We start from the raw sequence: 101,849 nt of genomic DNA, 5'->3' as shown, positions 1-101,849 counted from the left end.
ACCAATCACCATCATCAGTCAACCTCCACCAATCACCATCAGCCAACGATTCCTGAGAGAGGGGAGGAGCCTCCTGAGCCTGGTTCCGCTCTTTCTGAGTTTGACTCACCAAACTTCACACCCAACTTTGTGCATCTTTACCGTGCTGTGTGGCCCTACCCCTTTCTGTGTGTCCTGCGCATCTCCCCGGACACATCTCTCCCTGTCCTGTATCGCCTCTCTCTTCCTCCCTCTCTTCGTCCCTATTGCTCTGTCTCCATTTCTTCAATTTTCTGCCCCTGCTGCCCGGCTGCTCCCTCTGTCCAGCTGCCAGTTACTTCTCTCGGCTACTTTTGCCACCTCTGTCAGGCCATCAGCAACCCTTGGCTGGGAGCCCAGGACCCACATTCCCGAGTCAGCACTTTCCTCCATTTTCACAGATGATGTCAGAACTGCAGCAGTGCTGGCTGCAGTTCTCTTTGGAGGGTTTTCTTTCCTACTTCCCTCTGCACAAACCCTGGCAAGCTGGCTGACCTCTCTCTTGAGGTTATCTCTAGCTACTGAACACTGGGAAGGATGGATATCTGTGTCCAGGCAGAGATGGGTATGAATCTGCAGAGCATCTCTTTGAACCCCAGGACCTAGCCTGGCCCACCTCAAGCACAGGTTTTTCAGGTGGAATTAAGTGGCATCCTGTGGGATTCCCATTAGGCAAGCAGGATGGGTAGGTGGAGAGAATGCCTCAGGGAATTGTGGGAAGGAGTGCAAAGGGATTTGTCCAATTTGTTCACCCATGACCCTATCTCTTCTCCCACTACTTATTCATAAACACCACCATCCATCCGTCAACCCTCTGTCCAACTTTTCCCTCACCCAGTGGTCCTCCCCCTCCCCTTTATCCTTAGTTAGGCAGCCATCCGAGTAGCATCCATCTCTCCATCCCTCCATCCATACTAGCTACTTTTCTATTGCTGTGATGAAATGCCATGACAAAAGCAACTTGTAGAAGAATTAACCTGGGCTCTCAGTTCTGGAGGGGAAGCTCTGAACAGCTGAGGAAACATGGCAGAAGGCAACCAGAGCAGGAAGCTCAGAGATTACATCTTTAACCACAAATGGAAAGCAGAAAGGGAACTGGAAGTGGATGGAGACCAACACTCAAAGCCCATGCGTGTAACCCACTTCCTACAGCCAGGCTCTACCTTCAAAAGATTCTGTAATCTCCCTGAACAGTAGTACCACCAAGGACCAAGTGTTCAAACACACGACCCTATAAGGGAAAATTCCCGTTCAAACCATCACACCATCCACCCATTTCTTCTTTATCCCCTTGGCCATTCATTCATTCACTCATTCATTCATTCATTAGATTTGGTGAGTACCCATGATGGGTCAGGCACTGTCCAAGGTAGTGAAAACATCAGAGAATGACAGAGAGCAGCTTCCGATGGCCATCCTCACTGACTGAACCCAGCCCCCTTCTACACAGGTCTCCCTCAGATTCTCCCTTTCTCTAAGTCTCCTCTTTGTCTCAGTTCCTACTGTGTTGCTATGGTGAAACACTATGTCCAAGGCAACTTTTAAAAGAAACCGTTTAATCCTGGCTTTGCTTACAGTTTCAGAAGGCCAATCCACCTCTATCATGATGGGGAGCATGGCAGCAGTCAAGCATGAAGGGTGCTGGACGAATGGCTGAGAGCGACATCTTATCTACAAGTTGTTGGCAGAGAGAGCTAGAGCCTGAGCCTGAAGTGGGCTTTTGAAAACTCAAAGCCAGGCTGGAGAGATGGCTCAGCAGTTAAGAGCACTAATTGTTCTTCCAGAGGTCCTGAGTTCAAATCCCAGCAACCACATGGTGGCTCACAGACATCTGTAATGAGATCTGGTGCCCTCTTCTGGTGTGTCTGAAGACAGTGACAATGTACTTATAAATAAAGAAATCTTTAAAATAAAATAAAAAGAAAGAAACTCACTGGGTGCCTAGGAAACCCCTTAAAAAAGAAAAAAAGAAAGCTCAAAGCCTACCCTTAGAGACACACCTCATCCAACAAGGCCACACCCACTCCAGCAAGGCCACCTCCTAATTCTTCTCAAACAATTCCACTAACTAGGGACCAACTTCAATTTATGGTCCAATGGAAACCATTCTTATTCAAACCCACACACCCTCCTCCCTTAATCTCTTTCGACCTTAGATCCTGCCATGCCCCATATAAGCTCATGAGTTCAGAAGCCTTCCCTGACATCTTCCCCAGTGCTCTCAGCACCCTACACTTGCCTGGACAGTCCCAAGATGGTCCACATCTGTCTCTGTATCAGTGCTCTCGAGGCTAACTTTTTAAACTTAAAAAAAGTTTCTCATATCTTCTGTATGAGTGGACACATGCACGCCATGGCACACATATGTAGACCAGAGGATAGCTTGGGAGTGTCTGTAGACATAAATTTTTGCAGCCTACTTTAATAAATCTTCAACCTCCCCTCTAGCCCACCAGCCACCAGAGGTAGTGGAAAAGTTATTAGAATACACGGGAAGTGGACCTGTTTATAAATAGTTCTTTGGGGCTGGAGAGATGGCTCAGCGGTTAAGAGCACTGACTGTTCTTCCAGAGGTTCTGAGTTCAATTCCCAGCAACCACATGGTGGCTCACAACCGTCTGTAATGGGATCCGATGCCCTCTTTTGGTGTGTCTGATAAATAAATCTTCAAACAAACAAACAAACAAAAAAGCAAAAAACCAGAAATAGTTCTTTGGGGGCGAGTCCAATCTTTGTCAGGATATCAGCTCTTCAGTCTAGTAGCAAACACCAAATGCTAATCAGCTGCTATAGTCCAGTCCTCTCTGCAGGAAACAGCAGCTGCAGTTCAAGCCTCACCAACTGGCCTGGGGCCTCAGAAGCAGCAAGAGCCACAGGAGTGCTTTCAGAGTTTCTGTCTAAGGTGTCACTGCCAGCAGAGCTCGGCAACAATGCAACGTAAGGCAAACTGATGCATGTGTGTTGTTAGTGAAGATTAGGGAGGTGACACAAGACAACCGATGCTCTCACTCCCACTGTCTGTGGGGTCATATTTATACTCCTCCACCATGTGTCTGCTTTAGCAAGGCATCCTTTCACCTGTGTTCACCAGCAAAGCATCATTTGTTATAACTGACTTTCCAAAGAAACCAGACATTTCCACTTCAGGTGTCCATCCTCTTCCACCATGCAAGTCCCAGGGACCAAACTCAAGAACGTCAGGCTTGGTGGCAAGCTCCTTTCCCGCTAAGCCATCTTCTCTGCCTGGAGAGAATTGATGAATTGATGGACTGTATTACTTCCTTTTTTTTTTATTAAATCAAGTAGAGTGGCCAGCATGTTCTGTTTCCTGGTTTCCATTTTTCACGCCCAGTGGTAACAGCACCCAAGGCCCTCAAATATCCTAGATGCACATAAAGTCAAGGCTCCAGGTTCAGACCGAACGCAGGGCTTCTTGGACCTGACTGTGCTTTAAGTAAGACACAGAGCTCTACACAGTTTAAAGCTGTTGGCCTTTAGTTGGGCCAGTCTCTCCGCTAGCTCATTTAAACTTATCCTAATTTTTCCACCATCTGCCTCTCCCTACAGGAGTTCTAATTACCTGCCTACAGCTCCATTCTCTCCTTTCTGATTCCTTCAGTGTCTTCAGCCCTCTGTCTCTCTTGACTCTCCAAAGTTCTCTTCCTCCTCTTCCTCCTCCTCTCTCCTCCTCTTCCTCCTCCCTCTTCCTCCTCCTCTCCTTCCTTCCTTTCTCCTCTTCTTTCTCCTCTCTCTCTCTCTCTCTCTCTCTCTCTCTCTCTCTCTCTCTCTCTCTCTCTCTCTGGAAATCCTGTCCCCTCACTTCCTGACCCAGGTTTGGCCATCAGCTCTTTATTATACAAAAACCATATTTCAGCCTAAACCAATCAGCAGCAAGAAGACGCCTGATTGGCTCTCAGGGTGGCCTTCAGGCCACAAGGGCTGCCTGAGCCTCCTCTTTGGGGAGGGTGAGGAATAACGAGCATTGCATATAGAAAACTGGTGGTGGGATAGAAATGGCAATATGGAATCCTGCCAGCACTTAGCTCTTTGTACAGAATTAACAACTGAAAATACCAGGGCACACCTTCAAACAATGTAAAGGAAGGTCACCCCAGCAAGACCCAAAGTGACTTTCAAGTTAACTCAGCCATTTCCCCTCTACGGGAGGCGGGTAGGATCCTTGCCTTCTAGGGCCCTCTTCCTTTCACTTGTCAGATGCAGGTAAGGATTCAATGAACAAGTATAAGCACGAGCACTGACAGTGCCAAACACTAGCTGACAGAAAGCATCTTAACCACCGAATTCCACCGCCAGCCCCTCACCTGAGGAATACGAGACAGGTGCTCTATTACTGAACCATGGGTGACTCTAGGCAGGCAGAACCCAGGGTAGTTTAATTCAATCTTTGAAATAATGATGCAATACCTGATTTTTTTTTTTAAATTATCAATTTCAGGTACCGGGAGAAAACTCTTGTCAGTAAAGCACTTACCGAGCAAACATGCTATGAGTCTGATCCCCAGAACAACATAAAAAGCCAGGTGTGGTGGCGGGCGCCCACTTTAATCTCAGCTCTGGGAGGTAGAAGCAGAGGGATTGATGGAACTCACAGGTCAGGCAAAAAGCAAGATAGAGGACACCCTGACACCTGTACAGTACATGTGCACGCATGCACACATACATACATGCACACATGTGTACCGATTATCATCACCTTTGGGGGGTGTAGAGGCACAGGCCAGCAGTACTAGCACTCAGAAAGCTGAGGCAGGAGGACTACAAGTTCTCATCTGGTTTGGGCTTCATAGTAAAACCTAGTGTCCAAAGTTTTTGTTTCTTTGTTAATTTAAAAGTCTTCCTCCTTTTTAAAGAGGGAAACTAAGGCAGTTAGGAACTTACCCAGCAGAAGTCATACAGCGTGCCGAGCTGGCATTTAACACACATGCATTTTCCTGAGTTGCACAGATGGCTAGTTCTTGCTGCAGCTGCCTCGCCGTGTCGGAGCTGCCTCAGACTCAGTGTTTCTTTGAGGATGTGTCATGTGAAGCTGGCAAGCCCATCTGTGTGCACATTTCTGTGTGTCACCGCCTGGTCAGGCTGAGCTGCATGGCTAGGACGGAGTTGACTAGCCACTAAGTCCTTTCGCACCTTTGGTGGGCAGACACCTATGCATGCTTCCTCAGACTCCTGTGAGACAAGGCTAGAAGCATAAGCACGGGACCCTGGATGGAGCCAGGAACCTTTCTGGAGGCTTCCGACACAATGACTGCAAAAATGCATGCATAGGTTACAATGGGGAGGGCAATTTAGTTAAAAGGATTGCTTTGAACCCAGGGTCTCAGATATGCTCGCAAACACTGGTTAACTAGGGTACTAACCCAAGCACCTTACTGGGAGATTCTACTAGACAAGGGCTCTACTTCTTAGCAATGCCCCCAGCTCCTCATTGGAGGATTCTAGACAGGGGCTGTACTGCCGCACCGCACCCCCAGCTCTCTGTTGATTTTTGGACAGCATCACATTCGTCTGCAGAGGCTGGCCTTGAACTCATCTGTAGTCCAGGCTGACCTGGAACTTGCTGTCTTCTTCCCTCACCATCTAGAGCGCCTGGGAAGAGAGACCTCTGCCATCAGGCCTTGGAGGGTGTGTTTATTTTGGATAACTGGTTGGAGGAAAAGGGAGTACAATAGCAATTGAGGGAGACAGGGACTTCCAAGCCACCCCTCTGGGCGGCTTTTATGAGGATCAGGACCTGTGGGAGGAATTAAATCCCCAGGGGCCTCAATTGTTCTGTGAAATGGGAACGACTTGATTGCATTCTTCCTTATGCCAAAGAGAAGATTCCATGAGAAGACATCTTCAAAAGCTCTTAACTCATTACACTGGTAATGGTGAGAGGCAATTTTCATTAGTTGCTATTAATATGGTAAAAAACTGGGTGCTCTGCGCCCGTAAGTGGTCATTAAGCACCTACTTGGTGCCAGCGCTTGCACATTGACTGGTTTCTCCAGCTACATCCCCTAGGAGATAATTCATTGTATTTTGCTGGACATCAAGATTTGGGATGCTAAGAGTCTCAAGGGGATTAGAGCAGGATTCAAATCCAGTGCCTGTGGCTCTATCTAAAACCTGAGACCTACTGTGGCCAGCTTTCATTCCTGCCAGCTCAGCTGAGAGCTTGCTCCCTAGAGGAAGGAGTTTGTGTGGCCTGGGACCTCTGAATCCTAACCTTCTAGATCCCTCAGGTGGCCTCTCACTGGGGTGAAACTGCAACCAGAGTCCAGGGAAGTGCACGCTAGGGCCATACCGATTTTGGCTTCTGGGTTGCACGGGCTGGCGGGGGAGGGGGGGAAAGGGGTTGGGAGGAGCCGAGTAGCTGCGACAGGGGTGGGGAGGAGCCAGGCGGGCACCGCGGCAGCCGGCGGGCGGGCGCGCGCGCGCTCGGGGCTGCAGCAGCCGGGGCTCCGGTGAGTCCGCCCCTCCCCCTCCCCCGCCCCCGCCCCAGCCTCATCCCAAGGGGGCGGCCCCAAGTGGGGGCGCGGAGGTCGGTGCAAAGAGGGGCGCATCTGGAGCTGGAGAGCTGAGTCTGCAGTGCCAGCTGGACGCCCCAGGGGAGGGGCACGTGGCCCTGGAAAAAGGGGATCTTGATTTCAATACACCTGGGTGCACTTCACCCTCACCCTCCCATCCCCAGAGTATGGGGATTAGTGACCCATCTCATGACCTCTAAGTGATTAGAGCCATGTGACCTCTGGAGGTCTTGGACTCGGTTCCCCTCTCCTGCAGCGTCTTGGGACCCTGACATTTTAACCCTTCCAGCACCCCTCCCCAAAAAAATCCCATCTTCTGCAGACCGGAGATGCATTGAGGACTTCAACTCCCAGCAGCCCTTGCAGCTTTGGTACGATAAAGCTGCAGTAGCATTAGCAGCAAGACCAGTTGGGAGTTGTAGTCCCTAAGCTTTTAACTAGCTGCTGGGGGCACGGAGGTGGGAGGGGGCGGCTGGACCTCACCGGGGTCATCTGGGGTCGCGCAGCTACTTCGAGTGGGGCAAGATGCAAAGCTTGGGCTGAATTTCCCCTCCCGGTTTGGGTCCCTAGATCAGTCACCAGCCCCCCTTCTTGCCACCTGGCAAGCGTGGGGACCGGTCCGCAGCGGCTAGGCTCGTCCACCCTGCAACCCCCATGGGCTACCGCCCCCCGCCTCCTCGGCTGCCACCCAAGACAAGGCAGGGATAAGCACAGGTGAGTCTGACCCTGGCCGAATGGCAGTCTTCATCAGCAACCCCTCTGCTCCTGACTGTCTGGCCCTCCTTCTTTCCTTCCGAGGAGGGGGGGCCCTTTCCCACCCATGTCTCATGTCTAGCCCCAAATCTTGTGTCACTCCCTCCTCTCCCACCTCCACTTCTCTCTCCTGTTCTCCTTTTTAAAAATTTTTTTCCAGACCATGAGTCTGTCTGTCTGTGTTCCCAACTCTCTTCTTTTGCCTTGTATCTGAGGTCTCCAGCCATTGTCTGGCTGTCCAACCTGGAACTCAGCATATATATATATTCTCTCTCTCTCTCTCTCTCTCTCTCTCTCTCTCTCTCTCTCTCTCTCTCTCTCTCTCTCTCTCTCTCTCTCTCTCTCTCTCTCTCTCCTGATCTACCTGTCTCTCTTTGGAAGGTATTTCTGTATTTCTGCCCACACCCCTGCCTTCCTTGTTTCACTTCTCTCTGTGTGTGCACCATGTCTTGGATAAAATGAAGTGCACGCTACTCCCAGCCTCTCCTTCCTGAACCTCTATACTCCGCATTCTGTGTTTATCTTTCCCTGGCTGCGGACTTCACTGGGTCCCATCTCCATCTGTCCCATAGCTCCCTTCTCTCAACTTGGGGTTTCTGCCTTACACTTGACTCTCCTTCCTCTGACCCTCCAGCCGCCTTCCACTCTAAGCCTCCCACCAATGGTGTTCCAGCTGCCCAAAATGCTTTTACCTGCCACAGTCTGCCTGCCCACTATTGATGGCTGCCTCCAATCTCCCACTCTGGGTCTCAGAATACCTGCTCTGACTTTCAGTCTGTGACCCCCTGGGACACATTCCTTTAGTCCGAGAATGCCCTGCCTTTTGGCTTGGCTCCATTGATTTGTTTGCTCCTTAACTGCTCTCATTAGATGGTGACCCCAAGGATTGACGATAACATCTGTCATCTTCAATCCTCTAATCCTGGCTCCTGAGCCACCACCCTCTGGCCTTTGCCCCCTTACCAGACCTCCTCCCTCCTTCTCGCTGCACCTTTCCTGTCCCCATCTGCGTCTCTGCTCACCCCACTCTTAAGTGTAGGATCACGTGGCCACTATGTCTGGGGACTACGAAGATGACCTCTGTCGGCGGGCCCTCATCCTGGTCTCAGACCTCTGCGCACGGGTCCGAGATGCTGATACCAATGACAGGTGTCAAGAGTTCAACGAACTGCGAATCAGAGGATATCCCCGGGGTCCGGATGCAGGTCAGAACCCCAGCTGTCCCAACTAGCCACTGCCTTCTACCCAACTCCCCAACAGCAAAGACTTGGGAAGGTCAGAGCGCAGCCGCTCAGCTTTCTACCCTCTGTACAGCCCTGTTGAGAGCCTTGCCTCTGTTTTGCTGCTGCTTTGTCTCTGAACCCCTGAAAAGGGAGAAATAGCTTGTGTGCTTGGTCCATCTAACCCCGACCTTGGAGTTTTGTCTCGTAGAGCTACTCCTTCCTAATTACAACCATGAAATATCCCCGTCGGAAATCATGATTTTTTTTTTTTTGAGTTGAGGAGAAAGTTGGGGATCAGATAAGGCTTTGTAGAGGCCTGGTTGGTCTCAAAATTGAAATAACCCTCCTGCCTCGGTCTCTCAGCTGTTGGGATTGCAGACATGAACCACAATGGCTAGCTCTAGAAGAACTAATCACACCAAAAAGCTACAGAGTAAATCAGTCAAAGGTGGGGTGTTGGTTGTGGGGCAGAGTCCAGGAGCAGGAGGTATGACTGTCCAGTGTTCCCTTCCAGTGAGGTCACAGGTCATCTTTAATTCTCCCATTATACTGGTATGTGACTCATTACCCACCAGAGAAGCGCCCCCAAACCTTAGTGCTTAGCGTTTTGGTTGGAGTTCGGGCATGTGGTCCATCCACTAGCTTTTGCGTTACTGTGGCCAAATTCATGATGGAAACAAAGGAGGGAAGTTTACTTAGCTCGTGGGTTCAGAGGTGTGGCTCTGTCATAGGAAGAAGGCATTCACAACATGGTCAACCAGGAAACAGATCCTGGGGATGCTGCTCCTACCTGGTTTTCCTATTTTATTGCACTTGGGCTTCCAGGTCATAGGGTAGTGCTGGCTGTATTGGGTGGGTTCTCCATGAGTCCTCTCTGAAAATGCCCTTGCACTTACAGACGTGTGCTGCATGCGTGCACGGGTGTGTTTGGCAGTCAGAAAACCCTTTAGGAGCTGTCTACTCTTTAATTTATTTTTACTTCATGTGTCTACCTATTTTGACTGCATATATATCTGTGCACCACATATCTACTGTCAGATCCCCTGGAACTGGAGTTACAGATGGTTGTGAGCCACCATGTGGGTGCTATGAATTAAATCCAGGTCCTCCACAAGAGTAGCAAGTGCCCTTAATTGCTGGCACATGCCTCTCAATTTTTTGAGGCAGGGTCTCTCATTGGCCTGAAACTCATCAAGTCAGCTTGGCTGCATGGCCAGTGAGCCCAGAGATCTGCTTGTCTCTGTGTCTGTGGGGGGCTGGGATTACACGTGTGCACCCCCATGCCTGGGGCTGGGATTACACGTGTGCACCCCCATGCCTGACTACTTTTATGTGGGTTGTGGAGATCAAACTCAGTTCCTTTTGCTTGCAGGACTTTACTGACTGAGCCGTCTCCCCACCCCGTGTTTTACATTTTGATATAGGGTCTCACTCAGTAACCAAAACTGGCCTGGGACTCATTATGTACCCCAGATTGGCTGTAAACTCACAGCAACCTTCCTATCTTAGCCCATAGGCACTCAAATGACAGACATGAGCCACCCACACCTAGCTCCTAGGTAGTTTTAAATCTAGGCGAATTGACAGTGATGAAGAAGCATCACAAGTAGATGATGTGGACTGTCTGTGTGGCAACCTTATTCCTTAGCTCTTCCAGTGATAGACTTTGGGCCCAGTGTAATTTAGCATTGTCCATGACTGCTCAGCGTGGCTCAGGACAACAGGGAAAACATCTCAAGAGCTTGGAGCTCTTAGAAGTGTGCCTGTTCTGACAGGTTCCCACCTAGGGGCTGGTCAGGCTTGGAGAGAGTGTATCTTTTGCTCAAGGCCCTGGCTTTTCACTCTTTCAGCTGTGCAGACAGGCATGGAGGAACAGGAGAGACTTGAAGTTCTCTGGGACAGGGATCTTGTACTGCCAATGTTAGAAGCATCTAGCCAGTTTGCTGCATGATTCCCATGTGCTGGTCTCTCCCAGGTACAAAAGGCTTCTAAAATCCTGAACTCTGGTTTCAGTTGCATCTAGAGCTCTCTGTAGGAAGGGTGGCTACATAGGCAGGAGCACCCCGAGGGAGGTGGCAGGACAAAACTCAGGGTCCTTGCAGCAACACCTGGCACACATTCCCCAGACTTCCCTTTTCCCACAGCCTCAGTCTTCGCAGCAGGGACATGAGGTATATATCACATTTAGGTCACACGGTAGCATGAGGATTAATGTCACACCCTGCTTTTGCATCGCCAGGTGATCTAGCACTACGAGGTGTTTCCTTCTTTCTGACTGTTCCCTGAACACAGCAATTATGGTTAGATGTGCCAACTGGCAATGGCTGAGTTACCTCCCTGCCCAACAATCTCTCCATATACAAACAGCAAGGGCTCATCCTTGTTCTAACTCCCATCCCAGGAGTCTCCTCCAAATAAATTCTCACAGCTTAGAGAGTTACATCCATGAGACCCTTCTCCTGGTATCGATAGAAAAGGAGCCATACACCATAAAACCCCACTCCCAGTACTAATTACTGAAAGAGCCATAAAACATTGGTTGTAAGAAATGGACTGTGCTGGGCTTTTGAAGCAAAACAGGGTAGCATGTTACTGACGTTCAGAAGGCACCAGTTAGCATGTTATATCATGTGACCACAGTCCTGAGACTGGTTATCTGAACAAGGAAGTCTCTCTGGGGCCACTATTCACCAAGAAGTAATGATGTGTGAAAGTAAGAACATAGGTGTTAAGTGGCAACTGTGGTGTATGGCGGGGGAAGGGAGGTTCCAAGCACGTGTGCACTGCACACAAGAGAAGCCAGAGGTCAACCATAGATGATATTGGACAGGCACTGTCCACTTTGTTTTTTGAAACAGACTCGCTGTTCACTAAGTAAGCCAGTCAGCTCCCAAGGATCCAGGTGACTCTGCCTCCCCAGTGCTGGGATTACAAGCACATGCTATGCTACCCAGCCTTTCTGTGCAGGTGCTGGGAATCCAAACTTGGATCTCATACTTGTGCAGCAAGCACTTTACTGACTGAGGTCTCGCCCCTATCCCCACTCATCATCTCGTGTCTCTGGACCTCCACTTCCTGTTGTTGAATGGGACCAATATGTTGTCAATCTCCTGGGGTAACCCTGAGGTGCCAGTTATATTGTCACATCTCAAAATGGTTGCTACTGCGTTCTGCCTGTCATTTGCCTTCATTGCTGTCAACTGCAACAAAGAACAGAGTAGATTCATCCCACGTGCCAAACGCAGAGCGTAAGCCTCGTAGAAGTTAAGGTGGATTCCCAAGGACAGATAGCAACTTTTTTCCTGGATCGTCTCTAAGCTTTGAGAGGTCTCGTCCTTCAGAAATGCCCCATGACAGAGAAACGACATGAGCTAGAGAGAACAAAGCCTGAAGACAGCCTTCAGGACCTGCTACCTACACAATGTGACCCCCACAGGCTCTGTAAAACAACCATTGTATAACAGTGTGACCATAGCAGAAGCATAGAGCGCAAACGCAGGCATTCTGAGAAACTAGTCAAGGCAGCACTGACCTGACCCCTCATGACCCACGATCTCTCTCTCTTCACCCTTTCCAGACATTTCCGTGAGCCTGCTGTCAGTCATCGTGACGTTCTGTGGCATCGTCCTCTTGGGTGTCTCTCTCTTCGTGTCCTGGAAGTTGTGCTGGGTGCCCTGGAGGGACAAAGGGGGCTCAGCAGTGGGTGGTGGCCCCCTGCGCAAAGACTTAGCCCCTGGGGTTGGGCTGGCAGGCCTGGTAGGAGGTGGTGGGCACCATCTGGGAGCCAGCCTAGGTGGCCATCCCCTGCTGGGTGGTCCACACCATCATGCACACCCAGCCCACCATCCACCATTTGCTGAACTGCTGGAACCAGGTGGCCTTGGGGGCTCTGAGCCTCCAGAACCTTCCTACCTGGACATGGACTCATATCCAGAGGCTGCTGTGGCCTCTGTGGTAGCTGCTGGGGTCAAACCAAGCCAGACATCCCCTGAGCTGCCTTCTGAGGGTGGAACAGGCTCTGGGCTGCTCCTGCTGCCTCCCAGTGGTGGGGGCTTGCCCAGTGCCCAGTCTCATCAGCAGGTCACAAGTCTAGCACCCACCACCAGGTGAGAAAGGGGATTGGGCTTGGGGCTTCTGTGACACTCTGCTTCTCTGTCTCGTTCTTATCTGTGTCTCTTCCGATACCAGGGTCAGGACAGGTAATGGTATACTGACTCCTGGAAGCTAGGGAGGATGAGACGAAGGCCTAGACTCCTATACTTAAGAGAAAGGGAGCAGGGTCTTGGATTCTTGGGTCAAGATACAGAAGTAGCCTGGAGACAAGAATCTCAGGTTAGAAGCTAGTGTGGTAGTATACCTGCTATCCCAGCCATTTTGCAGGCTAAGACAAGAAGATCTAATGTTTGAGGCTGGCCTGGGCAACTTAAAACCCTGTCTTAAAATAAAAACTAAAGGGTTGGGGATTTAGCTCAGTGGTAGAGCGCTTACCTAGCAAGCACAAGGCCCTGGGTTTGGTCCCCAGCTCCTAAAAAAAGAAAAGAAAAAAAAAAACTAAAAATAAGGCTGGGGCCGTGGCTCAGCGGGAGAGCCCCTGTCTAGAATCCCCCAGGGAGGGGTTGGGGAGATGTGACTGATGGGTAGAACCCTTCCCTCAATGAAGTGCCAGGGTGTGGTTCTGCCAAAGTTTGGCATAGCTGACAAAAAGCCTAGGTTTGATGGGGACTAGTCTCTGAGGTTTAGGTAATTATCAGTCCCATTCAGTGTCAGCTATAATTAGAAGCCTGGACCTGTTGGTCACCTGACTGTTCTCAGTCTTCCTCTGTCTGTGCATGTAAGCTTAGGGTCTGGTAGATCGGCTTCTGGTACATGCTGTGTCCAGGCCTCCACCCTCAGGGCTCTGACAGTCCAAGGGGTACACACTAGGGAGACAGGAAGCAGCTCTGGAGACTACCAAGGCTTGGAGGAAGCTGAGAATTTCCTGGAGGTGGAGGTATCGTGATGGACACTTGTATGGTGGGGAGGCTAAAAAGGGGTGCCCACATCGTTTCAGGCAGGAGCAAGAGCAGAAGAAGCCAAGTGTGTGGTGGGGAAAGCCAGGAGGCAGGTAGGCAGGGGATAAAATCCAGGAAAAGCCTGGGACGTGAAGCTTCGGACACCAGACCCGTCAAGGCTAGAAGTGGCAGGTGGGAAGGCTGTGTCCTGAGGGCACTGGAGAGCCACTGCGGGGCTGTGAGCCAAGGAGGAGAGGTGCCAACTCTTGAGCCATCTAGAGAAGGAGAAATGCAGCCAGTAGCCCAGGCAGGCAGCGGACAGGCCGAGCCCAGAGCAGCCATTAGTGATGAGCTACGGAGATGGGGGCCAGGCCTAAGATGGCTTTGAGGTATCAGGATGAAAAGGACACCTGGCCACCAACTTGAGTCCTGATGACCTTGAGGTCTGTCTGGGGCTAGTTCAGAAATGCAGATAACACCCCTGCTGCAAATGGGGAAATTAAGGCTCAGGAAGCACAGGCGTCTTATCCAAGATCAAGTAACTCATCAAGGGCACGGTTATAGGCACAGGGCTGGGAATCAGATGGGATCAGATGCCACTCCGATCTGAGCCTCACTTTGGTCTTCCCTGACACACAGGTACCCAGCCCTGCCTCGGCCCCTCACCCAGCAGACCCTGACCACCCAAGCAGACCCAAGCAGTGAGGAGCGACCACCTGCCCTGCCCTTACCCCTGCCGGGCGGAGAGGAGAAAGCCAAGCTCATCGGTCAGATCAAGCCAGAGCTATACCAGGGCACTGGACCTGGTGGCCGGCGAGGCGGCGGGGGCTCTGGGGAGGCAGGGGCACCCTGTGGCCGCATCAGTTTTGCCCTTCGGTACCTCTATGGCTCTGACCAGCTCGTGGTGCGGATCCTACAGGCCCTGGATCTCCCAGCAAAGGACTCCAATGGGTTCTCAGACCCCTATGTCAAGATCTACCTGTTGCCTGACCGCAAAAAGAAGTTCCAGACCAAGGTCAGGGCAAGGGGGCAGGTTTCACTGTGTGTGTGTGTGTGTGTGTGTGTGTGTGTGTGTGTGTGTGTGTGTGTGTGTGTGTGTTTTCTGCCAGGTTTGAGAGAGGGGGCTGGGGAGGAGCCCTGGGTCTGAGGGAAGAGGGCTTGAGGTCTGTATCCTGAGTCTGAGGGAGGAATCTGGAGAAGACCCCTGGGTCAAGAGAAGGAGGCTGGGATCTGAACTCCTGGGTTTGGGAGAGGAGTTCTGCAGTCTGCATCCCTGGGTCTGAAGGAGAAAGGCAGGGGCCTGAAACTGGGTCTGAGAAAAAAGGGATTTGGAGGAGGTTAGGCATTAGGAAGGAGGGCTGTGGTATGAACCTCTGGGCCTGAAAGAGAAGAGCTAGGGAGGACCTCCATGTCTTCAGGAGGAGGGCAGAGTATAGATCTGTGGCTCTGAGAAAATAGGGCTGAAATCTGTATCCTGAGTCTGAAAGACGAGACTTGGGAGGTCCCCTGGGTGTGAGGGAGGAGGCTGGATCTGGACTCTCAGGGCAGACATGAGGCACATGATCTACTGATTCTGGGAACGAAGCCAGTGGGCATCAGAACTGTCTCTGCCTCCACCCCACAGGTGCACAGGAAGACGCTGAACCCTATCTTCAACGAGACGTTTCAGTTTTCGGTACCCTTGGCCGAGCTGGCGCAGCGCAAGCTGCACTTCAGTGTCTATGACTTCGACCGATTCTCGAGGCACGATCTCATCGGCCAGGTGGTTTTGGACAACCTGCTGGAGCTGGCTGAGCAGCCCCCTGACCGTCCACTCTGGAGGGACATCCTGGAGGGTGGCTCGGTCAGTGGCTCCATCCATAATGGGCCCTGGCACCGGCTGGCTCTTCCCTTGTCTCTCTCCCTCCTCACCTGGGACTTTCCACATTCTCATTTCCCATCCCAGAGTGGCCTAGGCATTCTTCTGAGGGAATATTGCAGCCACAGAAGCTAGGATGATAGAGGGACTCAAAGGGATCTCTGCCCTTTCCGGCTTTATGGAACACTACTTACCATCAGGCCAGAAGCCTAGGCTCCCAAGCTTGTCTCCCACCCAGTATCAGGACTTCACACTACATCACTGTGACTTTTGCCCTCTGGCCAACTCCTTCTCCATAACTTTCCCTCCCAGCAGCCCCTTGTTCATTTTCAGACTTCCGGCACTCAGGCCCTCTCTGAAGGTCCTAATTCTTCAAATCACTCCCTTCAAACCCTTCCATATCCTTTCCTTCTGTCTTCTTGGGGTTCCTTGGGAATCCTACCACCTGGCTCTTCAGACATCTGATATATTGGGTTCCTCCTACTTCTCATAGCATCAGATCAAAGAGCCCACACCCTGGACTCTCTGGTTTTCATGGCCCCTGGCAAGGGACCTCTCATTCCCCTGTGGTCCCAGTGCCATGCTAAGGCCTGGTTGAGTGTCCTGAGCCCTTGGGTCCTCAGGCCTCATACCCAACCCAGTTCCTATCTGTGGCTCCTACTAGTTTTGGGGATCCAGGAGAGGGCAGTTCTGGGCCTCAGTCTTCTCCTGTGTCGGGGATTTGGATGAAGCAGCTGCCTGGAGCTCTTCCGTAAGAAACCTGCTTGTCCCTCAGTCCCCAGGACCTAGGAACTCCCATTCACCCAGCTGCCACCTGAGGTGCCTGTGCTAGGGCTTTGCTCTGCCTCCGTCCTGTCTCCTACTGCCCAGCCCTCTGTCACCTGAGGCCTTCACTCAGCCATCCATTCATTCATACATTCCCCCACCAGAGTGGAAAAGCAGAGACCCTGAGAGAAAGGGAGAAGAGACAGAGAGAAGCAAGTGCTGAGGTGGGAACAAGTGCTCAGTCACAGGGGGCAGGGTTGGCAGCTAGAGGCCACAGAGAAGAGACAGACAGACTGAGCCACACACAGAGCCTCCTGGCCTACATGACTTGAGGATGGCAAGATTGCTGGAGAGCACGTGAGACACACGAAGAACAGGATAAAGCGTCCAGGGAGGCCTCTTGTCAGTTCCAGGACACTCTAGAAGGAAGCAGTGGCCAGAGTCCTGTGGGACCCACACCCCAGGGCCTCCAGCCCCTGGCACAGCTCACTGCTGTCAAGGCCTTTGCACATGCCGTTCTCTCTGCTCATGAAACATTTCCCCCTCAGCCTAGCTTCATCCCTGACCCTTCAAAGCCCTAACATTGTGGTCTTATCTCACAAGCTCCTGTGTGCCCTCAAGCCCCGTGTGTGCCCCTAACTCTGGGCCCTGGCACTCTGATGACTTACACCCGGCATGATTGCTCCCCCTTCTCGATAGGTCTCTCCCTCAGTCTCTGACTATTTCTCTATTTTGGCCTTTGTCTCTCCTGCCTACCAGGTCAGTGCCCCACTCTACCTGTCTATCCCCCCACCTATCCCCATCTACCTGTTTCTCTGGGTTTCTGTCTCTTTCTGATCTCTGTCCATGTCTTTCTTTCTCTGATCTCTGTCCACTCTCTCTCGGTTTCTGTCTCTCTCTTGCCAATTCTCTCTCTCCCTCTCCCTGGTCTCTGGGCCCCACCATCTTCTCTACAGAACAAACAGTCTTTGATGGTGAACAGCTGTGGTAGAGAAGCTATGGGGCCTTAGCCAAGAGTCAGACTGTTCAGTACACGGGAGCCTAGCAGTGGGGCGAAGGGAAGGCAGAATGGCGAGGGCTGCAGGGAAAGATGGTCACGCCGCCTGCCCTCTGTTCCCACTGCAGGAAAAGGCAGATCTTGGGGAGCTCAACTTCTCACTCTGCTACCTCCCCACGGCCGGGCGCCTCACCGTGACCATCATCAAAGCCTCTAACCTCAAAGCAATGGACCTCACTGGTTTCTCAGGTGTGTCTGGGTTGATGAAGAAGATTAGGGTCTGGGAGAGGAGGGCTGAGGCCTGGATCCCTGGGCTTGAGGAAGAAGGGATCTGCTCAGTTCCCTGGCTTCTCTGTACAGACCCCTACGTGAAGGCCTCTCTGATCAGCGAGGGGCGGCGTCTGAAGAAACGGAAGACCTCCATTAAGAAGAACACGCTGAACCCCACCTACAACGAGGCCCTGGTGTTCGACGTGGCTCCCGAGAGCGTGGAGAACGTGGGTCTCAGTATCGCAGTGGTAGACTATGACTGGTGAGAGGCACCCATGAGGTGGGACAAGGCTCGGTTGGAGGTGGCTGGCTACCTCCCCCGACCTTTCCGGTAATCGCTTTCCCAATCCCCAGCATCGGCCACAATGAAGTGATCGGGGTGTGCCGCGTGGGCCCAGAGGCCGCTGACCCACATGGCAGAGAACACTGGGCAGAGATGCTGGCTAACCCTCGCAAGCCTGTGGAGCACTGGCACCAGCTAGTGGAGGTGAGTGGAGGCCACCTCGGCCCTGCACGGGCACCGAGGGCCCAAGCTGCCTGCATCTGGCTGCCCCGTGAGCTAAGAGCGAGTCGGTTTCCTTTACCGATTCTCCAGCCTGTGACTGGCAGCTCAGTCGAGGGCCACTGTGAGGGTTTAGTTTGTCGAGTGTTTAGGAGTGGCCAGCTGCTACTCTTTCCCACAGATGCTAAACACAAAATATAGGAACAAGCTGGGTGATAAACCGTTTTCCCCCTCTCCCTCAGAGCAAGGTGTGAATATTAGTAGATGGTGGTGTAAAGAAGAGAAGGATTTTTTTTTTTTGAATGAATAAGAAAATATCAGGCAGTTGGGCATAGCTCAGCAACACCACAACACTCACAACAGTAACAGACTCCAAAGATGTAACAAAATGTCGCTGGGTAGCATCCCTTGCAAAGACCACTGTGTGTCGGTTTCTTGCCTAGGGGCTGTGGTCTGAGGCTTTTGAGGTAGAGGGCCTTCCATACAGGCCCTGGGAGAACATTCTGGAAGACAGGGCATTGGAAGGGGCTTAGAGGGAGGCTCAGGTGGGCAAGGGGGGGTGGACACAGGTCGGGGAGACCCGGCAGCTGTGGCCACTTTTATAAAAGAATGTAGTTTATGTGTATGGGTGTTTTGCCTGCTTGTGTGTCTGCAAACCATTTGCGTGCAATGCCTGCCGAAGCCAGAACAGGGTGTCAGATCCCCTGGAATCAGAATTATAGATGGATCTGAGCTGCCCTGTGGGTGCTGGGAACAGAATCTAGGTTCTCTGGAAGAGCAGCCAGTGCTCTTAACCCTAACCTCTCCAGCCCGAACAAGTGGCCATTTTTGTATTAGAAGCTGTGCCTCCACTTCTCAGCCGTGCAAAAGTTGTTTAAGATTGCCTTTTGGGGCTGGAGAGACGGCTTAGTCAGTAAGTACCTTCAGTGCACGCATGGGGACTGTTTAAAGCCCTAGAATGAAAGTAAAAATCAAGTCTGGAGTCATACCCTAAAAACCCAGCAGCGAGGAAGGAGACAGAAGAAACCCTGAGGCTCATTGGCCAGACAGCATAGCCTAATTGATGAGCCCCAGATCCTGTTGAAAGACTTGGTCTCAAAACACAAAATGGGGCTGGGGAGATGGCACAGTGAGTAGGAGCCTTTGCTCTGCAAGCAAGAGGACCTGAATCTGAATCCCCAGCACCCATGACTGCCACGTCCCCGACCACAGTGTTGAGGGGAAGGGAGCTCCCCTGCAGCCAGCCTAGCTGGAGTGGTAAGGTTCCCATTCAGGCAGAGACCCTGTCTCAAGGCAGTCAGGGGAGAGTAGCAACAGAGGACCCACATCCTGCTCTGGGCTCCGTCTGTGCACAGGCATGTATACACATAGGTATGGACACCTGCACACACATACACACATCACACATACAGTCCACGCATGCACAGCCACACGAGTATATACCACGCACAAGCTACACATGTACACACCATGTATCTACAGAACACTCATGAATATACCACAAGCATGCACATGCACACACACACACACACACACACACACACACACACACACTCATCCATGGGTTCACAGAAACCGTCGAGGTGACCGCTTTCTCTCTGCAAAGACATCCACTTTGAAAATATTGACAACTTTGCTTCCACAGAAGTGGGGAAAAGTAAAGTTGCTATGAATTCTGTTCAGAGTGATGTAGATTTCAGTGCCTTGATCTTTGTCTCTTGGTAGCTTTCTGTTGCTTTGGTGTTCTAAGGAAAAGTCACCCTAAACAGTGTATATGCTGGGTTCGTGTCTCACACCTGTAAGACCTCTCAGGAGGTCAAAACAGGGAGGCTGCCTTGAGTTTCAAGCCAGCCTGGATTACAGAGTGAGTTCCAGGTCAGACTGGGCTTTGGAATGAGCGAGTCTGAGTCTGAGGCTAACCCTATCCCTGAGGCTGAGGCTAATCCCAAGTCGATTCTACTCTCCATTGAGGCTTGCACCCCACACACACATCCACAAGCCCCTTTTCCAGAAGGTTGAACAGCCAGGCCCAGAGCTCAGAATTGAGATCCTGAGAGATGGGACCCTTTTGTGAGGACAGAAGCTGTGTCCCCTTGGGCATTCATTCACTGTTTCATTGAGCTCACTCACTCTACTCTGGAAACTTCCAGTGAGCCACACTGCCACCACTAGGTGACACTGCAGGACGGAGACCTTCGCTGGAGGGCGGGGTTTCAGCCCAAGGCAGCTTGGCAGCCTCTACCTAGCCGGCCCTGCCCAAAACCTGCTGACTGCTCTGTGGCTCCCCAGGACCTCCTGAGCCTCGGACCCGCCTTATAGCCCCTTTCTGTGACCCTATCTACTTGCGTTTTTAGATATTTATCTTTTGTGCCTCAGTTTCTCCGCTGGTAGAATGGATGGTGATACCATTTCCCAAACCCCGCCCCCCCCCCCCGCCCCCTGCCCCCCGTCCCCCGCCCCCCGCCCCCCCCCCCTGCCCCCGTCCCCCGCCCGGGAACTAAGACAGCAGCATGTAGAGGAGGGGACAGAATCGTCCTGCACGGTAAGGAGGTTGTTTCCTTTCACCCCAACTCCAGGAGAAGACTCTAAGCAGCTTTACCAAGGGCGGCAAAGGATTGTCAGAGAAAGAGAATTCAGAGTGAGGGTGAGTCCTGGAGGAGGGAGGTGCACCTCTGAGCTCTGACTGAGGGAGGGGGAAATGGGCCTGAGGGAGGGGACTAGGCCCCCTCCACGGTGCTGATATAGCTGCGTGGTTACATCCTACCCTCTCAGGTCTCTCCTCTTCAACTTTTAGGTCTGGTCTAGGCCTGGGATTGGACCAGGCGCCCTCAGGACCCATCCCTTCCTGCCCGGACTGTGAACTCATCTCGAAGCCATAATGTCCGAGCTGCTGGTGCGGGGCGGCCTGGACCTGTTCCTCCTTATCCTGGAGGTGTGAGGATAGGAGGCAGCAGGCCCAGCTCCCTGTTTCAGGGTGGGAGGTTCTCGGCCTCCATTGTCTGTCTTCTTATCCCCAGAGTTCCCTCTAGAGGCAGGGGGCCATGCATGTCTGGGGACCCCTGCCCCCACCCTTCTGTCTGTCTCTCTGTCTGTCCCTTTGCTGTCGTCTAAGTCTTGCTGTTCTGGCCTGTGTCCTCACTGTGAATGTCGACAGACCAATCCTTGATGTCCCCTGAACAGACACACCCTCCAGCGTCCACCCTTTCTGTCCCTCCATCTGCGTCTGGCCGACCCCCCCTCTGCCGCTGCTATCGTCACCAGAAATAAACACACTCTGTGAGTCTCATTCCACCCGGGGCTCCTGTCTCCCTGGGACCAGGAGGTGTGCTGGAGCATGAGAGGGTGTGTGACTAGGCCACTAAGTGATTTCTCCAAACCTTAGCCTCTGAATGATATTTACAGATGGAAATCAAAACAGCATTCCCGACTGTTCATCTCTTAGACGAAGTGACAGAAATTTCTTGTGTGCTTCTAAAAAACCTTCCAAAGACAGACCATCCTAGGTAATGGGGCAGCTTGGAGGCTGGCTTGGCCTTCCTCTCCTGGGTACAGGCTGTCTTCTACCACAGCACCGGGTGGCCTGTTCTTATGCAATGTCATCCTAGCAGCCGCCTCGGACAGAGGCCTCCCTTATGCAACCATCTTGTCCTTCTAAATTCTACAAGTTCTGCAGCTGCCCAAACAAACCTAGCTGTAACTAACTCCAGGTTGCAAAGCATTCTGGGAAGGTGACCTCTTGTAATTTGGGTTCTCCTCCATGAGGGGCTTTTCAGCAGCAAGGAAGCATGAGCAAGGGGAAGAATGAGGAGAAGGGAGGGGACATTAATGGGATTCACCCAGGACCTGCTAAAACTGGCCCGAGAGAAGACAATTTCTGAGAAAATGAAGTGAGCCCACGCTTTCTCGGGTTCCTTCGTATTTGGGCAAAGGCTCTGATTGATCCTGCTTCAGCTTTGGATGGCCACCTTAAGTCAATCACTTGACAAGTCTGATGAGCTTGCTATAGGGCTCTCCCCATCCCCTCCTCCCCTCATCATTGGTCCAGACACTCTGGGGACCTCATCCCCTTTTTGTTCTTATGGCAAATGCATCTAGAATTTATAATTCTTTAGTCAGGAACACGGGGGCCTTTGATGGATTGTCCCCGCAAGAAGTGCTCAGCAGGGGAAGGGGTGGGGCTCCAGATGTCTCACCGTTGGCTCCTTGGAATTCATTCACAACTCCTTTACATAGACGGCTTTTCCGGAAAGTCTTCCACTGTGCAAAAGAGAAACCCACAGAGCCGCTGCTCCTTTGGTCTGATGGCTAGGACTTCAAAATGGCGGACCGAGCACACAGGCAATTGTCTTTCAGGACCCGAAGTCAGAAGTCAAGATGTGTTTGGTAGCTGATGGAGGTGGGCATTCCTGGCCTTGCAAAGCTAACACCCATCACTCCAGTCCAGCTGCGTCCTCACAGGACGGTCCCTCGTCTCCCACCTCAGTTTGTTTTGTTTGAGACAGGATTTCATGTAGCTCGTGCTGGCTTGAACACATCACATAGCTGAGGATGACCTTGAACTCCTGATCCTCCTGCTTCCACCTTCTAAATGCCGGCGACAATTGAGCACCACCACCCCTGGGTTTTGTGAAGTTGGAATGGAGCCCAGGGCTTCTTACGTGCTGGACAAGCCCTCCTATTGAGCTCTACCCCTAACCTCTTACCTTGTCTGCTACAAGATCACCTGCTACTGGATGTGGGGACCAGTCTAAAACCAAGATGATCTTATTTGGAGATCCCTAACTCTCCTCTCTTCTCCCTTCCCCTCTTCTCTTCCTTTCCCTTCCCCTCCCCTATACTTTCCTCTCCTCTCTCCTCCTCTTCCTCCCCTCCCCTTCCCCTCCTCTCTCTCACAGGATGACTTTGAACTCAATTCTCCTGCCTCAGCCTCCCAAGTGCTAAGATCATAGCCATGAGCTAGCATCCTTGGGCCAGCTTCATTCTGAGAGATGAGCCAGTATCCCCTTATCTGCAGACATACAACTTTGCTCACCTAGGCATCTAGTACTTTGCTGTGTACTTCTGCTGCCGGAGACTTGACTCAGGGCTCTGTGAGCTGCGTGCACGCTAGCCAACCTCTCCATATTGCACCACATCCTCAGAGACGCTCAGTCATCTGTTGACAGAGGCATCTCCTCCCACCTTTTGGCTTCTGTGAATAACGTTGCCGGGAACCCACGTGCACAAGGATCACTGTAAAACCAGAGTCGGACGTGGTGGTGCACACTGCATCCTAGCACTCAGGGAGAGGCTGAGACAAGAAGAACAGGAATTTAAGGCCAGCCTAGGCTACATAAAAAGTTGAAGCCAGCCTGGAGTACATGAGATCATGACTCAAAACAACCAGCACACACACACACACACACACACACACACACACACACACACACACACACACACCAAACCTCATTAAAATTGTCTGAAAACAAACAAACTTACGGGACTAGAGAAATGGCTCAGTGTTTAAAAGTGCTTGCCACGGGGTTGGGGATTTAGCTCAGTGGTAGAGCGCTTGCCTAGCAAGCACAAGGCCCTGGGTTCCGAAAAAAAGAAAAGAAAAAAAAAGTGCTTGCCACTCTCCCAGAGATTTGAATTTGGACATCTATGTCAGACTTCTCACAACTACCTGTAACACCAGCTCCAAGGGATCTGATGCCCTCTTCTGGCCTCTGTGAGCACTGCATCCATATGCATGTGCTTGTGCACATGCATGCACAGTGGGTGCACACACAAAAGTGTGTGGATTTTGGATGAAGAAGGACAGTGGGAACATCAGGAATTAATGGGGGCTGGAGGGATGGCTCAGCAGTTAAGAGAACTGACTGCTCTTCCAGAAGTCCTGAGTTCAGTTGCCAGCAACCACATGTTGGCTCACAACCATCTGTAATGGGATCCTGTGCCCTCTTCTGGTGTGTCTGAAGATGGCTACGGAGTACTCACATACATAAAATAAATAGGTAATAGAAAATTAGGAATCAGGAGGATTAAGAGAGGGCTCAGTAAAGACACTCGCTGCCAAGCTCAGCAACGTGAGTCTGATCCCTGGGACCCACCTAGTGGAAAAAGAGAACCAACTTTTTCACAACTTGCCCTCTGACCTCCACACATGTGCTGGCACGTGCCCATCAGGCAGTGGGCACATACATAAGTGTGATTTTAAAAAGAAAATTGAAGAGTTGCAGATTGTGAAGAAATCTTCGCAAAACACAGCAAGCAGGTAAAGGATTGCTGCCCCAAATATGCACAAAACTCTGAAACTTCAGCAGCAAGAGGGAACACAGACAACCCAGCCCATACCTGTTGCTCCAGCAGTCAGGCGGCAGAGGCCAGAGGAACAGGAGGGCAAGGCCAACCTCAGCTACATAGAATCTCCAAAGCCAGCCTGGGCTAAGTGATACCAGACTCAAAAGACAACAGAACAATAAAATCTTAGATAACTCAATGTACAAGTGAAGGAACGGTCTCGACCTCTACTAAAGATGACACGCAGGTACTTTTGCTGCCATTGACAAAATTCATGATCAAACCTACGACGCCCCATCCAGACCCACAGCTCACAGCGACAGAACCACACCCACTGTGGGCAGATCTTCACTCCTTAGTTAATCTTCTCTGTAGACATCCTCAGTCACCCAAAGGTGTGTTTTAGGAATTCCCTGGGTGTGTCTGGGTCCAATCACGTGGACAAACAAGATCACAAATCCCTGTGGCTGGGGAAACGGCTCAGCGCACTAAGCCGACCAGCTCCACCGTAAGAACCCGAGTTCAGAGGTCACCAGTTGAGTGCAACTGCAACCTCACAGCGCTGGGGAGGGAGAAAACAAGAAGATCCCACAGGCTCACTGGCCAGCCCGTGTAGCTGAAATGTCAGGCTCCAGTAAGAAACCCTGTCTAAAACAAACAAACAAACAAACAAACAAAAAACCAAGGTGTAAAGCCAGGGCGGTGGTACATACCAATAATTCCAGCACTCCAGAGGCAGAGGCAGACAGATATCTGGGAGTTTGAGGCCAACCAGGGCTATTTAGAGAGACCCTGTCTCAAAAACAAAACAAAACAGGGTGGAGGGCAATTGAGGAGGACACACAATATCTCTGCCCTCCACACATGTGCTGTCACACACACACACACACACACACACACACACACACAGTTAAACATTAAGTACATAGAAATAGATTCAATATTATATGTCATCAGCAAATTGCAAATGAAAACAATAAAACCCAGGAGAATGACATGCCCAAGGCAACTCTTATAAAAGAGAGCATTTAATTGGGGGCTTGCAAAAAACAAAACAAAACAAAAGCATTTTTGAGGGCTAGTTTACTGTTATCATGGTGGCAGATAGACAGGACGATAGATCATTTGCTGGAGCAGACAGGGGGTGTGAGGGAGGCCTCCAAGGCCAAACCCAGTGACAGACCTCCTCCATCAAGGCCACACCTCCTAATCTCCCCCACATAGTGAATCAACTGGGGACAAAGCATGCAAATATATGGACCTATGGGGCCAATGTCATTCAAACCATCGTAGTCCCAAATCTAAGACATCAATATCACCAAATGCTTGTGAGGATACCAAGTGCCACAAATGCTCCTTTGTTGTGGGTGGGAATACCAATCCACAGAGCTGTTTTTGAAGATACTTTGACCTTTTTCTCACAAGAACTAAATGCATTCCTAGCATCTGGAGCCTCAGTCCTTCTTCTTGGCATTAACCCAAGAAGAGTTAAAAAAAAAATTAGAATGTAACAGCTCTGTTCATGATGACCAGGGCACAGAGGCAACAACAACAAAAAAAATGTACTAGCTACTCCTTAAACTGCTGGGACAAAGCAGTTTAAGGAAGGAAGGGTCCATTGTCTCAGTTTGGGATACAACAAATCCTGGCAGGGAAGCCATGGTGGTGGCAGGTTGAAACAGTGAGTCACAGTTTTTGCTTCACAGCCAGGAAGCAGAGAGACAAGAATGACCACTGTTCAGCTCCATTCTTGCTTTTCCTTCAGCGGAGGACCCCAGCTCAAGAGAGAGTACTGCCCACAGTTAGAGTGGGTCTTCTCACCTCGGAGAACCTAATCTGGATAATTCCTCCAGGGCAAATCCAGGGGCTCACTTAACCTAGATGATCCCTCACAGGCATAGCTAGAGTCTTATTTCCATGGTGATTCTAGATCCTGTCAAGTTTTGGCTGAGATCACCCAACACAACACTGTGTTAATGTGGTCTCACCAGTTGAAACAAATGTCTCATATTGCTGTGAAGATATTAATAATAGCGGAAGTCAGGGGGGTGTTGAGAGGCGAATAAAACTCTCTGTACTTTCACTAGATTTTTTTCCCTAAAACCTTACAATTGGTAATTTTTAAAAAATCCATTAATAGAAAAGAAAATCATAGATAACAACTGTTAGGCAAAACAAAGACAGGTGTCTAGACCTAGCTGACGTGTCTACTCTGAGTGGGCACATTTGGTCACATGATTAGAGAGGATAATAATAATGACATCTTTTGCATGTTTAAGGACTTAAGAACAGGTTCCTGACTTCCTGGAGACGCGGTTTCTTGTTTCCGGTGATAGTCCGCAAAGCCTCTGGGGTGCTAGCCAGGAAAGAGAGTGCCAGTCGCCAGCGGATCTCTGATGATGCCATCAGTCACCCAGGTTTTAAGAGTCAGGAGTTCTGTGGTGTCCTCTGACCCGAGGGGAGGCGTGGGAACTTGCGTGTGAGAAAGCCAGCCCGGTCAGCTGACTCCGGCCGAATTCCGGTGTCATGGCCGACGCTCCTCACACTCCCTAGGAGACTCTAAGTCACTTTCGGTCTCCACACTGCCCTGCTCCCTAGAGAGAGGAAAAGTACTGAAAGGAAGCAGCCAAATTCTTTGACATCCAATCAGAAACAGGCATGAAAGCAAGAGTTGCCCAATCAGATTAGCGGAAATAGCGAAGGAGTCGCGAGAAAGCATAGTTGCCATGACGACACGAGTTTCTAGGGTTCTCTGCTGGTGCCTGGCACTTGGCAACGCAAGGCCACCTCCCTAGTGAAAGGTAGCTAATAAGAGGAGTCCTTATCCGTGACGTCAGTAGTTGCCAAGCCAGCTTGTAGAAACATGTGAGCCTCCCCCTCCCCTCAGAAAACACAGGGTTGTTGCGCATGCGCCCATGCTCTCATGTGCTTGGAGACAAAAGGCGGGAAAGTGTGTGAGACGAGGAGTGAGGTGAGAGGCCAGATAGGGACAGCTAGATCAACTGCCCGGGTGATTGGTAGCACTCTAAGAAAAAGCTCAGGAGCAGAAGTTCTTGGGAAGCCTGAACAAGTAGTCTCCTTTTGGATTGTCAGAAGAAACATAAAGAAGCCAAAAGAAAGATGAGAGCAAATTAACTATTGTCAGCTTTGGTTTTGGCACCGAATGTGCAGACCACCAAAGAAAAGGCTCAGGAAAGCAGATGGTCTTTCAAAGGTCCCATTGGGGGACAGAAGTACAGAGAGACCGCAAGACACAGGCTGAAAGAAACAGCTATTCAGGGTCACAGACCTCCCACACGCAGAGCTCACAGGAACCCAAGGCTGGAACCACAGCCAAGGAGAAGCAGGAGGTGACAGGGAGACAATGATAGCATCTGGGAAACTCCAGAGGCCAGGAGATGGTGGCCGTGCTGAGACAGGAGTTAGAGGAAAGAAACATAAAGGATCTGTTAGCGCCAGACCTGGGGCGGCTGAGACAAAGGTTCCCAGGCCAAGATAGAGAGTAAGAGCTCTAAGAATAGCGTCTGAGAGAGCGCAAGTACCATAAACAGCAGTGTCACAGAGAGAGACTGACAGGACAGACGGACCAAGGAGACAGTGATAAAGGGGGTGGAGATAAAGGGTACCAGATAGAGAGGAGAAGGTGGCAGTCACAGAGACAGGCCAGAGGTGATAACGGTGTGGAGGACAGAAATAGAGACTGTGGCCATGATAAAAATGGTGCAGCAGTGGCAGAGGCAAAGAGAGTGAGCAGGGGAAAGACAGGGGATGCTGGAGAGTGGAGACCTTAGCTGAGGAGTGGGGCAAGACCTTCCGAGAGGGCCGTGAGCTTGGAGAAGGAGAGGAAGAGGAGTAGTTGAGACAAAGAGGGGAGAGGAAGGAAGAAAGAAGAGAGAAAGGGTGTGGGCAGACATCATTGGAAAGAACATGACCCGGGCACAGCAGAAAAGATATGGACACAGAGTCGAGTCACAGAGAGGAGGACAATCAGAAACTAAATGAGGTGAGGGTGAGAGACAAAAGCAAAGAGAGCAGAGCAGTGAACAGAGACCCCAGGAGAACAAAGTGGGGGTCCCAACAAGACCCACCTCAGCCTGATGGCTGATCCCTGGATGAACCAAGGACCAGGGAAAACTGACACTTCTCTGAGTCACTTTGGTGCATTGTCACCTTAATTTGCAGTTGTGATGTGAAAACTCCCCACACAGCTTCTAGATTTGTGACAGTATTTATGATCCCTTGGTCTTCTCCTCAGTTCCACACAGCGGTGTGCAGAAACACGGGAGGGGGATGTTTTCTTATTGGTTTATTCAACAAACATGTTCTCTGTGCAATGACATGTCAGACAGTCTGGGAACTTTGGAGAGAGCAGGAAATAAAACAGGTGTGGCCATGACACTTTCAACCTTGCTGGGGACAAATGAGCAGAGAATGTCAACTAGGGTGGCTTGAGAAAAATTAAGCCAAGTTGAGAGGAGGAAGTAATTGAAGTTGCTGATAATGGCTGGCTGGTGATTCAGACCAGGGCTACGCTCAGTAATGAACAATGCCAGGCTAGGTTTTCCTGTACCTTAAGAGTGCTGAAGGCCTCACAAGATGCATCGGTGTAACTAAGAAGAAATCAGAGTAGGTTTACCCTGAAGGCACTATACGACACTTGACAATTTGGACTTTTTATTTTCAACAGCATCTTAGAGAATGGGAGATGAAGCCCAGGGCCCTGTACCTACCCAAGGCAGAGTTCACCTTCAACTGAGGAAGCAATGGCTGTACCCTCAGGACAAGTGTGAGGATCAGACTTTAGATCTCCAGAATCCACCAGGGAGGTAAGAAGGCTGGATAGCTGCCCATGATCCCAGACTCCAGAGACACAGAGAGGGAGGTCAAGTTAGCTCTCAAAAGGAGCTGATCTCTGGGTTCCGTGAAAGATCCTACTTGAAAAAACCATCCATTCTTCAAATGACTTGTAGGGAGCTACCTGCATCTAGGCTTTGTCAAGTGACTGCAAGCGTATGTTCCTAACCATTAGTCTCTAAATTATGTATGTGTGCTGGATGTATGTATGGGGAGGGAGAACCATGAAGGATATATATATATATACATATGTGTGTGTGCATATGTGTGTATGTATGTGTGTGTATATAAGTGTGTATGTGCATGTGTGTATGTATGTGTGTGTGTATATATGTGTGTGTATGTGTATGTGTGTGTGTGTGTGTGTGTGTGTGTGTGTGTCTGTAGAATGTGTTCAAGTATTAGTGAATTGTCCTTGTGTATGTTATGGGATATATATCCATATCTATTTATCTAATGCCTCATGCTATAGAGTAAATGACTACTATTGTTTGGGCCAGTTTATGAATGTTTAATGTGAACACAGCCATACCCTACACACTGTTCTGCAACTTGTGTTTTTAGCTTTACACTTTGTCTTAGAAATGCACCCAGATGAATTTAAAGATCTCAGTTCCATGTCTTGTAAAAATGGCAGTGGTATCCCAGAAAGCCCTTGTGTCTGGTTTTGTTTTTTCACTTTCTTTTGATGGACATCTGGGCACTTGGGGGTTTCCTGCCAACGATTTGAGCAATGCTGATGTTAGCATGACTGCTCAGGTTTGCCTGGGGACATGTATGTCAACTTGGGGTCAGGAAAAGAGGTAGAAACACTCGGTTGAACTGGGGGCATGACACATACCTGCCATCCCAGCACTCAGGAGGCAGATGCAGGAAGATCCTAAGTTAGAGGCCGGTCTAGATTACATATTGATACCTGTCACTAAGTAACTGACCATAAATAAATAAATAAATAAATAAATAAATAAATAAATAAATAAATCGTGCATGTGCAGTCTCCATGGACATGCATAAACTATACCCGGGGCTGAGAACCAAGAGGGCAGTGCACAGCATGGGCACACAAGTGTGAGTGCATGTGCAAGTGCATGTGCAAGTGTGTGTGTGTGTGTGTGTGCTCCTGTGTGTGCTCTATAACAGCGGCCCCTTCTCTCACACCGTGAGCAGCAGGACCCCAGTGCTCACTGTTGTAGGTCAGGCAGGGTGCATTGCATATTTTTCGGCTCAAGTAACTGAAAACTCTCCAGACTATGGTCAGCTTCAGGAATGGCTGCATCAGGCAGGCAGCTGGGTATGTCCCACACCAGGTGGCGCAGGTCTGCCATCCAGAGACTAAAGCTCAGGGAGACTTAAAGGACTGGGAGTTCAAGGTCTGGGGCAAGAGAGATGGCTCATCAGTTAAGAGAGCCTGTTCCCCTAGTGAGGAGCTTGGGTTCCCCTCGGTGGTACAGTCTCCGCCTAGAATTTCCCACTGAAAGTAGGGAGGTGGCTTAGTAGAAGAAATCCCACCTAAACTGGGAGAGGCTCTGGGTTCCGTCCCTAGTATCACTCACACACACACACACACACACACACACACACACACACACACACACACATATTGTGTTCCTCTACTCAGGCCAGAATGTCAGTTGACTTACAGACAAATTACAATAAACAGAGATGTGTGTACCCTGGGTTTACAGTGCACAAAAGCCTCGCACTCAAATGGGGTAAATCCAAGACAGCATCCTCTCATCCTACCAGTCAGCCCTGCTCCCAGGACTGAGGTTTGACAAGAGGAATATGGGCTGAATTTCCCCACAACTTGATGGAGTATGTGCAAAGGCCCTGAACACAGGAAGATGACCTTCCCTCATAGCAACCCAGGACCAAAGCAACACCACCTCCCTGGTAACCAGGAAGGGCTCAGAGAATGAGTTCTAGGTCAGAGCCCTGTACACGATCCTTCTTAGCTATAACCCAGCCAGAGAGGGGAAGAATAACAGAGGTGGGGAAACACAAGAGGAGAGGCCTTGTGCAAGGTCAGAGGCAGGTGTGTGCAGACAAGAAGGTGGGTGTAGCCATCACTGTCCCAGAGATGCCTGTCCAGAGGCTGGTGACCTGCCACTCCCTAGAAACCCAAGAGCTGATCTTGGAAGGGAAGGGAGGACCAGCTTCAGACTCCCAGATCTGATTTCATTGTTTCTGAGACAGGGCCTCACTATGTAGCCCTAGCTGGCCCAGAAATCACCATGTAGACCAAACTGGTCTCAAACTCACAATGATCTTCCTGGCTCTGCTCTGTGAAAAATTTTGTCTGTCTATCTGGCTATTTCTTTCATGCAGTTTCCCATGAATTGCGTTACCAGGTCAGCAACAGAAATTCCCCGAGGAAGCTAAAGTGGGGGCGGAAGAGATGGTTCACCTTGCAAGAGTGAGACATGAGTTCAAATCCCAGAACCCAAGAGACAAGCCAGGCATGATGGCACTATAAAGATGTGGACACACACACACACACACACACACACACACACACACACACACACATGCGCTCGATGTGATGCAGAAGATTGTCATTCCAGCACTACTGGTGTGTGTGTGTGTGTGTGTGTGTGTGTGTGTGTGTGTGTGCACGCGCCAAAAATAAAATGACTGGCACTACCAATTAGAGGGGACGAATTAATTATCTGGTCCATGCTAGCCACATGACAGAGTATATTGCATGGCGTTAAAGTGGCATTTTGAAGGAGGTGCCAGGATAGTATATGCATTGGGTGGCCCAGGACAAAGGTAGAAAGGCTTTATAACAAGTGTAAGCACAACAATGGTGCTTAAGGCTCAGTGGAGACATGGTTCAGCCGGCAGTTTGCTTGCCTCACCTCACCAGCATTCAGATCCCTGACACTGGTGCAGACACTGGCTGTGGCAGCGTGCATCTGTGTCTTAGCACTGGGAAGCACAGACAGGCCAATCCCCTGGGGTGGGCCAACCTAGCCAGTGAGCTCCAGGTTCAGTGAGAGACCCTGTCTCACAATCAAGGTGACAAGCAGCTGAGGAAAAGTGCTGGAATTAAAGACTTCCACCAACACACTCTGCACTTTTCTTTCAAAAACATATGTGAGAGCACACATGGGTGCAGTTCTCAAGAAGGCCAGAAGAGGGCGTGGGATTCCCCGGAACTGGAGTTTATGGCTTTTGTGAGCTGTCTGATGTGGATGCTGGGAACTGAACCAGGTCCTCAACAATAATAACAAAGTGCTTTTAGTGGCTTTGTCATCTCTATGGGTCACACTCTTAAAAAGGAAAGTTTTTGGGTTTTTTTTGTTGTTGTTGTTTTTTGTTTTTGTTTGTTTTTTAGACAGGTCTCTCTCAGGTAGCCCAGGCTGGTCTCACATTTCTGATCTTATCACCTCTGATAAACAGGTGTTTATCCCCACCCATAACAACAACAGAAAAAGTAAGCTATTTTTATGTAAAGGATATATTTTAAAAACAGTACTTTAACTGGAGGTTGAAGTCAGGCTGTATTATGAGAGAATTTTTTAAAGTACTTTCTTTTATATATGGCAATATAGTTTACATATGGAATAACCATAACAGAGGGATTTGATGTTGTTTTAAATGGAACAAAAAAGGAAAAAAATTATATTACAAAACCCCATTCCTCAAATCAAATAAAACAGAAACACATCGTCCTTTCTCAGTGTGTTAATGCAGCAGATGTGCTTAGGAACTGGTCACACACAGCTTACCTTGTTGCATGAATAGCATGGAGGGAGTGGTCAGCCATGGAGGGAGCGGCCAGCTGTGGAGGGAGCGCCTGCACTCTCCTCCTCTGACACCTGACGTCACTCTCTGTGGATCTTTTTTTCTAAGTGTTAGGCTTTCCCCCCACTTTCACCTGCTTACACTATGGCTAGAAACCCCAAATGAGGGACAGTGTGGGCTGGCTGACTTTCTTTCTTTCTTTCTTTCTTTCTTTCTTTCTTTCTTTCTTTCCTTCTTTCTTTCTTTCTTTCTTTATTTATTTCTCTCTCTCTTTCTTTCTTTATTTATTTCTTTCTCTCTTTCTTTCTTTCTTTCCTTCTTTCTTTTCTTCTTCCTTCCTTCTATTCACTCTTTCTTTCTGGTCACTTTACTTAATTCTTTACTTTCTAGGTCCATTCATTTTCCCACAAATTTCATGCACCTTTAAAAAATGTTGGGCTGGAGAGATGGCTCAGTGGTTAAGAGCACTGACTGCTTTTCCAGAGGTCCTGAGTTCAACTCCCAGCAACCACATGGTGGCTCACAACCATCTGTAATGGGATCTGATGCCCTCTTCTGGTGTGTCTGAAGACAGCTACAGTGTACTCATATACATATGATAAATAAATAAATCTTTTAAAAATGTTATAATTTGCACAGAGAAAAACAAACAGGGCTAGAGTAATGGCTCAGTGGTTAAAAGCACTGACTGCTCTTCCAAAGGACTAGGGTTCAAGTCCTAGCACCCATAAGACAGCTCGCTTGTTTAGCACTTTAACAATGGAGCTGTCTCCCCGGCTTTCAGTGAAGTGTGTGTGTGTGTGTGTGTGTGTGTGTGTGTGTGTGTGTGTGTGTGTCTGTGTGTGTGTCTGTGTGTGTGTCTGTGTCTGTGTCTGTGTGTCTGTATGTGCGCCAAAATGAAGAAGCAGAAACCCTCCCATGCATCCAGACCCATCCTGGCCTCAGTGCAGCCTGAGTCTCAATTGGGCCTCTTCGGGCGCTGACTCTTTTTCGCCGTGTCTGAGATCTGCTGTGCCGTGGCCGGTGGATGTCTGACATCATTCTTACGGCTTCAGCCGCCGCTCCTGAGCACAGCACACACTGTAGCTTATCGTTATCAATCAGCTACGAGTTGGAATCACCTAGGAGACACCTCTGGCCACATCTGTGAGGGAGTTTCTAGGGGTTAGTAGAAGTGGGAAGAACCACCCTATCAGGAGTCGCAGCACCCCACGGGCTGACATCCTGGACCAAACAACAATCAGAAAGGCAGCTGAGCACCAGTCTCCTCCCCTCTCTGCTTCTCCACCGTGGGTGCGTGTGAGCAGCTTCCCCATGCTCCTGCCGCAAAACTGACTCCCCCACCGACCTGTGAGCCCAAACAAACCGGTCCCTGAGTTGCTTTATCAGATATTTGGTCGCAGAAGTGAGAACTCATGGAGCCCCTAGGTTTCCTCATCCATCTCGTCTCTGCTGCGCAGTGGAACTTAAGGTTTCTTTGGACAGTGAGTTGTACCGGATGCTGTTTTGCTGGGGCAAACGCGCGAAGGAACGTTTCACTGAAGCAGCCACGGGTGAGAGGATGCTCTGCTAAAGCAAGCACATGAAGCGTCAGCTCCTGAAGGCCCTGCTGGTCTGAGTCCCTCCGGCCTCGCTGTTCCTGCTGCTATCCCAACTCTACCGAGCTGGACTGCTGGTGTGTCCTGAAGTGTTTGGGAGTGGATCAAGTCGCCGCTACTGACCTGTGAACTGAACGGCTGATTTCCTGATGAGGCAGATGGGAGTTGCTCCAAAGAACCATTTCTAAACAGGTCCACTTCCCCCATATTCTTTCTTTTCCACTACCTGTGGTGGGTGGTGGGCTAGAAGGGAGGTTAAAGCATTTAAGAACCATCATTAAAAACAGGCTTTGGGTTGGGGATTTAGCTCAGTGGTAGAGCGCTTGCCTAGCAAGCGCAAGGCCCTGGATTCAGTCCCCAACTCTGGAAAAAAAAAAAAAGAAAGAAAGAAAGAAAGAAAAAGAAAAAGAAAAAGAAAGGAAAAAAATAAAAATAGGCTTTGAAAAAAAATTAAAGTTACACTGGTATACATTTGAAATGCTTTCGCATGGTGTCTGCCATACACCAGTATACACAGATATCGGGACCAACAGTTCTTTTTGTTGATGAATAGTGTTCTATGCTATGAATAGACCTCATGGGTTGCCTGCTCTAGAGGAGTCCTGGGCTGTTCCCAGTTCTGTGGCACCATTAAAAAGTGTGTTCCTATTGTCCTTTGCCCAAGTCCTCACGTGGACTGTGTAGATGTGTATTGTCATCTGTCCTGGGAAATATCCAGGTCCAAGTGTACACGTAGACCACGTTTAGCTCTTCCAGGAACCCTTCACCCCACCCCTCCATACACTTCCACAGCCCTGCGTAAGCACTCCCACCCTCCCACATCCACAACAGCATCAGCTGTTGTCTTCTTCATTGGTCCATCTGACTTGGAGAGTAGTTTTCTCATTGTGGTTCAGTCTATGTTTTCTTGGGATGTGTGATGCTGAACACCTTTGCAATGGTGACCTCTGTCACCTTGACACAACCTAGAGTCACCTGAGACAGGAACAACAACATGGGACTGTTTAGATCAAGCTGATGTGTGTATGCCTGTGGAGATTGTCTTGGTAGATCAAGTTGATGTGTGTACCAACTGTGGAGACTGTCTTGGGTATGTTCATTGAAGTAGGAAACACACCCACTGTGGGCGGCACCATTCCCTGCACAGGAGCATCTTCAATTGTATGTACAAGAGTGGAGACGGCGAACTGAGCACTAGTTCCTACCTTGACTGCTCTGAAATTATGGACTGTAACCTGAAATTGAGAGCTGAAGAAACCTTTTCTCCCTTAAGTTGCTTTTGTCAAGTTATTAAATCATACCAACCAGAAAACAAAACAAAACGGAAACCCTAAGACAACCTTTTAAAATTTCATTTTAATGTATTGATTGTTTTTTCTTGGTGCCAGGAACAAACTAAGGGCTTAGGCACAGGAGGTGAGTGCTGTAGTCCTCAGCCCTCAGCACACACACCCTTCAGTGTGTTTATCAATTGCTCATGTGTTCTCTGTGAAAAGTTTATAGGTGTTTTGCCTGTTTTCAGACAGATCACGTGTCTTTAGTCGCTGGTCTGCAGGAGCTCTTCAGAGTATTGACTCATTCCTCTCATTCATTCATTCAGCTTGTCCTTTTGACCTCTCTGTTATGATCTATGGCTTGTGTCCTCCTGTACCCACGTGCCACAGTTTGCTGGCCATCCTCTTGTGGAAGGCTGTAGCTGTGTCAGAGTCGAACCACACATAGACCAGCACTGATGGCTCCTGGGGTGTTGCATATGCTTTCCTCCACACCCAGCCCTGCCCCACCCCTGCCCTATCTACCCTACTACCTCTCCCCTACCCTACCCCAACCCCACCTCTTCCTCACCCCAACCACACCCCACCCCAACCCCACCTCTTCTCCAATCCCACCTCACCCCATCACACCTCATTACACCCCAACCCCACCTCTGCCCCACCCTCAAACCCTGCCTTGCCCACCCACTCCACCCCCTGCCTCACCCCACCTCTCTCCCCACCCCCGACCCCCATCATAGTAGCTCTGCACTGAGCACATCCCTTCTCTCACTGCTGTGCCTGTTGCCAATTTATAGCTTCTCTGGAAAATGCCTCCTTAGAGTCCTGGACCTTGTTTGTAGTTTCTTGGTAGTCACATGCTATCCCTATGCAAGGTTTGTTTCATGATCTGCATGCTTAGTGTCTCACATTTGGGTTGAAGATGTGGTGACCTCAGGCCCGGGTCTTGGATTTTCATTTACCATGGTTTTTGTATAGGAATTGCCCCCACGCTCTATCCTTTTGCTTACACTGTGGAATCTCCATGCTTATTTTCTGAGCTTGATAGCTTGAGTTTCACACCTGACCCCTTGAGCAAACTCTCACGTAGGGCTTAGAGTTAACTGTGAGCTGTACGTGTGTCTCCTGCCCTAGGCTGCCCTCCCATGGATCATATGTGTGTTTGTGTGTGTGTATGTGTGTGTGTGTATGTGTGCATATAAGTTTGCATGTTTGTTCGTGCATGTGTATGTGAGTATGCGTGTGTGTGAGTATGCATGTGTGTGTGGTGCATGTGTGTATGTATGCACAAATGTGTGTGTGCATGCACATGTGTGTGTTTGTATGTCTGTGTGTGCACACATGTGTATGCCTATGTGTGTGTATGGTGTATGGTGTATGTGTGTGTATGGTGTGTGTGTGTGTGTGTTTGTATGTGTGTATGATGTGTGTATGTGTATGGTGTGTGTGTATGCTGTGCGTGTGTGTATGGTGTGTGCGTGTGTTTGTATGTGTGTATAATGTGTGTGTATGGTGTGTGTGTGTGTGTGTGTGTGTGTGTGTGTGTGTGTGTATTTGAGATCAGAGAACAACTATAGGCGTCAGCTATTATTGCCTTCCACTTGGGGTCCTGGAATCTAAGAGGTCATCAGGCCCGGCGGCCAACACCCACACTCACCAAGCCATCCTGCTGACCCTTTGACTCCTTTCTGGAACAAATTACTGATTTTAAATATGGACCTACACACAGGCCCTCTATTCTGCTCTGAAATATCTGTCCTCACACCAAAGCCACCCTCCCCCAGCTCTGAGAGCTTTCAGCTAAGTTTGAAATCAAATAGTTTGTCCAGTTTTGTTTTGCGGGATGTCCTTGCTCTTTAAGAACCTTTGGGCTTGCATAGACCTGCTGGGCCGAACCTGTGTCTTCTGTACAACGCAAGCTGGGCTCTGGTGGGTGCTGTGCCAAGCCCACAGGTGGTGGCACCGAACCTTCTGACCGGCAAGCATCCTGTCTCTTCTTACTCCTAGGCAACGCGGCACTCGGTGAGCACGGCACCCTCCGCTAAAGCTGTTTCTGTGCATTCTTTCTGTTTGGTACTATTTCATCAGCACTCAATTTCTTCATCTTCATCTAGTATAATTAATTCCATTGACTACAGTTTAAAATGCCCCATTGACCTTTCATCTACATGTTTGTTCTAGAATCTGGCTTTGCAGATGGCTTCGGACTTCCTGTGCATGTCCCTTGGATAAGAAGGCTTGTGGGTTTCTCTGTTCTTGAGACGCCGCCTGCGGGGCCTCCCCTTCACTGCGCTCCATGCTGACTCGCTCCCATCGCTCTTTGAATGTTAAACACACACCGCTCCTGGCCTAATCCCTCACTCACAATGTCTTAACCTTTTCATGTATTACTGTTCTGATCTCCAGTATTTTATTAAGGATTGTTTCCATCTGTGCCCACAAGGGATATCGGTCTATAATTTCCTTTCTCAATGATGTCAGGTTCTGGAGTTGGGATCTGCTGCCCTGTGAAATGGCTTTGAAATGGTTTCTTTCTTTGCTATTTTCCAAAAGCATGTGTGTGAGACCAGGGCTTTCCTCTGACTGTTGTAGCTCGTTATGAGCTGAGGCTCCCCCTTGCACCCAGTTCTGCCCCACCCTGGAGCCCCCTTAAACAGGCTCACTAGAGCCATAAAACCTTGATTTCATCTCTCCGTCCCATCCAGTCACCCTGGGTCTGTCTCCACTGATGGCCCGACCGTCAGGCATTGTGGATGCCCGTGGTATGAAACTGTCTTCCTCTCAGAGGGTTGAGGGTGTTCTAGAGGCTGCTCCTAGAAGACATTGTGGGTACTGTCAGACTTGGTGGTTACTCATCAATAGGCCAGTTCTAGGGTAATCCCCTCACTCCAAGGTATGGCTTTCCCATGAGGCCCTCTAAGTTGTCAGCGCCTGGGTCTGAGCAAGGCCCTTCTACACTGGCCACACCAGATCCTCTACACCAGGCTCCAAGCACTTCATGCCTCTCATTTGCGTTTGCCTCTCTCCCCAAGGCAGCTCCTCACTCTGGGGCTTTCCGGAGTCCCGCTCTAGACATCCATACCCTTGATTACAAGTCTGAGCCTGGATCCCTACACTGGTTGTTGATCCCTGCATCCTGTAGCTCCTCTCCACACTGCAAGTTCCACTCCCTTCAGAATCTTCCGGATGGGTGTTTGCTTTCTGGGCTCATGGTCGAAGCCCCATACACGTTGCTTGCTGTTATAAGGCAGCATGGGGTTCTCAGGAGTTCAGGGAAAGGAAAGATCACCTCCTGTCTCTCCCCCTTGAGGACCAGTCCTCTTCTCCATGATGAATGCTTGCACCATGGGCTGTGTCCAGTATCGAGTGCCTACAGTCACCTCGATAGCTGTGTCCAGGGTTGAGTTCCTGCACGCAGCCATCTTGCGGCTGTGCCATCTCAGGCTTGTTCCCTGGAGAAGGGAGACAATGTGATGTCTCGGTCATCTACAGGAGCAGGGGCTCCCCCACGTGTGGTGTCTATAATGAAGAGTATACGATTGGTGTCTACAAACGGCACTGCTGAGTAGAGGAGCCTGTGCCTGGGGGGGTCCTGCAGAGTGAGCGTGGGCCCCAAAGCTGCCTCCCTGGGTGTCTTGTGTGGCCCCTCGAAATCAACCAGGTCTCCTCACACCCACCTCACAGGGTCACCAGGGCCTAAGAAAGCACGGGAGCTTTCCTCACACCCAGAACGTTCAAGGAAAGTAGCTAATATCTCGTTAAGCTGGGAGAGGACTTGTGTGTGTTTGTGTGTGCATACCTGTGTGGGAGGCAGGGGACACCCTTGGCTGTCATTCCTCAGGCACCAGCTACCTTTTTCTTAAGACAGAGCCTCTCGCTGGTCTGGATCTCACCAATGAAGTAAACTGACCGGTCAGTGAGCCCCGGGGACCACCCTTCTCTACCTCTCCAGTGCTGGGACTACTACTGGTCATTTATTTATTTATTCATTCATTCATTTATTCATTTATTGTTAGCATGGGTACTAGGAAGGACCCATCAGCCACAGAGGGCTTGTGCTCGTGCTTGTGCTTGCAAGAAGTCATCATGTCTAGTCCCTGCAGGATGGCATTGTAGACAAGAGGGTATTGTCTAGGAGGGCACATAAGGCTACATAGTGCATATATTATTATGTGCAACAAGTTTAATGGACCTGATGTTTCCCGGACTCAGGGAAGGGAACAGCCAACGAGACGGGACAGGCCTTGGTTCTTGGTTTTACTCCTCGCGGAGGGGCTCTTGGTGAGTGGCAAGGAAGTGAACGGGAAACTCTATTGTCAGTGAGAACATGGTCAGGGGTGGGAGGAGGGTGGTCAGACTGAGGCCTGAGAGTGAGAGCCAGTCCACAGAGGGCACCAGGCAAAGAGGAGCTGGTGCAGAGGTGCTGGCGTGTGTGAGCCCCCTGTGGCAGGAAAGCCCTAGGTGAAGGACGAAGGGGTTGAGCAGTATCAGGACAGTGCTAGAGTGGGGACTACGATGGTTAGATGTGTTGAGCACCAAGGGCTGCCCTCAGAGATAACCCAAGGGTAATTGCTTGTCACTAAGTTCATTCCAGCTACTCCGAGGAGGCTGGCCCAGAGGGATGTGACAGTGCCCATGATCAGGCCAGCGAGGAGACCTGAAGCTGGCTTTAGGATACTGGGGTAGCAAAAGTGATGGAAGGGGGTGGAGAGATGGCTCAGCGATTAAGAAGTGATGGAGGGAAGGGACTGTTGGAAATGAATACCTATTGTATGTAGTACTGTGGGGATGGGGGATGGGCTGGACCCAGGCAAGAGTAAAGAGATTTCCTCCATTCTCTCGTCAGCTGAGCCGATGGTGTGCTTTGGTGTAAGCATGGCTGATGTAGAGCTACTGTGTGGGCTGGCAGCACAGCTGTGCAAGCTCCGCTTGGCCCACCAGATGTGGAAGAGTTGTCAAGCATCTGTGTGTCCAAATAAGGGAGGAGCTGGAGCAGAGATGGGACTGGGGAGGTACCAAGTCCCTAAGAAGTCACTGCAGAGAGGGACCACCTGGGGGAGAGAGGGAAGAGCAGAGAGAGCTTGGACCCTGAGCTCTGTGTCCAGGGTTAGGGGCCAGAAAGGAGAGGCAGACTGAGAAACCTTCTGTGGTGATGGAGGACTTAGAGGAGGGCCCGTGGTGGTGAAGAGAAGCACTCGGCAAGGACAGGAGCCAAGAGCAGACGCTGGATCGCCCGGTGTGATGGTGGTGGTGGGCTAGAACAGGAAGGCAGAACCCTAGCGGGTGTTTGGGGAAAGAACAGGATACAAAGGCAGAGGCGATGAGACATTTAACCGTTTCGTGGACGTGAACAAGAGTAGGGTCTTTGCAGAGAGGAAGCTATAAGGGGAAGGAGCTTGGAGATGGCCATTTTTGAAGACAGGTGATACTTGGCAGTCTTAAATGCTGTGCAGAGGGAGAGTGTTATGCTGGAAGGAGTTATGCTGCCTAGAATCCCCCAGTGAGGGGCTAAGGCGATGACAGCCCTCAGTGTTCACACAGCTCATCTCCCCTCACACGCTCCCGGGCAGCATTCAGGTTCATACAACATTGGAGAAATTGTGGTAAGTGTCCATTTCCCACTGTCAGGGACCTTCCTCATTTCTGACCAAACACCTGGCAAAAAACAATACACAAACAACCAAACCTTCAAGAAGGCTGTATGATTTATGATTTATGATTTGAAGAGGCACAGCCTGTCATGACGGAAGACACAGCAGCAGGTGGTTCCATGGCGGAGGGAGCAGGAGCCTGGACTCTGTAGATCTTGACAGATTAGAAAGTAGAGATGGGGCTGGAGAGATGGCTCAGTGGTTAAGAGCACTGACTGCTCTTCCAGAGGTCCTGAGTTCAAATCCCAGCAACCACATGGTGGCTCACAGACATCTGTGATAAGATCTGATGCCCTCTTCTGGTGTGTCTGAAGACAGATTTTTTTTTTAATCTTTTTTTTTTTTTTTTTTAAAGTAGGATGGGACAGGAAGTGGGTCAAAGATGCAAAGCTTTAAGTCCCACCCCCTTGTGACCCACTTCCTTCAGCTAGACCCCACCTCCTAAAGGTTTTACAACCTCCTACAACTGCGCCACCAACTTGAGACCAAGTCTTCAAACCTGGCACTTCTCAGGAAGCCATGATGCCCATAGCTTATAGTCATCACCGTGAGCTTGTCAGCTGTGAGTGTTTCCCCGTGAAGCTCCGGGATGCATGAAGCCCACAGTCCATCTAACAGCAGTGACACCAGCTCTTTGATGCTTCTAAGGAAGCCCAAGTTCGTACCACCCCAGTTGCCCAAAGACCATCTCCTAGGCCTTTAGAGAGAAGCCTCAGAGGCTGGCGAGATGGCTCAGCAGTTAAGAGCACGGCTGCTTTGACGAGGATCCGGAGGATCCGGGTTCAATTACCAGCATCTGCATGGCAGCTCACTACAACTCCAGAGAATCTGGCACCTTCTTCTGGCTTCCATGGGCACTGCACAAGCATACAGGCAGGCAAAACACCAGACATATAAATTAAAAGTAAATCACTTTTTTTAAAAAAAGTTAAAGATTCTCTAAACTAAAATGGCAACAGGAGCAACACGCTGTACCTGGGTGCTCTCTGTAATCTCAGACTAGAACAGGTTCTCTCCCTCCTCTTCCCCTCCTCTTTTAAGGAACTGAAGATTGAACCCAGGGCTGCGAATGTGCCTGGCACGTGCATTACCACTGAGCCACGCCCCCAACCCCTCACTGGAGGATTCTAGGCAGGGGCTCTACCACTGAGCCACGGCCCCAGCCCCTCACTGGGGATTTGAGGCAGGGGTTCTACCACTGAGCCACGGCCCCAGCCCCTCACTGGGAGATTCTAGGCAGGGGCTCTACCACTGAGCCACGGCCCCAGCCCCTCACTGAGGGATTCTAGGCAGGGGCTCTACCACTGAGCCACGCCCCCAACCCCTCACTGAGGGATTCTAGGCAGGGGCTCTACCACTGAGCCAAGGCCCTAGCCCCTCACTGAGGGATTCTAGGCAGGGGCTCTACCACTGAGCCAAGGCCCTAGCCCCTCACTGAGGGATTCTAGGCAGGGGTTGTATTCCTGGGCCACATTTCAGCTCCTCCCTGGGGGATTCTAGGCAGGGATTACCCAGACTTCTTTTTACTTATTTTGAGGTAGGGTCTTCCTAAGTTGCTCAGGCTGTCCTTCAACTCATTCTGTAAATCAGACTGGCCTTGAACTTACAATCTTCCTGTCTAAGCCTCTCGAGTAGCTGGGATAACAGGCCTGTAACACCAGGCACACTCTTTTTTTTTTTTTTTTTTTCGGAGCTGGGAACCGAACCCAGTGCCTTGCGCTTCCTAGGCAAGCGCTCTACCACTGAGCTAAATCCCCAACCCCCAGGCACACTCTTATTAAACAGACTGGTTTATTGGTCATCCTCAAGAATGCCCCATCCCCTGGATTTGCTGGCTGATCCTTCACAGTGTCTAACTTTGTCCTGAGTCTGACAAGAAGCAGCTTAAGCGCGCACAGGAGGACTTGCTTGGCTCCCAGTTTGCAGGTCCAGTCCATCATGGAAGGGAAGTCAAGGAGGTGACTATGTTTCATGGCTGTGCTTGCAGAGCATGAGACAGCCCGCTCACATGACTGTAGCTCTTCACATCTTGGCAAAACAGGAAGCAGAGAGAACTAGAGGCGGATTGTGTTATAAACATCAAGGCTAAGGCATTCTCGTGCTCATGGGCTAAGGCAGGAAAATCAGGGGTTCATGGTTATCCTCAATTACCTAGGGAGTCTGAGGCTAGCCTGGGCTACTTGAAACCCTGCCTCAAAGACAAGCAGAAGATGCCAAATGTCCATGATGTATCACTGTTTCCATAAATGCACTGTCATAATGGTGCCGGCCATAATAATGTGTATATGTACATAACACATATACACATGCATTCTCACACACACACACACACACACACACACACACACACACACACACACACACACAAAACCTTTCGTTCTTTTTGACTCTCACATTGTCCCCATATTTGTGAGTGGGAGCCCATTCCAGTGGGCTCTTGTGTCCTTTTGGTGTGACTGACTATTTATAGCTGTGCTTTCTGGTACAGTAGCTTTCTCTAGGTTACTTGATATTTGCCCTACCCTAGAGAGGGAAGCAGTCATTTCCCCAAGACTTGTAGGAAATATCGTGGAACTCAGGTTCAAGGTGGTACGCCTGCTCGCTCCAGCCACACTTTGCACTCCCTAAAAATGGCTTCACATTGGCCAAGATAAAGTGAGAGAGCTCCGTGTTCTTCACTGCTGTCCTCACCGACTGCCGTGTAACAGCAGACCACACGGCAGTACTTAGTGGCTCCAAACAGCTAAACTTCCTGTAAGTCAGGAATTAGGGCAGGGCTTGGCTGGGAAGTTTTGGTCCTTGACTTCCTAAGTGAGGGCTAAAGACCTAGAGCCTCTCGGTGAGCAGTTGAGCTTCCCCCCAATATGGCAACCTTGAGAATTTTATCAGCTCAGAAGCTGGCAAAAACCCAAGGAACGACAACCGGGCAAGTGAGGCAGACGCTGCAGCCCCCTCCTGATCTCACCGTGAAAGTTGCAGGCCACTGGCTGAAAGGCCACATGATTTCTACTCAAAGCAGTCGTTTGTTTTGCTGTGCAACACAGCACACACGTTGAGGGCAGAGACAGCTTCGGGGAGTCAGCTCCCCTACTTTCACCACGGAGGTTCCGTGAATCGAGCTCAGGTGACCAGGCCTGATGACAAGCCTACTCACTGAACCATCTTCCCAGCACCCCCTTTGCCTTTCTGATGTGTTTTGACACAGGGTCTTAATAAATAGTTCAGGCGTCCTCCTGCCTCAACCTCACAAGTGCTGGGTTTATGAACTGCCTAACCTGGTTTTGGTTTTGTTTGTGTCAATGTGTGTATACATATATGCCTGTATATGCAGTTGCGTTTATGTGTAGGCATGTATGTGCAAGTATGTATATGTACAGGTATGTATATGTACAGGTGCATGTGCACATACAGTGCAGGTGTGTATGAAGGCATGTGTTTACATGAACATGTGTGCATATATGGGTGTGCATGTTGTACATGTGTAGGTGTGCGTATTTGTTCCTGTATGCACAGGTGTGTTTATGTGCATGTGTGTGTGTGTGTGTGTGTGCAGGCATGTATGTAGTTGCATATATGTGCATGTAGAGACCGGAAGTCATTGCCAGATGTCTTTCTCAGCTGTTCTTTGCTTTTTATTTTATTTTTAAAATTGTATGTGTATGAAGGCTTTGCCTTCATGTATGTATGCAGATGCGTCACATGAGTGTCTGGTGTCCTCAAAGGCCAGAAAAGAGCATTAAATCCCTTGAGACGACATTAGGGACAGTTATGAACTGCCATGTGGATACTAGAACTTCACTGCTGAGCCATCTCTCCAGCCCCTCCAGAATCTTGTGAGCCAGGGTGTCTTGCTGACCCTGTTTTGGCTGAACTGGCTGAACTGGCTGCCCCACCCTGAGGCTCTCCCTCTCTCCTCTTACTCAGTGCTGAAATGTCTGGTGCCCACCACTCTGCCTTTCCATTTTATCACCACGGCTTTCCCACAGATGCTGGGATGAATGCAGGTGCAGAGACCTCGGGAAGTCCTCTAGCTGGTGTTTTGACATCATGTATATCTTCAAGCCTTTCTGACTGAAGGATTACTGCCACTGTCTCTTACTGCACAGCTGGTCTGATGGTTTGGGAACAAAAATACAAACAACTTATGGGGGGGCACTTTTGCTCATGGTTTCTGAGGAGTTTCAGTGTATCCTACGGGGAGCTGGCATTGTGGGCTCTCAGTTTGTCCTGGGGAGGAGGCTTAATGTGAGGGTCAGTATATTCTGGGGGCTGATGTTGGAAGTTTCCGTGTGCTCTGGGGAAGAAGCCTAATGTGGGATCAGTGTGTCTGGGGGCTGATGTTGGGGGATTTCACTGAGTCCTGGAGAAGTTTGGTGTTGAGGGGTTTTAGTGCATCATGGGGGTCCTGATGCTGGGATTCTCCTTGTTTTCTGAGAAGATGCCTGGGGTTGAGACAGGAGGCTGCAGCTATTCACGTGGCAGAAGCAGAGAACTAGACCTGCAAAGGCCAACCACAGTGACCCACTTCTGCTAGCCATCAAAATGGTGCCACCCACTGTTGGTCAAAGCATAAGCCTGGGGGCGGGTTGGGACTTCTCAACCCCAAGCTATAAGGCCCACCTAATACAGATTCTGCCGTGTGAACCAGGGGTGAAGGGCTGAGGCTGTGACTTAGTCAGGAGAGCAGACACCTAGACTCCTCTCAACCCTAGGTTCCATGCTCAGCCCAAGTCACAGTGACACATGGCTGTCATCCAGCATCTGGAGAGTGGAGGCAGGAGGATCAGAAGTTCCAGGTCATCCTCCTTTACCTTGTGAGTTTGAGTCTAGCCTGGGCTACATGAGACCCCGTCTCAAGGTTGCCACTAATCAGGACGAGCCTCGGCCGAAGGTTAGGACATGAGGGCAGAGCTGAAGGAGGACTGGGTGGCATGGAGGTTGGCATTGTGCCTGTCAAACCTGGACTCCATCCTCAAAACCGGGTGGCATGGAAGTTGGCGTCGTGTTTGCTGTTCTTGGCCCTTCCTGCCTCTCGGTGTCTCCACTCCTTTCAGTCTTTCAGACAGACCCCCTACCCCCTCCACCACCACCCCCATTGCTGACATCTGATGGTCCCTTTCTGCCTGTTCCCACTCCGTCTTCAGCATCCAGGCCTGAATGTGAAGCCTCCTCTCCCCGGCCTGGGGGTCTCCTCAGCCCCACACTCCACCACCCTCTTCCTCCGTGCCGCCCTCTTATTCTCTTCATGGTTTGTGCACCTTCTGGAACAGGTCCTTGAGTTACCCTGTCCAATGAGGGTGAGCTGCCCAAGCTCAGGGTCTTGCCCACCCCTCCTCTAGCACTTACAGCCACCCTCCTCCACCCAGAGAGCAAGCCTGGGATTCCAGGAGAACCAGCAGCTTCCCCAGTGTCCTCCAGTCCTTCCCTGGGAACTCTGGTCTTGGGCCCCAGACCCCTGGTAACTAGTGGCTGGATGTTCAGGGGGTGTAGACCTTCAGCCCCCACAAGCCCACACATCAGGCAGCTGACCCTCAAGCAGAGAACCCTGCTCCCCAGCAAACAGACACAGATCTGTGGTGCTACCAGGGACCCTGGTCTTCACCAAGTCTCTCGTCCTGGCTCTGCCAGGCACCTAGTAGGTTCTCTTTTTGGTTGTCTTCTGTGACTTTCAGCTCTGCATGTTCCTCAGTACCCACCCCAGCTACTTGTAAGGCACCCACCCATGACCTCACCCCTCTGTGAGCTCTAGGTCACTCTCAAACATGTCCAGGCTCTCAGCAAATAACTGTGCAGCCCTTTCCCTTCCAGCTCCCCTGCTGGCTGCTGCTTCGGAGCTAGGGTAAACCTCCTGTTCTCTTGGACTCCAAGGGTTTTAAGAATAAGGACCCAGGCCCTTAGAGAAGTGGTCCTTACTCTTCCCCCTTTTCCCTATCCTAAGTCAGTAGCCAGGGTTTTGAGAAGGGAGCACAGATAGGGAAAGCATCTGCCTACCTTTAATACTGGAAGAACTTGGGGTGTCTGGCTGTAGTGAAACTGCTTCCTCCCAGCCCTCCTGGGTTCCTCCGTCCCAAGCCCCTTCCTCAATGCTAGGCAGGTGAGAGCATCCGCAGAGAAGTGGAGAAGAGCAGCGCCCTTGTGACCTCTCCCAGGCGTCCTGCCCCACCCCCTCTTTCCTAGGCTGGCACCAGCTTCACACCTCTCCATGTGTCCCAGCACCCTCTGCCCGCACCTGGGAAGGTGAGAGTGTAGGGGGCTGGGCCTTGCCTATACTCTGCACAGGCGCCTGGTCACTGACAGGTCTGGGGTAGGGGGTGGGGGGCTCAGAGCCAGCACTCCTGATCTTTCTCCTCCTTGCCAGGCCCAAGACTGGCCCCACTCCCCCCCCCATGAGACTCCCTCCAAAGCCCCTCCTAGAATGGTGACCGATGAATCTGGCTAACAGTGGAGCTCCAGAAAACCAGGCAACGCTCTCCCTTGTCCTGAGCTCCCAACTCTCCCCAGCTGTACTGCCTCTCTTTACCACCCACCGGCAGGTCCTCCTCGGTTCCCTCCTGGCATCCCTGCCCTGCCTCTACCTTCTGGCTCCGCAACAGCATTAACCCTCATCCTTCCTACTTCGTTCCAGCCCTCTCCCTATACTTCTTTGGCTTTCCTTCTCTTCTTGCCATCCCATTCCTTCCAGGCCTCCTGCCCCCAACCCCTGTGTCTCCTCCTGCTCTCAGCCTTCCCGCCTCCCTCTTCCCCACCTTCTCCGCAGTGCCCATCAGGTTCCCTTCATCCCCTCCATTCCATGGAGGTCTCAGAGTTCTCTAAGTTCGAGCCCCGTTCCCCTCCTCCCTCCTTCACAACGCCGCTTACACTTCCTCTTCTATAACCCCTTCTCTCCTCCACTCCCCTTTCTCTCCCTTCTCCCTCCTCCTTCCCTCTCCTTCTCCCTCCTTCCTCCTTTGCTCCCTTCCCCCTTGGCTCCGGCTCCCCTTCCCTCCATCCTCCTTTTCCCCTCTCCCTCCCCGTGCCCCCTCCCCTTCTCGCCGCCTCTCCTGCCCTCCCTCCCCAGCTTCCCCGCCACTCTCCCTCAGCGCCCTCCCTCCTCCTCTTCCCTCCTCCTCCTCCTCCTCCCGCTCCCCACCAGCATCAGTATTCCGCTCGCGTCCGCAGGACTCTCAGCTGCTCTCGGCGGCCGCCCGCACCGTCCGAGCAGGGGGCCAGGCCAGGCCGGGGCCTGGGGGGGGGGGTGGGGGGGGCAGCAGGGGCCGCAGCGGAGGCGGGCGGCAGCCAGGCTGGCAGGCGGCGAGCGCGGTGCGCGGGCGGGCGGCGGGCCGGGCAGGGGGGCGGGCCGCGACCCCGAGGACGCCCCCGGCCCAGGCCCCGCGCCCCGAGCGGACCCCGCGGGGCATGCCGCCCCTCGCCGGGAGCCCGGAGCCCGCGGTGAGTCGCAGCGCGTGGCGCGCGGGGACGGGGCAGGACGGGGCTGGGGCAGGGCTAGATGGGGACACGGATCCAGGATGGGGCCGGACGGAATGGAGACGCAGAACGGGGATGCGGGCCGGGACCTGGACCGGCGCCCCCGGCGGGGCGACCGCAGCTGGCGGACCGGCTGCGGACCAGGGCGGGAGTCCGCTCCCCCACGCCCTCCTCCCCGCCGCCGGGGGGCGTGCGGGCGATGGGGAGGGGGAGAGGCGGGCACGGGGTTTCCTTGGTGACCGCGCCTGGCAGGAGCGGTTGCCGTGGCAACCGGGGAGAACCGGGGAGTTTGGGAAGTGAACATGGGAAAGCCAAGAGGGGGTGACTGGAGAGGGAGGCAGCTTTAGATCCCACTCCCCAGCACCGATCCTCCTCCCTCTGGCCGCGGGTCCCGCCTCTCCCTCTGCCCAGGACCCCCTTTCCTTGGACCCGCATCAGGCCCCAGGGCTGCGGTCCTTGCACGTCTCCTTGGGACTCCAGCTTACTCGGTGCTTTTCTCGAGAGGACCTCCCCAGCCACTGCCGGCCTCCCTCACACCTGTTCTTCCGAGGCCTTCTAACTGCACTTCTAATCCGAGCCATCTCTGACCCTCTCCCCAGACGGCTCTCCACCCTCCTTCCTGGAGAACCAGCTTAGGCCTGCGCTCCTCTAGGCCCCATTCTTCTCCTTGCCTTAAGCTCCTAACCTTGCTAGCTGATAACCCCTTTCTCTTCAACCCAGGTCTTTTGGAGGTCCCATTCTGTGACCCTTCTTTCCCCAAACATCTGTCTTCCTTTCTTCTCACCTAGGGTACTCGGATCCCACCTACCCCCAAAACCTCAGGTTCTCTCCAGAACCCCTCTGCCCGTTCTCCTTTCTCCTAGCTGTCAATCCTAGGCCAGAAGCTCAGGCTCTGTCCAGGGTCCCTCCCAGGTCTCCACCGTCAGCTTCGTCAGACTCCACCTCTTGGGCCAGGGGACCAGCCAGTCTCTCCGCTAGATTCTGAGTCCCCCGATGTTCTTGAGCACCATTTCCTCTCTGGGCACTCCCACCTCTGGCCCTTTCTTGCCCTGCAGCCTCGGGTGACTTTCCCCTGGCTGGGGAATTCTCCCGGGGAGCACCCCAGCTGGGCAGTGGAGGAGCCTGGGGTGCCTCTCGCCCCCTCCCCAGCTGGGAGCTGCCGCCGCTCCTCCCTCCGCACCACCCATTGCTATGCGCCTCACATCCCGAGTCCAGCCGCGCAGACAGGAACTCTGGGCTCCAGTGGCAGCTGGTAGTAGCTGAGTAGGCTTCCCTCTTGGTCCAGGAAGCTCTCCTCCCCGTTCCTCTCCCAGGACCGTGACCAGTCTCTGTCCTTTGGAGTATCTTCTGCCTGCACTTTGCGGCTTCCTCTTCCCCTTCCGATCTGCCTCTTCCTTTCCATGGGCCTTCTCTGATTCCTTCTGGTCCTCCACCTCCTGATTATTCAAATACACACAGAAGAAGGGAGAAGCCAAAGAGAAGCTCTGCGGGAGGCTGTTGGGAGACACTCAAAAGAAGTCCAGAGAGAGGAATGGCTTGCCATGCACACACACACACACACACACACACACACACACACACACACACACGAGGATGTTGATGTTGATTTCCCCAAAGGGAAAAGTCAGTTGGGAGAAAGGGACACACATTCCCACTAAGCCAATACAGAGACCCAGAGGCACAGACTCAGCGAGCCTGGGACCCACGAATCACTCTGCTAGAGGTGGAGAATATTCTGCCATGCAGAAGCTGAGAGGAGTCCAGACCAACCCAGAGGAAATTGGAGTGTGCAAGGAACACACACACACACACACACACACACACACACACACACACGCCATGGAAGAAGTCCCCACACTTGGAATCCTGTGCTCACAGAGACCTGGAGGGGAGGACAAAGGCAGAAGCCCTCCCGCGCACACATGCACATGCTCCTCTCAGAGACAGAAAGTGAGGCTCTGAAGCTGACTCTGCCTGTAATTGTACAAATGAGTAACCCTACTGTCCACACTGTTGCTATGGGCTATGATTGAAGGGAGTGTGCTAGAGGGATGCCAGGGTCTGGGGAGCTCCTCCAGCAGTTGCCCCTCATGCCCCTAAGAGCACCACCAAGGTCTGTCACCCCAGAGAACAGCTGGACTGAGTCCTTAGGCTTCTAAGGCCCCTGACTGCTGGCAGGCAGAGCTCAGGCACACTGTTGGGGTCCATGTGGAAGCTGCTCTCTGCAGCATAGATAGCCTGGCTCAGGCTTGGACTTTCCTGCCAGGGCTCGCTACCCACAGCATACATTTCCCAGTGCCCACCCATCTTTTTTACCAGGGCTTCTGTGGCAAGGTGCTACCTTGTTCCACCTGTCTGCTTTTCCCAGGGGCTGACCTGTCATCTTCAGTCTGGGATTTCCCTGGATTCCTGTCAGCCTTCTCTAACAGCAGCACTGGGAAACCCAAACCCCATTACTACTCCCTTCCCTGAGTCTCCCATATCCCTGCCTGGTCCCTGAGGCCTGTGGTTCCCTGTATTTGGCCAGGAGGATGGTGTACCTACAATCCCAGCATTCATTAGTCTATGACAACCCAGGCAGGGCTACACAGTGAGAATCGGTCCCCCAAACAACAGGTGTCCACAGAGCAAGAAAGGGGTGTGGTGGGGCAGGGATTGAGGCAGCAGGAAAATGCAGTCACCTCTCACAGCACCTGTGCCAATGGCGGAAAGAGTCCCTAACACAGATACCCATGGTTGGAGTCTACCTGGAACCCTGCAAGATGCTACCGTGCCATGTGTAGCTTGTCTTCATCCACTGACCATCACTAGGGCACCAACTGCATGTCCAACAGCCTCATTCTCTGTGTCTGCTCACAGCCAATGGCATGCCAGGTTTCTCCGGGGGCTTAGAGCAACTGTACCTTTGGGTCAGATTGGAGAACAGGAGCCTTGGGAACACACACACACGCGCACACACACACACACACACACACACACACACACACACACAAATGATCACTTGGTCTCAACTCCAGGTCAGGAAGCAGATGCTTGCCCCTTGGTAGGGTGACCGTGGCCAGTCAATAGTTCACCCATGTTCTCCCTGGACCCCTGTAAGGAGCACATGTAAGCTGTGTCTACGTTGCAGGGTTTCCACACTCTTGCTGGGAAGAAGTTCCTGGTCCTGAGGCTAGAATGGCTTTGCCAGACAGAGGGTGGCAAGAGAGTAACTACAGTGGCAGGATACCCCTTGTTGCCTGGAAACCCACACTAGGCTGTTGTCGTGGTATGTGGGGGAGGAGGGGCTGGTGGTAAAGACCTAGAGCTGGCCAGCGAGGGCCCTGCTATAAGCGGGCAGGAGTCCATCCCAGAGTGTGCTGATTGTGAAGCGGTGAGGTTTGGGCAAGTTAAGCTGAGTAAGAGCGGACAGGGAAGAAGGAGGGACAGATATGAGCCTAGGGACTGAGGCAGGTCCCAGCATCCTGAGCGTAGTTCCAGAGCCCTTGTCTAGACTCTCCGAGGACGGTGGGATGAGGAAGGTGGGACAGTCCATGGAAGGGTGGAGCACTGTGGGGCGGGGCAGAAGAAAGCTGTCCCGGTCTTGCCTAGAAAACTCCAGGACACAAGCCTAGTGCAGTCGCAGCAGCGTTCGCGGCAGATCCAACCTACGAGCCAGCCTAAGCCAAGATTGCGTGGGGGAGTCCTCCCAATCCTGTAGCAAGTAACCCTGGCAGGGAGGCACTGCCACCCCATCCAGACTGACAGAAGAAACTGTGGCCCATAGGTGTGAAGCACCCGCTCCAAGGTCAAGTATCTACAGAAGGCCTCAGCCACGCTGTAGACAGCCATGCAGAGCTGTGCCTTTGCTTTACACAGAACAGCTGAGCCCCGCGTTGGGAATGTCACTAGGACGTTAAAGACGCATGGGCATTTGGACGGCTAAAGAGACATTATGGGTCTCAACCTGCCCTAGTGACACAAACCTGTCATCTCAGCTTCTTGGCCTTTAACCCCATCACTTGGGAGGCAGAGGCCAGCCTGGCTATATAAGAGAAACCCTATCTCAAAAGACAAAACAACAACAGCAGCAGTATTCAGTATTCATAGATAGATAGATAGATAGATAGATAGATAGATAGATAGATAGATAGATAGATAGATAGATAGATATAGAGATAGATATGGCACCTTCTTTGGGCTGGGGAATTGGCTCAGTGGTTAAGAGCACTTCTTGTGGTTGCAAAGGACCCAGGTTCGATTCCCAGCCCCCCACATGGAGGCTCACCATCTCTTTGGGCACCAAGCACGAATGCATTGCACAGACACACATGTGAGCAAAACACCCATACACATAAAATAGTAAAAATAGATCTATAAAAAAAAGGACCGTAGCATGGTTCAGAGGTAGATCCTCTGCCTAGAATCCCCCAGTGAGGGCCTGGGATGTGGCTCAGTGGTACAGCCCCTGTCTAGAATCCTTCAATAATGCACGAGGGGCGTGGTTCAGAGGTAGATCTGCTGCCTAGACTCTCCCAGGGAGGGGCCGGGGATGTGGCTCGGTGGTAAGCTTTTGTCTAAAATCTCCCAGTTGGGCATGACTCAACAGTAGAATTCCCATCTAGAATCTACCAGCAAGAGTAGCCGGGGCACGGCTTGGTGAGAAAAGGCTTGCCTACAGGCAAGAAGCCCTCGGTCCAATTCTTAGTGCTTTATGTGTTTTGAGACGTACGTGTGTTTGTTTTGCCTGCATCTGTGGAACTGCACCACATGTGTATCTAGCGCCCGAGGAGCCATTTGATGTTTGGAACTGACTTACAGAGGTCTGGGAGCCGTGTGTGAGTCCCGGAAACTCCATAGGGCTCCAGGGCAAGGGAGCAAGCACTCTTACCCACCCATTTCCCCTGCCCTCCTTACGACCTTATAATTTTTTTTAATTGTTACGAGTATTTAGTTATTAGGGTGTGTGTGTGCCTGGTGCGCATGTGGAGGTCAAAGGACAACTGGCATCTTCCCTCTCTTTCCACCACACGGGTTCCAGGATGGAGCTCAGCGCCTCGGGTTTGGTAACAGACGCCCTCACCTGCTAAGCCACCTCACCAGCCCCACACCACAGCACTTTAAACAAGGAAGTTTCATAATTGGGGCTCTCCGTCTCTCACGCTTGCTCGTACCCAGAACCCCTGAGAGGACGCGGGGTTCCGGGCTGGCTTGGGCTTTGACAATAAGTGTATTAGGGATCTGTTTGTGGGAAGGAGACCAGGACTATGGTCCTAGGGGATCCGCTCTCCAACATATGAACATCTCTAACCCAGTCAGAAATGGTGGACTTCCATATGGGGTAGGGGCTGAGTCATGGAATGGGAAGCTTGGCCAGAGAAAATAAACTGTCACTTTTTCAGAGAGTCTGGGACAAGAAGGTTGTCCTGAGTTTGAGGGCAGCCTGGGCCATCTTGTCAAAAAAAAAAAAAAAAAAAAAAAAAAAAAAAAAAAAAAACCAACCCTAAATATGAATGGTACATTCAAATGTAGCAGTCACTGAGGGACCTGTACTGTGCCTGTCTTCCTTTGTGTTAGCTTTGTAGACTGTGTGTGGGGTGGGGGACTTGGGGGCCATTAAAGAGCTAGAGAATAAGTCTGGGCTCAATCAGGCTCCCCTCCCCCAACCCTTCCTCCCAGGAGACAGTCTGAGAGATGGAAGAGGGTAGTTTCTTACAAAAAGATTTTATCAGAGTCCATTGAAGAAATGGGGTGTCCCCTATGAACGGGTAAGGCTTTGGCAATCCCTTTCCAAGGCCACATAGCGGGCTAGTCATGGTGGTGGGTTAAGTTCACATAGCCGGGCTAGTCATGGTGGTGGGTTAAGTTCACATAGCCGGCTAGTCATGGTGGCGGGTTAAGTTCACATAGCCGGCTAGTCATGGTGGCGGGTTAAGTTCAAACTCAGCCCGCACTGAGCCACAGCCCTGGACAGGGTGAGGCAGAGAGGTCACAGCACAGGCATGGATAGAGGGAGACAGGATCTCTGGCTGCCCCTCCGGGAAACACAGAACCCCGTTCCTCCCGGCCTGCACACAGAGGAGCCGTGCGCAGCCTGGATGCTCATGTGTGTCTGGGAAAGGGTGGTGTTTCCCACGACTTCGGGATTTTTATTGCCTTCACTGTGACCTTTGGGTTTTCCCTTTTGAGACAAGGTTTCAAACACAGGGCAAGTTCGCCTCAAACTCCCAGCTCTGCCTGTCTCCCAGATGCCGAGATGCTAGGTCTGAGACACCACACTCAGCTGCTAGAGCGCCCTTCATTTCCCCAAAACAGTCACAGGCCCCACAGCCTCCTCTAGAGCTTGTCCAGTTAACGCCATTTCAGTATCCACTACTTCCAGATTCAAATGTAAGTGCTCCCTCTCCTCCCCAAGGAACAGGTTTTGGAAGTCCTCATTCTACCAGAGAGCCCGCTGTGTGTGGTTGTCCAGTAGGACTACATTAACCTTGGGCCTCAGAATACTCTTCTGTGAAATGGGCTGCCATGGCTCTGTCACACGGGTTTCCGGTAGGCCTAGATCTTCCCCCACAAGAGCCCTGTAGGAGACAATGTCCTACCGTGCTATGGGAACTGAAGCAGAAGTGGCTCCAGCCAGGGCTAGAGTTGGCTGTGCCAAGCCACATTTCCTGGTACCACTGATGTTTAAATCCTTCTCAAGTGAGTGGCGAGCTCAGGCTGGGCGAGGTCATGTCCACCCATCACCACAGCCCACAGAAGGCTGAGGCACAGGAGTGTAAGTTGAAGTATATTTCAACTGTAGTCATGGTTGCCAGCTGGGGAGGGCTCAGTGGCCAGCAGTGGTTGGTGGCCACTGGGTTCTCTCACGTGGCTTGGACCTTTCTGTTAACTCCAGAACTCCATTGGGCAGGGCCATGTTAGAATGTCATAGTTGCCCTGCCCTGTAGCTGTAGGTCCCTGCCATGCTGCTGCGTCCCCATCCCTAACCTCCAGCTCTCTGTTACATAATAGTGCCGGTTTGTGCCCATTGCTCCATAGGGGCAGCAGGCAATGCCAGCAAGGGCAGATTGATGGCAGCGCAGGACAAGGGCCTATCACTCCCCCCCACCCCATGGCTATTCTTTTGAGACAGAATCTTATGCAACCCAGGATGGCTTCAAACTCCCTCTGTAGCCCAGAATGACCTTGAACTCCTGATCCTCCTGCCTCTGTTTCCCAAGTGCTAGGATGAGAGTTGTATGTCCCATGCCTGGTTTATTTGCTGTTATGGATGGAGCAGAGCCCCTGGTAAATGCCGGGTGAGCTCTCTACCAACTGAGTCACACTCCCAGCCTATGTGCTTGTTTCTTATTTAGAGGGGGGTTGAGACAGGATTTTGCTGTACAACCCAGATTGGCCTGGAACTTAGAGCAATCCTCCTGTCTCTATCTCCTGAGTGCCAAAGTCACAGGTTTGAACCATCACACTCAGGCTTCATCTTCCTTTTCAGAGTCTTCTGCCCTCTGCTGGGCTGTGCGTACCCACTGCCTGGCGTGAGGGCAAAGGCTGGGCAGGCGGCTATGCACTCAGAGCCTGTCTCTGACTTTACCTGCCCTGTGCGTCTCCCTTAATGGCTTTCAGACCAACAAAGGAACAGGGTCCTCCTCTTCTTCACCTCCTCTGCCTCTGGGTTTGATGGTTTTGCCTGTTGTCTTTTTATTCTTCTCCCTTCCTGTCACTTGGGCTCCAGCCTCAACCTCCACTGTCCCCAGCCTCCACTGTCCCCAGCCTCCACTGCCCCCAGCCTCCACTCTGACTTCTAGCTTCTCCACTCCAGACAGAAGAGACGGGTTTGGGCTCCCAGGACTCAATTATCCTGTCCCTGACTTCCCAGTAGCTTGCTGGCTAGAGGAGACCCCTCCTGCACATGTCTGACCCTCTGGCCTGCTGTTACTCAGTAGCGTATGCCCAGATGCCAGTATGAGAGCAGAGCTTGGGCCCTGTGCATTTGGGCATCTGACCCCTGTCACCTTCTAGTGGGAGACAGACAGCTGAGAGACCTGGAAGTGGCTACATATAGAGGTTTGGTGACAATGTCAGCAGAACAGAGACCAGATCTGGGAGGAACCACCCCTGTGAATGTCCTGAGAGGTCACCACTGTGTGCTGTAGATACTGGCTGTGCTGAGGGGTCACCTGAGTAGCCCTGGGCACTCAGGACGCTGTTCTGCCCTTTTCTCAAGGATCCTTTGCTCCCAGCTGAGAAGACATCAATGCCCGGGGGTTATGTGTTCACTCTTACTCTGAAAGCCCTGGAGATGTGCGCAAGCAGGGAGCGGGCGGGTCTGCATTCATTTCCTTCCACCAGAGCCTAGACCACCTGTCCACCTCTCCCAGCCTTGCTTATGGCTGCTGTCCCGGGAGCTGTGGAGCCTCTCCTCCACCCAGAGTTGTGGAAGTCCTCCTTTAGCTCTGACTGCCACCCCTCTCACTGCCTGCCCTGCAGCAGGCAGTTCCCTCTCTTGTCCTCACCTGATGAACTTACTCAGGCACAGGAGTGTGGCCGACAGGAATGCTTCCTGCCTCCCTTTTCTTCTCACCCCGCCTCCCCTGGGTCCCCGAGTTTCCGATCTGCCATCTGCCTGAATCCTCTCAGGCACTGTGCCCAAGATGGAGCTGGAGCTGGGCGAGCAGCTGTGTCAGGAGGGCTTAGCATCTTGCTTGAGCACCTGGACCCTGGGGGTCTCTGGTCCCAGTCCTCGGCCCCACTCCAGCCTGCTCAGCTGTCTGCTTCTCCATTCAAGGCCTGGCCAAGGCCTTGTCCCTAGGCAGTCCTGCCTGGCCGCAGCCAGTGTCTCTGAGTCAGCATCTCAACCTGAGAGCGGGGCTGTGGCTGAGCCTTCCAGGGGCCAGTGGAGTGTTCTGTGCTGGGCACCCTGGGGCTAGGAAGGAAGGACAGGGCTGTAGCTGACTAACAGTTGGCTACTTGGCCAGCTAAATCATAGCGACCTCTGTGGGACTTATCACTGTGGTCCCTGGATGACCCCTGGAGGCTGTGTGTGTGTGTGTGTGTGTGTGTGTCTCCGTCCTGTGAAGGCCAGAGGTCAACATCAGTGTTCCTCAGAGATCTGCACTGTGGATTTTGGTTTGGTTTTTGGCTTTTCTTCTTTTCAAACAGCTACTTATTGTTTTGTGTGTGCGTGTGCGTGTGTGTGTGCGTTTGCGTGTGGTCAGAGGACAACTTGCAGGAATCTCTTCTCTCCCTGAATCAAACTCGGATCCTCTGGCTTGGCTGCAGGCAGCTTTACCCACTAAGCCCACTCATCAACTTCATACACCTTGTTTTTAACAGGGTCTCTCATTGGCCCAGAGCTCACCTATTTGACTAGGCTGGCAAGCCCAGGGATCCTGTTTCCTCCTCCTCCTCCTCCTCAGTACTGGGGTGCAAGGGTGCCCCCAAGTCTAGCTTGCCTACATTGCTTCTAGTGACTGAACTCAGCAAGTGCTTTGCCCATGGACCTCTCATCCCAAAAAGATAGATAGATAGATAGATAGATAGATAGATAGATAGATAGATGATGGATGGATATAGACAGACTGACGGATGGATAGATATGTGTGTGTGTGTGTGTGGTGTGTGTGTGCGCACGTGTGTGTGTGTGCGTGTGTGTGTATGTGTGTGCGTGTGTGTGTCTCTGTGTGTGTGGTGTGTGTGTGTGCGTGCGTGCGTGTGTGTGTGTATGTGTGTGTGTTGGCAGTACTTGCAGTGGAAGTTGCAGGAGGGCTTAGCATCTTGCTTGAGCACCTGGACCCTGGGGGTTTTTTGCACACTAGACAGGAGCTCTACTACACCCCCAACCCCTCAATGGGGGATCTAGACACATGCTTTACTGCTGAGCTACACCCCCAGCCCAGTTTTTCTTTAGAGACAGAATCTCATTAAGTTGCCCAGGCTGGCCTTGAACTTGCCATCCTCCTATTCAGCCGCTGCATAGCAGGGATAACAAGTCTGTGCCTCCATGCGTAGCCTCTTTTTTAACTCTATAGTGGACCTTGACCCGGTGTCTAAACCTATCTGTTTGTGAAGTGGGGAGTGCCAGCAGTTCTTAGAGGGCTGCTGCCTAGAGAAACAACTTTTTCTTCAAGAAACACTGCAGAAGGGTGCGGTGTCCGTGCTGGTAACGTACTCACAGCTGCGTGCTCTGGGCCTGCTCGAATGCAGCCTGGGCCTAGAACTGGCGCAGGTGCACACTCAGAAAAAGCCTCTATCGCTTCTCGGCCGTTTGGCTAAGATCAAGTGTGCAGAAAAAGCCTCTAGCTGCTCTCTGCACTAGTTTGGCCAGTGTGTAGCTCCATGAGCGGGTTCTGGTTCCAAGCAAAGATGAGACTCCCCCAGTGACAGGTTATTTAGAGGGGCGCACAGAAATGCACCCGGATCTAACCAGCTGGCAGGTACTGTGGCAAGGGGGAAGGGAGGAGACCTGAGACACAGGTGTCCAGCCAAAGGCAGTGACCTCCCGCGGTCGAGACTTCAGGTGGAAGGATGTCCCAGGCTGGTGTTTGCCTGGACTGGGTGCAGCTGTGTCTGTGACAAGAGGCAGAGGTGTAACCTACCAGGAAAGGTGTGAGGCCCGCATCCACACAGTGCGTCCATCCCTTCCCTCACCTGGCATTCCCTGAGCGCACCAGGATCTGTCACAGGTTTCAAAAATCAGAGACCAAAGCAGATGAGACCCCACCCTTGGGGAACGTGCATTCCAGTAGATATGGTCTGAGAGGTTAGGTGCCAGTAACCGGAGGGAGAAAGGAAATGCACCAGGCATCACCGTTCAGTGAGAAAGCAGTGTCAGCCAGAGTGAAGACACAGGCAGAGTGAAGAGCAACTGCGAAGCCTCGCCCCCCACCCCCGTCTGGTGCTCCGCCCTCCCAGGAGGGAGGTCAGAGCAGAGGCTGACTGAAGAGTGAGGTTTCCAACCTCTATCTGTGATTCAGAAGTCGCTGGAGGGCCCTGAGCAGCGAAGTGGGGACCAGGCTGGCCACTTGAGGGACCAGGCACTATGGAACAGAGTCCAGGCGGGGGTGAAGTGACCGCCAGGAGCTAGCTGAGCCTGAGCTGAGCTGCAGTGTGAGCTTTCTAGTGTTGAGACAGGAGAGCCTGTGTCAGTGCACTACTCTCCCAGCCTCTAGCCGATAGCCTGTACTAACCTCCTCACAGTGGAGGACACAGAACTCAGAAATGGAGGCCACAGGGCAAAGAAGCAGACTCAGGGATCCAGCTCCACCCCTTCCCAGAGCTCTAACCCGCACTACTTCCATTTGCGGCCCACGGTATGCTGAGCGTTGTACCCATGCATAAGCACTTGGCATATGCTCCAGTGCTTAGCACATAGTGGGGGCTTCATAAATAGGTTTTAGCTAGAGTAAGGGGGAAAGGAAGGGATGATAGATGGGCAGAGATAAAGAGGTAGAAGAATGGATGGGTGGATGGATGGATAGATGGATGGATGGATGGATGGATGGATGGATGGATGGATGGATACATAAAGGGATGGGTAGAGACATAAATGGATGGATGAACAGATAAATCAATAAATGGATGGTTGATGGATGGATAAAAAGTGGAGAGATGGCAAAGGGATGGATAGATGGATGTGTAGATAAGTGAACTTATGAATGGATGGATGGATAGCAGAAGAAATGGAAGGATTATAAAGGGTGGGATGGACAAAGAGAGAGAAGTAGGTGAATGGAAGGATAGATATATAGGTGAGAGGATGGATAGATGAGTCGAGGGTGGATATGTAGATGAATGGATGGGCAGATGGATGGACAGATGGATGGATGAGGAACAGGTTGATGGGTGGATATATAGATGAGTGGGTTGGTGCATGATAGATAGATGAATGGATGGATGTATGGACAGATGGAAGGAGGAATGGATAGATAACAGGATACATGAAGTGAATAAGCAGAGTGTAGCTTCACAGCCTGTTCTGCAGAGGGCACCAGGAGGTGGGTATTAGTCTGTGGCTGAGGCAGGGTGGGGTGGCATCAGGGGTAGCTTTCTTTGTGGCAAGAATGAGTGCTGGCCCCCACTGGAAGGTTGATGGTGGCATGGGCCTAAGTTGGCTGGCATAGGTTGGCTGGGCTATTGGAATGGGGTGGAATCAGTGGGTGCATGAGGTAGTGGGGGGTCCTGGAGCAGATGCAGGACTGCCAGGATGGACCCCGCTGAGGCAGGCGGGATGTCTTGGTCCAGCGGCATGGAGTCCACGCAGCCCAGCCTGGTTCTGCAGCCGAGGCTGCTGTGTGTGTGTGTGTGTGTGTGTGTGTGTGTGTGTGTGTGTGTGCGCCATGAGGCTCTAGCTTGGCACAGTCCAAACCCCTCTCCCCTGGCAGCCCAGCCGACAACCTTCCTCCCCCGCTTCCCCCGACCTTCCCTGACTGCCCAGAACCAACGGGTTAATTAGATAACGGAGCCTTTGATTAGCGGGGGAGGGGGAGGCCACCCCCCCTGGCCGAGCTGGCTGGGAGGGGGAAGTTGAGTGAGGGTGGAGGGAAGGAGGGAGGGAGCGCCCTCCCCGCTGGAAGGAGAGAAAGAAGGAGGGAGGGGGCGGGGAGGGAGCGAGCTGGGCTCTGCACTGCCGTGTGACTAGAAATTGTAATCGCAGAGAAAGGGAGCGAGGCAGAGCTGGGAGAGGGACGACGAGGCAGGCCCCAGGACAGACAGACAGACGACAGTGGGAACCTGACTGAGCCAGGCTCCCAGCAATGACAGAGTGACAGGGACAGTGGTGGAGGAGGACAGACCGACGAGGGGTCTGGTGGTCCTCGGGGAGGCAAGACAGAGTCGGGGAGCTGGGGAGAGGGGCAGAGGCTGTGTCTGTGAGTGAAGAGAAAGGAAGCTGGTGTTGGGGGGACTAAAGTGGGGGGCACAGGACCAGAGGAGGCAAGGGTTTGCTCGTGTGGTGGCCAAGAGAAGAAGGCCGGGCTCCCCTAGAGGGTGGGGAGGGCGACAGACGGGGGGGGGTGCAGGGAGACCCAAGAAGCCCCTGCGCCCCCCCCCAGCACAAGTTCAAAGGGAAGCAGTAGGAAGCTAGGGTGGCAGGGCCCCGGGGCAACTGCAGGCATGTGGAGGGGGGGCCTGGGGCACAGAGAGAAGGCCATCGGAAGCCAAGCCGCCAGGGTGAGTGTCCCTCAGTGTGTATGCTTCGGGAGCGGGGAGACAAGGACAAGGAGATGGTGGTGGCAGGAGAGGCGGGAGGGGAGGGAGGGGAGCTGCTGCAGAAGCCTCGACGGGGTGTGCACTGGCAGCCTCGGTGGGGGAGGAGACCCGGGCGCTGGCCTGGGGGGATGGTGGGCTCAGTGAGCACAGCACCAGACCCTTGGCTGGTCACTGCCAGAATATCAGGAAGTGGGGATAGTGGAGCAGTGTGGACTAGCCACATGGGTGGGGACAAAGACCCCCGGCCCCTGCTGAGACAGGCCAGTGTAAGGCAGCAGCGTCTGGTGGCCAGCCCTGAGGCAGGGGGGCCTCTGTCTCTCGGTCTCTGCTTTGCTCCTTCTGCCTCCGCTTCTCTGACTCTTTCTGTCTCTGCTCCTGGGCCCATCTCTTCATCTCTATCTCTCTTTTTGTCTATTTCTCTGTTTCTGCCTCTCTGTCGTGGTCTCTGTCTCTTGGCCTCTGTCTATCTCTGTGACTGGTTTTGTCTTTGTCTTTTTTTCTTCTTCTCCCTTTTCTATCTTTGTCTCTGTTTCCATGCCTCTCGCCATCTCTGTCATTTCCTCTCGGTCTGTCTCTCTGTCTCTCTCCATCTCTGTCTCCATTCCCAGCCCTGCCTTCACACACTTGCTCGAACACACCGCGGCAGCGGCACACATATTTCTATCTGGGTTAAAATCTTGGAGGCTGCAGAAGTGTGTGTGTGTGTGTGTGTGTGTGTGTGTGTGTGTGCTCATGCGCACCTGCATGGGGGGCAGGCAGCCCTGTGTCCATGCATTAGAGAAGCCGTGTGAGGGTGTGTCTGCCTCTGCTGTTTGTGTGAGTGGGTGGGTGATGGTGTTTATGGGGACCCCCTCCCTGTCTCATGGGGAGTCTATGTGTGTGAGCACTCGGGGATGTCATGTGGAGGGGGCCGTTGGGAGCCAGGGGGTAAGTCCTGAGGCCAAACCCCCTCTGCCATCCAGTGGGCCTTGACATGGCCTGACACAAAATCCAGCAGCTTCCGCCCTCCACAGGCTGAGCGGCTGATGCATAGGAAGGGCGCCTGCTGTGCTGGCTGCAGTCACTGTCCTTCCTGCGCGCCATTTGGTTAGCCTGAGTCCCTCCCCCCTGGGGCTCAGGAAAGCAGGGGACAGGCTGGGGGGTGGTGGTGACAATGACACTGACTTCCTGTGTCCCAGACCCAGACATGGGGGTCCTTACTGCCCCATTCCCACTCCCTCGGCTCCCTCAGCCCTATCCTGCGACAGCCGCTGGCACGGGTCCCGCCACAGGCTGTGCTCCCATGGAGCACCTGCAATCTTGAGGCACAGGGGCCCTGCTATAGTCTCCAACTGTGCTGCCACAGGGTGAGGGTGGCCCCACAGCCTCCCGCCCCTGCCAGAAACCCAACTACCGCCCATCTTCTCTGATTACTTCTCCATGTCTAGGACAGGACAGACCCCTGAGCGGACCCCAGGGTGGGAAGAGGGAATACCGAGATGAGCCTTCATGGCTGGTACTGTCACACCTGGATGGAGACCTGCAGGGGAGGCGTGGAGGGACGGGAAGCTGCCTCCTAGGAGACCTGCAACCTTTCAGCCTTTGCCTCACTGTCCGTCTGTTCCTCTATCTCTACACACTCACCTGTCTATCTGAAATCAATGCAAAGATGCAATTTTTAAAGTTATTTTTTTTTTTACAGTGCTGGAGGTGGAAGCAAGGGCCTTGGGCATGCTGGGCATGGGCCCTACACTCAGCCACATGTTGCCTTTTTAGTTTTGAACAAGGTCTCACTGCACTGCCCAGGCTGGCTCTAGCACAGGCTGGCCTGGAACTTTCAATGCTCCAGCTTCGGCAGGCATTCGGAGCGGATGAAAAGGCGGCCCTGCAATCCCAGGCCTGGCAGGACCTAAGTTTGAATCTAGCTGACTTTGCCATTTACTAACCAAGTGACCTTGGGCACAAATGTCCTCTGGCCTCATTTGTCCTTTCTGCAGAATGGCCCAGGGGAGGATGTGTCCTGCACAGGAAGGCCAGGTCCCTGTACCTTTGGCTCTGGTGCAGGGGTGAGGGCTTCCGTTGGAACTGAGCCTGATGAATCCTGGGCACCCCGAGTTCCTGTTGCTTACTGACCAACACGCTCTCTCTTCCCACAGCCCCCCAGCGTACCCTCGGAGTATGAACATTGAGGATGGCGCAGGCCCACATCCAAGGCTCCCCGTGCCCCTTGCTGCCGCCTGGTAGGATGTCCTGGCCCCAAGGGGCTCTCCTGCTCCTGTGGCTCTTCTCCCCACCCCTGAGGGCCGGTGGGGGCGGTGTGGCCGTGACCTCAGCCGCCGGAGGAGGCTCCCCGCCAGCCACCTCCTGCCCAGCAGCCTGCTCCTGCAGCAACCAGGCCAGCCGGGTGATCTGCACGCGGAGGGAGCTGGCCGAGGTGCCAGCCAGTATCCCCGTCAATACCCGCTACCTGAACCTGCAAGAGAACAGCATCCAGGTGAGCACGCCTCCGTCGCTGGTTGGCCCGTGGGTCAAGGCACAAAGGGTGCAAGCTTCTGCCCCACTTCTCATCCCTCTCATCCTGGAATTCCTGGTGTCTGCGCACCGCTTCTCGCGTCCTCGCCCCGCCCACCTTTGCGATGTATTTCCATGTAGGCTGTGTACGTTTTTCGTGGGGTGCCTGTCACACCCCCACACCACAGGACAGGGTGCCTTGAGGTAGCCAGGAGAGGAACTTAACCATCGCTTGTGTTGGCCCGACATGGCATCTCCCAGAAAACTTCAATGCCTTCTTCTAGAAAGTGGGGGCTGGTTCCTTCCGGTCCTGGAGAACTGACTGGGTGAATGATGGGGGCCGAGGGGATCGGGGTTTAGGGTTGGTACTGGCATAGTGGTTGGTGGAGGCTGCAGGTGACTTTAGCTGTCTTTTGACTGCTGCACACACTTCCCCATTCGGTGGGGCTAGGGGCTGTGCTGGTGGCAGAGTGAGCTGTTGGGAGCCGCCTCCCACCTCTGCGCTGTGACATTTGGAACAGGTCTTTCTACAGCGGGGAGGCTGAGGTGGAGCTGTCCTAAGTGTTGCCGAGTGCTCAGCAGCGCCCCAGCCAGCTCCCAGCTGTCTGCAGGCAGCGTCTGTGAGCACAGACACGGTGCTCACCCCCTTGAGGATTTTGTTGTTGGTCGGTTGGTTCTTGGGTTTTGTTTTGCTTTTCTATCTATGTATCTGTCTGTCTGTCTGTCTGTCTGAGATAGGGTCAGGAACTCACTTTGTATCTCTGGCTGGTTTGGAACTCTTTCTATAGTTCAGGCTGCCCTTAAGCCTGCTCTATAGCCCAGGTTGCCCCCAACATGCGGGACCCTCATGCTTCAGTCTCCTGTGTGTAGGGACTACAGTTGTGAATCACCATATTTGGCTGAAGGCCACTGCCTTAAAGGCATCAAGTCAACTCTAAGTCTTCATGTAGACTGCCTTGTATCCATGTCATACTGGTGGGAGAGAGGAGGGCACCCTCAGAGAAGGTCCCAGACCCCAGTCCTCAGCAGAGGGCTCAGTGGCCCTTCATAGCTCTTTCGAAGAGGCAGACTCCAAAAAGATTCAAAGCCTGGGGGGCCGAGGGGAAGGACGGGCTCTTTCTAGGTGTCTGGGGAGCAAGAATGGGCAAACCAGAGAACCTTGAGACGCAGTACCACCACTGCACCTGCCCTTATCCAAGGCATCTCCAGGCCCACCTTACCATTTCTACCAGTTCACTTGAAGTCTGCCCCCCATCTCTCCAGCTGCAGCCTCAGCTGGGCTGTCCATGCCCCACGCTGGGGGCAGACCCTCTGCCACAAAATGGAGCTCATCAAAGGATGAAAAATAGCAGGAGAAATAAGAGCCCTCACTCATCACTGCTTAGGCAGTCTGCACGCCATTGCACACCACCGTGGAGGCTGCTGACCTCCCTGAAAGAAAGCTGGGGTGCAGAGCAGAAAGACCAGTGGGCCTGACCTCCATCAAGGGCCGTCTGGAGGGCAGGAGCTGCTCTAAGAGTAAGTGTAACACCGGCCTGGCATGGCAGTGTGCACCTATCCCAGGACGGGAACTGTCAGGGCCACCCTGGGCTACACAGTGAGTTCCAGGCTAGCCTAGGTCACAGAGAGATCATGTGTCAAATCCAATCAACAAACCAACACACAACAAAGGAAAAAAGAATAATGGTTTTAATTATCCATATTTAAAAAAAAAATCAACACATCCCACCACCCAGATATAAATAACTCTGTTTACATTTGTTTTCATACCTTTCTGGGCTTATGTAAATGCATCTTTTAATTATTTATTACAGAATGAATACAGATTAATTTAGGAAAGCTAGAAGATACACCTAGATAAACATATAGAGACAAAAGCTACTCACAGTCCCACAAGCTCAGATAGCTCTCTTTCCCGTCTGGAGTCCTCAAGCTGATGTCCCCAGCGTGTCCTCGGGGTCCTCCCTGGCCTTTGCTTGTGTGCATGCACGTGTGTGTGTGCATGCATGCGTGCGTGCGTGCGTATGTGTGTGTGTGTGTGGTGTTTATGTGCATGTGGAAGCCAGAAGTAGATGCCAGGTGCCTTCCATAGCTACTCTCTACCGTCTTTTGAAGTGGGCTCTCTGTCTGGGCACAGATCGCTAGGCTTACTGGCCAGCGAGCCTCATAGATTCATGTATCCCCCTGGCTTCCTTGCCAGCACTGGATGACAGATGTGCACCACCATGCCTGGCCTTTCCACTGGCACTGGAGCTCAAATGAACGCTGGTCTTTTGTGCATCAAGCAGTTTCCCACCAAGCCATGGCCTCAGCCTGCTTTCTTCTCAGAAATGAGAACCACAATGTTCAGTGCTGTCCTATGGTTGGGTTTTGGCACCTGGCGGTACAGCCAGGAACATCTTTCTCAGGGCTGTGTCATTGTTGGGCTTTTGTTTTTGCAGTATTTGGGGAAGGAATCTAGAGCCTCCAATGTGTGCTCTACCACTAACCACTGGGGGATTCTAGGCAGAGCCACACCCCAGCCCCTCACTGGGGAATTCTAGGCAGGTGCTCTCCCACTGAGCCACACCCCAGCCCCTCACTGGGGAATTCTAGGCAGGGGCTCTCCCACTGGGCCCCCGCCCCAGCTCTTTCTTTTTTTTTTTTTTTTTTTCTTTTTTCTTTTTTTTTTTTTTCGGAGCTGGGGACCGAACCCAGGGCCTTGCGCTTGCTAGGCAAGTGCTCTACTGCTGAGCTAAATCCCCAAACCCCTTCTCTTTCACTTTTTATTTTGAGACAGGTTTTCACTGTTGTCCAGGCTGGCCTTGAACCTACTCTGTAACCTAGGCACGCTGTAAGCTTGTCATCCTCCTGCTTCTGGCCTACTTGAGAATCTGAGATGTCAGGCCTGTACCACTAGATCTGGCTTAGTTTAGGGTTTCTGAAATAGATTCTCAGTCTGCACCTCAAGCTGGCCTTGAACTCCATCTCCAAAGTGCTGAGACTACATACACGCGTCACAGGCCTGGCTTTGGTTTGACAAAAACATAGTATTCAGGTCATCAAGAAGGGACTAGTTAAACGGCTGGAAGCCTCACTCTGGGGTGCTGTGCACTCAATACAAACAGCAGCAGAGGGGTTGGGGAGCTGGGCAGTAAGGCTCCATCCAAGAGTATTGCCTTGCCTTTGGTCCCAGCACCATGATAGCTAGGACTAAAGAAAGACTGCTCACTTCTCAGTTGCAAGAGATGTTTGTGCTGCATCTTCCCGTTGGTCCAGATTCAACCCTTGTGATTTGTTCCTAGAAGTGGGCCTGCTGCAGTGGAGCTCAAGATCAGAGAAAGACTACCCAGGGGTGTCATCTGAACACTATCTGTGCCCTGTGCATACAGGCATGTGCGCGCACACACACACACGCACACGCACACTCAATATACACACACACATGCACACACTCAATATACACACACTCAATATACACACACTCAACACACACACACACTCAACATACCATCCTTAGAGACCACACACACACACACACACACACACACACACACACACTGTTGACAAAACTGTCTTGTCAACTTGTCTTCATGACTAGCCTTGCCCCACCACCATTCCCTGATGCATCCTCAGCACCCAGAGCGACAGTGGTGAGCAGTAGTCTCTCAGCAGACATCAGAGCAGATGGAAATCTGCCCAGAGCTCTGCCCTCTACTGAGCAAGGGCCTCTGTCCCCTCGTGCCCTCTTGTGAGAACCTGCATGGCTGAGAGATTCCAACCACCTGTTCCCACAGCAGCTTATCCTGGGAGTACCATGCATGGGGTGGGGGCAGAAAGGACCACACTGGAAACCTGGGACTCTAAGAGTATTGGCAGGATCCTCTCTAACATGTGAGCGCCATGGTTATGTGTGTAGGCCTGTGGGATGAGTCTCAAACACAGCACAGGGACAGTAAGTGGTCCCCATAGGCTGGAAGAGGAATCTTCTCATTTGATTTTATTTAGATTGATTGCTAAGTCTGTGGTGGTGAGGATGGAGTGCAGAACATTTTATTTTTCTTAAATGTGCAGTTGCCCACTGGCCCCCAGTTGTCCAAATGGACTGGACTCCACAACCTAATAGAGCATGTGTCCCCAGCGTTACTCTGGTCTGGTGACAGGCCACCAGGCCCTGGAGAAGTTGGGGTGTGGGAATCAGAGGGTAGATGACCACCCCTCCATCCCCTCCTCTTTTCTGGAAGTTTCTCCACCTGCCTGGGCTCCTTACTGAAGCACCCTACCCCATTCCCTCCCCGTCCTGCCCACAACCACCCTCACTCTGCCTCTGCCTTCTTCCTCCTCCTCCTCCTCCTCCTGCTGCTGCTGCTGTTGCTGTGTGTGTGTGTGTGTGTGTGTGTGTGTGTGTGTGCATGAATGTGTGTGGTCCATCCTCTGTGTCATTCACTGGGAGATGTCCACCTCATTTTTGAGACAAGGAATCTTGAAGGCCTAAAACTCACCAAATCAGCTAAGCTGGCTACCCAGCCAGTCCCTGTCTCCATTTCTCTGTGCCAGGATCAATACTGTGAGCTATACACCTTGGGTGCTCTTCATGTGAGTGCTGGGCACTGAAGTTAGTCCTGTGTGTGCACTCATTCCCCAGGCCCTGCAGAGTGAGCTCCATGGATGACTTCTTCCAGGCAAAGGTCTTAGGGCCATGTGTGCATTCATCAAGTGCAGCTGCCTCCACAGAGGCTCTGTGCGCTCCTCGACCATGACCACTTAGAAGGTTCAAAGACTTCCCATTTGAGGACGGCCTAAGCCCATGCTCCCTCTGCACAGCTATCGCTAGGGAGGGAATTTCCTCACACCCTCTCTGTGAATTCTGCATAGATATTTACAATGGGCGTCTCAAAGAAGATTGTGAGACATTTTGGAGTGTCCCATATATGATATCGAACTCTTAGTAAGGTAGGGAGCTACAGAACTGACTAAGAAGGCTGAGGCAGGAGGATTGCCAGGAGTTTAAGGTCAATGTGGACTACATAGTGAGATTCCATTTCAATCAATTGATCAGTCAGTTTTACTGGGCTTTCAAAACATAGGAGGAACTCTGAACAACTCCCCTGGGTTAATAAAACTTCATAGGGAGGGGGTTTGGAGACGCACGTCAGCTGTTAAGAGAACTTGCTGCTCTTGTAGAAGACCAGGGTTCAATTACCAGCACCCACGTATTGGCTGAGAACCTAACTTTGATGTCCTTTTCTAACCTCTGAGGGCACCAGACACACAAGTGGTACAAATGCACACATGCAAGAAAAATACACATGTGCAAAGATATTTTAATGTTTTTGAAGGATTGTTCTTGCAGAAGACGTACACTCAGGTCTGAACACCCACACAGCGGCTCACAGCCACATGGAACTCTAACTCCAGAAGAATCTGACGTCCTCCTTTGGCCTTTGTGGACACTGGACACGTGTGATAAACATGCACACATGCCAGCAAAACACCGTACACCTCAAGATAAACAAAACCCCTTCGCTGTTTTTGGTGTTGTTTGTTTGTTTGCTTGTTTGTTGAGACAGGGTTTCTCTGTGTAGCCCTAGCTGCCCTGGAACTTGCTCTGTAGACCAGGTTGGCCTTGAACTCATAGAGATCTGCCTGACTGTGCCTCCGAAGTGCTGGGATTAAAAGCATGTGCTGCCACCACCACCCAGCTATAAATAAATGTTTTAAAGAACCATTTCACAAGGAACGCACAAAAATACTACCCATGCTTCTCTCTCAAGGTTGCTCTTCATGGGGAATTTAACTTCTCCACGATGTCTTGTTTTCTAAATGTCTGCTCACTGAGAGCCTCCGATCTGCAATCAGGACAAGTAACCGGAAGTAGCAGATGCAAAGCCTGCTGTGGTGGCCAAGGCCTGGCTTCATGGGTGCTCAGGAGGCTGGGACAGGAGGACAGCCTGGGAGACTCAGTAAAGCCATTTCTCAATACAAACTGTAAAAACATGGTTGGGTATAGCTCAATACCACTGCCCCTGCCGAGAAACCCCAGTGAAGGCTGGGTGTGGCTCAAGGGTAGAGCCCCTGCTGTAGAAGGGAGCAGAGGCTCACGTCTGGTCTGCCGCTGCATGGGTGCCTCCTTCCCACACCTCTCTTTGAGGAGCCTGGGAAAGGGCCACACATCTGCCTCCTGCGACTGAGCTGTGTGCTGGGTTAGGGTTTTTCTTCTCCTCCATTCTCTTGTTTTTCTTCTTTGAGGTAGGACTTCATTTACCTCAGGCTGGCCCTGAACTCAGTGCATTGCAGAACACAGGCTTGAAATCTTGATCCTTCTGTCTCCACCTCCAGAAGGGGGAATAACAAAAAAACACCACCATACTTACTTTATATAGTATGGGGGACGAGACGGCGTGAACTCGTCACCAACTGACGTTTCCCAACTCCAACCCCTGACATTCTTTAGTGTGTACAGTGTGTGTGTACGTGCGTGTGTGCAGTGTGTATGTTGTACAGTGTGCTGTGTGTGGTGTGTGTGGTGTGTATGTTGTACAGTGTGTGTGTGTGGTGTGTGTGGTGTGTGTGGTGTGTATGTTGTACAGTGTGTGTGTGTGTGTGTGGTATGTGTGGTGTGTGTGGTGTATGTGCCTGTGGTTTGGTGTGTGTGTGGTGTGTATGTGGTGTGTGTGAGGAGGTGTTGTGTGTGTGTCTCCTGTTTGTATGTGTGCTCATGAATGTGTGGAGGCCAGAGGACAGCTTCAGACACCATTTCTCAGGTAGTAGCCACATCCTGTGAGGAGTCTCAGCTGTCAGCCCACGCTCCCTGGGCAGTGAGCTCCCCAGCCTGACGTGAAGGAACAACACACCTGCCACCACACCTGGTTTCTTTTTTTTCTTTCTTTCTTTTTTTTTTTTAATGGATTCTGAGAATCAAACTCTGGCCCTCCTGCCACCTGGGCAAGCACTTTGCCAACTGTGTTCCATTTTACAACCCAGGCTGGCCTGCAGCTTCCCATAACCCACTTGCATGGTGGGTCTACAACCCTAAGACAGCATGCCCTTCCTTTGAGCTCAGTTCCATCCCATCCATCCCATGCCCTGACCCTGTAAACCCTGTGACCAAGATGTTCTTCAAACACAGGCACCTTCCTCCTCCTGGGACACCTTCCTCACCAGCTCATCTACCTATAAGTCCCCATGTGCTGTGTCCAGGGACATACAGGGTCCATTCTCAGCCTCACACTGCCAGACCTCCACTTCGTCCTGGGTGAAGTGAGGATCACAGGTCCCCTGTCAGAGCTACTCAAGTCTGGGGCTTGGGAGTAGGGTGTGGCCCAGTCAGAGAGTGCCCACCTACAGCAGGGCAGTGTTCATCCCCCAGCTTGGCATGAAACAGGGCCATGGTGGCCCACACCTCCCATTCCATCTCCCCTCGGGCAGCTGTCACCCTGAACACTTGAGACTGCTGTGTCTGTCTAAGGGCCACGCACTCCTCGATCTAGACTTAGGCCCTGAGACTCCACCTCTATGAATGAAGTCAAAGCCAGAGCCATCTTTCCCAGCCTGTGAATTCTCATGGTGAGGAGGGGAAGGAGGAGGGGACCCACTAGCCCTGCAAGCCCTTCCTCAGCACAGACAGAGCACCGAGGCCTGAGAGAGTGAGACACTGAGGGGTGGTGCCTTAGTCAGGAAGTAGAATTAGGGCTCAACCTTTTCAGCACAGCTCCTCGTACTTCCTAGTTCATAGCAAGAGGGGAACCCCCAGGCCCTGGCCCCAAGGAAGGAGGGAAGGAAGGAAGGAAGGAAGGAAGGAAGGAAGGAAGGAAGGAAGGAGACCAGTCCAACCCTGGGTGACATGGCCCCAGCCATGTGCTAACCACCAAAGAATCCTGTGGAAGAGGAAGGCACCTTATCAAAGGATAACAGATAAATTCAAGAAGCTGCCATTGAAACACTTGGGGTTTTGTTTTTGATTTTTGATGTGTGTGTGTTCTGTGGGTGCATGTGTGTGTGTGTGTGTGTGTGTGTGTGTGTGTGTGTGGTATGTATTGTGGTATGTGTGTTTGTGAGGGTGCATGGTATGGATGTATGTAGATGTATGGTGTGGGTAGGTGTGGGTGAGAAAAATATGTGTGTGTTTGCTGTGGGTGTATGTGTGGTGTTTGTGATGTGTGTGTATGTGTAGTGTTTGTGATGTGTGTGTATGGTATGTGTATATGTGTAAGTGTATGTATTTGTGGGGTGTGTGTGGGAGGGTGTGCAAGTATCTGTGTGTGCATGTTGTCTGTGTGTGTGTGTGTGTGTGTGTGTAGTATGGTGTGGTGTATGTGTGTTGCATGGGCATACATGCATGTGTACAGGTCAGACAGAGGCTTCTGTATATCAGGTGTCTTCTGTCCCTCTCCACCATTTTTACCTGAAGTTCACTTATGTGACTGGATTGTTTGGCTATTCAACCCCATGGATCAGCCTGCATCCTCCTCCCCAGTGTTGGGGTCACAGATGCACCCAGATTCTTATGTGGGTTCTAAAGATCAAACTCAGGACATTGTGCTTTGCATGACCAATGCTCAACCGAGTCAGCCAGCTCTCCAGCCCAGTGTCTTTTAAACTTGAAAACAAAAATTTGTGTCACAAAAACTAAAACAACCATAACTCTTGCAAACTTGCTCAACTTTTTTTCCCCTGCTTCATTACATTCAGGACGTATGAAAACAATTTATCTTAATAGCATTAGGATGAACGGTCCACTTAATCATTTTCCTACCACAGTTAAATTTTTAATAAAGGATCTCCTGACAGCTTGTTTTCTTAAAAGCCCTAGCAGAACACAGTGTGATTCACTCAACTCCAGCCCTGGTTACAGACAGCAGCGAAGTGCCTGGTGCTCTGACAAGTCAGGCTGCAGGAAGGGCTGAGGTCAGGCTCCCTCGCCGGAGTCTCCACTAGGAACTCAGCTCTTGAAGGAACCAGGCAAGAACCAGCAGTTCCTAAAGGACTAAGGGGATAGATGTGGGTAGCTGGGGCCTGTCATTCCAGACTCCTGGGCCTTCCTTTCTCTTTTGTCACAGCAATGTTAGGCAAGAGGTGGAGGGCTCCCTGCTGCAAGAGCCCATCACCATGGTGTCTGTCAATAGTGTTAGGATTCTCTTGAGGAACAGAATTGATGGGATGGATGGATGGATGGATGGATGGATGGATGAAAAAATTGGTGGGTGGATGGATGGATGGATGGATGGATGGATGGATGGATGGACATACAGACGGACGGACATACAGACAGATAGTGTGGATGGTTTACAGCCTATGGTCCAGCTAGTCCAATAATGGCTCTCTACCAATGGAAAATCCAAGAACCCAGTAGTTGTTCAGTCCATGAGACTGGATGCCTCAACTGTCTGTAGACACTGGAATTCTGAAGAAATAGACTTTAATGCTAGAGAAAAAATGGACTTGCCAGCAAGAGCAAGCAGGCAGAGAGAGCAAGCTGCCTCCTTCCATGTCCTCTGTATAGACTATGCCATTCTGGGCTTTCCCTGGGGACAGATGTGGACAGGAGAGACTCAGCCCTGACTTCAAAGAGACCATAGTATGATAATTAATTACCCATTATGGAGCTCCCAGCCTCAGTGGAATGATGGACCTCAGTACCCAACACTATCTGAAACAGTGTCTGCCTCAGATGTCCTCTGAGGTCTTTCCATTTCAAATGATCTAAAGAGAAAAAGAGGAAAAATATCCCTCCGAGTTGTGCCCAGCCATTTTAGTTTTAGTTAATCCCAGGTATAGTCAAAATGACAGCCAAGAACAGCCATCGCAGCAGCCTAGTGACTCTGACCCCAGCCTCGGAGGACATCTGGAGTGGTTCAGATGGTGTGGGGTACTGAGGCCCAGCAGCCCAGCATGCTGGAAGTGCCATAATTACACCATTACCATGGGCTCTGTGAGGTGGAAACGTGTCTGTCCTGTTCATCTGTCCTGAGGGAAGAACCTCTCAGAACATCCATCAAAGCCGGTGTGGTGGTGCCTGCTTGGGGTTCCAGGGCAACCAGGGACATATGGCAAACCTGTCTCAAAAAAAAAAAAAAAAAAAAAAAAAAAAAAACCCTAAGAAAGAAGATAGTGTTTGTCTTAGTCAATATTCTATTGCTATGAGGAGACACCATAACCAAGGCCTTTATAACTCTTATAAAGGAAAACATTCAGTTGGGGTGGCTTACAGTGTCAGGAGTTTTAATCCATTATCATCATGACAGGGGAGCATGGCAGCATGTGGGCAGACATGACTGGCGCTGAGAGTTGTACATCCTGATCAGCAGGCAACAGGGAGAGAGAGATAAGACAGACAGACAGACAGACAGACACTGAGCCTGACCTGAGCATTTGAAACCCCAAAGCCTATCCCCAGTGACATACTTTCTCCTACAAGGCCACACCCACTCAAGCAAGGCCACACCTACTCAAACAAGGCCACACCCACTCAAGCAAGGCCACACCCACTCAAGCAAGGCCACACCTACTCAAGCAAGGCCACACCTACTCAAGCAAGGCCACACCTCCTCCAACTAGGCCACACCTCCTCCAATTAGGCCACACCTCCTGATCCCTGCAGCAGTGCCACTCTCTAATGACTAAGCCTTCAAGTACATGAACCTACTGAGGCCCGTTCCTGTTCAAACCACCACAGTGTTTCAAGGGCAACCACTAGAGAGAAGAGGCGGTCTATAAATTCTAAAGCAGTAGAGGGTAAATGGAATCATAAGAAACCCAGTCCACAGCAGAGGCAGAAAAGGATAGGTGCAAGCATGGTAGAAGCAATTCCTGTGTGTTCATGATTACAATAGGAGCAAATGAGTTAAGCTTTTTAACCAAAAGGCAGAGACTTTAGGGTAGGGTTGGAGTTGAGTTCCTAGAGTGATTGCCTATCATGCAAGAAGCCCTGAGTTCAATCCCCAGCCCTGTGCAAACCACTCACTTATAATTCCAGCACTTGGGAGGTGGAGTTCAAGATCTTCCTTGGGCACACAGTACGTTTGATGACCTTGACTGACTTTCTTGAACTCGTGGCAATCCTCCTGCCTCAGCTTCCCAAGTGCCGTCACTGGGCTTCACTCTCTGGCATTGTCACCCATACTGAAAGATGAGCAGGCAGTCCCCAGCATCCCTGGTGCTGTCTAGCAAGGGTCTGTGTTGGTAACTTTTCTCCCCATTATAACAGAGTATCTGACCAAAGCAGCTTCAGGGAAGAAGATAGATCTTGACTCTTGACCCACAGTTCTCTGGGTGCTGTCCAAGTCAGTAAGGCATGGTGGCAGGAGGGGGAAGCAGCTGGTCACAGTGCATCCAGTCCACAGGTGCTCAGCTCAATCTCCCTTTTATTTAGACCAGAACTCCCCAGTCTGTAGGAGGGTGTCATCCACATTCAGGGTAGGTCTGTGAATCCAATCTAGAGACCCCGTCACAGGCGTGCCCAGAGTCTTGTCTCCTGAGTGATTCCCGTTCCTGTTAACCGACTACATTCCACATCACAGGGCCTTACTCTCCCTGGCCTCGTCACCTTCAAACCTTCAGTGCTGAATGCTGTGCATGCAGACCTCATTGCCACGGTCTCCTCACAAGACTCACAGTCCAGATAGGAACATGGCATGTCAGACCAGCGGCAGCCGGTGTGATGGGACCAGCAAAGCTCTACGTGATAAGTGGGAACCTGAGGGATAGGTGAGCAAAGAGATACCAGAGATGGCTTTCCTGAGAGTTCCAAGGATGAAGAAGAGACCGTCTCAGGAGAGTGCCAAAAACTCAGAGTATGACCAGTGAAAGGGACCCGCATGTGTCCCTCATAAGACTGGAGGAGAGAATGCAAAGACAGGAGGGTGTGTGTGTGTGTGTGTGTGTGTGTGTGTGTGTGTCTGTTTGTCTGTCTGTCTGTCTGTGTCTGTGTGTCTCTGTGTATGTGTGCACCTGCACACTGACGTCACTGCAGTCAGAACTGCACCTTGGATAACTCTGGCCACCAACTGGAAAGGAAGACGTTGGGGAAAAAGCAGAAGTCAAAGTACAGGACAGGTATTGATCGGGATCTGCTGAGTGGAACATGTAGAACCAAGTATTCCTGTGGGATTGCAGTCACAACTCATCTAACCACCGAACACAGAGCCTCACATATGACAGGCAGGTGCTCTGCCACTGAGCCACACCCCCAGCCCCTCACTGAAGGTTTCTAGACAAGGGTCCTACCTCTGAGCCATATCCCAGTTCCTTTCTGGGGGATGCTAGGCAGGGACTCTTATCACTGAGCCACACCCCCAGCCCTCACTGGGAGATTCTAGGGAGATCCACCACCACTGAGCCACACTCCCAGCCCTCACTGGGAGATTCTAGGGAGATCCACCACCACTGAGCCACACCCCCAGCCCTCACTGGGAGATTCTAGGCAGATCCACCACCACTGAGCCACACTCCCAGCCCCTCACTGGGTTAAACACATATTAGGGTCAAGCTTCGTTATTCCCTGGTCTCCAAGCCTGCCCTCTCTGGCACACCCTCAGATGTGGGCTTTACTAATCTCTCAGCATTTCTCTATGTAATCAACCTAACAGGATTAAATGCCAATTGGGATTGATGATCCCAGCACACACCTGTATTCTCAGCTACTCGGGCGGCCAAAACAGGAGGCTTGGCTCCAAGGAGAGGCCTACAAAGCAAGATCCTGTCTCGAACACCTCCAAAGTTTAAAGCTTAATCGTCTATAACTGTGTGCACATAGGGAAGTAGACTGAGAGCTGGACAGACGCCCGGACACTGACGAGTACTTGCTGCCCTTGCAGAGAACCTGGGTTCAGTTCCCGGCATCTCCTTCCAAGGGATCTTCTTCCAGAAGAGTGCCCTCTTCTGGTCTCTGTGGGTAACACACACACACACACACACACACACACACACACACACACACACAGAGAGAGAGAGAGAGAGAGAGAGAGAGAGAGAGAGGGAGAGAGAGAGAGAGAGAGAGAGAGAGAGAGAGAGAGAGAGAGAGAGAGAGAGAGAGAGAGAGAGAGAGAGAGAGAGAGAGAGAAACCCACATACACACAAAATAAATTTCTCTAAAGGAAGAGAAAGGCTGACAGGGCTGCACTCCTGTATCTTTCGGGCTCTCCTTGCTAAGCATGTCTCCTTAGAAGGAGCCCAGATGATCCCCACCAACAGGAAAGGGGGCTTGTGAACGCTTGTTCTGTTTGCAGTGGTTCTGACTTGGTATCAGCCTTGGCAATGTGTCTTGAGGGACCCTCTTTCCTCTTCAGCCCCCTTCTCTGTCCCTTATACTTGAAATCTCAGTCCAGACTCCAGCCACCTAACCTACCACAGTGAGAGTTCCTGAGTTCTCTTCTTAAGGGCTATGGTATGGGTGGGGTTGAGACTCATAGCCCAGGGTGGCCTCCAACTCACAATAATCCCCCTGCCTCAGACTCTTGAGTGCTGGGATTAATTATGCTTGAGTCCCCGTGCTCTGCTTTCTCATCCCTCCTCCTCTCTTTCCCCTAAAACCACAACAGCTCCATGAATCATGAAGGTGCCTAGGCCGTTCACTGTCCTCATGAAATGTGCTTCTGGCTTAGCAGCACAAGTAAGGAGCTGGGGGTGTGACTCTGTGATGGGATGAATCTGAGAGCCCTCTGGGCTCTGGGTTCCCCAGCACCAAGAAGAAGTGGGTGTCCCAGACAGGAGTTCTGAAAGGGGCTGATTTCAAACCCATTCTGCTGCAGAAGGGCAGCTCTCGTAAACCCAGAACCCAGACTCTGGTGGGTGACACACAGCCACATGGGCACCTCACACCCATGAGGGATACAACCAAGACATCCTCCGGAACAGGCAGCCCTGATCTGAGCATGGGAAGGATAGAGGAGGTAGTAGGCCGGTGCTCAGAGGATGAGGGAATAGCAGACACACACAGGCTCGGAGGCAGGAGTGAGCCTGCCGTTCTGCGGAGCTCATCAGAACATTCAATAAGGAGGAAGGAGGAAGGAAGGCGGTGGCTGTGGAGGATGAACTGCTTCAAGCCAGGACTGTGGCCCCTGAGGGGATCTTGAGCTAGGATGCAGTTGGTAGAGTGCCTGCCCGGCATGCGTGCGGAAAGTCCAGGGTTGCAGCCCCCAGCACTGCTGCATAAATCACATGTTGGAGAGTAATCTCAACACTGGGTAGGTGGAAGCAAACGGGTTTGAAATTCAAATCATCCATGGCGACATGTGAATCCAAGGCCAGCCTTGGCTACATGAGACCCTGTCTTGATCATTTTTTTTTAAGGTTTGTATGGGACATCACTGTCCCTGGTCATTTAGATATGCAGCTTGTTTGGGGTAGGAGGATATATTGTGGCAAGCTGTGAGTGGGGAAGTCTCAGGTTTGTGGGTCTAAACACCCTGGCAGGGGATGAGGGAGGGGGGGCAGGGTGGAAGTGGAGGTAGGGATAGAGAGGAGGAGATACAGAGCTGCCTTCTGCAGGAGTTGCTGCGATGAAGGCTTTGGGTTCGTAAGCCAGGGCTCCTCCCCCTAGGGTGTCTGCCCTCAAAGCCCACGAGGGCCACAGTCACAATCCTGATGTGAAAAGAGGCTCAGGAAGCTCCGACAGCATGAGCGCATGTTGGTGGTCTCTTGTCAGCTAACTGCCTTCTGCTGCCCTCCCTTCCTGAGGGATCTCTGGACAATGGTCAGGTGACAGGTCCCGCAGCAAGGAAGCCGAGGAAGGGCTGGGAGAGGACTTCGGTGTTCATTACAACGGCAGCCTTGGTTTCTTTATCTGTCCATCAAAACAGCCAACAAGAGGGGGCAGGCCCACTCGGTCCGGCACCCTGCAAACTGGGTGGTGAGCCTCCTCTCCACCTTTCTGAACAGAGAAATGTCAGGACCGTTGAAGGGTGAATGATAGGTGCATATGGAAAGCATCATGGGCCACAGAAAAAGCACCAGTAAGTCAGGCATGAAGGCACAGGCCTGTCATTCCAGAGTCAGAAGCCTGCAGATCAAAAATTTGAGGCCAGTCTTGGGAGCTTAATGAAACCCTGTCTCCAAATACAAAGTAAAAAGACAGCAGGGGATGAAGGATAATGGTAGAGCCCCTGCCTAGAATCCCCCAGTGAGGGGCCAGGGGCGTGGCTCAGTGGTAGAGCCCCTGCCTAGAATCCCCCAGTGAGGGGCTGGGGGTGTGGTTCGATGGTAGAGCCCCTGCCTAGAATCACCAGTGAAGGGCTGTATGTGGCTCAGTCATAGAGCCCCCGTCCAGCATATTAGAGGCCCTAGGTCTTGTCCTTAGCACCACATACTGATCTCTGAGTCTCATTCTCCTGCTGTGAACTGGAGAGTCCTGCTGCTCCCAGGCTCATGAGGTGCATTGACACTGGTCTCCCCGCAGGTGATCCGCACTGACACATTCAAGCACCTCCGGCACCTGGAGATCCTGCAGCTGAGCAAGAATCTGGTGCGCAAGATCGAAGTGGGGGCGTTCAATGGGCTTCCCAGTCTCAACACACTGGAACTCTTCGACAACCGGCTGACCACAGTGCCCACACAGGCCTTTGAGTACTTGTCCAAGCTCCGGGAGCTGTGGCTGCGCAACAACCCCATCGAAAGCATCCCATCCTATGCCTTCAACCGTGTGCCCTCATTGCGCCGCCTGGACCTGGGCGAGCTGAAGCGGCTGGAGTACATATCGGAGGCGGCCTTCGAGGGGCTGGTGAACCTGCGCTACCTCAACCTGGGCATGTGCAACCTAAAGGACATCCCCAACCTCACAGCACTTGTGCGCCTGGAAGAGCTGGAGCTGTCGGGGAACCGGCTGGACCTAATTCGCCCCGGCTCCTTCCAGGGCCTCACCAGCCTGCGCAAGCTGTGGCTGATGCATGCCCAAGTGGCCACCATCGAGCGAAACGCCTTCGACGACCTCAAGTCACTGGAGGAGCTGAACCTGTCCCACAACAACCTGATGTCGCTGCCGCACGACCTTTTCACACCCCTTCACCGCCTGGAGCGTGTCCACCTGAACCACAACCCCTGGCACTGCAACTGTGATGTGCTCTGGCTCAGCTGGTGGCTGAAGGAGACAGTGCCCAGCAATACCACATGCTGCGCACGCTGCCACGCGCCCGCCGGCCTCAAGGGCCGCTACATCGGTGAGCTGGATCAGTCGCACTTCACCTGCTATGCCCCAGTCATCGTGGAGCCACCCACAGACCTCAATGTCACCGAGGGCATGGCGGCCGAGCTCAAGTGCCGCACAGGTACATCCATGACCTCGGTCAACTGGCTGACACCTAACGGCACGCTCATGACGCACGGTTCCTATCGTGTGCGCATTTCGGTACTGCACGATGGCACACTCAATTTCACTAATGTCACCGTGCAGGACACGGGCCAGTACACGTGCATGGTGACAAACTCTGCTGGCAACACCACTGCCTCGGCCACGCTTAACGTGTCGGCCGTGGACCCTGTGGCTGCGGGAGGGCCCGGTGGCGGGGGCCCGGGGGGTGGGGGCGGTGCAGGGGGTGCGGGCGGCTACACCTACTTCACCACGGTGACAGTGGAGACGCTGGAGACACAGCCGGGGGAGGAGGCCCAGCAGCCCCGAGGTACTGAGAAGGAGCCCCCGGGGCCCACGACTGATGGCGCGTGGGGTGGCGGCCGGCCTGACGCTGCAGCCCCGGCCTCAGCGTCCACCACGGCACCAGCCCCGCGCTCCTCGCGGCCCACGGAGAAGGCTTTCACGGTGCCCATCACGGACGTGACGGAGAACGCACTTAAGGACCTAGACGATGTCATGAAGACCACCAAAATCATCATCGGCTGCTTCGTGGCCATCACCTTTATGGCCGCCGTGATGCTGGTGGCCTTCTACAAGCTGCGCAAGCAGCACCAGCTGCACAAGCACCATGGGCCCACGCGCACTGTGGAGATCATCAACGTGGAGGACGAGCTGCCCGCCGCCTCCGCTGTGTCGGTGGCTGCGGCCGCTGCGGTGGCTGGAGGCGCGGGCGTGGGTGGGGACAGCCACCTGGCTCTTCCGGCGCTGGAGCGAGACCACCTCAACCACCACCACTACGTGGCGGCTGCCTTCAAGGCGCACTACGGCGGCAACCCAGGAGGCGGGTGCGGGGCCAAGGGCCCCGGCCTCAACTCCATCCACGAACCTCTGCTCTTCAAGAGCGGCTCCAAGGAGAACGTGCAAGAGACACAAATCTAAACTTAGGCGCGCGGGGACGCGGGGACGCAGGACGCCTGCCCGAGATGCTCCTGCTTACCCAGCAGCCCTGGCGGCGCCTGCCTGTCCTGCAATGGGAAAGGACCTGGAGAACAGGAGAGGTGGCCCCACCCTCCGCCTTGCCGTGTCCTCTGCCCACCTGCCCTGCCCGCCACCTTCCTGGGTTGAGGAGCTTCTTCGAGGGGTACCCTTTCCCCTCATCCCAACAACCCTTCTTTTATGGCTCTTTCTTTTTTCTTTTTTTCTTTGTTTTTTCCCCCTTTTGCAGTTTGACGCCTGTCCGTCCCTCCTACTCCACCACCCTCAAAACACAAGAGACAGACAACTTCACCAGAGCCCAGGGGGCAACTCCGACAGTGTCCCCAACAGCGAGCTCCACTCGCGGCCCTGGCCGGCCCTACCCACCCCACAGACTCTTTTGATACTGAAGGGAGGTTTGCGTCAATCACTACCTGCTCTGTAATTACTTTAAAAAAAAAAAAAAAAAACACGGAAAAAGTAAAAAAAAAATTTTTTTTGGTCATGAAAGTATTTAAGAGAAACAGAGCACAAAGCCCCTGCGGGTGGGACAAGGAGAGGATGGGCAGCCAGCGAAGCTGTCCTCCCAGGAGGGGATCGTGAATACTCCAAAGCTCTGGGACTGTCCATCCCAGAGTCCAGAGGGGAACAGGCTCACTCAGCACACAGCAGCAGGTCCCAGCTCCCCAGGAATGTACTGGGGGCACAGTAGCTGCCCTTCTATGTGTCTCCATCCCCATCTCTGGCTGTCATTCCTTTCTGACTCTGGTGCCTCCCCCATCACACGCACAGCACACAACCCAAGCTGGAAGGGACCTGGGACTGCAAAGCTCCAGGGTATGGTGGAACAACAGAACTGTGCCATATTAGGGTTCTGAGTGCTCTAAGTCCAAGACCACATGCTAGCAGGGCTGGGCTCCCTCTGAAGCTTGGGCAGGAAAGTTACACCCCAGCTTCTCCTGGTGCCCCATGCATGCTTCCCCAGAAAAGGGATGGCATCACGTTGGTCAGCAGCAGAACCTCTCCTAACCAGACCATCTGCAGGCATGGCTGTCCAGGAAGGCCACCAGTGACAGTCTGAAGGTCAGGGCAGTCACAGAACTTTCCGGGAGAAACTATTGAGCAAGTGGTTGTGTCCCCACAAGAGTCCCCTCCATTTCACACACATCCCTGGCTACTCGGGAGACAAAGTTTGTACAAGGGAGGTACAGAGAATAAACAGGTCTGGACCACATGAGGAACACTATAAGCAGACCAGGGTACATGGAGGGCAGAGTCACCTACAGGTCTGCAATTACAAAGGAGAAAAATGTACAGCCAGGCCAGGACCAGTGCTAGAGTGGGGACATTAGTGACATCTTAGAGTGGCCCATGTGTCCAAGGTTTAACCTCCAGAAAGCTAAAGTTGCCTGGGAGGTCTTAGAAGGCCTAGGGAGACAGAGAGATAGCCAGAGTCAGGAACAGAGCACATGGACTCTTGGGCTGGCCTAATGCAGCCTGCCTGTCATCCACACAGACCTAGACCCTTTGTGGACACAGAAGGAAGGCCCCAGGGTGCACACCTCTACCAGAGATGGGCGAGCAGAGCCTCCCTTCCAACTCCTTGCACATTGTGTTCCTGCCCTTTTCCCTATCCCCACCTCTTCCTGACGTTTCTAACTGCCCCCAACCCTGCATCTTCTCTCTCCCTCCCCAGTGCAAGGTGGATTCTTTATCTGTGACAATTGTCAGGCTCTGGCCCTGTCTCCTTCCCCATCCGGCTCCTCTCTGTTGATGGAGTCTGGGACAGAGCTGTTGCGCATGCACTTTAGGCTCTCCATCTTTTCTGCTTTCTCTGCAACCATCTCGGCTAGGATCCTGGTTACCATGGCAACACTGCGGCTGTACCAGGTGGCAATGGGGGCAGGGAGCTGGCCTGCTGCAGCCTGCCATGTCCCATGCCAGGCCTGCCAGCCAGTGGCTGGGCTCATCCTAGGGACACTTAGCGACTCCCCCACCCACGCAGGTCCCTTCCTCATGGATGGGATAGGAGGCAGGAGAGGGGGCAGGGGACCAGGATACAGAGAGGAGATTGTGGCCTCAAGGTGGGATGAATGGTGAACAGTTAAGGTGAGCTCAAGGGCAATTAGACATTGGAGGGAGGGAGGGGACTCCAGCCAAGACTGAGGGGCATGGAGGACTGGGAAAGACAGGACACGGGTGGAACATGCAGGAACACATACATTCCAGCCAGACCTTTCTACTTAGACTTTAGAGGAGAAAGGAAAGATAAGAGGTCTGTAAGGGGCCTGGTGGAAGATCTAAGTTCCTGTCCCCAGTTCTTCCCCTATCCCAAGCAAAATGCAGTCTCCATGACAACCTGCCACTGGCCAGCCTGAGGAAGGGGGATTGCAAAGGGAACTTTCTACCTCGGCAGGCATGGGAGAGTGTGGGCTCTACAGGAGGCAGTGGGGTAGTGAGCACACAGGGCCACACAAGGCCTAGCTTCCAAGCCACCATGCCAGCCAGCACAGGAGGGCAAAGGGCTCAAAAAGGACACACATCCCCATTCTGCTCCCTCCTCAGTGGACAGAGTCAGGGTCAAAGTCCAAAGATCATTCACTGCTCAGGCCTGGTAAAGGGGCCAGCAAGCACAGCAGATCCCCCACAGCAGGATAAAGGCCATGGACGCCAGTATGGTCCCTCGAGTTCCTCACAAGGTGGGGGTGGTGGGCTACGGCCGCCTCGGTAAGAGCTAGCCTGGGGCCTCCTTCTATGCCCCTGTTCCTAAAGTTCTAGAAACATCTCTGCTCCCACATATCTTTCACCCCAGCCTGCCAGCCTAGCCTGCCTTCTGCCCACTCACTGGGCCTCCCTCCCTCCTCCTCCTTCTCTCTGCTTCCCTCCCCCCTCCCTTCTCTCCTCCTTCTCCCTCTCTCTCCTTTTCCCATCTTCTGCCCTTCCTCTTGCTCTCATCTGTGTGCGTGCGTGCGTGTGTGCGTGCGTGCGTGCGTGCGTGCGTGTGTGTGTGTGTGCGTGCGTGTGTGTGTGTGTGTGTGTCTGTGTGTGTGCCTGCGTGTGTGTGGTATTTGTCTCCTTCTAGATCTCTGTCCCTGTTTCTGTGTCTCTGTCTCTGTGTGTATGTGGTCGGGGGTGAATCTGTATCTCCCCAGCTCTCTAGGTTTCTATGTATTCTGTCTATGTGTCTGTCCATCTCTCCTCTCTGGGCTTCTGTGTATTCTGTCTGTCTCTTTCTGGGTCTCTGTTCCCCCACTCCATCTCCCTGACTTGGGGAGTCTCTGTCCTTTTCTTGGGTCTCTCTAGCCCTCCCTTCTCTGCAGGACAGTCCCTTGTGTCCCGCCTTCTGGCTCAGGGATCAGAACTGGGCCTAGAACTTGTTTTTGTGTGGAACCGTGACCCTGGACGAATGGCAGGGAGTGTGCCCCCTGCCCTGCAGCTCGAAGACCTCACTACCCTTGAGGAAAGGTCAGTGGCCCACAGAAAGAGCCTTCCCAACGCTGCTTCTGCCTCTCTGTGTCAGATAACTCTTTGACCCTTTCTGAGTCTCAGTGCACAGACAAATAAACTAGAATGTACCCACCATCCCACGTCCCTTCCAAGCCAGGATGAGCACTGATGTCCCTGCAAACCCTGAGGAGCCTAGGAGACGGGAGACCTGATTCTTCTCCAGGCCCTCCCCCTCCATGTCTTTCTTCCCAGGCACCCCGACCTTGTGGTAGAAGTGGCCCATCCAAAAATAATCCATGAATCTGGGGTACAAATCCTCCGTCATGCAAACCTTCTGGTGAGCATCCTCACCCCTCAGTGAGTCCCTCCCTGTGCTGGCTGCATCCCGCCCTCCAGCAGTGATCTGGATCTTGGCCTTGTCCCAAGGTGGGATCCCCCTCAGCTCTGGCTGACCAGACCACAGAGCGGCAGCTCCTGGAGGCTTCAAACCACTGGGGCCACACGGTGTTTGTGGCCCGAGGGGCCCTGTGGGGTTGTGAAGACATCAGCAGATTGGATGCAGCCGGAGGCCTCCAGGTGAGAACCATCTGGGCTGCAACCAGAGGGAACATGTAGGAGTCTCTCTCACTCTTCTGACCCTGCCATTGCTTCCAGAGCCTTCGAGTCACCATGGCCACACATCCTGATGGCTTCCGGCTGGAGGGACCCCTGGCTGCCGCACACAGTAGTGGGCCCCGCACAGTGCTCTATGAGGGCCCTGTGCGTGGGCTCTGCCCCTTGGCCCCCCGAAACTCTAACACCATGGCAGCCGCTGCCCTGGCCGCTCCCAGTCTAGGCTTTGATCGTGTCATTGGGGTGCTTGTGGCTGACCTTAGGTGAGCAAAGGGAGTAGGTGGCATAGCTGTGTACACTCAGGATGAACTGACTGCTCTTCTCTGCTGACTGCAGCCTCACCGACATGCATGTGGTGGATGTGGAGCTGACAGGCCCCCCAGGGCCCACAGGCTGCAGCTTTGCCGTGCACACCCACAGAGAGAACCCAGCCCAGCCTGGCGCTGTCACTGGCTCCGCTACTGTTACAGCCTTCTGGCACAGCTTACTGGGTGCGGCCAGGCCCCTCCAACGGTCCCTTGGCGTTTGTGCTCTGCAGAACTCACGTGTTGGGTGTCCCACCCCAGTTTTCTGTCTTTGCCCATCCTTAGTTCTCACTCCCAGGCTTTATGAGCCTCTCCCCGCCCCGCTTTTTCTCAGCGTCTGGGTCCCCCTCTAGGTCTCTCTACCCACAAGGTACATCTCTGAGTATCCTCTTTGGGTTGTACCACATTACCATTTTCAAAACCCACGTTCACCATGGCCACCTGCATGTGTCTGTGTTGTCATCCTAGTTTTTCTTTCTCCCCACAGGCTGCTGTCAGCTTCCCTCCAGACCTGGGATCCGCCTCTGCTGAGTTTCCTCCCCTACCCTTGCTGTCACCTTGACTACTATGGGTCCCAGTAAACATCAGAATTCTGCCCGCTGTTCTCTTTGGCCTCTTTGGTTCCTTGTTCCCCACCTCCATGTCGTCACGCTTCGGCTACACACCGTGTATGACGCCATAGCAGCAGCGTGTGAGCTCATACACAAACCAGCCCCCTGAAAGCTATCGCGAGATCATTAGTTACTACATCTCCCAGGAACCTCTAGGCAGCAGTGGGTCCTGAGAGAGAACCAGAAAGGGCTGCGCCGTCCGATGGGAGTTGTAGTCCCATGTGGCAGAGCGGCCCCGGCGGACTTCCGGACTGAGCGTTCTATTTAGTCGCCCTACGGAGGCCTTCGGGAATCGCAGTCCGGCGCGCGCAAGTTGCCGGGAGCTGTAGTCCGTTCCGCCTGCTCAGTCAGCGTGGTACCACCCGAAAGCCGCCTAGGGAATGCGAAAGCGGCCGGTCCCAGGGAGCGGAAAGGCCGGCGGGGTGAGGGCCAGGCGGGCGCCGAGCAAAGTAGGGTGGGAGCGTGCCTGGTTGCCAGGTGACAGGAGGGGGAGTTCCTGTTGCTTAGTGACTGGGAGAGGGCCTTGTCAGGTGAAGGGAGGAGAGAACCCTGGTTATTGACAAGGGGAAGTCTTTCGTTGCTAGGCGACCAGAAGAGACCCTGTTACCCAGAGACGAGAAAGGAGGAGTCCTCCATTGCTAGGTGATCAGAAAACGGACCGGGTTACCAGGCGGGTGGGGTTGTTCTGTTGCTTGGGAACCAAAAAGGTATTGTTTCCTAGGGACAGAAGGGGCGATAGTCCGTTGCTAGGTGATGATGATCCAGACCCTTTTGCTTGGAGACATGTAGTGGGGGTGGGTCTCTATTGCCAGGACAGCAGATAGGAGTCTATACACCACCTACCCCAGGACTGGGCTCTAAAGGTGTCTCTGTGCTCTGGAGACAGCCTAGGAAACAAGGTCAGGGGGCCTTGCGTCCTTTTCAGCTAGCTGCAGTGCCCACCTCAATGGCCATTGCATAGGGACACAGGAATCTAGAGATCCGGATGACCAAGATCCTAGGTGCCTAACACCTCCTTGTCCCACCCCAGCAGGAGCTGAGGAGGGCATGTCTCAGGCGCCGGAAGCGAGACCAAGATCACCCTCAGTGTATCACGAGCGGCAGCGGCTAGAGCTGTGTGCCGTTCACGCTCTCAACAACGTCCTCCAAGAGCAGCTCTTTAGCCAGGAAGCTGCCGACGAAATCTGCAAGAGGTGACTGCCATTGGCCCTGGCCCTGGAAGAGCAGAGCTCCAAGAGGCACGCCTATAGGGGGGCCAAGGGCTCAGATCCAGGAGCTGTTGCCTGCTCTTCCACCTGCTCTCCCACCTGCTGCTTCTCAAAACCTCAGCCCCAGCTTTGGCCTCAACCTCTCTTCTCTGAGCCTCTGTCACAACCTCCCAGCTGTCTGTTTTTCTCCTCCTACCCATCCTACACACAGCCCCCCAGCTGCCTGCCCCCTCTTCTGCTTCTACCCCTCTTTGGCTCCCCAGCCCTCCTAGGGAATAGCCCAGGGCCTTCAGGCTGAACTCCAAGGCCTTGGGTGCTCTGGTCTTTGTCTGCCTTTCTGCTGTTTCATCTAAACTGCTCTCCTAGGCCCCAACCAGGCTGTTCCCCTGTTACACAAGGCTTTTTTTTTTTTTTTTTTTTTTCTTCTTGGTCACTTGAGGGAGCCTCATAGTTTCAGTCATCACTTTCTTAAGAAACGTTCTTAAAATCTCCCCATTCCACCCTCTAGGCCACAGGGTACTTCTATGGGCACACAGACACCCCAGGCTGTAGTCCATGCCCACACCCAGAGGCAGACCTTATCCTCAAACTTTAGAAGATACTCATTTCCCCTGCACCAGCTTTTTGTCCAGGGGCATGCTGAACAGCTAGAGCTGAGGCAGATGTACTGAAGGGAGAAGCTGCAGACATGATTGGTTCCCTCCTGACACTGCTCACCGAGGGTCCAGACCTACAGAGGAACAGGGCCACAGAGCTGGGGAGAGCTAGAGGGAAGGCTTGGGCACAAGGGACAGCTGGAGACAGGTGGCTGCTAAGAGCTGGTACTGAGACTATGTAAGGCCTACTTGCCACTGGAGGAGGTGGGAGTGTGTCCTGGGACGATGGGGCACTAGGGAGGGCTCTGAGCAGGGTAGGGCAGGGTATTACCAAAAGAAAGAGGCTCTCTGTTTTCAGATATGGTGGTATGAGTGGCTCTGTCACCCAGGGACTCTGAGCACAGTCTGGGGTCTGAAGGCTCCTCTCCCAGAAGAAATGACATCTGACACTGGTCTGGAGAGAGACCATGAGTGGGAAGGATGGAGGGGCAGGGACTTTGTCCAGGGTACTTGGGAGTCATAAAGAAGTGGAAGTAGGAAGGGGGCAGGGCAGCTCAGGGCTTCTGGAGGCTGGAGGTGGGCTGGAAGGAGAGACTAGAGGCTGGGAAGGGTTTCTGAGTTGGAAAAGATAAAAAAAGCTAAAAGCTTCACCCAGTCCAAGAGTGCAGGGGCTGGGGGGGGGTGGAGGAAGGACAGGACTCAAGGCCTGATAAGCTGTATGGGGGTTGAAGAGAGAAGCGTCAAAGGCCAGGCTATGGGCCTCTCCTATTATGTGGGAAGGTGGAGGCCTTTCCAGGATTTCAAACCTTGGCTCTGCCCCCTCACCCCCAGGCTAGCCCCAGATTCCCGGCTGAACCCCCATCGCAGTCTCTTGGGCACCGGCAACTATGATGTCAACGTGATCATGGCTGCCCTGCAGGGCCTGGGCCTGGCCGCTGTGTGGTGGGACAGGAGGAGGTAGGGCCTAGGCTGCGGGCTGCACTGGCTCTGGGTGTGTGGGATGACACAGAGGGTGGCTTGAAGGTTGATAGGGGAGGAGTTTTGCCAGGGAGGCTATGACAGATGGGGTCTGACTGAATGGTGGGTTAAACTTATAAACTTGGTACCAGTCAAAAGGGTATCCAAATGAGCAACTCATGATTAAGGTGGGAAAGGCAGACGTTAGGTCAAGAGCAGTGGAGCCAGCCTGGACTGCATATGGAGATCCTGGCTCAAAGGGGCCAACAACAAAAAGTTGAGGAGCTGGGGCTGCATTGGCAGAAGGCCAACCCAGCAGATACGAGGTCAGGATTCCTACTCTATAACCTGCTGTAGTGCTGCACATCTGGGATACCTGAGACCCTGCCTAAACAAACGGAAGCTGGAGTTGACAGGTAGAGGGTAATAGGTCAGTGGGTGAATAGACGGTCAGTCATTCTGGGGAAGGAGGCAGGTTCCAAGTGCCTCTGTGGCCCACAACCCAGACCTCAGTCTCTGGGGCCTCATGCTGTATCCCTCCCCTCCTCAGACCCCTGTCCCAGCTGGTCCTGCCCCAGGTACTAGGCCTGATCTTGAACCTACCCTCTCCTGTGTCGCTGGGGCTGCTGTCCCTGCCACTGCGCCGGCGACACTGGGTGGCCCTGCGCCAGGTGGACGGCATCTACTATAATCTGGACTCAAAGCTACGGGCGCCTGAAGCCCTGGGGGGCGAGGATGGTGTCAGGTGAGTGGTGAAGGCAGTGACAGGATGGGACAACACTGGAACTGCCCTGCAGGGAGATGGACCTGCCTGGGCTGCTGAGACCTCAGTCTTCCCACTTTCCCCTCAGGGCCTTCCTGGCAGCTGCCTTGGCTCAAGGCCTGTGCGAGGTGCTATTGGTGGTGACCAAGGAGGTGGAGGAGGCTGGCTGCTGGCTGCACACAAGCTGATGTACTGCCTGGGAAGGGTTGCCTGCTGCCACGTTCCTGTGTCCAGTGCCTGAAAAGAACCTGTAACTTCAGGCCTCAGGAGGCCTGTCCTGCCCCAGTGTCCCCACTCCCCTGACCACTGCTGCCTCAATAAATCTGCTCTTTTGTTATCCCTGCCTGGGCTCAGCTCCTGGGGTTGCTCTTGGTCACAGGCCCGTGCCCACAGGGACACAGAAACCAACATGTCGCCTCCCAAAATCAGAATGAAATAAGCTGAAACAGGGACCACTCCACTTTAAGGTTTAGACCTTCAGTGAGAAGGCAGGCAGGACAGTAGTCCCCAAAGATGACCATGAGTCCAGCAGCCTCTGACCTGTCCCCTGACGTCCCGGGTGCAGAAGGAGCTGGGCAGCTGATAGGACTGGCTGTAATCGGCTCCCCTCAGGAACAAAGGTCCTGCATGTGGTGGGTCGCTGGGTGAAGTCATGGGGTCCTTAAAAGCAAGAGGAGGCTGGCCCAGCAGAGCCCATTCAGGATTTCTGACCTCCAGAGGAAGAGAGTCAGCAGTGAGGTATTTATCTATCGCTGTGACAGTGGCTTAGACACTCCCCACAGCAGCCGCAGGACGCTGGCACAGTGGCTGTTATTTTCTCAGGGTGTGCCGGGCCCCCTGCGCAGGGCCAGTCGGGCTCAGCCTCAAGGCAGGTGAGGGACAGCCTAGGGTGGTTGGAGGGATATTCTCCTGAGGCACCAAACCTACAAGTGGAGCAAGGAGGGATGTCTCTGTCACCGTCACCTAAGCCAAGCTCAAGAGCCTGCTAGACTTGAGGCCCCAAACTCAGAAGTCACCCAGAGTTCTGCAGCCCTTCTGTCATCACAGTTATTTGGGGACGTGTTGACAGACAGGTCTATGTGGGGCAGAATGGAAAAGGGCTGGAGCCAGGAGGGCCCAGAGAAGAGCACCCTGAGCAAACGAGGTAATAGCACCAGAGTCACCCAGGGGAGGGAAACAGCCAGGAGCTGGCCCTGAGCCCCAGGACCTGCAGGGAACAAGAGGAGAGACTGTCCTCAGCTGATGGGACAGGTTTGGGCAACAGAGACCCAGGAGACCCATTCAGGGATTCCAGGGTGGGGCAGCTTGGGGCATGACACCCCATCTTAGCTGGGATCTACCCTAGTAATTAGTTCATCTGGGGCACGCAGGTCACACCCTGACACCACGCTAGTAAAAGGAAGGGATTCAAGGTGCTGCCCTCATGGGAAGGACATGCAGGGCAGCCAGAACATCCGGTCCGGGGACGGGACCTTTGCTGCCCTCTGGCCTTTGCCTTCTGCAGCCTTCTAGTTCTTCCCAGGGGCTCCTGTCTTCCTGTCTGTCTCCTGTGTGTCAGAGTCGACCCTTTCAATCTCCAACATTCCTGTGTGTGTGTGTATGTGTGTGCGTGTGTGTGTGTGTGTGTGTGTGTGTGTGTGTGTGTCCTCCACTCCCTTTTGAGACACAATCTCTCTGTACAGCCCAGGCTGATCTCAAACTTGGCCTGATCCTCTGGCTTCCGCCGCCCAAGCGCTAGAATTACAGATGTATTCCACAACACCCCACTCCCCCTTCTCTCTTCATGGCTCTCTGAAGACCCTCTGGGTCGCTGGGCCTCTTACCTTCTCTACGCCTCTATCTCCCTCCTTCCTGTCCACCCCTCACCCCTGCCCCACCTGTCGCCTGTCTAGTCCCGGGTAGAGGACAACTGGCAGGGCTCCCTGAGTGTTTCTATTCTCGGCCTGAGTGGTGGAGCCTGTGACAGCCCAGGTGCACCCTCCACTGTGACCAAATAAGGTCCTGAATGAGGAGCCTCTGGAGGGCCGGTGCGGGCCTTCACACTGGTTCGATGCCTATTTGCCCTTAGTGCAGACTTGGTGCCCCCACTGACACCCCACTCCTGAGAGCCCTAGCATGCATGACAAGGCCTGTCCTGAAACTAGGGGTTCATGAGGCTTCCCTGCTGAGGGTATGGGCCTCCATGCTGACCCCCAGGGGCCTGGGGCACAGGCCATGAGAGGGGAGGTCGTGTCACGGCTGCCTGTGCAGCTGTTGCTGCTGGTGCTGACAGCTGAGGCTCGATTTAGCTGCAAGGCCAGGGTCTGGCCAGATAAGGTGTGGATAGAGACAGGGCCCGCCCCTATGGTGCCCCTTAAATTGCAGGGCTTTGGCTAGGGTTGGGGGCGCAGACACCATGGCCAGGTGAGAGGGTCCTGCTGTGCTGGGGCCCAAAAGGCGCCCAGTGTCTCTCCACCTGTCTGCTTGCCTCTCCTGACTGGGCTCCTGCCTTCCACACTCTCCATCCTCTCCTGTGCCACCTCACTCTGCCTGTCTCTTCATATGTCTCTGTCTCTCTCTGTCTCTCTGTCTGTCTGTCTGTCTCTCTCTCTCTCTGTCTCTCTCTCTCTCTATCTCTCTGTGTCTCTTGTGTGCATCTGTCTCTGTGTCTCTCTCTCTGTCTCTCTTTCTGTGTCTTTGTGTCTGTGTCTGTGTCTGTCTCTCTCTTCCTCCCCTCTCTCCCTCCCTCCCTCCCTCCCTCCTTCCCTCTCCCCCCCCCTCTCTTCTTCTTCCTCTCCTTTTTCCTCTTCTCTCTCTCTCTCTCTCTCTCTCTCTCTCTCTCTCTGTGTGTGTGTGTGTCTGTCTGTCCATCTGTCTGTGTGTGTGTGCGCACGCGCGCACATGTGCATATCTGATTTCCCATCTCTATCTTTCTCTTTCTGCCTCTTTCCATCTGTTTCACTCTCTGCCTCTGTCTCTCCATCTTTCTCGCAGATTTTCTATCCCCCCTTATTTTTTTTGCCTTTCTCCATCTCTGCCTCTCTCAGCCTAATTTTTCCTGTCTCTGATGTTCCTTCCATGTGTCTGTCTCTTGACCTGATTCTCCTTCGCTCTTCATTTCTCTTTCCGTTTCTGTCCGTCTCTCTCTTGTCTCTGCCTTTCTCACTCTCTGTCTCTCTGTCTCTCTTTCATTCCTGTCTCTGTCTCAGCTTGCTTGTTCCCCACCCCTTCCTCCCCATCCCCTATTTTCAGGTCTCTCTGCCTCCTCTGACTCCCTCTCTGCTGGGGCCTGAGCCCTGTGTTCTCTCCTGAATAAAGCTGGTTCTGTCCTGGCTCTCCCTTCTCTGCCTCCGTCTTTCCTTCCCCCTCTGCCCCCACCCATGCGGAGCCCCAATCCTGGTTAAGGGGCTCAGTACTGGCAGCAGGGGCAGCCCCTCCTGCCCCACACAACAGGACTGAGGGGTGGAAACCAAGGACTCAAGACCAGAAAGGCAGGGAGAGAAGTCAGCCCAGATGAGGGACAACAGGTCATGGGATGGCGAGGCCAGGCAGCACCCTACACCAGGCAGACCAGGCTCCCCTCCCCCTTGGGCCAGGCTGTGCCAGCACCAGGACAATGCACCCTTGTCTCCTGTCCTGACAGCTGGGGGCTCCTGCCTCCGCCTCCTTCAGAGGGGCCAGTGGCTCTCAGCTCTGCCCGAGGCAGGAGAGTGACCCTGGGGACCAGGCCTAGGGCATCTACTACTTCCAGCCTCCTGTCCTTGCCTGAGCCCAGGACCCTTTCATTATTCTGGTCACCCTGGTGTTCGGCCATCCTCTCTGTGCCTTGCCTCTGCACTTCCTGTCCTAGCTCTGCTGTCCCTCCACTATGTCCTTTCTCCCCTTCCGGTTTGCATGGCCCCTCCCCACTAGAAATCTTGTGAGCACCTGCTGTGTACAGGGGTCCCAGACTCCAGACTCCTTTCCCTCCTGTCCCTGCCCCCACCCACTCCACCATCATCTCTTTCATCATCACCCTCTCCTTTCTACCCTCCTGGGAGAAGGAATGAACACACCTTGAGCCCCTACTGTATACTAGTCACTCCACTCACTTCTTTACCTCATCACACCCTCCTTTCCCTTCCCCCCTCCCTTCCCCTCCCCCTCGCTGTTTTCTCCACTCTCTTCCAAGACAAAGAACGCATTTATTGAGCACAGTTCTGGTATGCGTTCTCTCTCTTGTCCTCCATTCTTCACTGACAATGGTCTCTGCCAGCCTCTGCTTCCTGCTTCTCTCTGCCTGGGAAATATGGGCATACATTGGGCACCAGCTGTGTGCTAAGCTTTTTATAAACACTTCCTTCTGTCCTCTGCTTCCTACTGGCTCTCCCACCCAGGAAAGGGAAGGGGCACTGATTGAGCACTGACTGTGTGCCAAGCAATCCACACCTATGCCTCTCTCGGCTCCCTAGCTCCTCCTCTGCAGAGAAAGCAACAACTATTTCAGGCAGAGGGGCGAGGTGCCCATTGGGAGCACAGCTAGGGTGAGGATGGGCCAACAAACAGGCTTCAGAGCTAGGCAGGGACCAGCACTCTCCACCAGGAACTGATGCAGAAGCAGTGGAAAGATGGTGGAAAGGAGTGGCTTCTTTTAACAGCTAGCCTGGGTTACCTCCTGTCCTCTTTGTCCCCTCCCCGCACCCCTCCCATGACTCTCACTCTGTGGCTCTGTCACTCTCTGTCACATGCCGTCTTCCTTTGACCTCTTCCCATCTCTGCCCACATGATATGACTACATGAAGCTCCTCGAGTCCAGCACAGTACCTGATGTGTGGGAACTCCTGTCATCACAGACTCAGACACTGCAGCCTCCCCTCCTTCGCTTCCTTCCTCTTCCTCCATCCCCTCCTCCTCTTCCTTTCTCCTCGTTTTCCTCCTCCATCTTCTTCCTCTCTTCCTCTTCTCCATCTTTCTCCTCTTCCTCTCCATTTCTTCTCCTGTACTTTCATCTTCTCTCTTTCCTCCTCTTTCCTTTTATTTCCTCCTTCTCCCCTATTCTCTTCCTCCTTTCCCTTTTCCTCCTCCTCCCTGCCTCCTCTCTTTCTGCATGTTCTTCTGCCCCTCCTTCTCTCCTCCATCTTCTCCTCCTATATCTCTTCTTCCTCCTCCACTTCCATCCCCAACGTCTTTAGCTTCTTCATCCCCCATCTTCTTTCTGCTCCTTTGCTTTCTCCTTCTCCTCTTTCTACAACTCCTTTTTTCTTTTCTCCTCCACTGTTTTCCTACCCATCTCTCCTCCATTCCGCCTCCTCATCTGCCCCTTTCTCCTCATCCTCTCTCTCTCTCCCTCTGCTCCTATTGTATCTCTTAATTCTCTGCTTCCTCCTCTCCCACCTCTTCTTTCCTTACCCTCTCTTTCTCACTCATTTCTTGTTTCTTCCTCCGTTTCCTCCCTCTATTCCTTCTCTTCCTCCAGCTCATCTTCCTCATCTCCTATATGTCCTCTTCCTTTCCTCCTCCTCTTCGCATCCTCCTGTATCCTCTCTCTCCTCTTCCTCCAATTTCCTTTTTATCTCCTTCCTCCTTCTTCTCCATCTCCTTTCTCCACTTCCTTCTCTTCTTTTCCTTCATCTTCATTTTCATTTTTCTTCCTTCCTTCTCCATTTTCTCCCTTTCCTTCTTCTAATCCTCTTCCTCTCCCATTTCTTCCTCTTTCTCCTCTATTATCTCCTCCCAATCCACTTCCCTTTTTCCACCTTCTCTTCCTTCTCGCTGCTTCTCTTGCATCTTCTCCTCCTCCTGTGGCTACTCCTCCATTTCCTTCTCCTCCATCTCCTCCTCTTCCACCCCTCCCTTTCTTTCTTTTTTTTTTTTTAAATCTTTCTAGGATTTATTTATTTTATGTATGGGAGTACACTGTAGCTGTCTTCAGACACACCAGAAGAGGGCATCGGATCTCACTCATTACAGATGACTATGAGCCACCATGTGGTTGCTGGGAATTGAACTCAGGACCTCTGGAAGAGCAGTCAGTGCTCTTAACCACTGAGCCATCACTCCAGCTCCCCACCCCTCCCTTTCTTATCTTGCATTGTTTCCTCTTTTCTCTCACTTCCTCCTTCTACATCATCTCTTCCTCCTATTGTCTCCTTCTTTCTCTCTTTGCCCTGTCCATCTTTCTCTCCTTTACCTCCTCTTCTTCCACATTCTTTCATCTTCCTCCTTCTCGTCCATCTTTTTCTCCTCTTTCTCCCTCCCCTACTCATGTTCTCTTCCTTTTCCTTCTCTATTTCCTCATCCTCTTTCTTTTTCTCTTCTTTCATCTCTTCTTTCTCCTTTCTTCCTTCTCTATCACTTCTTTCTTCTCTTCCTCTTCTGCCTTCATTTCCTTTCTTCTTTCTCTTCCATCTCCTCTTCCTTCTCTTTCTCCTCCCTTCTCCTCCTGCTCCATCTCCTTTTCTGTCCTACTTCCTCCTCTTCATCCCCCTCCTCTTCCTTTTCCTCCTACTCTGTCTCATTCTCTTCCTCCTTCTCTTTCCCTGTCTCTCTTGCTTCTCTTGTATCTCCCTAATCTCATCCTTCTTGCCCCCATTCTTCTTCATCTCCTTTTCCTCCTTCCTCTCCATCTCTTCCTTCTTCTTCATCTTCTTCCCCCTTTCCACCTCATCTTCTTCCATCTTCTCTTCCTCCCCTTTTATCTCTTCCTCCACCTTTATCCGCTCCTCCTTTCATTATCCTCCTTCATCTTCCTCTTTCCTTCCTCTTCCCCGTTCTCCTGTTTTCTCCTCATCATTGTCCTGTTTCATCTCCTCTATCTCCTGTTCTTCTTTCTCCTACATTTCCTCTTCCTATCTACTTCCTCCTCCTTCTCCTCAGTCTCCTACCTGTACTTCATTTCTTCATTTTCTCTCCTTCTCCTCTCCCACATCCCTTTACACCTCCATCTACTCCTCCACTTTTTCTCCAGCTCTCTTCCTCTTTCTTTCCACCCATATCTCATTTCCTCCTCTATCTCATTGTCGTCTCCATTGTTTTCTCTGCCATCTTTTTCAATTTTGTCCTTCTACAGCTCTTCCTGTGTCTCTCCCTCCTCCGCCCTTGCTTCCTCCTCTCACTTTATCTGCTTCCTGCTTTATCTTCTCTCTCCAGCCCCTCTTCCACCCTCTCCTCCCCATCTGCTTCTCCATTTCCTCATTGTGTCTCTTGCTCTTCCCCATCTCCCTCCTCCTCCTCCACCCCATTCTTACCATCTTTCCTCTCTTTCCTACACCTCCTCGTCTTCATATTCTTCACCTTCACCTCCTACTGCTCCTTTACCCCCGTCTCCTATGTCTGTCTCCTCCCCTTCCATCTCCTTTTTCTCATTCACCTTTCTCCTCTAACTCTTCCTCAGCCACCCCTCCCCTCTTCTCTAACTCCACAGTCTCCTCACTCCTGTTCCTCCCCATCTCCCTTTCCGTTTTCTTCTCCATCTTCTTCACTGTCCTCCTCTATGGCTTCCTTCTTCTCCTCATGTCCTCTCCAGTCTCCTCCATCTTTTCCTCTTCTATCTCCTTGCCCTGCTCCTCCAGCACCTCTCCTTTTCCTTCATCGCTTTCTTCATCTACGCCTCTGCCTGTGTCTCTCCATTCTCTACCCTTCATCCCCTTCCTCATCCCTGCTCTCTACTCTTCCTCCTTCGCATCTTCCCTACTTGCTTCTCTTCTACCGCTCCTCTTCTGCCTTCCCACCTCACCCCTCTGCCTCAGCGCCTGCCCTTTCCTTCTTTACCTTCACCTCACTTGTTCCTCCCACCTTTCCCTTGCCTCATCTTCTCTTCCATCTCCTTTGGCTTCTCTTCTACCTCCTCTTCCTCCTTTGTCTTATCTTTCCCACTCTTCTCGTCTCCTCCCACTGCTGTCTTCTCTTTCTTGTTCTCTTCACCCTCAACTGTCTTACTTTTCTCTCCATCTATTTTTTCTGCCACTCTTCCTCTTCCACCTCTTTCTCTTCCATTTCTTTTTCTTCATATCCTAATCCTCCATCTCTTCCTGTATCTCCTCTTTGTCCATCAGCTACATATCCTCCCCACTCTCTATTTCCTCCTCCATATCCTCTTCCTCCATCTTATTTTTTTCTTTTTTTCGGAGCTGGGGACCGAACCCAGGGCCTTGCGCGTGCTAGGCAAGCGCTCTACCACTGAGCTAAATCCCCAACCCCCATCTTTTTTTAAAGATTTATTTATTTATTATGTATACAACATTCTCCCTGCATGTATGCTGCAGGCCAGAAGAGGGCATCGGATCCCATTACAGATGGTTGTGAGCCACCATGTGGTTGCTGGGAACTGAACTCAGGACCTCTGGGAGAGCAGTCAGTGCTCCTAACCTCTGAGCCATCCCTCCAGCCCCTCCTCCATCTTTCTTTCTCCTATCTTCTACTTCCTCTTTCTTTTCCTCTCACTTTCTCTTCTATCTCCTCCTCTATTTTTGACTCCCCTTTCTCCTTCCCATCCTCTCATGCACACCTATTCCCCCTTTTCCCCCCACCTTCCTTCTCCTCCACATCTCCCCTCTCCCTCCATCTTTCTCCTCCATCTCTCCTTCCATTTTGCTTTCCCTCCATTTCCCCTTTCATCTCATCTTCTTGTTCTCCTTCCTACTTCTCTTTTTTGCTTCCTCTTTTCCCCTCCCCCTCTCCTTCTACCTTTTCATTTACTATCCTCTCGTCCTCCTTCTCTCCCTCCTCAACCTCCTTTCAATTTTGGTTTTTCCTGTGTCTTCTTCCTTGTATGCCTCGAGTTCTACTCTCTCCTTTCTCTGTCTTCTCATAGTCCTCCATCCATCCACATCTCCTCTTCCCACTTCTCCTGCTCCTTCTGTGCTCCATTTCTCCCTTGTTAATCCCCCAACTGCCTGCTACCTCTGTCCTCCTCCCATCCTCCAAATCAGTCTCCACTTCCTCCTCCTGCTCCCCCTCTTCCTCCCTTTTCCTTCTCCATATTTTCCACCCCGATCCTCCTCTACTTCTGTGATTTATCTCTACCTCCTCATTGTTCATCCTTCCTCCTAGTCTGCTTTTACCTCCATCTTCTCCCCAACCACCTCTTCCACTCTGTCGTCCCACTTCCTCCTTCCCTTACGGATCCCTCTCTTTTCCCCTTATATTCTTCCTCTTCCCTCTTTTCATCCTCTTGTCTTCCCTTTGCTGTCTCCTTTTCCAGCTTTTTCCTAATTCTCCTTCTATGACTCCTTTCCTTCCTTGCCCCCTCTTTCTCTTTTGTCTTTCTCCTCCCTGTCCTCTCATTCCCCCTTCACACGAGTCTTCCTTTCCTTCCTCTGCTTCTTCTGTTTCCTCTTTTTATTCCTCATCACCTTGCCATTTTCTAAAATTCTCTTCCTCATCTTCTTCCTCTTCCTGTGACCTCTTTCCCCCTTCCTTCTCCTACTTCTCTGGTTTCTTACCCCTCTACCTTCTCACCTTCTCCTCTCACCCTCTTCCTGCATCTCCTCTCTCTCTCTCTCACACTCTTCTCCCGTCTTCCTTTCCTCTTCATTATTCATCTTTCTCCAACTTCTTGTCCTGTCTGCCCCTCCTCCTCGCCCTCCTTGCCTTCCTTCTCTTCAGCCCATCTCCTTTCAAGCTCCTTCTGTTCCTCCTCTTCCTTTCTCTGCACCCTCTTCCTCCACTTCCTCATCGTCTCTCCCCTCTTCCCTCTTGCCCGTATCTTTTTCTGCAGCTCCGGTTCGCCCATCCTGTTTCTCTTGTCCTCCCTTTGCCGTCCATCATTCCTTCTTCCTTCTGACTTATTCCCTTCTTCCCTTTCCTCAGCCCTGTCCCCCACACCCTCTTCTTCCCCCTCCCACTTTGTGTTTTCCTGTGCTCTCCCTTCCCTTTGCCTACTCATCGTCTCCCATTTCCTGTCCATCTTCTTTAGTCCTGTACAACCCCTCAGTATCATCTTTTAGTATTTTTCCTTCCCTCTTTTTTCTTCTTCCATCAATCCTCTCCTGCCTTCCTACCCATCCTTTATTCTTTTTCTCTTCTTTTCATCCTGAATTCAACTCTTCTTTTCCCTTGTTCAATTTCTCCTCCTTTTCCCTGCTTCTCCTTCATTTCTCCTACCCCTCTCCATCTCTTTCTCTTCATTCCCCTCTTCTACCCTTTTTTCCTTCTATTCTTCCACATGCATCTCTATGGTCTTCCACACATCCTCTATCTTCTCTTTCCCCTCCCCCCTCTACCTCCTCTGTCTTCCCTCTACAGTGGTTTCCTCTACAGTGTCTCGTCCAATATCTCCTGTAGCTCTTCCTTCTCTCCGACACCTCCTATTGCTCCTGCTTCTGTTTCCCCAATTATTTCTCCTCCACCTCCTCCATCCCCTCCCCTTTATCCCCTTCTCCTGGCCCCTCTATCCCCCTCCTCTCCTTTCCCCTTCTCCATCACCTTTATACCCCTTCTTCTCTCGGCTCCCTCTACTCTCTCTTCTTCTGCTCCTCCTCCGTCTTTTCTACTCCTTTCTCTTTCCTTTCCTTTATGTCCTTTCCCCCTTTTTGTTTCCCTCCACTACTCTCTCTCTCTGACCACCTCTTTCCCCTCCTCCTCTATTCCCGCACCTTCCTTCCTTCCTCCTCTATTTCTCCTCCACTTCCTCTCCTCCAGCCCATTTCCTGCGTCTACCTCTTCTCTTCCTTCCTTTCCTTTATCTCATCCATTCCTTTTCTTTTGCTGTCCTCAACCCCCTCTACCCCAATCTACTTCCTTTCTCTCCTAATCGCATCTATACCCCTCTTCTTCCCTCCTCTCCTCCACCCCTCCTTCATCCTTTTCCTGTTTCCTCCTCCATTTCTTCTGCTTCCTCCTTCACCTCCTGTATCCACTTCTCTTCCTCCTTCCCATCCCTGTTTCTTTCTCTTCTTTCCTCCTTCTTCCTCCTCTTCCTCCCCCCTATCTTCCTCCTGTTTACATCTGTTTACAACTCTTCTGTCCTGGCCCTCTCCTTGGGCCTGTGCTTGTCTTCATATCTCTCTCTCTCTCTCTCTCTCTCTCTCTCTCTCTCTCTCTCTCCCCCATCATCTCTTCCTTTATCCTCCCAACTCACTCTACTCTACGGCCTTCTCTTCCATCACCTCCCAGTCCCCTGCTTCCCTCTCTGCCCATCTCTTCCTCCTTTCTTCTCCTTCCCCTCATATCCCTCCTTCCCCCTCTCATTTCCTATAGCATCTTCACACCTTTCTTTATCCCTCTCCTTTTCTATATACCTTACACACTCTAATTTCTCCATCTCTCTCCTCCTCCTCCTCCTCCTCCTCCTCCTCCTCCTCCTCCTCCTCCTCTTCCTTCTTCTGATTCTTTAAGAGAGGGTTTCTCTGTATAGTCCTGGCTATCCTCGAACTTACTCTGTAAACAAACTTGGACTGGAACTCAGAGTCCTGCCTTCCTCTGCTTCCTGAGTTCTAGGATTAAAGGCATATTCCAAGTACCCTGCTCATTTCTCCATCACAACTGGCATTCCTGTTTCCTGGCCCCATCCTGCCCCCTCAGTCTTTCTCCCTTTCTCTAGACTCTTCCCTCTCACCTGCTAGCCCTGTCCTAGTCTCAGAGGATGTAGGGCAGGATACCCAGGGCTTGATGTCCTCCTAGTTCCCTCCCCACAGTCCAGGCTTCTGTCTGTCTCTGGGTCCTAATCTGGGGACATAAAATGTGATCAAGAGTGCTCAGTCCA

General features: G+C 52.3%; 4 protein-coding genes and 1 long non-coding RNA gene across 15 annotated transcripts; 4 read left to right on the top strand and 1 right to left on the bottom strand.

Moving 5' to 3' along the window:
* Positions 1 to 6,441: 6,441 nt before the first annotated feature.
* Positions 6,442 to 21,198, top strand: Syt3 (synaptotagmin 3). Of its 3 annotated transcripts, none has more exons than XM_032893775.1 (11): positions 6,442 to 6,485; positions 7,119 to 7,262; positions 8,336 to 8,506; positions 12,102 to 12,630; positions 14,155 to 14,530; positions 15,140 to 15,358; positions 17,264 to 17,384; positions 17,496 to 17,667; positions 17,760 to 17,892; positions 20,484 to 20,551; positions 20,702 to 21,198. In XM_032893775.1, exons 3-10 carry the CDS (start codon positions 8,356 to 8,358, stop codon positions 20,547 to 20,549), a joined length of 1,767 nt encoding a protein of 588 aa, XP_032749666.1. In that variant the 5' UTR covers positions 6,442 to 6,485; positions 7,119 to 7,262; positions 8,336 to 8,355; the 3' UTR covers positions 20,550 to 20,551; positions 20,702 to 21,198. The 3 variants fall into 3 exon arrangements, with proteins under 3 accessions (XP_032749666.1, XP_032749665.1, XP_032749664.1); XM_032893774.1 differs by lacking the exon at positions 6,442 to 6,485 and adding an exon at positions 6,598 to 6,919 and having other exon boundaries at positions 8,341 to 8,506; XM_032893773.1 differs by lacking the exon at positions 6,442 to 6,485 and adding an exon at positions 6,598 to 6,919.
* Positions 21,199 to 42,086: 20,888 nt separating this feature from the next.
* On the bottom strand, positions 42,087 to 49,881 carry LOC116892213. 2 transcript variants are annotated; one of them, XR_004386928.1, is made up of 3 exons: positions 49,723 to 49,881; positions 43,213 to 43,370; positions 42,087 to 42,173 (listed from the first exon to the last, which is right to left on the bottom strand). It is a non-coding gene; the product is annotated as an uncharacterized LOC116892213 (long non-coding RNA). The 2 variants fall into 2 exon arrangements; XR_004386927.1 differs by lacking the exon at positions 49,723 to 49,881 and adding an exon at positions 47,308 to 48,196.
* Lrrc4b (leucine rich repeat containing 4B) lies at positions 48,718 to 82,180 on the top strand. Of its 2 annotated transcripts, none has more exons than XM_032893772.1 (3): positions 48,718 to 48,744; positions 64,098 to 64,435; positions 79,826 to 82,174. In XM_032893772.1, the coding sequence occupies exons 2-3, from the start codon at positions 64,133 to 64,135 to the stop codon at positions 81,650 to 81,652; spliced, it is 2,130 nt and encodes a 709-aa protein (XP_032749663.1). In that variant the 5' UTR covers positions 48,718 to 48,744; positions 64,098 to 64,132; the 3' UTR covers positions 81,653 to 82,174. The 2 variants fall into 2 exon arrangements, with proteins under 2 accessions (XP_032749663.1, XP_032749662.1); XM_032893771.1 differs by lacking the exon at positions 48,718 to 48,744 and adding an exon at positions 61,349 to 61,923 and having other exon boundaries at positions 79,826 to 82,180.
* Positions 82,181 to 82,204: 24 nt separating this feature from the next.
* Positions 82,205 to 86,649, top strand: Aspdh (aspartate dehydrogenase domain containing). 4 transcript variants are annotated; one of them, XM_032893765.1, is made up of 7 exons: positions 82,205 to 84,415; positions 85,009 to 85,153; positions 85,388 to 85,472; positions 85,562 to 85,711; positions 85,790 to 86,010; positions 86,084 to 86,238; positions 86,540 to 86,649. In XM_032893765.1, the coding sequence occupies exons 1-7, from the start codon at positions 84,352 to 84,354 to the stop codon at positions 86,581 to 86,583; spliced, it is 864 nt and encodes a 287-aa protein (XP_032749656.1). In that variant the 5' UTR covers positions 82,205 to 84,351; the 3' UTR covers positions 86,584 to 86,649. The 4 variants fall into 4 exon arrangements, with proteins under 4 accessions (XP_032749656.1, XP_032749654.1, XP_032749653.1 ...); XM_032893763.1 differs by lacking the exon at positions 82,205 to 84,415 and having other exon boundaries at positions 84,798 to 85,153; XM_032893762.1 differs by lacking the exon at positions 82,205 to 84,415 and having other exon boundaries at positions 84,798 to 85,153; positions 86,084 to 86,647.
* Positions 86,650 to 86,894: 245 nt separating this feature from the next.
* Josd2 (Josephin domain containing 2) lies at positions 86,895 to 90,524 on the top strand. Of its 4 annotated transcripts, none has more exons than XM_032893767.1 (5): positions 86,895 to 87,085; positions 87,697 to 87,856; positions 89,299 to 89,424; positions 89,975 to 90,169; positions 90,276 to 90,524. In XM_032893767.1, the coding sequence occupies exons 2-5, from the start codon at positions 87,711 to 87,713 to the stop codon at positions 90,373 to 90,375; spliced, it is 567 nt and encodes a 188-aa protein (XP_032749658.1). In that variant the 5' UTR covers positions 86,895 to 87,085; positions 87,697 to 87,710; the 3' UTR covers positions 90,376 to 90,524. The 4 variants fall into 4 exon arrangements, with proteins under 4 accessions (XP_032749658.1, XP_032749657.1, XP_032749660.1 ...); XM_032893766.1 differs by having other exon boundaries at positions 87,694 to 87,856; XM_032893769.1 differs by having other exon boundaries at positions 87,071 to 87,305; positions 87,694 to 87,856.
* Positions 90,525 to 101,849: the final 11,325 nt, after the last annotated feature.

This window comes from Rattus rattus, chromosome 2 (genome assembly GCF_011064425.1).
Source record: "Rattus rattus isolate New Zealand chromosome 2, Rrattus_CSIRO_v1, whole genome shotgun sequence".
Taxonomy (NCBI): Eukaryota; Metazoa; Chordata; class Mammalia; order Rodentia; family Muridae; genus Rattus; species Rattus rattus.
This window is presented reverse-complemented; position numbering and strand designations above follow the sequence as displayed.

Bases quoted from the DNA above. Each gene is read 5' to 3' on its own strand.
- Syt3 (XM_032893775.1), top strand. From the start codon at position 8,356: ATGTCTGGGGACTACGAAGATGACCTCTGTCGGCGGGCCCTCATCCTG. The intron at 8,507-12,101 runs GTCAGAACCCCA...CACCCTTTCCAG, and splicing joins TCCCCGGGGTCCGGATGCAG to ACATTTCCGTGAGCCTGCTG. The intron at 14,531-15,139 runs GTCAGGGCAAGG...TCCACCCCACAG, and splicing joins AAAAGAAGTTCCAGACCAAG to GTGCACAGGAAGACGCTGAA.
- Lrrc4b (XM_032893771.1), top strand. From the start codon at position 64,133: ATGGCGCAGGCCCACATCCAAGGCTCCCCGTGCCCCTTGCTGCCGCCT. The intron at 64,436-79,825 runs GTGAGCACGCCT...GTCTCCCCGCAG, and splicing joins TGCAAGAGAACAGCATCCAG to GTGATCCGCACTGACACATT.
- Aspdh (XM_032893762.1), top strand. From the start codon at position 84,855: ATGTATTCTGTCTATGTGTCTGTCCATCTCTCCTCTCTGGGCTTCTGT. The intron at 85,154-85,387 runs GTCAGTGGCCCA...CTTTCTTCCCAG, and splicing joins CTCACTACCCTTGAGGAAAG to GCACCCCGACCTTGTGGTAG. The intron at 85,712-85,789 runs GTGAGAACCATC...CATTGCTTCCAG, and splicing joins ATGCAGCCGGAGGCCTCCAG to AGCCTTCGAGTCACCATGGC.
- Josd2 (XM_032893767.1), top strand. From the start codon at position 87,711: ATGTCTCAGGCGCCGGAAGCGAGACCAAGATCACCCTCAGTGTATCAC. The intron at 87,857-89,298 runs GTGACTGCCATT...CCTCACCCCCAG, and splicing joins GCCGACGAAATCTGCAAGAG to GCTAGCCCCAGATTCCCGGC. The intron at 89,425-89,974 runs GTAGGGCCTAGG...TCCCCTCCTCAG, and splicing joins GTGTGGTGGGACAGGAGGAG to ACCCCTGTCCCAGCTGGTCC.